The sequence below is a fragment of the Hyperoodon ampullatus genome, assembly GCF_949752795.1.
Source record: "Hyperoodon ampullatus genome assembly, chromosome: 9".
Lineage (NCBI taxonomy): Eukaryota > Metazoa > Chordata > Mammalia > Artiodactyla > Ziphiidae > Hyperoodon > Hyperoodon ampullatus.
In genome coordinates this window covers 56,821,107-56,965,285 of record NC_136922.1, presented here as the reverse complement: position 1 = coordinate 56,965,285, position 144,179 = coordinate 56,821,107, and the positions used below count along the sequence as shown (strand labels likewise).

General features: G+C 36.1%; 1 protein-coding gene and 1 pseudogene across 3 annotated transcripts; both read right to left on the bottom strand.

Annotated features, from left to right (window-relative positions):
• Positions 1 to 50,047: 50,047 nt before the first annotated feature.
• LOC307058372 (tubulin alpha chain-like 3) lies at positions 50,048 to 56,090 on the bottom strand (annotated as a pseudogene). The gene is made up of 2 exons: positions 56,032 to 56,090; positions 50,048 to 51,130 (listed from the first exon to the last, which is right to left on the bottom strand). The product of its transcript is annotated as a tubulin alpha chain-like 3 (transcript).
• Positions 56,091 to 56,402: 312 nt separating this feature from the next.
• Positions 56,403 to 142,876, bottom strand: STK31 (serine/threonine kinase 31; the record flags this gene model as incomplete). Of its 2 annotated transcripts, XM_079711125.1 has the most annotated exons (24): positions 56,403 to 56,564; positions 73,910 to 73,978; positions 85,215 to 85,337; positions 94,186 to 94,335; positions 95,064 to 95,150; positions 96,686 to 96,811; positions 97,443 to 97,568; positions 99,976 to 100,056; positions 101,392 to 101,493; positions 102,957 to 103,088; positions 104,177 to 104,296; positions 105,289 to 105,405; positions 107,027 to 107,206; positions 113,871 to 113,993; positions 116,941 to 117,100; positions 118,507 to 118,622; positions 123,509 to 123,683; positions 124,659 to 125,017; positions 127,977 to 128,135; positions 129,606 to 129,680; positions 134,682 to 134,780; positions 140,766 to 140,818; positions 140,907 to 140,953; positions 142,815 to 142,876. In XM_079711125.1, the coding sequence occupies 24 exons, from the start codon at positions 142,874 to 142,876 to the stop codon at positions 56,403 to 56,405; spliced, it is 3,003 nt and encodes a 1,000-aa protein (XP_079567251.1). The 2 variants fall into 2 exon arrangements, with proteins under 2 accessions (XP_079567251.1, XP_079567252.1); XM_079711126.1 differs by lacking the exons at positions 73,910 to 73,978; positions 142,815 to 142,876 and having other exon boundaries at positions 140,907 to 140,934.
• Between the last annotated feature and the right edge of the window lie 1,303 nt (positions 142,877 to 144,179).

The window sequence follows — 144,179 nt, the reverse complement described above, 5'->3', positions numbered from 1 at the left end:
TATTAGTCCCATATTACAGATGAAGAAATGTCATCTCAGAGAGGTTAAGTCATTGGCCCAAGGTCACGTAGCTAATGAGGAGTAGAAGTAGGATTTGAACCCAGACCAACCAGTAACAAAAACAGCACATCCAATGTGTATGCAACAGAGATCCAACAATTGATTTCATTCTGAGACTCAGGGCAAAGTTCTCTTTGCAGAAGTAGAAGGGTTGTCCCTACTGGTAGCCATGAAAAGCTACAGTTGAATACCTGATCAGACTGTGATCAATTCCCAAGATGAGAGGGAGTGACATGCTGAGTGCCTGGACCCCTTTCCACAGGAGCAAATTGACAGACAAGTTGAATTTCGGTCCATGGTGCTGCAACCTTTCCCCATGAATTAGCTTTGGGTGCTTAATGTTGATGACTGAGAACAATTACACCACTCAGAGCAGATGGGAGCCTATGGTGCCAGCCAAAATGAATCAATGTGTCATAGCAGCAAAATTTTTGAATACGAGTTAGAAATGTTGCCAAACAATGATTATGATACTACCACTGGGGTGAGGCCAGCAGTTACATCTTTCGGCGAGTAATTTATGGCACTTTCTTTTACCCTTATCCAGCTGTCATTGTTATGGCTCCAGTTGCAGATGGAGAAATGGAGGTACAAAGTAGTTTGCCCCAATTTACAGAGCAAGTCACTGGCAGAACTTGTGGGGCTTTGAGAGAGCCTAATAGATTCCCTTTTCCTGTCTGGATCTTGAACCAATTAAGAAATAAAACAAATGAAATGGCAGAGGCACAGATGGAGCACAAGATACTATCTTTATTACAAATAAAGCTAGGTTGGAAGACAAATGGCTAACTTCCTCACAATCAACTCAAGTATAGGCAACCTGAGGTGAAGGTAAAGCTGGTCAAGTCACTGTCCCCCACTCACTGGCTTGGACAGAGGAGAAAGGAGAAATCCCCTGCTCTCAAGACCTTGGTAAGATAGATTAAAAACAGGGACCAAACAGCCCACCAGGTAACTCACTTCATCCACCTGGGGAGTCAGTCTCCCCTCTGATTTTTCTCATCTGGGTCTTCAGGTCCAACCATATTGTTCTAAGTGGGAGAGGGGCTTCCCTTGAACGAAATAGATGTTATTGTTATTAATCATCCTGGGAAGAGGTTGATTAGGACAGGAAATTAGGATTCACAGAGACAAGCCCTACATTGAGATGAGGACAAAAATCCCTTCTTTCCAGGGCTGGACGTGGTATTGGAGCAAAAGGTCCTGTCTCCAGGGAAGACACAAAAGAAAGTGTCCATGCTGCCACCTTGGCTCACTCCTCGGACTTGTTTCCAGGCCACTCTTTGTCGATGCTGCCTGACCCCACACAGGCATAGGCCCACCTCAGCACCCAGGCAGGAAGAATAAACAAAAATCTCACTGAGAGCTGGGCAGCACTAAAGGCCGTTACAGCACTGAGCGGAAACCATCAGCCTGAACGTCACATTCGGATGCCCCAGGTCCACAGGCCAAGCCTCACCAACTCTGGGCATCACCCTCTCTCCTTAGTATCTAATCTGCAGCCTGTTGCCAAGTCTTCTACCAATAATTCACATCCCAAATCTCCTTCTTCAGGGTCCTTTCAAAGGAAAAACCATTTTATGCTCCCAATCAAAATATTCTGCTATTCCACCCAACTGAAGATGACATTCATTTTCACAGTTTACTTTAGACATTTACTTCAAACAGAAGCAGTTTAGTTTCTGGCTGCATTAAACCTTTCCCTCCAAAATAGGCTCTTGCCTTTATCTTTACATAACCAGAAGGCCTATTCAAGTGTTGCTTTTGTCGTTAAAGGAGAAATCTACCCTCAGAAGTCAAGTCAGGGACTTACCTGGTGGCGCAATGGTTAAGAGTCTGCCTGCCAATGCAGAGAACACAGTCCGAGCCCTGGTCCAGGAAGATGCTCCACATGCAGCAGAGCAACTAAGCCCGTGTGCCACAGCTACTGAGCCTGTGCTCTAGAGCCCACGAGCCACAACTACTGAAGCCCACATGCCTAGAGCCCATGCTCTGCAACAGAAGCCTCCGCAATGAAAAGCCCATGCACTGCAACGAAGAGTAGCCTGCACTCACCACAACCAGAGAAAGCCCACGTGCAGCAACAAAGACCCAACACAGCCAGAAAGAAAGAAATAAAATAAATAAATTTATTTTTTAAAAAAAGACAAGTCAGACTTCCATCTCTAGGAAAAGAGAAAATGCTGACAATTTTTAAGTAGCTATTACTTCATCCCAGACACTGCTTCTAGCCCTCAAGATTTCAAAATTATTGGTGACTCCATCTAGTCCTATTACAAAAGTTCTAGTCCTGTCTCAAAGTAGAGTACAGACTGAGATAAACATTGTCCTTCTGACCTTAATAGAATCTTCATATTTTCAGAGCTCTGTCTTTCAACATCTTTTTCTGCCCCAATACACCCAAGGAAGATAATAAACTCTGTCGGTAACAGCACTGCACAGACTCCAGCAAGGATTCTTTTTTGGGGGGTGGAGTACACAAACCTTACAGAGACATAGCAGAATATTTGAGGAGAAGAAATTTTGCAGTTTGGAAGGTGATTATAATACCTCTCCACTCTCAATCCCCATATTCCCTGAAAATAAGAATAAGTTCTTTGGAGGCTCTAACTTGCCTACTTTCTTTCACCTCAGCCATTATATAATTCAGTTGGATGTGCTTATTACAAACCTCATCACTCCCTCAAAAGCCCTAGTCCTTGGGTCACATTAACGACTGCTTTCATTTTTCCTTATTCTCTGCCCAAGCTGTTAATATCTCAACGTTCAGGAGGAGCCCTATAGAGAAGCCTAAAGCTCACCTCATTAGAATCAAGTTTACATCTGTAAAGAGGAGAAACACTGCCTCAGAACACAATGACCTGATTCCTTCCAAATTCTCTTTAGCCTTACGGGTGTCCTAAAAAAAAGTGTGCATTTGTTAAGAGTCTGGAAGAGTGCTGCCCTATAAGCTTAAAGCCTTTCTGTGGTTTTTCACCCTTGGTTTTCAGTCGTTTCAGGACTACTCCTTCTTTAAGCAAGACCAATATATGGAAATTATATGACATAAAAGAAAAATGAATGCATATTCACTTTGTAAAATCATTTACCCATGAAGTTTCTTTACTAGCAAGTTTGAAAACGACTCAATTTATTTGAAACTTTGATTTACACACACATGGGGGGAATAACCTTATAATGTAAAGTTAGGTATACCTACACCCATAAAAAAAATTATTCCTCAAAAATTCACCAACCCATCTCTATACATGCTTTATGTTTATTCATTATAGTCATGTATATCCCCAAAGATACAGAATATGAATAACTGCACAAACATATCATTGCTAGCTGCTATTTTGGGTACTTGCTGCAAGAAAACCTCAGGTTTTCGCATCACATCAGAAAAGACTGAGCTGAAATGTCAGTTTTCATAATAAATGCTTCGAAGTGTCTGAATAGGTGAGTTAGCAGTTAGATATCTCAGGTGCCAAAAGGCTCTGCCCTAAAACTTACTCACTCCTAGAGAAAACAGCTATGTTGAGTCAGAGGCAGGAAGATAAGAAAAACTCTTTAAGACTTCAAATTAAGTTAGTCTCTCGTTTTGCAACTGTGTTCACTTCTGACAGCCTGACAGACAAATATTTCGGAGGAAACTGTATATAAAGAAAATAAATTGCCATTTGGAACTTTCATGCCCAGCACCCTTATGAAAAAAAAGAACCCCATCCTTATTCTGCACACAGTGCTTCCTGCTGCTTTGTTCTTTATTTAGTTCTCCTTAAAGTTCAGCAGCATATTTATTCTTTCTCAAATTCTCCAAAATTCTAAACCATTCCATACGTGACAGAATTCTGAATAAATCCTCAAGTTCTCAAAATGTAAAGTACTGAGCCACAACTGAAAACAGCAGCTGGTGGCTTTGTCAGGTACCCCTTCTCCTCTGGCCCAGCTTGGTGCCCTTGGCCAGCACATCTCTCCTTCCCCACTGACCACAGCAGCCTGCTGCCTGCCAGTCTCCTCACTTAGATCTCTTGTTTCTCTCCTCATTGCATGCATATTAGTCTCATCACCCTCTCCTCCTTCCTCAGATTCATCTACTCAATTTTAGTCACGCATGCTGTTTCAACTCCCGCTCCTTTCCACATAATGTTCCCTCCCTTGCAGTCCTTGACCAAGTCCTTCCTTCTTCACCTAGATGAATCCTCCCTGACCTTCAACTGTTGGGTCAAGCATCACCTCCTTCAGAAAGATTCCTCACCTACATCCTCCCACCCTCAGCCAGGCCACAAGTTCCTCCTCTGTGCGGGGAATTCTGTGCTTGAAACTGTCAAAATATTTATCTTGCTGTTCTGGTTATGTGTCTTTTTACCTCCATTTACTCCCTTGGATGCTGAGGTAGTGAACTGAGGTCATGGTAGTTTCTATACATCTGTAGCCCACTCACAGGTGGGTACTCAATAAATGACTGCTGAATAATGAAGATTCTGAAAGGAAGGAAAGAAGAACAATAGGAATAAAGAAAGAGAGAGGGAATTCATTTAAATGCAAAAGGATAGACTGTATTTAAAACTTTAAGATTCAGAAGAAAATTCTGAATGAGACCTGAGAAACATTATACCAACACCAAGGGGTAAGACCTGTAGTGACCCTCCCTCATTCACTCCTCTGGTTTTGACACAATGATGTAGAAGCCTACCTACCAATTGTAGCCTTTTCAAATTATGCATATTATAGAATTATTGAACACAACAAAAGATAATCCAGTATGAAATTACCTAGCTTATCTAAACTAAGCCTTTCTATTAATACACATACCACACTTCTCTGGGATAGGAATAAAAGGGCACAGTAGCAACCTTTAGGCGGGATCTGTGATAGTGCACTATCACCCTGTAGGTAAGAATGTGCTCCATCACTCACCTGCTACTGGGGATTGGATCCAGTAGGAGGGCCTCATTGGAGCAATGTCAAGAACTTTCTCAGAGGCTCAATCTCTAGGCTCAGGCAAGGAGAAGGAGAGCATGCACCCTACAATGGGGGCAAGTATCATATGGCTATGAAAGCTTGAGAGTCAATGAAATATGCCATATTAATAGAATAAAAACAAACTCTTATATCTTCTTAATAGATGCACAAAAAGCATTTGACAATACCCAATATTGCTTTTATGATAAAAACACTTAGCAAACTAATAGTAAGGAACTTAACCTGATAAACAGTATCTATAAATAACTCATAGCTAACATCATACTTAAGTGTACGTCAATGTCACGCTCTGCTTCTATGACACAAGTTCCTTGTACTTGAACCCTTAAAACTTACAGTTAGCACATTTTTTTCTTGATGTCCTAAGAGAAGAAAGAAAATTATAAAAAAGTACAGGTCAACAGGTTGATGGTCCCATAACAAACAACATAGTTCAAAGAAGATGGAATCAGTACTGATGCAACACATAGCCATACAGTAGAATAAAAAGCAAGGAGACAGATTTCCCAAGAAATCATACAAGCCTATTAGTTTCATTTCTGTAGTTGTGCCTCATATGTCAAAAGTCTTCAGGAGGGAGAACTGGTCACCGGGGGCATAACATCCTCAGTTCTCAAATAATCAAATACTTGCATTTACTATGGCAGGAAAGTACACCATGTACTGGGCATCCCTCTCCCCCAAAGCTACCTGGTCATGGGACATGGAGAGGCCATGGGGAGTACCAAGTCAAGGCATAAATACAGCACATCTTCCTAAAGGTCAGTTTTACTGAGAGATTTGAATTGGGGGAAATGATGTGAAAAAATGGAAAGTAACTTAAAACATAATTTGGTATAAAAACAATTTAGATATAATGTCTAATGCAGAGTGTCCATGAATTATAAAGATTAAATGAAAAAAAAAAAGTGTGAGCTTGCTGCAGGCAAGTTTAGTTCTGACTCCAGCCCCCATTTTCCCCAACCCCATCCAAGCCAGTAAGCACTCCCTTTTGCCTTGGGGTATTTTACCCTGGAAAAGTTTAAGAAGTACTGAATCCCTATAGATTTTCAGAAATACTGAATGAGGGCTGCAACCAAAAGGAATGTTTGTGTGTACATATGGAAGATTCATCTAAATGGGATATAGATCTCTCATTCTAGAGTCTGTTCTCCTTTTTTTCTGTTGTACCATTGTACCTGCCCCAACCCCTGCAAAAAAGAAACCCACGTACATATTTCTGTTGCCCCCAAGCATTCTCAGTCAGCAAAGCTTTAATGCACTGATGATAATGTGCATTACACATGGACATATCCATCTATCCCCATATCTAACAATCACTGGGCTGGACACCTCTGAGGATACAAAATGAGTGTGATGTTATCCCTACCCTGGAGAAATTCACAGGTAGGTGAGGGATCCAGATATTAATTTTTAAATGACTTTATAATGTGATAGATCCATTAATGAAGCTACAAAGTGCTGCAGAAATAGAGAGGGTGAAGGGATTCCCTGATCCTCATGGGAAGAATTGTCAGGAAAGACTTGTCAGATAAAGCAGCATTCAGGGCTCCACACATAGTGTCTCTGCAGCAGCAAAGTGAGCCTCCAGCTGGGTGGAATCCAGATGTGCTCTGAAAACTCTGCCCAGCTGGCTTCTTCCTTACGCTTCTCCCTCGCCCCAGGCCTAAGTGCCTCCATTGCCTGCACTTCACTCAACAGCCCAAAGACACTATACTACTTTTAAAATTATGTTATCGTTGCATCATTTGTTGAACATGTGTTCTATGAAAGGCTGCCCTTGCACAGCTTTTACTCCAACACTTAACATTCCCCACAACATATTTTATTATTCCTACTTGACTCATGAGGAGACTGAGCCTCAATGAGTTTCAAACCCAGATCAGTCTACACTCTCCACTGTACACATTGTCTCTCTTGGTTATAAAGCTGCCTTTGCCTCCAAGTATTTGACAAGTCTATGTTTATGAATGAAATACCAGTATCTAGCCTGTTTAGTAAAAAAGATTCAGAAAGGAGAGGGTCATTTTTGATGATGAAATTATGGATTTTTAAAAAATTCTTTCTGTTTTTATATGGATCTAGAGACTATCACACTAAGTGAAGTAAGTCAGACAAAGACAATATAATATGATATTGCTTATACATGAAACCTAAAAATATGATACAAATGAACTTATTTACAAAACAGAAACAGACTCACAGACATAGAAAACAAACTTACGGTTACCAAAGGGGAAAGGAGGGAGATAAATTAGGAGTCTGGCTTTAAAATATACACACTACTGTATATAAAATAGATAACCAACAAGGACCTACTTTATAGCACAGGAAACAATACTCAACATGTTGTAATAACCTATAATGGAAAAGAATCCAAAAAAGAATATATATAGGGGCTTCCCTGGTGGCGCAGTGGTTGAGAGTCCGCCTGCCGATGCAGGGGACACGGGTTCGTGCCCCGGTCTGGGAAGATCCCACATGCCGCGGAGCGTCTGGGCCCGTGAGCCATGGCTGCTGAGCCTGCACGCCTGGAGCCTGCGCTCTGTAGTGGGAGAGGCCACAATGCAGAGGCCACAACAGTGAGAGGCCCGCATACAGCAAAAAAAAAAAAAAAAAAAAAAAAAAAAAAAAAAAAAAAAAAGAATATATATAGTTATATATATATGTAGTTATATATATAGTTTCATCTATATACATAAAACTATATATAGTTTCATCTATATAGATAAAACTACATATACTTATATATATATAGCTATATATATATATGTCACTTTGTGTACACCTGTAACTAACACAACACTGTAAATAACTATATTTCAATAAAAATTTTAACAAATTTATTTTGCCTTAGCCTGAGTATATATTATTTATAAAATGGAAATTATGCATTATTTATTTATTTATTTCTACTGAAAGAAGCAGTGTCATGCTTAGGAAGATAATAGAGAAACCCAAGTTAGAAGATGTGGGGGGAGGGGACACAGAAAAAGAGAAAGAAAACAAGCAGCCAGAGACCTGACATGAGGCAGCTTAGAGGAAAAGGTCACATAACCCAATCTCAATGTCCTTTGAAATTTTAAAAGCCCAGAAACAGTGTTCATAAAACACTGATCTAAAACCAGGAGGCTTCAGACTGCAAAGTGAGCCTGAGAAATGTCAGGGAAGCAAGGCTCTTGAATCTGATGTGAAACAGCTCAAACAAGCAACCCCTGGTGAACCCCTGGTGTTCACTATGCCCAGCGGTGCTCAAGAGGGAGGCCAGCATGGGCTTTCTGCTCCATAATCAGATGTGGAGAAAGAGCTTTCACTCGTGTCAGCACTGTCAGCTCCTCTGAGCTTGGATGCAAAGCTGAAGCTGGCAACGTGATGTCCCGTCCCACCCCACGCTAGGCCCAGGGGGAAAAGAGTACTGCCTGTGGAGCTGGTATCTGGGCCTAGGCTAACATGCGATGCCAGGAGTCCACAAGCGAGGGGGAGAAACACAAAAACACCCTCCCCTTGTTGGGCTTCCCTGGTGGCGCAGTGATTGAGAGTCCGTCTGCCGATGCAGGGGACGCGGGTTCATGCCCCGGTCCGGGAGGATCCCGCATGCCAAGGAGCGGCTGGGCCCGTGAGCCGTGGCCCCTGGGTCTGCACGTCCGGAGCCTGTGCTCTGCAACGGGAGAGGCCACAACAGTGAGAGGCCCGCATACCGCAAAACAAAAACAAAAACAAAACAAACAAAAAAACACTCTCCCCTTGTCTAATTCCTGACTTCTGTCTGGTGCCCTGAGAGTGATGAGGGGCAGCACGTCCACTGCCACTTTGTCAAGGAACATTTCTAAGGGTGGGCTGGTCGAGAGGCTGAGCCAGAGCTTTCTGCCAGAGCCTGCCTCATCCTGACCCAGGTGGCTGCAAGAAGGCATCTCAAGATAAAGACTCATCAACAAGAAAGCTAAACTTGACATTTTCAGCTCCACTTCCATTTCCCCTCTACTTCTGTGAGGTCCTTTTCAAAATCCATGTGGGTTCATTACGGCTTGCTTAGACCTATTAGAAGAGGAAAAATCAGTAACCCCGTTCCTTTTTTTTGTAGCTACCACATCAAAGGACTGGTGGATTCAGTCATAGTTGCCATTTGCCAGGAGCTAGTTATCACAAAGGGAAAGGATTTTATTTAAGGTGAAAAAAATAAAAGCCAGAAAACTGACCAATTTGTTTCTTGGAAGCAGCAAATGCCAGGGACTAGATGCAGATAAGATTATCTGAACTAAGAGTGTAGCAGGGATAGCCTGTCTCCCGGTCCATTTCTCATATTCTATCTACTGATAAAGAACTGCCGATTAAAGAGAACCTCAACCCTGTATTTGTGAAAAGGAAGAGTCAGTAATCAGACTGAAAAACTCAGATGAGTGGAATCAGCAACATTCCAGAAGCAAGTTAAGAGAAAAAGATATACAAACACACACACATATACAGTATTAGGGGGTAGTCCTGCTGGTAAAAACAGATGTAAAGCTCTGAGGTATAATTAATCCCTGCTCCTGTAACCTCAGCAAAACCAAGACTGTTATCCATCCAAACCCTGAAGAGCCTGTCAAAATGAGACAGGAAAAAAAAACCCAAAAAACAAGATCCAGTCCTCCTGGTCAGGTGTTCTGATGTGGATGGAGAAGACAGACATGCCACAGAGGCAGAGTTCTTCTGACACTGAAAGGAGGTCCTCTGTGGATTGCAGCTTCTGATCTCCCCTCTGGTGGCAGCTACAGAGAAATGTTTGCATGTTTCTAGTAACAGAAGATGAACTACATTCTCAGTCATGGCCCTGGGAAAATGAGCCTGTGATATCAGACGGCCCATGAACTGGAGCTAATAGGGACCACGCGTGTGCTGCCATTCTGCCCAAGGGTCCCACGTATGGCCTACATCTCTCTCCTGACACTTACTGTGACTCTTCCTGTACTAATGAGTGCTTCTCAGGAAACAGTCAGTTGTATTTTCTTCTCCCTTTCTGTACACTTCTATCTAGCTCACTTTCTCACCTCTCATAGAGGATGCACTGCAAGAAGGAGATAGTATAAGAAAACCTCTCTGTAATCCAGCATTTCCCCTAAGAAGCAGTTATCTTAGAATACAGGCAGGGCCATCTTTGCTCACAACATAGTGGGTGTTGCCAATGTATATAGCTGTGTTAATTCAAACTGGTCTACCATGAAGTCTAAAATTCTGCTCTGAATGATTAATTTCTAGAATACCGCATACTCAAATGTACCCTTATAAAATTCAACAGAGAATACCTCAAGCATCATTAGTGTGCAGCAATTGATTTACTCAGCTATGTTGTATGACTACATGGGGATCTGACAGAGAGAAGAAGGAAACTCTTCGAAATTTTACTGCAACCCAGTAAATCCCAGATCTAGCCCAGCCCCTACCAACTGGTCTGCCCTGGTATTCAGAGGTCCGTGAGATAAAGCTGAAAATATCTCCATATGCAACACAAACTTTAAAAAAAAAAATCTTTAAATACAATACTAGGACTTCCCTGGTGCCACAGTGGTTAAGAATCTACCTGCCAATGCAGGGGACACGGGTTCAAGCCCTGGTCTAGGAAGATCCCACATGCCGCAGAGCAACTAAGCCCGTGCGCCGCAGCTACTGAGCCTGCGCTCTAGAGTCTGCAAGCCACAACTGCTGAGCCCACATGCCACAACTACTGAGCGCCTAGAGGCCATGCTCTGCAACAAGAGAAGCCACCGCAATGAGGAGCCCACACACTGCAATGAAGAGTAGCCCCCACTCGCTGCAACTAGAGAAAGACCACGCACAGCAACCAAGACCCAACGCAGTCAAAAATTAATTAATTAAAATTTTAAAATACAGGGGCTTCCCTGGTGGCACAGTGGTTGAGGGTCCGCCTGCCGATGCAGGGGACACGGGTTCGTGCCCCGGTCTGGGAGGATCCCGCGTGCCGCGGAGCGGCTGGGCCCGTGGGCCGTGGCCGCTGAGCCTGCGCATCCGGAGCCTGTGCTCTGCAGCAGGAGAGGCCACAGCAGTGAGAGGCCCGCGTACCGCAAAAAACAAAAAAAAGCAAGAAAAAAAAATACAATACTAAACTCTCTTCAGCTTTGCATGCTCATTGTTGTTCATTATTGGCCTTTAGCTCTAAGCCATTTCCCATAGAAAACAACCAGTGCCCTTCCTGGAAAACTCCATTCTCCTTCCAGCCATTCCCTAACAATTTTTTTTCTTTTTCTTTTTAAATTGAAATATAGTTGATTTATAATATTGTGTTAGTTTCAGGTGTACAACAAACTGATTTAGTATTTTTGCAGATTTTACTCCATTATAGGTTATTACAAGATAATGGGTATAATACCCTGTGCTACCTAACGAGTATATTTTCTCTGTCTCTTTTCCCCTCTTTTCTCCCACCCTGTGCCCCTCCTTCCTTCTACACCCATCCCCCAAGCTTCCTCTCCTATATTTGACAGAAGGGGGATGAGTTACATTATCAAACATACCACATGAAGCTTCATCCCAAATGGATTAAATAAAACTTGGAGTTCACATTTGTGTTTCCATTGAGCTGATTAAAGCCCAGATTTTAACAATTTGGAGACACGGCAGACAGTAAGACTATAGGAATTTACTGAATGCTTAAGTATTGCATCTAACCCTGCTGGTAAGGAGGTATAGTAGAAAGAGCATGAACTTTGGAGGCTGCTGGACTTGGAAGTCAAAAACAACTAGATTTGGGACTTCCCTGGTGGTGCAGTGGTTGAGAATCCACCTGCCAGTGCAAACGACATGGGTTCGAGCACTGGACTGGGAGGATCCCACATGCCTTGGGGCAACTGGGCCCGTGCACCGCAACTGCTGAGCCTGCACTCTGGAGCCCGCAAGCCACAACTACTGAGCCCACATGCCACAGCTACTGAAGCCTGTGCGCCTAGAGCCCGTACCCCACAAGAGAAGCCACCACAATGAGAAGCCTGCGCACCGCAACGAAGAGTAGCCCCCGCTCGCCACAACTAGAGAAAGCCCACGTGCAGCAATGAAGACCCAACACAGCCAAAAAATTAACTAAAATTTAAATTTAAAAAAAAGTCCATCAACAGATGAATGGATAAAGAAGATGTGGCATATATATACAATGGAATACTACTCAGCCATAAAAAAAGAATAAAATAATGCCATTTGCAGCAACATGGATGGACCTAGAGATTATCATACTAAGTTAACTAAGTCAGAAAGAGAATGACAAATATATGATATCACTTACATGTGGAATCTGAAGTATGGCATAAATGAACTTATCCACAAAACAGAAACAGACTCACAGACATAGAAAATAGACTTGTGGTTGCCAAGGGGGAAGGGGGTGGGAAAGGGATGGATTGGGAGTTTGGGATTAGCAGATGCAAAGTACTATATAAAGAATGGATAAACAGCAAGGTCCTACTGTATAGCACAGGGAAGTATACTCAATACTCTGTGATAAACCATAATGGAAAAAAATATGAAAAAGAATATCTATTATATATATTCTTTTATATATGTAATTTATATATATAACTGAATCACTTTGCTGTACACCATAAACTAACGCAACATTGTAAATCACCTATATTTCAATGAAATAATTTTTTAAAAATTACTTCAGGGAAGCAATTGCCCTCTGTTTACCCTTCCCTACATATGTTGCCAGGTCTCTGATTAAAGCACTCAGATTCCTACTGGAAGCAATCTGTACTCATCTTTTTTGGTGAAAAGACAGAAACAGAAACCACACTGAAACTCTTTCAGAGGGTCCTTGAACTTAAAAAAAAACCTAATTCCACTTACATCAGAGGTGCTCCTTGGGAGTTTGTAAATGCTTATATTCAAGAAGTCTAGTATATTTTTAAAAAGAAAGAAAGAAAGAAAAAAACACCTCAACACCAAAATCACATAACTTCTAAATTTTTTAAAAGACTGAAGCTGATATGGTGCCGCTACTGACATACACTGTATTTTCTATTTTGAATTCTGCTAATGTGTAATTGCAGTCAAAAACTATGTACCCACAGAACCGTCAAAGAACAGAAATACCAGTTGAAAACCTACTATTTATGATGTTCATGTTGCTAGTTCAGGTTTCCTCTCTGTGTTTTTCCCAGATAATCTTAATCTCAATTGGGAATTCTAATAGGGTTATGTTGGTAATAAAAATTAAAAGGACTTCTCTCCTCCCCCCTGCTGTTTTCTATTAGCAGTGCTTTGCATTGTATTATTTTCCAATGTTCACTTAAAACATCTCATAAATATTAGAGAACTAGGCTAGCAAGAATGGTGACCACAAAATAATGAACAGTTGAACATTAGACATTTGAACAGAAAAAGTTCATACAAGCCATATTCATGTGCATAAAGGCAATCCAGGCCCCCCTTCAATGCAGTACACTGTGTGAAATCACATGGGAAAGAAGCAGATTTATTTGCTTTTGCACTGAATCCTACAGTTACTCCCTTTTTGCTAGTAGATGGTGACTCTGAAGTTGTAACTGGAAACCATGAAATCAGTGACAGAAAATTATAAATCAGCAGGCAAAGTACATACCAATATGCAAAACTTCCCATTTCTGATCACCCATCACCTGGCAGACCCAAGGCCAGAAGCCTCCACTGTCTCATGCAATTCTCAAAATAATATTATCTCCCTTTTACAGGTAAGAAAACTAAGAGATTGTTTTTAACATCTTTATTGGAGTATAATTGCTTTACAATGGTATGTTAGTTTCTGCTTTATAACAAAGTGAATCAGTTATACATATACATATGTCCCCACATCTCTTCCCTCTTGCATCTCCCTCCCTCCCACCTTCCCTATCCCACCCCTCTAGGTGGTCACAAAGCACCGAGCTGATCTCCCTGTGTTATGCAGCTGCTTCCCACTAGCTATCTATTTTACGTTTAAAACTAAGAGATTTTAAGCTGACTTCTCCAAGGTCACTCAATTGGTCGGTGATAAACACCCAGTTCTGATAGATTCCTAAACTCCTGTTTGTTTCTCTACACTGTGAACAGAGAACACCAGAGAACAGGTACCATCATAGTCATTGAGGGATAAAAAGACACCCTATGCTGTGGACTAAACTGTTTTCCCCCAAAATTCATGTTAACCTCCCAATCCCAGTGTAATTGTATTTACAGATAGGGTCTTTACAGAGGTAATTAAGGATAAATGAGGTCATAAGGGTGGGGCCCTGATTCAATAGGATTAGTGTCCTTGTAAGAAGAAACACCAAAGAGTCCCTGCTGCCCTCTCCAAATGTACACAAAAAAGAAGTCATGTGAGCACACATCAAGAAGGCAGCCATCTACAAGCCAGGAAGTGGACTTTAACCAGAAACTCCATTGGCCAGAACCTTCATCATGGACTGCTAGCCTCTAGAATTATGAGAAAATAAATTTCTGTTTAAGCCACCCAGTCTTTGGTATCTTGTTATGGCACTCTGAGCAGATTAAGACACCTACATATCCTGTGAACCTACTCACCCTTCTCTAATCCTCCTAACATTTCGTCTCTCATCTGTTGCGCTGTCCTTGATCCACCCTCTATCCTACCACCAATGTGATCTTTCCAAAATGTAAAACTGATCCTTGCTCTCCACGAAACATTTCCATTGGCTTCTGCACTGTTAATAAGAAATCCACTCTCATAGAGTTTTCAATGTCATTGGGAGAAATCAAAACAGACATAAAACTGGAGCATAAACTCCAAACTCCTGAGCTAATGTGGCTCCTCACAAAGCCCGTCTGTTTTTCTATTTTTATCTCTGATCATTCTTACCACACTCCAACACATTCCCTAACCAAATATATCCTGAATATGTGTTTATACCATATTCTCTCCCCCAAGAAATGTAATTTCTCCTCACTTCATATTCTCCCCATCCATCTGGACAATTCCTATGCTCTCCTCAAGACCCACTTTACTTCTTCCTGGAAACCTTCTCTGGCAGAACCTTCCCTCCTTCTGGGATTTCATAATGTATGATACTTGCCAGACGATAAGTAATTATAATGTCTGGTTCCCTAGTAGGCCCTGGCATTTAGCCCTGTACTTGACACACAGAGAGTCCTAATAGATGTCTGTGGTATGAATGAACAAATATGTTTTCTAAGAGGATTAAAAGGACTATATCAGTGGTTTCCAAACACTGTTGCATAGTGCAGTGATTTCCAAGCACAGAACTCTCCCTAAATCTCCATGTGTTCACCAATCCAGAAGCTCTCCAAACCCCCATTCTTTGGACTTTTCATGGAGGCTTCATTAAGTAGGCATTATTGGTTAGATCACTGGCCACTGATGATAAAATTCAATCTCCAGCCTCTCCCGCCTCTCCGGAGGTCAAGAGATGGGACTGAAAGTTCCAACTCTCTAATCACATGGTTGGTTCCACTGGTAACCAGTTCTCATCCTTAGGTGTAGTCCAGAAGTCACCTCATTAACATATCAAAATATATCTTTGTCACTCTCATCTCCTGGGAAATTCCAAAGGTTTTAGGAGCTCTGTGCCAGAAATGGATGAAGACCAAATATTTGTTTCTTATTATATTGGGATGGCCAAAAAGTGCCTTTGATTTTTAAGTAAAAGACACATTTTTCATTTTCACCAAGAACTTTATTGAACAACGTATTTACCCTTTTGTTCCACTACCTTCTGCCATTTTTCAGGCAACTTCATAATTCCATTTTCCCCAAACTTATCTTTTTGAGCAAAGAACTGTTCCAGGGGCCTTTTACAGTCTTCCAGGAAATTGAATTTTTTTCCATTAAGAGTATTTTATAAAGACCGAAATAAATGGAAATCTGAAGGTGCAATGTCTAGTGAATACAGCAGATGAATCAGAACTTCTCAGGCAATCTGAAGCTGTAACAGTTTTTGCCTGGTCATCAAAGGAACATGCAGTCTTGTGGTATTCTGATGGAAGATTATGCATTTTCTGATGACTAATTATGGATGCTTTTCATCGAGTGATGCTTTCAGTTGGTCTAATTGGGAGCAGTACTTGTTGGAACTAATTGTTTGGTTTTCTGGAAGGACCTCATAATAGAGGACTCCCTTCCAATCCCACCATACATATACAACATCACCTTCTTTGGATGAAGACCGGCCTTCGTTTCACTTGCCCCACTCTTATCTTCCATTCCACATTATTGTACAGTACCCACTTTTCATCACCCATCACAATTTGTTTGAAAAACAAAACATTTTTGTTATGTTTAAGTAGAGCATCACATGCAGAAATACAGTCAAGAAGGTTTTTTTACGCTTATCTTATGTGGAACCCAAATAGCAAAGCGATTCACATAACCGGGCTGGTGCAAATGATTTTCAGTGCTTGATTTGGATATTTTGAGTATGTCGGCTATGTCCTGTGTGGTATAACACTGATTGTTCTCAATTAATGTCTCGATTTGATCGCTATCCACTGCAACTGGTCTACCCAATTGTGGAGCACCGTCCAGCGAGAAATCTCCAGCACGATACTTCGCAAACCACTTTTGACACATTTGATCAGTCACAGCACCTTCGCCATACACTGCACAAATCTTTTTTTTTTTTTTGCGTTTTGGTTGCATTTTTACCTTTCTTGAAATAATAAAGCATAACATGCCAAAAATGTTGCTCTTTTTCTTCCATCTTCAATATTAAAATGGCTATCACCAATTTTGATAAGTCCTTTTTAAATTCACACTATGACAGCTGTCATATACCATCTAACAAAATTGTTTTGAATGAAGTTAAAGACAACTAAGTACTACTAGAGCCATCTTCTGGAAAAAAAACGAACAAAGCTTTTGGACAACCCAACAAATCACAATCACACAATTATCTGCTTTGGAACAATGTCTATTCTGGTCCTTTGCCCACTTTTTAATTGGATTATTTGTAGGGTTTTTGTTGTTGTTTTCTGTTTTTTTGCTATTGCACTGTATGAGTTCTTTATATATTTTGGATATTAACAGCCTATCAGATAATCTGATTTGCAAATATTTTCTCCCATTCCACAGGCTGCCATGTTATTGACTGTTTCTCTTGCTCTGCAGAACATTTTTAGTTCGATGTAGTCCCACTCATTTATTTTTGCTTTTGTTGCTTGAGCTTTAGCCGTCACATCCAAAAAAATTACTGCCAAGACCCACGTCAAGGAGCTTTTTCCCATGTTTTCTTCCAAAAGTTTTATGGTTTTAGGTCTTGCATTTGAGCCTGTAATCCATTTCAAGTTAATTTTTGTGAATGGTTTAAGATAGGGGTCTAATTTCATTCTTTTACATGTGAATATCCAGTTTTCTCAGCACCATTTATTAAAGAGATTGTCTTTTCTCCATTGAATATTCTTGGCTCCATTGTCAAATATTAACTGACCATATGTGCATGGGTTTATTTCTGGGCTCTGAATTTTGTTCCATTGATCTATGTATCTGTTTTATGCCAGCACCATACTGTTTTGATTACTATAGCTTTATAATATAGTTTTAAATTAGGAGTATAATGCCTCCTACTTCATTTTTCTTTCTCAGGATTGCTCTAGCTATTAGGGGTCTTTTGTGGTTCCATATAAATTTTAGGATTGCTTTTCCTCTTCTGTAGAAAATGCCAGTGGAATTTTGAGAGGGACTGCATTCATACATAGATTGCTTTGGGTAACATGAACATTTTAACAATATTAATTCTTCCAACCCATGAACACAGGATACCTTTCCATCTATTTGTGTCTTCTTTGACTTCTTCCATCAATGTTCTATAGTTTTCACTGTAGAGATATTTCATCACTGAATAAATTTATTCCTAAGTATTTTATTGTCTTTAATGCTATTTTAAATGGGACAATTTACCTCTTTTTCAGACAGTTCATTGTTAGCGTATAGAAATGCAACTTACTTCTGTGTGTCAATTTTGTATCCTGCAACTATACTGAATTTGTTGATTAGATCTAACAGATTTTGATGGAGTCTTTAGGATTTTCTATATATAAAATCATGTCATCTACAAATAGAGACAATGTACTTCTTCCTTTACAATTCTGATGTCTTTTATTTCTTTTTCTTGCCTGATTGCTCTGGCTAGGAGTTCCAGTATTATGTTGAATTGGAGTGGTGAGAGTGGGCATCCTTGTCTTTGTCCTGATCTTAGAGGAAAAGTTTTCAACATTTTACCATTGAGTATGTTGTTAGCTGAGGGTTTGTCATATATGGCCTTTATTATGTTGGGATATACATTCCTTCTAAACATAAGTTGTTAAGAGTTTGTATCATGAACAAATGTTGAATTTTGTCAAATGCTTTTTCTGTGTCTACTGAGATGATCATAAGATTTTTCCTTTCATTCTATTAATATGATGTATCATATTTATTGATTTGTGAATGTTGAACAATCCTTGCATCCCAGGGATAAATCACACTTGATCATGGTAAATGATCCTCTTTTAATGTGCTGGTGATTTGAGTTTGCTATTTTTTAAGAATTTTTGCATCTATATTCATTAGGGATATTGGCCTGTAGTTTTCTTTTCTGTAGTGTCCTTATCTGGCTTTGATATCAGAGTAATACTGGCCTCATACAATGAGTGTTTGGGAGTCCCCCCCCTTCGACTTTTTGAAAGTGTTTGGGAAGAATTGGAATTGATTCTTCTTGAAATGATTGGTAAAATTCACCAGTGAAGTCACCCGGTCCTAGGCTTTTCTTTATTGGGAGATTTTTGGTTACTGATTCAATCTCCTTACTAGTAACTGGTCTGTTCATATTTTCTATTACTTCCTGATTTAGTCTTGGTAGGTTGTATATTTCTAAGGATTTTTCCATTTCTTCTAGGTTGTTCAGTTTGTTGGCACATAGTTGTTCATAGTAGCCTTTTATGATCCTTTTTATTTCTGTGGTATGAATTGTAATGTCATAGAGATAGTCTTAGAGATATTCTATACTTCTAAAAGAGTATATGTATGTATATACTTTTCATTCTTTCTTTATAGAAATAATATACAATAAATGCTCTTCTGTATCTTGATTTTGTTTAACTTAACAAATAAAACTGAAGGCCATTCAATATCAATACATAAACAGCATCCTCATTTATTCAGATGTTCATAGTTTTCCATTGCATGAATATATCATAATTATTTACCCAGTCTCCTTCTGTTGTACAATTAGGTTGTTTGTAGGATTTTTCTATTACAACAAAGCTGCAGTGGATAGCTTTGTGCATGAATCATTTCATACATGCAATACTTACCCATTTTTGCTTATTGCACAGGCAAATGTTCCAGAATTTGCTCTTAGGCCTTTAGAATTAATCTAGTGTTAAACAATTCTCTGATGTGCCCATTTTCTTGCCATCCCGTTATTTTTCTTCTTTGCTTTCATCTCCATCCTAATCACATGCCTCTTTCAACTACTACTGTCAACATTCTTTCTGTTTAACACTGAAGAAATATGATGAGGTTAATAATGTTCATGTATAACCTCAAAGCTAGATGCAAACAGGGCAAACACGTGGAAGGCTGATAAGCAATGTAGTGAGTGCACACAACCATTGCTTCCATCTTTCTGCTGAAAGAGGGCTCTCTGGTACTGTTTGACTCTGGAGTATAGCTTTGTTTCTGATCTGTGACTTCAGGTAAAACTGGGGGTAAAGGAGTTTCTACAGCAATAACAAAGACCATGTTTTCTTCATGATAGAGCCTCTAAATCCTCAGAGTGTGCCTCTGTTTGGCTTATAGGCAATTCTAATGAATAAAGTCCTCTGGGCTCTCTCCCCAGAAGATTCAGAGTAGCACATAATAAAGCTAGAACTAGACACTAATAACAGCTGGAAGTGATGCTTTACAGTGAAGGTGAGGCATCGAAAGCTATAAAAACATAAAATAACACTCAAAGATAATTTAATGTAGAAGAAATAGCCCTATATAAGCAAACTGCTCCTGAGGGCACAACTTACCATATTACAACACAAGTAGCTGATGAACCAGAGTCACAAAACACTAAAATATGGTTAATCTGTTCTTTTTAAGAAAGCAGAAAAAAGGGGAGGGGACATGTGTGGTTTATCTACCTATTAAAAGATAGGGAATACCTTGAGAAGGATTTTCATATTATCTCATTTGACCACCAATTGCTCTGGGGTAGCCATTATCATTCTCATATTACAGATGAGATTCAGAGAGCATAAGTAATTTGCTCAGGGTTACCCAACTACTCAAATTCAGGTCTGATTCCAGAGTCCTTGTTTTTACACTACATCGTACACTATCTCTCTTGCTGTGCTCATTGCTACATTGAGGATAAAGTGCTGTGAGCCAACCCAGGAAGCAAATACCTGTTCATAGCATCATTTCTGTGGAAAGAATGGATGACCTATATCAAGTAGCCTACACATGAATTTTAAAAACTCAACTTATTCATTCCTTGGGTTTTTTTCTGTAGTACACTTGTTACCCCTTAAAATACTTACTACCTAGCACAACACAGGAAACAGAAAAGACTTCATAAATATTTGTTGGATTTTTAGATAGTTTCTCATGTCTTAATATTGTCTATTTAGAATCCTATTTTAGGTAAATCCTTATAATTTACTAATATTTGGGGAAATGTACTTTTTTATGGAAATAAGACATCTTTGTCGATTACGTACCCTATACAGTGGTTGAAACCATTTCCTTCTTCAGATCTATTGGCAGGAAGTTCTCTCCTAGAATAGTACCAGACATACGTAGGTGTTTTAAAAATTGCCAGTGAATGAATGCATAAATTAGTGAATGAAGAGTGTGGCTTATAAAAGGCAACTCAACTTTGGGAAACTGGTTTGCCTGGGGAATCAGAATCTGGAAGAAAACCGATTCATTGAAAATCAATTCATTGACTGAGCAATTTGCCAATGTTATAGCAAAACTGAACCAAATTGGTGAATTTATTATCTGCTGAATTAATCATTTGGCAAATTTATGCTGGCAAACTAATAGGTAAATTGGTCACTTGAAAAAGCAGTCATTATTTTTAAAGCACTTCTTGAGCAACAACTGGGCCTTGCATTTTAAAAGCAAAGATCTAGCCTGCTTAGACTGTCTCTGTCCATCTGATCAAGTATACGTCAAAGTTCTTCTATATAAGTTCTCCTCTCTCTTACCTAGGTGACTTTTCCCTTCCTTTTTTCTGTGTCCTTTTACTCCTCAAGCTACTGCCTTCTGTCACAATAAATTTCCCTTTCTCTTATGTCTGGTATATGCCTCCATCATTCCTGTCAGGTCTACAGCTCTGGGCACAAACTGTTGAATGTTTTTGTCCTTCCTGCTTTCACTCCTCATCCTAGTTCTATCCTAACCCTCCATCCACATTGTGGTCTATTCGAGGCACACATTTGGTGAGGGGGAAAAAATGTGTTTCAGTAGAAAACTATGCTTTGTCTAGAGGATGTGCTTCTGGCTTTCATTGTTGAGCACTGTCTACATACAGCACACTCTGACAGGTTACCTGATTTTAGCCCTTTCATTGTCTTTATTTTACAATTCTATAAATACATCTGTTCTTTGAATTGCCTTTTGAACTGGTTGTAACATCTGCCTAGTTCCCATATTGAACAAATTAAATAATATCTTTAACATATGTTCATTTTTATATCTGTATGAGAACCATGATTTTACCTTTTTTTGAAAATTATCTTTTAACACATTCTGTTTTCCTCTAGCTTACTTGCATTTGCACAATTTTTTTAAGTGTCATCACAGAAATGGGAGTAGAGGGTAAAACCTGTGTGCTGCTGTCTATGGTCTTGCATAGCCATTAAGAGCCAGAGTACCTTGGCTCACTGGTAACTTTTGACCAATTACTGCTAGTGCTCATGGTGTCTTCTTTGACTTTACTTATTATTTATTTATTTATTTATTTATTTATTTTTGCCTGCGTTGGGTCTTCGTTGTTGCATGTATACGAAGTACATAATTCAATGGTGTTTAGCATATTCACAGAGCTGTGCAATCATCACAACAAACTTGGGAACATTCTCATCACTCCAAAAAGAAACTCCACATGGATTATCCATCACTTGCCATTTACCAACAACTCCCCAAGCCCGTGGCAAACACTAATATACTTTCTGTCTCCAGGAATTTGTCTATTCCAGATATTTCACGTAAATGGAATCATACAGTATGTGGTCTTTTGTAACTGGCTTCTTTCACTTAGAATGATGTTTTCAAGGTTAGTCATAGTAGCATGTATCAGTACTTCATTTATTTTGATTAAAAAATTATATTCCATTATATCATGGAAATACTACATTTTATTTATCTGTTCATTAGTTGATGAAAATTTGTGTTGTTCTACTCTTAAGCTAGCATGAAAAATGTTAATATGAACATTCTGTACAACTTTTTGTGTAGATGTGCATTTTTATTTCTGTTGGGTGACCCAGACTGGGTCATATGGTAACTCTATGTTGAAACTTTTTAGGAACTGCCAGACTGTTCTCCAAGGTGGCCACATCATTTTACATTCCTACCAGCAATGTATGAGGGTTCCCATTTCTCCACATCTCTGCCAACACTTATTATCATCTGTCTTTTTTTTTTTTTTTAATTTTTTTTATTAGTTTCTGCTTTATAACAAAGTGAATCAGTCATACATATACATCTGTTCCCACATCCCCTCCCTCATGCATCTCCCTCCCTCCCACCCTCCCCATCCCACCCCTCCAGGCGGTCACAAAGCACCGAGCTGATCTCCCTGTGCTCTGCGGCTGCTTCCCACTAGCTATCTACCTTACGTTTGGTAGTGTATATATGTCCATGCCTCTCTTTCCCTTTGTCACAGCTTACCCTTCCCCTTCCCCATATCCTCAAGTCCATTCTCAAGTAGGTCTGTGTCTTTATTCCCGTTTTACCCCTAGGTTCTTCATGACTTTTTTTTTTTTTAATTCCATATATATGTGTTAGCATACGGTATTTGTCTTTCTCTTTGTGACTTACTTCACTCTGTATGACAGACTCTAGGTCTATCCACCTCATTACAAATAGCTCAGTTTCGTTTCTTTTTATGGCTGAGTAATATTCCATTGTATATATGTGCCACATCTTCTTTATCCATTCATCCGATGATGGACACTTAGGTTGTTTCCAGCTCCGGGCTATTGTGAATAGAGCTGCAATGAACATTTTGGTACATGACTCTTTTGGAATTATGGTTTTCTCAGGGTATATGCCTAGTAGTGGGATTGCTGGGTCATATGGTAGTTCTATTTTTAGTTTTTTAAGGAACCTCCATACTGTTCTCCATAGTGGCTGTACCAATTCACATTCCCACCAGCAGTGCAAGAGGGTTCCCTTTTCTCCACACCCTCTCCAGCATTTATTGTTTCTAGATTTCTTGATGATGGCCATTCTGACTGGTGTGAGATGATATCTCATTGTAGTTTTGATTTGCATTTCTCTAATGATTAATGATGTTGAGCATTCTTTCATGTGTTTGTTGGCAGTCTGTATATCTTCTTTGGAGAAATGCCTATTTAAGTCTTCTGCCCTGTCTTTTTTATTGTAACCATTCTGGTAGGTGTGCCATGATTTACATTTTACAATTTGTATAACTGATTTCATTTTCTTTGGCCATTATTTTTAATTATGACCACAATTTTTTTTTTTTTCCTGCGGTACGCGGGCCTCTCACTGTTGTGGCCTCTCCCGCTGCGGAGCACAGGCTCCGGATGCGCAGGCTCAGCGGCCATGGCTCACGGGCCCAGCCGCTCTGCGGCATGTGGGATCCTCCCGGACCGGGGCACGAACCCGTGTCCCCTGCATCGGCAGGCGGACTCTCAACCACTGCGCCACCTGGGAAGCCCATGACCACAATTTTTAAGTCCCCTCTGGAAAGTTTTTTTGGGGGGGAGAGTGGAATGGAAGTCCTCTAGTACTCGTTCATGACTACTCATGACCACTGCCTTCTTACTCCCTTCCTGGCTATCCACAAAGATATTATCATTCTCCATTACCATTATATATGGAGGCCCCAAGTTATCTAACAATGTAAGAGGGTGAGAAGAAGAGAGTTGGTCTCATGCTCAGTCTTAACATCATTTTGGCACCATGTAATTATCACATATATCTGATCTCTTTGCATAGAAGTCATTCTTATATATCATCCTCATCAAATCACTGCTGCTACTGTTTACCACCATGTGGGAAACACTGTTTTCCTCCTATACTCATTCCTTCCTACTTCTCTCATTAACATAATACTCTGTTTCAGCTGGACACATGATTACTACCAGGTAAAGAACACAATTTCAGTCTCCTTTGAAGCTGGTATGGCCATGTATCTAGAGGTTATGTGTACAGTTTCTAAAACATCCTCTTAAAAGGAAAGGATACATGCTTCCCTTTTCTTTTTTCCTTCTTGCTCAGATGTGGACATATGGGTAGTGAGCCATCTTTGAACGTGTATAAGAACATGCTTAATCTAGAAATGGCTGAGCAGCAAGAGAGGAGTTTGAGACACCAACGAACTGCCATGCCAGCTCCAAACTATTGTTCAGACTGCTTTGTGAGAGAGGACAAATTTTGTACTGTAAGAGAAATACACAACAAAGCTTTCAGGGATAAAAGGACTAAAATACATGCAACTTAATTTCAAATGGTTAAAAAAAAGCAGATGTATTTATAAAAACACACATGTAAGAGCACGTGTGTGTGTGCAAGTGACAAAACAGAAGGGGCAAACTGTGGACAGTTAGGTGACTCAGTAAAGGATGAGGTTAGGGAAGCCATTGATTTGGTCAACTTCCATGGCACAGAGCAAGGAGGAGAAGAGTGGAGAGTAGATCTGAAGGAATAAAGAGGAGATATTTAGCATAGTAGACTACAAATTCTCTAGTCCCTCCTATGAAATAATAGCAAAAGTATTTTTAAACAATTACTTTGAAGTGCATCAAGAAACAAAATGGATTAGAGGAATGGATAGGTAAAGCAAGTATGGTAACATGTCAGTTGTCGAATTTAGACTTGAATATTTTGGTGTTTACTGAAAAATTCAACTTTATTGTATGGTTGAATTTTTCATGATTACATATTGCGGGTAAAAAGGGAAAGTGTTTAAAAGAAGCAGTGAAACTTTCCTACTACACACCCAACTATTTTTTTCCTCCAATATGCTTTACATTTTAAGTGTAGCTTCATATTTCAGTTTGCCCTAACCAGGCTACAGAAACCTCTTGAGTAAAGTAATTTTCAAAGGGTCAGAAAACAAAATGTTCTGCATGGTGGTGTTGTCGTTGTTGCTTTTAAATAGTCTTTTAAATGTGTAAATGCTTCTTCCATAGTGGATATTCTGTTCAAATTCTATCAGCTTTCCTCTAGTCCTCAGGAGAGACAGAGATAGATAAAGAGAGAGAGGGACAGGTACAGGGAGAGAGATCACCTTAAAAAGAGTGGTTTGTGGGTGAACAAGAATTCAGAAGATGGACTACTCATAAAATGGAGTTTGGCATTATGAGTTGCCTTACGTCCTCAATCTTTGCAAAGTTATCACCATCAAAAATCAATTATGAAATACATTTTAGCCCTCTAAGAGCCAGAGTATAGAAAAGACTGATGGTCTATAAAAGTCCAATGGCTATTTCCTACTTCACAGATGTCCATTTTGTAATTCAAAGTAGTATTACAACACAGATTGTGGGGAAAAAAATGTGATGATAAGGGGTAGGGAGATGCCTTATAAATCTTTAAAGGTGGATTTTGAATACATAAGACCACAAGGATAGGGGGAAGCAGCACAGTACAATGGAGAATGGAGAAATTAAGGAAAAAAAGCTCACTAGGTATGCACAGGGAGTAGTGTGTCCCCTGTGAGGCCAGCTGTCTTCCAAGCCTGCTAACCAGGTATCATTTTCTCCATACTGGCTGACTAAGCCCTTTTCTGTTTGGTACATCTGGTCTCAAGAGAGATTAAAACAGCCAATCAAATGATAGTCAATTATTCCAGAATTGAGAGCCATTTCCCTCATTTCTGCTCTAGTCAGCATATTTTTAACTTCAACTTCAGAGGGCAATATTTTTTCTTATTTCTAAGTTTTTGTGTTGAAATTGTTTTATCATTTATGTGGCCAAAGGAGATGACTTTTCTGAGTTTATTCCTTCATCTGTAAAATAAGGATTATTATATTATGTTACTAGGTCATTGTGTGAGTTTACTAGAGATATATATTAAAAAGCCTCTCCATATATGTCAGTTTTTTCACCCACTTCTGCTCCAATGCCCCTTCTTTATACCCCACAGGAAATATCAGAGTATGACTCCTTCTTTACAGAAGTAGGAAAATCTGGAGCCATCTGTCCTGGAGGGCCTTAGTTCTCTGACTTCCATTCCTCATGTTCATCTCTGTGCTACCTATAATCCAGAGACATGTTACACACTCCCTTCAGTTATGCCCATAAGTGGATATCCCCAATTTCTCATGAGAAGGGAAAAATTTGTATGAAAAACATGATGGAACTGTCAAAAGTATACTAACTCAGCCACATAAATTGTGAAATATAACGAGTTCTATCTAAGACTATAAAAATCAAGTTTTCCATTAATATAAGAGAAAAACAAACACCATATAAGATGGTTTTTGATAATAAAGGTTTTACATTTTTTCATGTAATCATATCCATAAATCTAATCCTTAATGGCTAGCATTTTCTTGTACCTTCTTTAGTAAATCATTCCGTATATCAGTTCTAAAAGCTACACACCTATATTTTCTACAAAGAGTTTTAAAGCTTTATTTCTTATTTTTAAGTTCTTACTACATTTGAAGTTCATTTTTATGTGTGATATGAGATAGAGATCAAATTTCTTTTTTTTTTCCTTATGGCTAAATAATTTTTCCAGCTCTATTTATTAAAAAGCCCCATGGCCCCCCCACACTTCATTCACTAATCTTAAATACTATTTTTCTTTCATCAAAGTTCCATGCTTACATGGGTCTGTTTCTGAACTCTAGTCTCTTCCATTGGCCAATATATCTATCCACGTGCTGATAGCCACCAAATTGATTTATAATAAGTCCTGATATCTGGTAAGACAAGACTCTCCTCCTAATTTTTTTTTTTTTTTTTGCCAGAAGTTTGTTAGCTACCTGTGACCCTTCTTTCTTCAATATAAATTTCAGAATTAGTTTGTCAAGTTACACACAGGCACACACAAAAATTTATTATTTTAATTGGAGTTGATGCAAATCTATAACTTTATTTGGGGAGAGTTGATATCTTTAAAATACTAAATCTTTCTATCTATTAATAGTATATATCTCTCCATTAATTTAGGTCTTCTTTAACATCTTTCAGTAAATTTTAAAATTTTTTCTTGAACAGGTCTCCCACGTTTTGTTACTTTTATTCTTATATTGGTATTTTAACTATTTTGTACACTTTGTTGATGGTATAGAAAAAAATGCAATTGACATTTACAGGTTTCCTTTTTCTAATTTACCTCAGTAAGTGAATCCATTTTAAGTTTACAATTTAGTGAATTTTCACAAGGTTTTACGGTTTTATATATTTTTGAATTTTGACAAATGTATACAGAATGTACTATACCTACCAACACATGCAAGACACAGAGAATATCCATCACCAAAAATTCCCTTGTGCTCCTTGCCAACCAGTCCCTACCCACCTCATCCTACCCAACTATTGATATGTTTTCTATCATATAAATTAAATTTGTAATTTATAGTTTCAAATAAATAGAATCATATAGTATTTACTCTGTTGTGTCTGGTTTCTTTTGATCAGCACAATTTTTTCAGATTAATCCATGCTGTGTGTATCAGTAGTTCTTTGGGTTTTTAAAAAATTCTTATTATTGCTGAGTAGTATTCCATTGTATGGATGTACCACAAAGTGTATATCCATTTACCTGTTGATGGACGTTTGTTTCCAATATTTGGCTACTATACATAAAACAGTTAGGAACATTCTTGTAAAAATCTTGCCTGGGTATTCTTTTGTTTCTGTTTTTCTTGAGTAAATAACTAGGAGTTCATGGTTTATATGGTAAATGTATAAAGAAATTGCAATTTTTTTTCAATATTGAAGATTTGTGGGACTTCCCTGGTAGTGCAGTGGTTAAGAATCCACCTGCCAATGCAGGGGACACAGGTTCAATTCCTGGTCCGGGAAGATCCCAATGCCTCAGAGCAACTAAGCCCGTGCGCCACAACTACTGAGCCTGCACTCTAGAGCCCGCGAGCCACAACTACTGAGCCTGCATGCCACAACTACCGAAGCCCGTGTGCCTAGAGCCTATGCTCCACAACAAGAGAAGCTTGCACACCGCAATGAAGAGTAGCCTCCGCTGGCCACAACTAGAGAAAGCCCATGCACAGCAATGAAGGCCCAATGCAGACAAAAATTAATTAATTAATTAATTATTTTAAAAACAGAAAATTTTCAATATTGTACATTCCTAGACGCTCCACATCCTTGCCAGTATGCTGTATTGTCAGTCATTTGAATTCAATAGAATCCTTTCTAATTGATGTATAGTGGTATCTCACTGTGGATTTAATTTGCATTTCCCTGAGGACTAATGATATTAAGCATCTTTCACATGCTTAGCTCCCATTTGTCTATTTCCTCTTGTGAAATATCTTTTAAAATATTTTTGCCCCTTTTTAAAAGTTTCTTAATATTGAGAAGATATATTATTGTAATATTGTTATATTTTGGATATAATTGTTATATTTTGGATAGAAATCATTTGTCAGGTAGATGTATTGTGAATATTTTCTCTTAGACTGTGGTTTGCCTTTTAGCTTTCTTAATGATATCTTTTGAAGAGCAGAAGCTTTTTAACATCATGATGCCCACTTTATCAATATTTTTAATAGTTCATGCGTTTTCATGTTCTACCTATCTTTGCCTAGCCCAAGGTTATAAAAAGAAAGATTCTCTATGTTTTCCACCAGAAGTTTTAGAGTTTTCACTCTTATATTTAAGTCTATGATCTTTCAAGTTAATTTTGTTGTATGGCATGAGATAGTAATTAAGCTTCATTTTTTCCCCAAATGATACCCAATTGTTCCAGTTACATTTTTTTTTAAAGACTACCTTTTCTAATAGAATTATATTGGCACTTTTATAAAAAGACAATTGACCAAAATGTGTGAGTCTATTTCTAGACTCTTGTTCTGCTGATCAATATGTATATCCTAGTGCTAATACCACACACTCTTGACTACTATTGGTTTTCATAGAATGAATTTGGGGGTGTTTCTCCCTCTGAAATTTTTTGGAAGAGTTTGAGAAGGATCGGTGTTAGCTTTTCTCTAAATGTTTGATAGAATTTGCCTGTGAAGCCATCTGGTCCTGGACTTCTGTTTGTTGGAAGATTTTAAAATATGGTTTCAATTTCATTACTTGTGATAGGTCTGTTTATATTCTAATTCTTCTTGGTTCAGTCTTAGAAAGGTGTACCTTTCCAAGAATTTGTCCATTTCTTCGTGGTTGTCCATTTTATTGGCATATAGGTGTTTGTAGTAGTCTCTTATAATCCTTTGTATTTCTGCAGTGTCAGTTGTGATTTCTCCTTTTTTGTTTTTAATTTTACTGATTTGCACCCTCTCCCTTTTTTTCTTGAAGAGTCTGGCTATGGGTTTATCTTCTTAAAGAACAAGGTTTTAGTTTTATTGATCTTTGCTATTGTTTTCTTCATTTCTATTTCATTTATTTCTGCTCTGATCTTTATGACTTCTTTCCTTTTACTGACTTTGGGTTTTCTTTGTTCTTCTTTCTCTACTTGTTTTAAGTGTAGGGTTAGATTGTTTTTTTGAGATTTTTCTTGTTTCTTGAGGTGAGATTGTATTGCTATAAACTTTCGTCTTAAAACTGCTTTTGCTGCATCCCATAGGTTTTGTGTCGTTGTGTTTTTGTTGTCATTTTTCTCTAGGCATTTTTTGATTTCTTCTTTGATTTCTTCAGTGATCTCTTGGTTATTTAGTAGCACACTGTTTAGCCTCCATGTATTTGCATTTTTTACAGTTTTTTCCTGTAATTGATTTCCAATCTCATAGTGTTGTCAGAAAAGATGCTTGATATGATTCCAATTTTCTTAAATTTTCCAAGGCTTGATTTGTGACCCAAGATGTGATCTATCCTGGAGAATGTTCCATATGCACTTGATAAGAAAGTGTATTCTACCACTTTTGGGTGGAATGTTCTATAAATATCAATTAGATCTATCTGGTCTATTGTGTCATTTAAAGCTTGTGTTTCTTTATTTATTTCTGTTTGGATGATCTGTCCATTGGTGTAAGTGGGGCATTAAAGTCCCCCACTATTATTGTGTTACTGTTGATTTCTCCTTTCATGGTTGCTAGCATTTGCTTTATGTATTGAGGTCCTATGTTGGGTGCATATACATTTATAACTGCTATATCTTCTTCTTGGATTGATCCTTTGATCATTATGTAGTGTCCCTCCTTATCTCTTGTAACAGTCTTTATTTTATAGTCTATTTTATCTGATATGAATATTGCTACTCCACCTTTCTTTTGATTTCCATTTGTATGGAGTATCTTTTTCCATCCCCTCACTTTCAGTCTGTATGTGTCCCTAGGTCTGAAGTGGGTCTCTTGTAGACAGCATATATATGGGTCTTGTTTTTGTATCCATTCAGCCAGTCTGTTTCTTTTGGTTGGGGCATTTAAACCATTTACATTCAAGGTTGTTATCAATATGTATGTTCCTATTAGCATTTTCTTAATTGTTTTGGGTTTGTTTTTCTGGGTCTTTTTCTTCTCTTGTGTTCCCTGTTTAGAGAAGTTTCTTCAGCATTTGTTGTAAAGCTGGTTTGGTGGTGCTGAATTCTCTTAGCTTTTGCTTTTCTGAAAAGCTTTTGAGTTCTCCATAGAATCTGAATAAGAACCTTGCTGGGTAATCTTAGTTGTAGGTTTTTCTCTTCCATGACTTTAAGTATATCTTGCAACTACTCCCTTCTGGCCTGCAGAGTTTCTGCTGAAAAATCAGCTGATAACCTTATGGGGATTCCTTTGTATGTTATTTTTTGTTATTCCCTTGCTGCTTTTAATATTTTTTCTTTGAATTTAATTTTTGTTAGTTTGATTAATATGTCTTGGTGTGTTTTTCCTAGGGTTTATCCTGTATGGGACTCTCTGTGCTTCCTGGACTTGGGTATTTCCTTTCCCATGTTAGGGAAGTTTTCAACTATCATCTCTTCAAATATTTTCTCAGACCCTTTCTTTTTCTCTTCTTCTTCTGGGACCCTATAATTTGCATGTTGGTGCATTTAGTGTTGTCCCAGAGGTCTCTGAGATTGTCTTCTTTTCATTCAACTGCTCCTCGGCAGTTATTTCCACCATTTTGTCTTTCAGCTCACTTATTCGTTCTTCTGTCTCAGTTATTCCATTACTTATTCCTTCTAGCGTATTTTTCATATCAGTTATTGTGTTGCTCATCTCTGTTTGTTCTTTCATTCTTCTAGATCTTTGTTAAATATTTCTTGTCTACTTCTGAGATTCTGGATCATCTTTACTATCATTACCCTGAATTCTTTTTCAGGTAGATTGACTATTTCCTCTTCATTATTTGGTCTTGTAGGTTTTTACCTTGCTCCTTCATCTGTGACATATTTTTTTGCCATCTTATTATGATTATTTTTTTTTTATGAGTGGGACTGTGTTCCTGTCTTACTGGTTGTTTGGCCTGAGGCTTCCAACATTAGGGTTTGTAGGCTATTGGGTAGAGCTGGGTCTTGGTGCTGAGATGAGGAATTCTGTGAGACCTCACTCCAATGAATATTCCCTGGGGTCTGAGGTTCTCTGTTAGTCCAGCGGTTTGGACTCAGAGCTCCCACTGCAGGAGCTTCGGCCTGACCCCAGGCTTGTGAGCCAAGATCCCTCAAGCCACCTGGGGTGGCAAAAAAAAAAGAAAAATAACAAAGTAAAAAACAAAATTAGACTAGGAAACTAATAGATATGTTAGGAAGAATATAAAAATAAAAATATAGATGAATGAACAACCGGAAGGTATATCAGTACCACAATAGTAAAAAAGAGGAGGAGGGGAAAGAAAAAAAAGGGGGGGTGAGGGAAGGCCTTGGCTGTGGAGGGCAGGGCCTAAGCAAGGGCGAGGTTTGGGCAGTGGGCAGGGCCAATGCTCAGGACGCACAGGGCTGGAAAAGGCCCTGAGGGCTGTGGCAGGTTGGGGTTTAGGCTCAAGGAACAGAAGGGGCCCAGGCATGTCCCCCACCCCTGATCCAGAGGGCAGGGGACCTCACCTGGGAGTCCAACAGGCTTCCTGGGCTCGAGTGGGCAGGGCAATCACCCTCCCCTCCTCTCCCTCTCCTCCTGGATGGTTCCTCCCGCTTGTCTCTCCTGATCTCCCCGGCCTCCCTCCTATGCCCTCAAGGACCCACATGGATTGGAGGGGGCCTTGGAGAGCAGAGGACTGGCCTGGGATTATATGCTAAGAGCTGTTATCATGAATAGATGTAGAATTGGGGCAAGAGTTTTTTTTGGTTTTTGGTTTTTGGTTTTTGTTTTTCCTGCATCTACTGATGATCATATGGTTTTCCCTTTTGAATCAGTTAATAGGGATAATTATATTGATAGGTTTTCAAATGTTAAAGGAACCTAGAGTTCCTGTGATAATCCCTACTTAGCCATAATGCATTATCCTTTTTATATATTGCTATATTTGATTTGCTAATATTTTGTTAAAGATTTTTGAATCTATATTCTGGAGGGTTATTGATCTGTAGTTTTTACTGATTCTATTTCATTGATTTCCACTCCTCATTATATCCTTCCTTCCACTTCCTTTGGGGTTACTTTTCTTTTTCTAGTTTCTTAAAATGGAAGCTTAGATCACTGATTTTAAACCCTCCTTTTCTAATATAAGCATTTAAATCTGTTATTTCCCTGTGAACACTGCTTTAGCTGCATTCTGCAAATTTTGGTGTTATGTTTTCATTTTCATTCACTTTAAAATACTTTCTAATTTCCTTTGTGATTTCTTCCTTGATGTGTGGATTATTTGGAAATGTATTAATTTTTCAATATTAAGGGAATTTTCCAGGTACTTTTGTATTTTTTAAACCTAACTCAGTTTCATCATAGTCAGAAAATATATTCTGTATGATTGTGATTTAAATTCTTTTAAATTGTTTATCTTTTCAAAAAACATCTCTTAGTTTCATTGATCTTTTCAATTGTCTTTTTAGTCTCTATTTATTTCCACTCTGATCTTTGTTATTTCCTTTTTTCTACTAACTTTGGGCTCCGTTCTTTTTCTAGTTCCTTGAATTGTAAAGTTGGTTTGTTTATTTTAGATCTTGTTTCCTAAGGTAGGTTTCATCACTATGAACTTTGCTCTTAGAGCTGCTTTTGCCACATAAGTTTTTGTATGTTGTACTTTCATTTTCATTTGTCTCAAGATATTTTTAACTTCTCTTTTTATTTCTTTTTTGAACCATTCAATAGTATATTGTTTAATCTCCACATATTTGTGAATTTTCCAGTTTTATTCTTATAACTGATTTCTAATTTCATACCATTGTGGATGAATTTGTCTATTTCTTTTGGTTTGATCTGGTTTTTCTTTGTGTTTTTTGAAATTCTGTTGTTAGGTGCATACACATTTGAATTGTTATGTATTCTTGGTGAATAAACTCTTTTATCATTATGTAATGTTTCTTTTTATCCCTTGTAATATTCCTCATTCTGAAATCTACTGTTTTATATTAAAATATCCAATCTAGTTTTCCTTTGACTAGAAATTGTATAGTATGTCTTTTTCCATCCTTTTACTTTTTATATATCTATATCTTCATATTTAAAGTGCATTTCCTGTAAACAGCATATAGTTGGATTTCACAGGTCTGATAATTTCTGCCTTTTGATAGAAATGTTTACACCATTTACATTTAATGTTTAAAAAGGGACATGTTATAATATCAATATACTCTATTTTTAGTTTTTAAGAAACCTCCATACTGTTCTCTGTAGTGGCTGCACCAATTTACATTCCCACCAACAGTGTAGGAGGGTTCCCTTTTCTCCACACCCTCTCCAGCATTTATTATTTGTAGACTTTTAATATGATGGCCATTCTGCCCAGTGTGAGGTCACCTGAATATCTTCTTTGGAGGCATGTCTATTTAGGTCTTCTGCCCATTTTTTGACTGGGTTGTTTGGGGTTTTTTTGTTATTGAGTTGTATGAACTGTTTGTATATTTTGGGAATTAAGCCCTAGTCAGTCACATCATTTGCAAATATTTCCTCCCATCCATAGGCTCTTTTTCGATTTGTTTATAGTTTCCTTTGCTGTGAAAAAGCATATACATTTGATTAGGTCCTATTTGTTCATTTTTGCTTTTATTTCTATTGACTTGGGAGACTAACCTGAGAAAGAATTGCTAAGATTTATGTCAGAGAATATTTTGCCTATGTTCTCTTCTAGGAGTTTTATGGTGTCATGCCTTATATTTAAGTCTTTAAGCTATTTTGAGTTTATTTTTGTGTATGGTGTGAGGCAGTGTTCTAACTTCATTGATTTACATGTGGCTGTCCAGCTTTTCCAACATCACTTGCCAAAGAGACTGTCTTTTCTCTTACTTTGTATTTTTAAATACTTCCAAAACTTGAAAGAACTTGCTTTTGCCTCATACCATTCCAATGTAATTTACACTTGTGTAGCACACTACCAAGTACTTTCAAAGACATTATCATAATCCCTTCAAATGGCCTTAAAGGTAGATATTATTTTATTTCAATTTTACAGGTAAGGAAGTGGAAACCCAGATAAAAAAAAGTGAATTCCATAGTGTAATACTGTCATTTACAGTGAGAAATATATATACTTTGTCTTTGTCCCTATTTCTGACACAGAACTCCTAAAACACTTGGAATTTCCTAAGTCATAAGAGCCATAAAGTTGCTCTGATATCATAATAAATGCTTTGATATCTCTTTTGACAACAATGAGATGACTTTTGGAAAACCAGGGAACTAACCATGAAATTAGAGGGTTAGAACTTTCATTCCCACCTCCCTGACCTCCCAGGATGGGAGGCTGAATTGATGGATAGTCAATGGCCAGTGATTTAATCAACTGTGCCTATGTAACAAAGCCTCCATAAAACCCCGAAAGGACTGGGTTAAGAGAGCTTCTGTGTTGGTGAACATGTGGAGATATAGGGAGAGTGGAGAGAATATGGAAGCACTGTGGCCATTTCTCACATGTCTTGCCCTATGAATCTCTTCCATCTGACTGTTCCTGGGTTACATCCTTCTATAATAAACTAGTAATATAGCAAGTCATCTGGTTTCCTGAGTTCTGTAAGCCATTCTAGCAAATTACTCAAACTCAAAAAGGGGGTCATGGGTATTGATCAGGACCTGCAATTAACTGGCATCTGCAGTGGGAGCAGTCTTGTGGGACTGAGCCATTAACCTGTAGAATCTGACACTATCTCCAAGTAGACAGTATAGATGAAAAATGTGGTCTGCCATATCAGTAAACAAAGGATGTTGCAGCTATCAAGCCAGCAGCCACCGAAGCCACCCCCAACTGTGCACCCTGGTGGATTCAAGATGGAGAAAAGCAGGATACTGGCCCTAGATAGTTAAGGCACATATCAAAGGGATGGTTTCAATGAGCCCAGACTCTTGCATCTTCCCTTAAATAAAAAAGTACGTAAATTCATTAACTGGAGATGTCTGGTTTTCTTTATTTAACAGTAATCTTTTGATGTTCTGAATCCCTAGTTTTTATTGCAAAACTCCTATATATTCTGATTCCTCCCTTACCTCTCAGAGTAGTCCCTCAGAGCTATATGAGAGGCTATCTTCCAAGGCTTAAGTTCCCAGTTTTGTTTGCCAAATAAAATATAATTCTCAACTTTTAGGTCATGCACTTTTTTCCATCTTTTTTTTTAAAGAGCATTTATTTATTTATTTACCTGTTTATTTATTTATTTATTTACCTGTTTATTTATTTGGCCACACCGTTTGACATACGGGATCTTCATTCCCCAACCAGGGATCGAACCTATGCCCCCTGCAGTGGAAGCGTGAAGTCTTAACCACTGGACCACCAGGGAAGTCCCAGTTGTGCTTTTTTTTTTCAGTCAACTATAGTATTAGAATTGAGGTGAATTATAGGACACCTAGCTGGTGTCAGAGAATTGCGTGGTGGGTGGGAAAAAAACATACATCAGAATTGGAGTCAGAATCATACATAGTAATGGTATAGGTTGGCCTAAAACCCAATTCCTGTGACCCCAAGTCCAGAGCTAATTCAGATATATGCATTTACAACACTTATTATCTACTATGGAATTTTTGTTTTCTAATTCAATATAGGTGATATTCTTTAACTTATTTGAATAATACTTATAAATTATTTTAATCATAACAGTAAATACATTCATATTACAGAAAATTTAGAAACTTAAGAGAAAAAATTACTATTAAAATCACTATCTTAATATAACCTTATCATTTCCCTTTAATTGTATCACCATGCAGAGACTTCTTGAATACATTTAGAAAAAATACATTTATCAATACATTTAGTACAAGAGAGTCAGTAGGAAAATCACCTTTACCCCTAGCTCAGATTCCTGTGTTCTGATTTCTTATGCTACCTGGCTCTCTCCACTTCTGAGTTCTAGATTTTTGCATCTTCTTTTTGATACATTAGATCTGGTTATTGCAATCTCTAATTTCAGATCCTTAGTTTTTACCTAAAAACTGAATTTCTTAAATCCCTAACCTGCAATGGCAAAAGTACCTAGGTTCACGGGAAAGAATGCCATAATCTACTAAAGATCTGCCATGGAGCAGTAAGGTAGCATTATAGTTTTTGCTAATCTTGTCCTGGACCTTGATCTTTAAGCTGCTTCTAATTTGGGTAAGTCTAATCATTAACTTAACAGTTCAGAATCCAGACTTCTGTTCCAGCTTCTAAGTCCAGTCCACCTAACTTAACCCTGTTATCTCCTCCTCCCTTCCAGAGTGAACTAAACAAACAATATTTTCATGACCTAAGATATACTCACTTAAAAGAATACTTTAAAGCCATTTAAAAAAATTAGTTTGTGAAGACTTTATAATAATGAAAAAGTAGTTATGGTATAAGTTTAACCAGAAAAAGATAATTATATATACAGTATTATAATAACAGATTTTTTTCAAATACAATATTTTATTTCTTCCAGGAACCTGATGGGTTCAGAATATTTCCAAAAACATTATTTAACCAACTCAGATAATGGAATTGCTGATTTGTTGCTGGAAGGGATCTTGCCTACATTCCCGAGTAGAGAGCCCAGAACAAAAATCTGACCAAATCTTTGCCCAAAGGCATTACACCAGGGAACCTTGATACCATGTTTCTGTTTCAACATGCCACTTAAGAAAAACAGCATCAGAAATGCCACTTATGAGAGCAGTAACAAGGTATCAGCTTGTCAGCAGAAAGCAAGGCAGCCAGCAGAGCTAAGAAATATATATAATAACAAATTATTTTAAAAGGCTGTGCATGGAGAATAACTGCACGGAAAACACTAAAATGTGAATAATTACTTTTTAAGTGATTGAAATTTGTTATTTTATTTCCTTTTATTTCAACTTTTCTAGGTTTTCCAAGGTGTGTGTACATGTGGTAGTAAAACATAAACAATATGAAAAAATATAACTTTTAAGAAGTAATAAAATAACATACAGTATAACTTAACACCTTACATTTCTTAATTTTTAAAAAGGAATATATAAATAATCAAAATTTCCTTTGTCAATTCAGTCAGAATCCTAACATTGTCAAAAGTTCTACCCAGAATTTGATTTTCAACTTCCAGGCTGCCATGGTCTTTAACGGTCTCAAGTTTCTTAATTCCTAAAGGTCAGTTGCTTTCTGTCTCAGCACCAGTTGGTCTCTTCACCCTTTGCTGTGTAGGCTTATGGTAATATAGGCCACAGCTCATTCGTGTACCACAAACCCTTCACAGGTAAACTACTATACATATAAAATTTACTTTTGCTACAAGTAAAAATATAAGGATATATACTGTTAAAATAATTTGTATTAGACTTATACTTTATGTGAGAGATTAGCACAGAGAAGATACAACTTGCTGTAAATTAGTAATAAGAGATGTGATGGAGCATCTGGTCAGTTCCAAAAAACAAAATTCGTGATTTGCTAGAACACGTAAGAACTGAAAGCCTCTGAGTATGAAGGAGAATGTAGACAAAAAAATCAAGTGTCAAACAGTAACAGCAAAGAATACAATAACCATGAAATGCATTTTCTATTTCCCAAAACTTTTTTAAGGAAAAAAGAAATCCATCTTCTAAATTCCTTAAATAAAATGCCAAAATTTCTACTCTTCAAAAGTGCATAACAAACAAAAAGTTTTGGAACACTGAGGTGGGTAACACTTCCTTCTAATCTCTCTGCATGTAATGCCTCTTTTCCCTTTCTCTCAAACTCTGATAATAATGAAGGAAAGCAAAAACTATACAGCATACCTACTGTGTTTTGTTTGCCCTCAAACTGAGAGATATTTCCCTCAGATGGGTGTGAGAGTTAACAAACTCACTTTAATCTCTTACTCAAACCAGAACTGGTAATTTCGAATTCCATATTACAGTTACTTATTTGTTCTACATAAATGGTCCCTTTCGCATGGAAAATGAGCTTCAATTACAAACTGTTTCTGTTAAAGGGATATCTCCTACAATAGTACATTTTGATAAAAAATTAAACATACACAGAAATTAATATTTATTTCTTTACATGTATAGTGAAACCTTTCTGCAAGCCATTCAAGAAATTATCTTTACACTTGAAAATAACAAACATTTACCAAAGTGGTCAAATAATGGACGACATGATACCTAAAGTAAGAGCATTTTATTTCCTGTACAGACGCTATCCTTCCAAGTGTCACTTCAAGAAAACAATCAGGAGAAATACATTTTAACTCTCTCAAGAATGTAATGGCAGACTTCCCTGGTGGTACAGTGGTTAAGAATCCACCTGCTAGTGCAGGGGACACGGGTTCGAGCCCTGGTCTGGGAAGATCCCACATGCCGCGGAGCACCTAAGCCCATGCACCACAACTACTGAGCCTGCACTCTATAGCCAATGAGCCACAACTACTGAGCCCGCACACCACAACTACTGAAGCCCGTGTGCCTAGAGCCTGTGCTCCACAACAAGAGAAGCCACCGCAATGAGAAGCCCACACACCACAACGAAGAGTAGCCCCCGCTCACCACAACTAGAGAAAGCCTGCGCACAGCAACAAAGACCCAACACAGCCAAAAATTAAATAAATTAATAAATGTAATGGCAATAAACAGACTTATGTAAAAATTGTAGAGTTCCACTTCATTTTGGACTCCTCTGCTAAGACAGAGTTTTAGGTAGATTCGCTGACCCCAAGATTGATTCACTTTTGTTGGAGACACCACTTTAGGATTAACAGCACTTGGCAAGAGATTCTCCTCTCATTTTCTTCACAGATATGCCTTGTCTCAAGCATACTGAAGGCTTTCTAAAACAAAGGCTCATACCTCTTAGTGTTTTCAGCATCAATCCTGGTGTCCCACATATAATTTCAGTGATGATAAATGTGATCCTTGCCAAAACCTAGTCACTCATGCCTCATTTTCCTTCTTTTTCTGTAAAAGAGGAATAATATTTGCACTTTCTGGGGTTGTTGTGAAGATTAAACAAGACAATGTAGACAAAATACCTAGCATCCATCCACCCTAACGTCTGCACTGAGGTAACTGATGCTACATAGCAATTTTTTTTTCTGTTACTTTTACTTTTATGTATGTATATTCTATATAACTGTCATATTTTCTTTGGAATTATTCTTTCTTTTTCACTGTTTGCATTTCAGTGTGTAGTGTTCCAAACCTGCTTTTATGCATCTATACATCTTTTTCCATAAAAATATGAATGTACACATATTCTATTATAATTGACTATAAGCATATCTTTTATAAACATTTTTTTTTGTTTAAGAAGTATAGTTGATTTATAATGTCATGTCAATTTCTGCTGTATAGCAAAGTGATGCAGTTAATATATATATATATATATATATATATATATATATATATATATATATATATATATATATATGTACATTCTTTTTTACATTCTTTTCCATTATGGTTTATCTCAGGATATTGAGTATAGTTCCCCATACTATATAGTAGGACCTTGCTGTTTATTCATTCTATATGTAATAGTTTGCATCTGCTAATCCCAAACTCCCAGTCCATCCCTCCCCCACTCCTTTTCCTTGGCAACCCCAAGTCTGTTCTCTATGTGTGAGTCTGTTTCTGTTTCATAGATAGGTTCATTTGTGTCATATTTTAAATTCCACATATAAGTGATATCATATGGTATTTCTCTTTCTGACTTACTTCACTTAGTATGATAATCTCTAATGCCATCCACGTCACTGCAAATGGTATTGTTTCATTCTTTTTAATGGCTGAGTAGTATTCCATTGCACATATGTACCACATCTTCTTTATCCATTCATCTGTCGATGGACATTTAGGTTGTTTCCATGTCTTGGCTATTGTGAATAGTGCTGCTATGAACATAGGGGAGCTCCACAGCTTTTAATTATGAAACAAAATAGGAAACAAATGAAACATTTCCAGACTTCAGAAATTTTTAACACAAAAGGAGGGGAGAATTGAAAGTAGTAGATTAAACTAACAACCAAAGTATGTTTTAAAATCAACTGTTATATCAGGGTCTAATGTAGTTAATTACATTAAAGTCATCTATGACTACCCTGGCTCAGATTTTTACTCTGAATATGCTATCATCGTGTTAGAACAAACCACATCCCTCCCTAACCTGCAAAAATACAATGACATAATTTTGTCAAGCGCATTAACTAGTAAAGAATCAAATTTAAAATAACCTCTAAGCATGACTTTAAACACTACCATACAGGAAAAAAAAGTCATTTAATGGGGCATAAAGTTTATTATTTGCTTTAAAGAAAAGGCTGAAAATTCTTACAGAAGCCAAAAGAAATTATCTGGGTTTTCCTACTAAAGCAAATTGTTATCACATATTTATATGCTACGGCTGATGCTTATGCAAAGTTGAAAAGGATATATGGAAATAAAATTTTGTGAATCATAAATAGAACTGCAGGAGATGATGCAAACCATGACTCAGGCAAGTACAATAATCATGACCAAAATTATGCTTGCATTATTCATATACAGTTTGTCACAGCAATTGTAATTTGCAGTTACCAGTTAGTTGCCATAAATGGAGCTGGTGTCAGATAAAAATAAATCATGATATTCAAGGAAAAGCAAGTGTTAAAATATTGATATGTATAATATTTTGGGGCAGTTACAGAAACATGATGGTAATAACAAGTCTGTACCTTAGTGGAAGTTGTTCAATTTTTTTTTTTTTTTTTTTTTTGCGGTACGCAGGCCTCTCACTGTCGTGGCCTCTCCCGTTGTGGAGCACAGGCTCCGGACGCACAGGCTCAGCGGCCATGGCTCACGGGCCCAGCCGCTCCGCAGCATGTGGGATCTTCCCGGACCGGGGCACGAACCCACGTCCCCTGCATCGGTGGGCAGACTCTCAACCACTGCACCACCAGGGAAGCCCTTCAAGAAATTTTGTTTCCAATTTAATTCTTTCAGCAGCTATTAATCTTCCTCTAAATGAACTAGTAATGTTAAAAAAAAAAAAAAAGGTGCAGGGAGAAGAAAAAAGGGTAAAGAGGAGATAGGAGAGAAAGGAGGAGGGATAGGGTATACAAGACAGGTATGCAATATAAACATTACTTACCTTTTAAGGAAATGAAGAATAGTAAAGACCTTCAAAGTCCAAGCCCTTCAGGCTATATGTATATAATGACTCGTCTCCCTCGTCAAGTACAGTTGAAAGAACACATGTAAAAGCAGTATACAGGGATAATACAAAAAGTTTGTCAATAATTTAATTCTTGAGCTAAGTAATTTTGTGGTATTGTTTCTCTGGTATTTCTCTTCTTTCTGTAAAATAAGAGTCCTTCTAAATGTTTGTTCTTATCTTTTCCCTTGATGAATTTTTTTTTAACATCTTAGCTGAAATTCAAAAGAATGACATTAAATTCTTTGAGAAGAACATCTCTACTTAAACTAAAATTTTCCCAAGACCTTTAACTCTGAATAGCTTTATTTTATGAAAAAGACTACTATGTTTCATAGACTGCTTGTCAAATATTCTCTCCTTTTAAAGAAAAAAAAGACTTTAAATTGGAAAACCCTTACCCTGGTTATTCCAGTAGACAGTTTTGACCATGCTATTGGATTCTTGCCTCCATGATTTTATTCTCTGGTATGAAGAAACAAATTGACAGTTGATGACATCTAATGTAGAGAGAAACTGAGGATTCCTTGAAGGGGAAGAAGAGAAAGCATTTTTGGTTAAAAAGGATTTCAACAAATTAGGCTCTACTTTCCTTTAAAAATGACTATATTCTTTTTTGCAACTAAAAACAGAAAAATATTTTCATCTAGGAGCTATTTTTAAACTATGAAGTATATCTAAAGGTAATCATCTTATCATTAAAATTAAAATGAATAAGCATACTTCCTAAAGGGTAGATTTACCAATTCCTACAAAATAACCTTCAGTAAAAGTTTCAGATCACTCTTTAAATTTATCATTCAACTAATATTTTTTGAATGTCTGTCATTGTGCTAGGTACAGTCCCAAACCTTATAGAGTTTAAAGAAATACATACATTAATCAAATAATCACACTAAAGAAAAATTATAGTTTTGATGAGTTTTCACTGTACAAAAAAGTCTGAAAATTTCTATTTCCATGACTAATTTAAATCTTCTTAAAATTATCATTTCAAACAGCTAGTAACAAACATATTTGCTGCATAACCCAAAACTTCTGACTCGGAGGGTGTGGAGTAAGAAAGTCAAGTTCCGGGTAAGAGAAATTGTGGCAAAGACATTTTGAACAATGAAATAAATATATAACCTAAATTACTTTAGATCTTAATGGAGGAGAAATTTACTGTACCCTCACTCAAAAAAACAAAACAAGTCTGACTGCATTCAGAAGTTACCTTTACTACAACCTTCCTTACAGATGCATATCCCAGGATGTGATAGGTACAGAGCTACACCTTGTGGCCATATACATACTTACAAGAGTTCAAAGCCTTTCAGTGAAATTTAAGTTACTCCTGTTAATCAAAAATAAGCGTTTCTCAGGAAATGTCATATTATTACTTGAAAATTGGGGGAAATTTTTAATTTTTTATTTATTTTTTTTCTGTTTTTCAAATTCTTCTCCCGTTTAGGTTGTTATAGAATATTGAGATAGACAACAAATAAGGACCTACTGTATAGCACAGGGAACTCTGCTCAATATACTGGGGGGAATTTTAAACTCAATAAGAAACAAATATAAAAATATTAAGGTAGGTAAAGAAAAATTATACAGTAAAGTATAACTACATGTTAATGATATATCTTAAATGATGATATATGAATAGTCACTGTAAAATTCTTTTAACTTCGCAGTATGTTGGGAAATGTTCATAAAATGTTGAAAAAATGAAGAACTTTAAAAAATGTTTCATTACCCTTATATTTCTCACAAGCACATTTTTAGGTATTGTTTCCCGTATGTATGAACATTATGTGTGTGTCTTCATAATTTATGCTTGTGTAGCAGTCTATTATACTGATGTACAATGAATTATGAAACAAGTCACTTGTTGAATATTTATTCAATTTCCAATTGAACATTTATTTATGTATAACTTTATTTCTGTTAAATCATGTTCCTAAGACAAAATTTTAAGACTAGTATCATTAGGATCAAAGGAGAGAATCATTTTCATGGCTCATGAGACATAGGATCAAACTACTATCTACCAACTTCACACTGCTTTCGTAAATGAAAACCAGCACCAATTTAGCTAATATCATAGGATCTTGCCATTTTAATATTTTGCTGCTTTACTAAGCATGAAATTTGCTTTTATTCAGAGGTCAATTTACACTTCTTTGATTTTTTTAAAAAAATTACATATTTATTTCTGCATTTATCTACTGGAATCTTAATAATTTTCTTATAAATTTGAATAATCACTTTATGCATTATAACTATTAACCCACTGTCTTCTAAACTCATGCAGATTTTTCTGGACAGCACTCATCCTGTATTTTTACTATGTTGATTTTTATATATTCTCATCTGTCAGTCTCAACTTTCATGATTTCTTCAATCAATTTAGAACTAGGAGATACATTATTTCTCCACAAATATGACAAATATTCTAATTTTTTTGTTTTAATCTATACACATTCAATGCAGAGAGTAAAGGTCCCTTTAAGAAGGGACTAGGAAAATAAATGAATAAAATGTGGCTGGTAAAATTCTCCTAGAGCACTTTTTCTAAATGTGGTCCTCTCAGAGTAGCTACATCAGACATAATTATGGGTACTTGTTATAAATACAGATTCCCAAGTCCCATCTCTGACATACTGAGGCAGAATCTCTGGGTACAGACATTAGGAAACTTGAATTTTTTAAAAAGATTATCAGATGATTCTTATGCAGATTTAGGCTTGAGAATCACAAACCAGGAGAAAAAGTAGGTGACTCACACACAGTTGGATTAGTAGAAGATAACAAAGCAACATAAGATGACTGACATTCAGGAATCCCTCATATATTTATTGAATGAACCCATATGTGTATTTTTTCTTATATAATAGCTTTTTGAGGTATAATTCATGTACCATAAAATTTACCCTTTAAAAAAAGTAAACAATTCGGTGGTTTTAGTATATTCAGAGTTGGGAAACCATCGTCACTATCTAATTAGAGATTATTTCTATCACACCAAAAAAGATCATACACCCATTAGCAGTCATACCCTCTACCCTCTACCTCCATTTCCAGGCAATTACTAATTTCTGTCTTTATAGATTTACCTATTTGGAACATTCCATAATGCCCAGATATGAAATGTTCAGATAAATGTATGCAGTCTTCTATGACTGAGTTTTTTTCACTTATGTTTTCAAGGTTTATCCATGTTGTAGCATGTATTAATACTTTATTCCTTTTTATTGTTGAATAACATTCCATTGTATGAATATACCACATTATGTTTATCCATTCATCAACAGATGGATATTTGGATTATTTCCACTTTTTGGCTACCAAGAATATGCTGCAATAATTGTTCAAGGTTTCTGTGTAAACACAGGTTTTCATGACTAATGAGTAATTAGCTAGGCATTAAATTCCCAGGTTGTATGGTAATTCCATGTTTAACATTTTGAGGAACTGCCAAACTGTTTTCCAAAGCAGTTGTACCTCTATACACTTCTACCAGCAGTTCCACTTTCTCCTCATCCTCCCCAACATTTGTCATTATCTGACTTTTTAATCCTAGCCATCCTAGTGGGTATGAAGTTGTATCTCGTAGTTTGATTTCCATTTCCTTAATGACTAATGATGTTGAACATTTTCTCATGTGCTTATTGGCCATTTGTATATCTTCTTAGGTGAAATATCTGTTCAGAGCCTTTGCCCATTTTTAATTGGTTTGTCTTTTTATTATTCAGTTGTAGGAGTTCTCACACTAACTACAAGTCCTTTAGCAGATACATGATTTGAAAATATTTCTCCCATTTTGTGGGTTGTCGTTTCACTTTCTCAATAGTGTCTTTTTTTTTTTTTTTTTTTGCGGTACACGGGCCTCTCACTGTCGTGGCCTCTCCCTTTGCGGAGCACAGGCTCCAGACGCACAGGCTCAGCGGCCATGGCTCACGGTCCCAGCCGCTCCGCGGCCTGTGGGATCTTCCTGGACCGGGGCACGAACCCGTGTCCCCTGCACCGGCAGGAGGACTCTCAACCACTGCACCACCAGGGAAGCCCTCAATAGTGTCTTTTGAAGCACAAAATATTGTAATTTAATGGAAACTCTCCTGGGCTTCCCTGGTGGCGCAGTGGTTGAGAATACGTCTGCCAGCGCGGGGTCATGGGTTCAACCCCTGGTCTGGGAGGATCCTGCATGCTGCAGAGCAGCAAAGCCCATGTGCCACAGTTGCTGAGCCTGTGCTTTAGAGCCCACAGGCTACAACTGCTGAGCCCACGCGCCTAGAGCCTGTGCTCCGCAGCGGGGGAGGCCAACGCAGTGAGAAGCCCACATACCGCAACGAGGAGTGGCCCCCACTCACTGCAACTAGAGAGAAGCCTTGTGCAGCAATGAAGACCCAATGCAGCCATAAATAAATAGATAGACAGATAGACAGATAGATAGAAACTCTCAATCCTATTCCATGGATCTACATATCTATCCTTATTCCAGCATCCACAGTCTTGATTATTACTGCTTTATAGTAAGCTGGAAATTAGGAGTGTGATTCCTCCTATTCTCCTTTTTCAGTATTGTTTTGGCTATTCTGGGTCCATTCCATTTCCACATGAATTTTAGGATCAGCTTGTTAATTTCTGTAAAAACAGAAGCAAAGATTTTTATAGAGACTATGTTGAATCTCTAGATAATTAAGTATTACCAACTTAACAATATTAAGTCTTCTGATGCATTAATGTATCTTTGAGTTTATTTAGGTTTTCTTTACTTTCTTTCACTAATGTTTGTAGTTTTAGTATACAAGTCTTACACTTCTTTTGTTAAATTTACTCCTAATTATTTTTTATGATATTGTATACGAAATTGTTATAAAAATTTCTAGGCTATAGAAATGTAATTTATTTTTATGTAATGACCTTGTATCTGCAACCATGATGAACTGATTACTTCTAAAAGTTTCAAAATGGATTTCTTAAGATTCTCTGTGGACAAGACCAAGTCATCTGAGAATAGAAATAGTATTACACCTTTCTTTCCATCTGGATGCCTTTTATTTCTTTTTCTTGTCTAATTGTCCTAGCTAAAACCAATAGTACAATGTCGAAGAGAAGTGGCAGGAGTGGAGGCCTTGACTTGTTCCTTATCTTAGGAGAAATCATCCAGTCTTTTACCATTAAGTATGATGTTAGCTATGAGGGGTTTTTTTTGTTTGTTTTTTGTTTTGGCTGTGCTGTGTCTTTGTCGCTGCAGGCAGGCTTTCTCTAGTTGTGGTGAGTGGGGGCTACTCTTTGTTGTGGTGTGCAGGCGTCTCATTGCGGTGGCTTCTCTTGTTGCGGAGCACAGGCTCTAAGCACGCCAGCTTCAGTAGTCGTGGCTCGCGGGCTCTAGAGGACAGGCTCAGTAGTTGTGGCGTACGGGCTTAGTTGTTCCGCAGCACGTGGGATCTTCCCAGCCCAAGGCTCGAACTTGTGTCTTCTGCATTGGCAGGCAGATTCTTAACCACTGCACCACCAGGGAAGCCCTAGCGATGAGTTATTTTTTTTTTTTTTTTTTTTTTTTTTTGCTGTACGTGGGCCTCTCACTGTTGTGGCCTCTCCCATTGCGGAGCACAGGCTCCGGACGCCAGGCTCAACGGCCATGGCTCACGGGCCCAACCGCTCCGCGGCATGTGGGATCTTCCCAGACCGGGGCATGAACCCGTGTCCCCTGCATCGGCAGGCGGACTCTCAACCACTGCGCCACCAGGGAAGCCCGCGATGAGTTATTAATGATACTATTTATCAGGTTGAGTAAACTCTTCATTATTAGTTTAAGTGTTTTTATCATAAAAGGGGTATTGGATATAGTAAAATGCTTTTTCTGCATCTATTATGAAAAGATAAGCTTTTTGTTTTTATTCTATTAATATAGTATATTACACTGATTGATTTTCAAATATTAAACCGGCCTTGCATTCTTGAGATAAATCCCTGTTGTTCATGGTGTATATGTTGCTACATTTAGTCTGCTAGTATTTTGTTGAGAAATTTTGCATCTATATTCATAAGAGATATTGATCTATAGATTTTTTGTGTGTGTGATATCTTTGTCTGGTAGAATTCACCATTCAGTCACTTAGTTTGGGCTTTCCTTGGTAAGAATTTTCTGATTTACTAATTCTTTCCCCTTATAGGTCTATTCAGATTTTCTTCTTCTTGCGCCAGTTTTTCAGGTTTGTGTCTTCCTAGGAATTTGTTCATTTCATCTGCGTTACCTATTTGTTGGTATAAGTGCTTCCTTACAATCTTTTTTACTTCTCTAGGGTCTGTAGTGAAGTCCCTTCTTTAATTACTGATTTTCATAACTGGAGTCTTTTTTTTTTTCTTGGTCCGTCTAGCTGAAGTTTTTCTCAATTTTGCTGATGTTTTCAGAGAACTGACTTTTGGTCTCAATTTTCCCTATTGTTTTTATGTTCTTTATTTCATTTATTTGTTTTAATCTTCACTATTTGCTTTCTTCTGCTTGCTTTTGGTTTAGTTTGCTCATCATTTTATCATTTCTTAACTAGATAGAAACTAAGGCTGTGTTAGGTTAGTGATTGACATCTTATTCCTTTATTAATATAAGCATTTACAGCTATAGATTTCCCTCTAAGCTCTGCTTTAGCTACATCCTGTAAGATTTGGTATGTTGTGTTTTCATTTTCCTTCACCTCAAAGTATTTTCTAATTTATGCTATTTCTTTCTTTGATCCCTCAGTTATTTAGAAGTGTTTTTTTTAAATTTCCATATATTTGTGAATTTTCTAAATCTCCTTGTTATTGATTCCTAATTTCATTCCACTGTGATTAGAAAACTTATGATTTAAATCCTTTTTTTTTTTTTTTTTTTTTTGCGGTATGCGGGCCTCTCACTGTTGTGGCCTCTCCCGTTGTGGAGCACAGGCTCCGGATGCGCAGGCTCAGCGGCCATGGCTCACGGGCCCAGCCGCTCCGCGGCATGTGGGATCCTCCCGGACCGGGGCACGAACCCGTATCCCCTGCATCGGCAGGCGGACTCTCAACCACTGTGCCACCAGGGAGGCCCTTAAATCCTTTTAAACTGTTTTAAGACTTGTTTTATGATTTCATATATAGTCCATCCTGTAGAATGTTCCATGTACACCTGAGAAGAACATGCATTCTGCTCTTTTGGGGTACAGTGTTTTAAAGTTGGCCTTTAATTTATAGTGCTATTCATTTCTTCTATTTGTTTATCTTCTGCCTAGTTATTCAATCCACTATTAAACCTGAGGTAACAAAATCTCCAATTGTTATTGTTGAATTGTCTATTTCTCTCTTCAATTCTGTCAAGTTTTGCTTTATATATTTAGGACTCTGTTGTTAGATGTATATATGCACACATCTTTGTGATGTATTGTTTTTTTTCCATTACAAAATATTTTTTATCTTTAGTAATAATTTTTGCCAAAGACTATTTTGTCTGATATTAGTGTAGGCACTACAGTTCTTTTGGGTACTGTTTGCATGGTATACCTTTTCTATCTCTCTACTCTTAATCTATTTGTATCTTTGAAACTAAATTGGGTCTTTAAAAAAAATTCTAATTCTTTAATCAATGTAACACATACTGCATATATTTTATATATATATATGGAAATGACATTAATAAACTATATGTGCAGTTTTCTACCTCATGTACAAGAAAGGAAACATATAAATGTTGCACAGGATTTCACAGTCTCTTGGTTAAAAAAGCAAAGGATAAAGCCAGGTTTCCATTCTCTCTCTCTCCTTTTCACACACACACACACAAAGTGATCCAGTAGTTCAAAGGACTCCAAGGGTCACAGAAGGGTCACAGGTAGTAGTGCTGAATATCAATGATAGACAAGGAAATATGTGCTCATTGTTAATATTGAGCCATCTGATATAGTGTGAAACTTAGGGTCTTGCCTAATTTATTTTTTCTTCTAATCAAGGAAATTCTACCTACTAACTGTATAATGTCTTAAAAAGAAAGCGTAACACTTTAGCTTATTCATTTTTATAACCAATCATATTTGCATCAGAAACTTTACCCCACTTACTTACAATCCTTCTCTAAGGCTGCCAAATCTTCCCCTGGTGTCTGAGAACTCCCACACCTCTTCTGATATACCAATGTAGAAATGCCCTCTTGGCATACATGTGGTCAAACCTGTGGTCTAGTAGGGTTAAGGCCTTCACAATTGCTGTGCTGCTGCTCAGCATGCAGATAGCCTTCTGCACTTCAGCCAAGTTTAACTCCTGGCATCACCACGGATGGCTGATTGTTGATGGCCACCTTGAAACCGTTTGGAAGCCAATCTATAAACTGAACAGAGTTCCTTGACTTTATGGCTGCAACTGTTGCATTCACACCCTTGGGAACAACATCCCCTTTGTATAGCAGGTAGCAGGCCATGTACTTCCCAAGTTGAGGATCACACTTACCCAGCTGGTTGGAGAACTCAAAGCAAGCAGTAGTGATGTCTGAAATGGAGAGTTGCTCCTGGTAGGTTCTGTCAGCAGAGATGATGGGGGCAAGGGTTGTCATAGGGAAATATATTCTCAGATAAGGTACTAATTTGTTCTGGAATTCAATTAGGTACCCATTCAAAGGCCCTTCAAACCAGAAGCAAGCAGTAACAGAAGACCTGTCAGCCTATTAATGCTAACAGAAGAGGTAGCATTATACACCAAGCATATGATGGCATATGTCACAGATGGCTTCATTGTCTACCATGCAGCTACAGTCTGTGTGCTCTAAAAATAGAGCTGTAAGGCTCTACAGCAGTGAAGATACTGAAGGCTGAATATAGAGATAACTCAATTTAGTCTTCCTGCTACATTCTATCATGAGCCACTCTATTAAGAGATGTAAATCCTGATTCAATGCTTCCTCCAAAGCTTCAGAAAGTCAGAAACATTTCTGCCAGCTTTCTGATGCTCTCTAGTCAAAGGCGGACAATCTCTGACCCCAAAGTGACCTCAGACATAGTTGTTCCCACTACCCTCCTTTCTGCTAACATGCTGCTCTGGGTAAAAGAGTGACTGGTACTTCCCTGTATGAATCCCATCTCTAACAGTTGGTTCTAGGTTGGGAAGAGTGCTCTGGGCACATGATTCCCAGCTCTTGTCTCACAAAAGATGCATTCATATGCTCTATTTTAGCATTTTCCTACTGATCCTTTTTACTGCCAAGAATGACGCCATCTGACTGAATTCCATACTCTAGGCAACAGAGTTTCCAGCACGTGCTCACACTCTAGATGTCAGCTTGGCCAATATGAATGGAAAGACACTCACTCCCTCATGCTGATCTGAAGGTGTCAACACCACTCTTTGGTTATGACACTAAAACTGCATCTCTTATAGACAGCACGTAATTTGATCATATTTTAAAATACATTTTTCCAGTTTCTATCTTTTGACTGGAAAATTTAATACACTTGTACTTAATGTAATTACTATAGCAGATTTACAGCTTTCATTTTGCTGTTTGTTTTCTGTATGTCTTGTATCTTTTTTCTCTGTATCTCCACCACTGTCTTCTTTATTGTTAGGTATTTCTAGTGTACCATTCCTTTGTTGTTTCCTCTACAATACTTCTGATTTTCTTAATGAACCATACTTCTGATTTTCTTAATGGTTGTACCAGTTATTACAATTAAAATCTTAACTTAAATCAATCTAGTTTGGATTAATACCAACTTAATTTCAATAGCAAACAAAAACTTTGCTCCAATATACCTCCATTTTCTCCCCTCTCCTTTGTCAGAAAAATTACATCTTTCCACATCATAAGGTCATTAACACAGTCTTATAATTAATGCTTTATGCAGTTTTCTTTTAAATCAGATAGAAGAAAAGAGTTACAAACAAAAATACATTAATACTGTGTTTTATATTTACCCATGTATTTTCCTTAACCAGTGCTCTTTGTTTTTGTGTGTGAACTGAAGTTACCATCTAGTGTGCTTTCATTTCAGCCTGAAAGACCCCTTTTTTGTTTTTGTGGGGCAGATGTTCTAGTAACAAATTCTGTTTATCTAGGAATGGCTTAACATCATAAATCTAAATCTTAATATCTCCTTCATTTTTGCTGGATATACAATTCTTGTTTGACAAGGCTTTTTTTTAATGCTTTGAATACATCATCCAACTGAATTCTAGCCTCCATTTATTTCTGATGAAAAATCAGATGTTGCTCTTATTGAGGATGCTTGTAGTCAGTAAATCATTTCTCTCTTGCTACTTTCAAGATTCTGTCCTTGGTTTTAGCTTTAAGTAGTTTGATTATGATGTGTCTAGTTGTCAGTCTCTTTGAGTTTATCCTACTTGGAATTTGAGGAGCTTCTTGATTATGTAGATTTATGTTTTTTGTCAAATTTGGAAATTTTTCAGCCATTATTTCTTCAATATTCTTTCTGTCCCTTTTCCTTCTCTCCTTCTAAGACTCCCATTATGCTGTTGGTATGTTTGATGGTGTCTCATAGGCCTCTTAGTCTCTTCATTTTTCTTCACTCTTTTTTCTTTCTGTTCCTCAGTCTAGATGACTTAAATTGACCTTTTTTTTTTTTTTTTTGCGGTACGCGGGCCTCTCACTGCTGTGGCCTCCCCCGCTGCGGAGCACAGGCTCCGGATGCGCAGGCCCAGTGGCCACGGCCCACGGGCCCAGCCACTCCGCGGCACGTGGGATCCCCCCAGACCAGGGCACGAACCCACGTCCCCCGCATCGGCAGGCGGACCCTCAACCACTGCGCCAACAGGGAAGCCCCTAAATTGACCTACCTTTAAGTTCACCGATCTTTTCTTTCGTTAACTCAAATCTTCTGTTGAGCTCCTTTCATGAATTTTTTATTCCGGCTGTTGTACTTTTCAGCTCCCTAATTTATATTTGGTTCTTTCTTATAATTTCTATCTCTCTACTGGCATTCTCTATTTGGTTAAACATTATTCTCACACTTTCCTTTAATTCTTAGAAATGATTTCCTTTAGTTCTTTGAACATATTTTAATAGTTGATATAAAGTCTTTGTGAACTTAAAGTCCGACATCTAGCTTCCTCTGGGACAGTTTTTACTGGTTGCTTTTTTTCCTTGCATACAGACCACACTTTCCTGTTTCATGCCTCACTTTTTTTTTTTTTTTGTACAAAACTGGACATTTTAAATGTAGCAATCTCCAACTGTGAAAATCATATTCCCCCCCCACCAACACAGAGATTGTTATTGCTAGTTGTTATTGATGACGATGATGATGTTTGCTTAGTGACTTCCCTGGACTAATTCTGTGAAGTCTGTATTCTTTTCATGTGCAACTTAGCTTCATTTGACAGTTTTTGCCAGTGTTCGTGTTGCTTTTATGGAGGAGTAGATCTTCAGAGGTCCTTACATTCCAGAACTGCTTCCACATGTAGTTTTGATGGCAGAATATATGGTTATACTAACAACTAAGAAATGATAAAGCATGTCATTTGTTGAGTTAAAAGAGAGATGCTAAAAGGAAACTTAACAAATACTGACATTTAAATATACACTGAAATGACTTAGCACTGATACTATGAAATCTATGAAATGGACCAGAGGTTCCCCATAAATTTCTTTTGAGGAACAGTTTATACTCTTAATTCTCTCCTTTTCAATACTTTGATCTAAAACAAGATGTTTTCTTTGCCTCAATTACTTTAATGAAATATGCCATCCTTGACTTTTCTTTATTTCCATTATTTCCCAAATCATCCTCTCTAGTTAGCTATTTTATTCTCAAATAAACATGACTGTGTGATTCAGCTGCTCATAAATTTATAATAGAGACCCATCTCTTATAAGCAACTCACGACCTTCTATGGTCTGCCCCCAAAATACCTTCCTAAGCTTTTTTTCTCAGCTACCCCATGAATATCCTATACTCCAGCCAAATTCTTGCCCTTTCCCAAATCTACCTTTTGAGCTTTCTTAATTTCCTTTGTATGGAATACCTTTTTCCAGTTCTAAGTAAGCAGAATACTACTGCATCTCTAAAATGAGTCAAACAGCTATCCCCCAACCTCATTATTCCTCTCTTCCCTTCCTTTTCTTTGTGATGACATACATTTCGTTCTTGTAGCTTATTACATACTGCATTATTCTCAGACTGCCCACAGGGCCGTGAATACATTTTTTTGCCTCTGTATTGCCCTTACACAGATATACACATATCTCAAGAAACATCTGTGGCATTGAAGAGACACATGAATTTGTCTCTTTCTGCCACACATTAACACTTGCCATTTTAAAACAAGAAATAAAAATAAGTACTATCTAACTTGGTATGCCACAAAATCTGAAACTCTAGTTTCACCAGAGAGAAGTTGCTAGGTATTATGTGAAAAAAAAAGGGGGTCTCATTGTCAATTTTGGTATATGCTGGCTAAATAAAACTAAACAGGTTTCTTTTCTGGAAAACATTTTAGAAACTTTACCCTCTAATATGCATGATCAATCTCCAATTTAGGATTCATTATTTTCCAAACAACTAATCACAGAATTCTTTTTGTAATGAACATCCCAAGGGACTAGTGTTCATTCAGCAGAACACATTTGGAAAATGATAATCTAATTCTTTATTTAAAATAGTGAGTATAAGTAAAGTGATCTATTCTTTGCCCCTTTAAATTATCCAAGTTTGTTTTAAACCTAACTGCTGTGTCTTTATTAATCAGGTAGAATTAAGTTCTACTATAAAACAAGAAACCCAAAATGGAACAATAGCTTGAATGTGTGGCAACAGTTCTCCTTAGTATGTATTACAATGACTTAACAGTGCTTGTTAAAACACAGATTGCCAGGCTCCACCCAACCCCAGAGATTCTCATTTAAAAAATCTGGAGTGGAGCTGAGAATCTGCATTTCAAATAAGCCTCCAGGTGATACTGAGGCTGATGATATAGGGACCACACTCTGATGTAAGGGTTTATCCTCTCAAATAACATGAAATCTTGAGACTAGTACAAAGGCTCCAGAATTATTAGGAACATCAGCTCCTTCTAACTTGCTGCTCCATCATCTTAGTTTCATGAGTTTCCTCAAGGTCACCTCATGATCCAAGGAGACTGCTCAAATTCTAACCACCATGTTAACTTCTAGGCAATAGGAAAGGGGTAAGGGTGAAAGGGCACATCTCCAAGCTAAGTCAGCTCCTTTTAAAGAGCCTTATTTGCAAAAATTTAGTCAAAAAGCTTCAACTAATAGAGAAGATGGTAAATGTAGTCTTTTAACCAAGTACACTGCCACCCCGAATAAAACTGCTATCTACTACTAAGGAAGAAAGACAGACTAGATTTTGAATAGGCATCTAGAGACTCTAACATATTACTTTAGTCTACATATGCTTCAATCACCAAGTCCAACAGAACTGTCTATTTCATAAATTGTACCCATATGTTTCATCACTGTTTCTTTCTCCTCTGTAGATCTTATTTTCATCGCTGCTCACCTACTTTATCATAATATCCTTCTGATCAGTCTCTCTACCTATTATCCTGGTAGTAGGTATAAGACAGATTTTGAGGGAGCTAAAGCTGTTTAAAATTCTTCAGTGGCTCCACATTTCCTATAAAATTATAAGGTATGAGCATTTTATTACTTCATATAAAGCCCTCACCTACCTATATGACTATTCCCTATTAAACACACAAACTGTTTCTCCCTTCAGTGCTTTCATCATGCTTTCTCTGCTAGTAAGATACTCTTGATCGTCCTTCACCTTTACTACTCATCCTTTATGATTTAACTAAGGTAGTATCTCCTCCAGAAAGCTTTCCATGACACCCCTCTTCCATAAGATGAGTATCCCTCCTGTGTAATCACATAAAAGCTCTGTCCAGAACTATCATTAGATATTCTATACTGTATTATGAAGATCTGTTTAGATCTCTAACTTTCTCAATAGATTTATGTGCTTTTTAAGTGTAAGGACCACGTTTAACTTATCTTTATATTCCCAAAACTGGGTATAAAGCATATGCCAACTATCATCTGTTAAACAAAAGTATTACCCTTCATAATGAGCTGGCCTACATACTGAAAATCTGTGTAGGAGCTGTCCAACAATCTAATAACCTTTTCTATTACAAGTAACATAATCGGACTATACAATTTCAAAAAGTTCAAAAAGTAACTACAGACAGAAAATCCTTCCTTAACAACTCTAGTTAAATGAAATTTCAAAGTATACAATTTTTTTGCATAACCAAACAACTTTTATTTTCACAACTGGAATACCAAAGACACATCCAACTAGCTCCAGAACACTTCCAGATTTTTTTCTATTTAACCAACTAAACAAAGTTTTAAAACGGAACATCTGCAACAACAAAAGAATATTAATCAATCAAAGTTGGCTTCACCATATCTTGTCTTTTCCTTATCTTTAACCAAGTTCTCTACCTTTAATTATTCTTCCACTTTTTTGGGGGTATATTCAGTATCTTTTTCTGAGTTTGGAGTTGATTTCCCCTTTGGTAGCAAGAAACATTCAGCATTGAAAACTTGCTCAGCAGTCACTGAACTTCTACAATAGATCAAGCTACAGAGGAGGGATTTGACATTATCGTCCTGTAAGAAAAAAGATGTTACAAAACAAAAATAAAATCAAAACAAATGAATGAAAGGACAAACTTGTAATAAGTAAGAAGTATCCAATTCAAAAATACTTTTAATCAATGATACAGTGCTAAAATCAATTTTTCCTATTTAGGTTTCTAAAAAATTTTTACCAAAATCAACTCGTTTTTATTGGAAAGGGATTAATCCAGTATTAAAACAATGGAATCAAATTACAGGGAAATAATGTAAAAGGAAAAAGAAAAGAATCACAACTGAAACTGATCAAAAACAAGTGAAATTCAAAAAAAAGAACTGTATATTTTCCTTCTTTTTTAGGGCACTAGTCAGAATTTGACACTATGAAAATTTTACACTGAAGCTCCTCTGTCTGGAAGGGTAGCCTAACCTTTACTTGGTCAACTGCTTCTGGTTTCATTTATGAAGTGATCTCCTCTTGAAACATTTCTACCACCCCTAACACATTATCATCATTATTACGGAGGCCAGATTTTATTATGTACCACGATTTCAAAGAAAGTTATTCGTGTTATCACATGTAAATAACATTTTAATGTTCCTCTTCCACTAGTTCCACCTCCCAAAGTATGCTTTTATTCTTGCTCCCTATGATGAATCCAATCAGAGCACATTTCACACTGAATAAAAATCACCTATTTATTGGTAGTGTCTTCATTAGACTCTAAGATGCATAAGACCAGAAATCTTAGTTTCTCACTTCATCCCCAACAACAAGCACAGTGTCAGGGATATTGCAGGTATTCAGCATACATCTGCTAACTGAATGAATGCCAATGCCCATACTGAGTTCTACAGAATATGTTTTTAAACATATTTAAAGATAATACCTTTAGTAAGTATAAACTTGACTAAAAATTACAAAATCTAAATGAAAAAAAATAGCACACACTCTTGAAAGCCATAAATATAGATTTAGAACAAGTAGAAAATCATATCATGTTCTTGGACAAAAAGGATCTCATCAGTAATGAGCCAATTTTTAAGTTAATTTATAAGTGTTACTTGATTCCAATAACATACGATCAGTTTTTCCCCCTTAGAACTAGATAAGTTAACTGTATAGATCTTTTATAAGAATGATAAGTGAGAACAGACATGAAAGTTCTGATAAAAAGTATCAATAAGGAAGAAACTAGCCTTTCCAAGTATTAAAAGACATCATACAGTCTATAAATTAAAGGAATATGGCAAAAGAATACGAATAAACACACCAATGGAACAAAACAGAAAAACTAAAAATACACTTTTGTACAAATAAAATTTTATTATAAGAAATATGACATTTCTAATGGAAGAAGGGGATAACTTTTTAATAAAACGTACTGGGACAAATGGACCCAATGGAAAAAAATAAAATCAGATCTATTCCTCACACCAAACACCAGGATAATTACAAACATATCAAAAATCTAAATGTATAAAATAAAATTATCTAATTACTAGGAAAAAAGTTTTCTCAATTCCCAAAAGTAACTATAGACAAAAAATTTCTACCTTAAGGTTATCCCTCTCGCAAATTATAAAATATTGTAAAATTATAAAACACAGCTAAAGAGCAAAAACAAAAGCAATCTCTAAATGTCAAAACCAAAATTAAACAAATGAACTATGTATCAGGTAACATAATCACACAGAAGATTATTTTAACTGACTTTAAAACAAGTATTTTGGCTATACAATTGTGGTGGGATAAAGATCTAGTGAGATACATCCTAAAGAAAGACCTTCAAAGAAATGTTAAAGTGTACTCCATAACCTTACTGTTTCTAATAATATCACTGTTATTTTCATACTATCAAATTTATTTCAAGATGAAGCAATTACGTAATTGTTAATATCATAAAAATGAATATTAGCATAAAAGGAAAGAGGGAATATGTAATTAAAATTAAGTAAAAAGCCTATAATCTTGAATTTTATTTGGAAATACCTATATAAAATATGCATTCATTTTTCTTTTTCTAAAACAAAAATGAACTTCCAATAACAATGAACAACCTTTGCAACCCATATTTTTGTCTCTAAATTTCCTGCTAAAAGGATACCAGCTTCCTTGGGAAAATGGCTAATTCCAGTTATTGTGCAAAGAATGTACAAGATAATAAGGGACATCTTATGCAAAAAGGAAGTTATAAAAGACAATTCAATTTGTGACAAAGGTCACAGGATCCATCTTGAATAGGGTTCTCAACAAATTAGAATTTGAGCAAAATAATTTAAATGACTTCAACAAATTGAGACACATTAAAATATGTTTAAATCTACAAGACTATAATCATACCATTAAAACAAAATTTTAAAATTTGATTGATACCTTTTAGAGGTTGCCAAGACACCAACTAATTTTTCTTAAAATTTCTTTCCCTGAATGAACTAAAATGTAGGGTAACCCAATAATTGTTGAGACAAAGTTTATCAAAACATTTCAATTAATAAACACAGATGCAATAACAGAACTGGAAAATCACTAGCATTCAACAAAACGAAGTATCTAGAGGACCATCACTAAATGATGCTAAAATCACTAGGCAGTGAATGGAAAAATTAAATAATGAATGGAACAGTTTAAGAGATAATGAATGAAACAGTTTAAGAGATCTCTGAGATAATATGAAGCATACCAACATTTGCATTATAGGAGTCCCAGAAAAAAAAGAGAAAGTGAAATGAGTTGAGTTGAAATTGTATTTGATGAAATTATGGCTGAATACTTCTCAAACCTGAAGAAGGAAACAGATATCCAGGTACAGGAAACACAGAGGGTCTCAAACAAAATGAACCCAAACAGACTCATACCAAGAGGTATGATAATTAAAAAGTCAAAAGCAAAAGAGAAAGAATTATAAAGGCAACAAGAGAAAAACAAAGCATCAAATATGAGGGAACCCATGTAAGACTATCAGCTTATTTTTCTGCAGAAATTTTTCAGGCCAGAAGGGAGTGCAATAGCATATTCAGAGTAATGAAAGGGGAAAGACTTGAACCTAGGATACTCTACCCAGCAAGATTATCATTTAGAATTGAGGGAGAGATAAGGAACTTCTCAGATAAGAAAAGCTAACAGTTCACAGCTTAAAGAGTTTTCTCTAAATGGAAAAGAAAAGGCTGTAACAAGAAGAAAGAATCTACAGAAAAGGAAAAATCCCATTAGTAAAGGCAACTATATAGTAAAGGCTGGGGATAAACCACTTAAGCTAGTAAAAATATTAAAAGACAAAAAATTCTAAAAGGAACTGTAACTACAAAGACTTAAGGGATAAACACAAAGATGTAAAATATGACATAAAACATACAAAATGTGGGGGAGGGGAGTAAAAATATAGATCTTTTAGAACCTGTTTGAACTTAAATAACTACCAGTTTAAAACAAGTAGATATAGTTATAGGTCAGCATATATGTACACCATGGTAACCACAAATCAAAAACCTTCAACAGATACACAAAAACTAGAAAGAAAGAAACACAAGCAAACTACTAAAGAAAATCATCAAACCATAAGGGAAGAAACAAAAAGAGAAGAAATAAACAGAAAAGAACTTCAAAAGTAACCAGAAAAAAAGTAACAAAATGGCAATAAGCACATACCTATCAATGATTATTTGAAGTGTCAATGGACTAAATGCTCCAATCAAAAGACACAGGGTAGCTGATTGGATAAAAATTAAGCCCCATCTGTATACTGCTTACACAGAACTCACTTCGGAGCTAAAGAAGCACACAGACTGAAAATAAGTGGATGGAAAAACGGTATTTCGTGCAAATGGAAACAACAAAAAACTGGTGGTAGTAACTCTCACATCAGACAAAATAGACTTTAAAACAAACTCTGTGACAAAAGACAAAGAAAGGCATTATATAATGATAAAGGGATAAATATAAAAAGAGGATATTACACTCCTTAACATATATGCATTCCACACAGGAGCACCTAAATATATAAGGCAAATATGCATAATGGGGGAAACTGACAACAGTACAGTAACAATAGGGTACTTTAACACCCCACTTACATCAATGGACAGATAGATCATCCAAACAGAAAACCAAGAAGCCCACAGTGGTCTTATATGATACAATATATCAGTTAGACTTAATAAATATCTCCAGAACATTCCATCCAAAATCACCAAAATACATGCTTTTCAAATGCACATGGAACATTCTCCAGGACAGATCACATGCTAGGCCACAAAACAAGTCTCGACAAATTTAAGAGGACAGAAATTATATGTAGCATTTCTTCCAATCACAAATGAAACTAGAAAAAAATTACAGAAAAAAAAATGGGAAAAGTACAAATATATGCAGACTAAACAACATGCTACTAAAAAACCAAGGAATAAAAGAGGAAATCAAAAAATAACTTGAGAGAAATGAAAATGGAAACAAAACTTTCCAAAATCTATGGGATGTAACAAAAGCAGTTCTAAGAGGGACACTTACAGCAATGAAGACCTACCTCAAGTAACAAGAAAAATCTCAAACAACCTAACCTACAATCTAAAGGAATTAGAAAAAGAACAAATGAAGCTCAAAGTCAGTAAAGGAAGGAAATAATAAATATCGGAGAGGAAATAAATAAAATTTAAAAATAATTAATGAAACCAAGAGATGGTTTTTTGAAAAGATAAACAAAATTGACAAACCTTAAGCCAGGTACATGAAGAAGAAAAGGGAGAGGCCCCAAATAAACAAAATGAGAAGTGAAAGAGGAGAAATAACAACCAATACCATAGAGACACAAAAACAACAGAATACTACAAACAGTTTTATGCCAGTAAATTGGACAACTAGAAGAAATGGACAAATATCTAGAAACATAAAGAAATAGATAATCTGAACAGACTAATCACAAGGAGTAAAACTGAAACTGTAATTTAAAAAACTCCCCATATAACAAAAATCTAGGAGCAGACAGCTTCACAGGTGAATTCCACCAAACATACAAAGAAGAGGTAATACCTGTCCTCAAACTATTCCAAAAACTTGAAGAGGATGGAACACTCCCAAATTCATTGCCACCACTGCCTTGATACCAAAACCAGACAAACACTCTATGAAAAAAGAAAATTACAGGCCAATCTCTCTGATGAATAGAGATGCAAATATCCTCAATAAAATACTAGCAAACCAAATCCAACAGTATATTAAAAGGATCATATACTGTAATCAAGATGGATTTATTCCAGGTATGCAAGGACGGTTCAATATTTACAAATCAATCATTATGATACACCAGATTAACAAAAGGAAAGATAAAATCACATGATCGTCTCAGACACAGATAAAGCATTTGACAAAAATTCAACATCCATTCAGGATAAAAATTCTCATCAGAGTTTGTACAGAGGGAGCATATCTCAATGTAATAAATGCCACTTATGACAAATCCACAGCTAACATCATACTCAATAGTGAAAAGCTGAAAGCCTTTCTTCTAAAATCAGGAACAAGACAAGGATGACCACTCTCACCACTTTTATTTACAATAGTATTGGGAATCCTATTCATAGTAATCAGACAAGAAAAAGAAATAAAAGACATAAAAATTGGAAGGGAAGAAATAAAACTGTCACTATTTGCAAATGACATAATACTATATATACAAAACCCTAAAGTCTCCACCAAGAAACTATTAGAACTAATAAAGGAATTCATTAAAGTTGAAAAATGCAGGATTAATATACAGAAATCTGTTTATTTTCTACACACTAGTAATGAAGTATCAGAAAGATAAAGCAAGAGAACAATCCCATTTAAAATCACATCAAGGACTTTCCTGGTGGTCCAGTGGTAAAGAATCACCTTACAGTGCAGGGGATGAGGGTCAGGGAACTAAGATCCCACATGCCACGGGGCAACTAAGCCCACGCACCACAACTACTGAGCTTGTGCCCCTCAACTAGAGAGCCTGCATGCCGCAAACTACAGAGCCCGTGCACTCTGGAACCCACGCACCACAACAAGAGAGAAACCCGCAGGTCACAACAAAAGATCTCTCATGCCTCAACAAAGATCCCACGTGCCACAACTAAGACCCAATGCAGCCAAAAATAATAAAATAAATAAATAATAAATTTTTAAAAAATAAATAAATAAAACCACATCAAAAAGAATGAAATACCTTGAAATAACCTTAACCAAGGAGGTGAAAGACCTATACTCTGAAAACTATAAAACTCTGATGAAGGAATCTGAAAATAATACAAAGAAGTGGAAAGATATACTATGTTTTTGGACTGTAAGAATTAATATTGTTAAAATGACCATACTACCTAAAGCAATCTAGAGATTTAATGTAATTCCTATCAAAACACCTATGACATATTTCACAGAAATAGAACAAATAATCTTAAACTTTATGTGGAACCAGAGAATAACCCAAACTGCCAAAGCAATCTTGAGAAAAAAGAACAGCTGGAGGTATCACACTCCCTGACTTCAGACTATACTACAAAGCCACAGTAATCAAAACAGCATGGTAATGGCACAAAAAACAAAGACATAGGTCAGTGGAACAGAATAGAGAGCCCAGAAATAAACCCATGCACCTATGATCAATTAATCTACAAAGGAGGCAAAAAAAAAAAAATACAACAGAGAAAAGACAGTCTCTTCAATAAGTGGTGCTGGAAAACTGGTCAGCTACATGTAAAAGAATGAAATTAGAACATTCTCTAACACCATATACAAAAATAAATTCAAAATGGATTAAAGACTTAAATGTAAGACCTGAAATCATTAAACTCCTAGGGGAAAACATAGGCAGAACATTCTGTGACATAAACCCCAGCAATATATTTTTTGGGTCTATCTCCTAAAGCAAAGGAGATAAAAGCAAAAATAAGCAAACAGGACCTAATTAAACTTAAAAGCTTTTGCACAGCAGAGGAAATCATTTACAAAATAAAAAGACAACCTACTTAATGAGAGAAAATATTTACAAATGATATGACAGATAAGGGGTTAACATCCAAAATAAATAAACAGCTCATACATCTCAACATCAAAAAAACAAACCCATTTTAAAAATGGGCAGAAGACCTGAAAAGACATTTTTCCAGAGAAGACATACAGATGGCCAACAGGCACATGAAAAGCTGCTCAACATCACTAATCATCAGAGTAATGCAAATGGAAAGGAGACATCACCTCACACCCGTCAGAATGGCCATCATCAAAAAGAGCAAAAATAACAAATGCTGGAGAGGGTGTAGAAAAAAGTGAACCCTCCTACACTGTTGGTGGGAGTGTAAATTGGTGCAGCCACTGTGCAAAACAGTATGGAAGCTCCTCAGAAAACTAAAAATAGAACTACCATATGATCTAGCAATTCCATTCCTGTGTATATATACAAAAAAAATGAAAACAATTCAAAAAGATACATACACCCCAATGTTCATAGCAGCATTATTTACAATTGCCAATATATGGAAGCAACGTAAGTGCCACTAACATATGAATGGATAAAGAAGATGTGGTATATATATTCAAGGGAATATTACTCAGCCATAAAAAATAATGAAATTTTGCCATTTGCAATAACATGGATGGACTTGGAGGGTACTACGCTAAGTGAAACAAGTCAGACATAGAAAGACAAATACTGTATGATATCACTTATATGTGGAATCTAAAAATATAAAACAAATTAGTGAATATAAGAAAAAAGAAACAGCATCACACATATAGAGAATAAACTAGTAGTTACCAGTTTATTGGAGAGGGGAGGGAGGAGGGGCAAGATACGGGTAGGGAACTTAGAGTTACAAACTACTATGTATAAAATACATAAGCTACAAGATACATTGTACAACACAGGAAATATGGCCAATATTTTATAATAGCTAAACATGGAACATAACCTTTAAAAATTGTGAATCACTATGTTGTACACCTGAAAACTCATATAATACTGTACATCAAACATACCTCAATAAAAAAATAAAGTGAAAATGTTGCAACCCACAGAATGGGAGAAAATATTTGCAAATCATATATCTAATAAAGGACTTGTATCTAGATATAAGGAACTCTTACAACTCAGTAATATAAAGATAACCCAATTTAAAAATGTTCAAAGGTTCTGAATAGACATTTCACCAAGAAATATATATATATACAAACGGCCAATAAGGAAATGAAAAGATGCTCAACATCGGTAATCATCAGGGAAATGCAAATTGAAACTACGAGATACTACCTCACACCTACTAAGATGGTTAGAAGCAAAAAGTCAGGTAAAAAACAAGTGTTGGGGAGGATGAAAACTTGGAACCTTGCCTGATACACTGCTGATGGAAATTTAAAATGGTTGTAGCCACTTTGGGAAACAATCTGGCAGTTCCTCAAACAACTAAACAGAGTTACAGTTTGACCCAGAAATTCCACTCTGAGGTACATACCCAAGAGAAATGAAAACAAATGTCAGCAGAGAAACCTGTATACCAATGTTTACAGCAGCATTAATCGTAATAGCCAAAAGGTAGAAACAACCCAAGTGTCTATCAACAGACAAAAGGATAAATAAAATGTGGTAAATCCACACAATGGAATATTATTCAGCCATTAAAAGGAGTAAGTACTGATACACACTAAAACTTGGATAAACCTTGAAAACATTATGCTAAATTAACGAATCCAATCATAAAAGTTTACATATCATATGATTCCATTCATATGTATGCCCAGAATAGAAAAAATCTAGAGAGACAAATAGTATGTTAGCGGTCATTTAGGACTGGTGTGGCTGGATAGTGACATAGAGTGTCCATAACTAAGGAATATGGAATTTCTTTTTGAGGTAATGAAATGTTCTAAAACTGACTGTGGTGATAGTTTGCATGCATCTTTGAATATACTAAAAATCACTGAGTTATAAACTTTAAATGGGTGAACTGTAAGGTGTTTAAGTTATTTCTCAATAAAGCTATTTAAAAATGATTATAAAACTTTACTGAAAGACATGCCATATTTCATTTAACATAAGGGACATTAAAACACTAAGGAATTAAACTATTCCCAATAAAACTATGAACCATGATAAAAAGACTTCAATTATGAGAAATAGCCTAACTTCAGAGATAATAAATTGTTTTAAAAAATAGTAACACTGGGACTTCCCTGGTGGCGCAGTGGTTAAGAATTCACCTGCCAATGCAGGGGACACGGGTTCAAGACCTGGTCCAGGAAGATCCCATATGCTGCGAAGCAACTAAGCCCATGTGCCACAACTACTGAGCCTGTGCTCCTAGAGCCCGCAAGCCACAACTACTGAAGCCCGCATGCCTAGAGCCCGTGCTCCGCAACAGGAGAAGCCACTGCAATGAGAAGCACACGCACCGCAACGAGGAGTAGCCCCTGCTTGTAGCAACTAAAGAAGGCCAGAGCACAGCAACAAAGACCCAATGCAGCCAAAATAAATAAACAAATAAATAAATAAACGTTTCTTTAAAAAAATAATAATAATAATATTGTATTTATATTTGAAAGTTCCTAGAAGAGTAGGTCTTAAAAGTTCTCATCACACACACAAAAAAAATTTTGTAACTGTTATGGTCATAGATGTTAACTAGACTTGCCATGGTGAGCATTTTCACAATGTATATAAATATTGAACCATTATGTTGAACACTTAAAGCTAATATAATATGTTAATTATACCCCAATTTTAAAAAATGAAAAAAAGAATCAATTTTTTGCTACATGATATATGTTCCTTTGAAAATAATTAAAACTACTTATGAAATTATTTAGAACAAAAAATATTAGTAATAATAATAATATCTATCTTACAATCAATACAATAAAAAGTAAAATAATAATGTCCTAAACAAATGGAGAGCTATTATTTTCCCAATCACAAAAATAGTGTATCATTAATATAGCAATTCTCCTTCAAATTAACCTATAAATTCAATATACTTTCAAAGTCTCAACAGTGTTTTTCAGAAGACTCATTAACAAGTTGGTGCCAAAATTCATATGGAAAAATAAAGTGACAAGAATAGCCAAGGCAATGTTAAAGAAAAATGTGAGGAAGGAAAGCCAAAGCCCTCTACAAAGATACAGCATTTAAAATAGTGTAGTGCCAGCACAGGGATCAATAGTCAAAGAACAGAATAGGCCCAAAATAGATTCATGAATACATGGAAATTTGATACAGCATAAACTGGCATTATTAATCCATGGGAAATGACTGCTTATTGAATAAATGGTGCTGGGTCAACTATTTGTCCACATATAATAAGACAAAATTAGATCCTTAACTTCATACCATACACAAAAATTGATTTGAGAAGGATTAAAAATATAAATGGGAAATGGAGGGAAAAGGCAGGTCCAAGAAATAGCAGATGAAGATCATTTAACCAGAAAAAATATAATAAAGCAAGATTCATTCATTCAAAAATATTTATTAAGGTCCTACTACATGTAAAGCACTGTTATAGACACTGGGGATACAATGATGCATAACACAAAGTCCCTGCTTTATTGAGCTTACAGACCAAATATAAATTTTTTAAAAACTTAATGAAACAATAATCTATTTTTAAAAGGATACATACAGGGGCTTCCCTGGTGGTGCAGTGGTTGAGAGTCCGCCTGCCAATACAGGGGATACGGGTTCGTGCCCCGGTCTGGGAGGATCCCACATGCCGCGGAGCGGCTGGGCCCGTGAGCCATGGCCGCTGAGCCTGCGCGTCCGGAGCCTGTGCTCCGCAACGGGAGAGGCCACAACAGTGAGAGGCCCGCATACCGGAAAAAAAAAAAAAAGGATACATACCAGAATTTTATAGAAAGATTCACAAGAAACTAGCAATAACAAGTGTAGATAGATAGATAGATAGAGAGATTTCTAACAGCATGTGCTTCCTCTTGTAACTCCTGAATTTTGCATCATACACGTTATGTGAAGGAACAACTATTTGAAGGAACTAACCTTATAATAAATATAAGAGTTGTACAATAGTGAAATGGGTTGCTCCAAACTTAAAGGTATTTAAGCAGAGAATGAAGGCCATCTGTTAGCGATATTATTGAAGAAATTCTCCCAGGAGGCTGGGGACAAGTGAATTAATTATCCTCTAGTACCTCTTTCATTGCATAATTCCATGATTTCTCTCCATTTGTGACATGGGCCCTGCAATGTCCAGACAAAAGCTCCCTCATTTGTTTGATAACTATGTGTGATCACAAAATGTGGGTAAAGACAACACCATTCCCAGCACTAATGGCTGCCTCAGACAGAAGCAAATACTGCACATGCCAAGTATTCTAATTTAATGTCCACACATAGCTACCCACATTAAAGAGAGACTTCTTGTGTTTATTCATCTTCCTTACATATACACCTAGCACAGTGTCTAGCACATGGCTGACAGATTACAACCTGTCGTAGGCACACCTCTAAGATGTCCTCCAGTCAGCCCTACTTCCCAGTATTCGTTTTGTTACATTATCCCATCCCTTTGAGTATAGGCTTGACCTAGTGAAATGCCTCTAACAAAGAGAAAAAGTGATGGATATCACAACCATGAGTTGGTTATGAAAAACTGTGACTTATGTCTAACTAACAGACTCTTTTCTACTTCTTTCTCTGCTTATGCACTTTGATGAGAAAAGTTGCCATGATGGAAATACGGCAACCTCTGGTCAACAACTAGAGAGAAACTAATTCTGCCAACAACTATGTGAGCCTGGAAACAGATTCTTCCTCAGTCGACCTTTAAGATGACTATAGCCCACCCAACAACTTGACTGCAGCCTGTGAAAGGACATGAAGTAGAGGATCCAAATAAGCTGCACTCAGGCTCTTGGCTCACAAAGTTTTAAGACAATAAATGTGTGTTAAATCACTAAGTTTCTGGATAATTTGTTTCAGGGTAATTTTTCTATCAAACCTGAAAGAACATGAGTTTCAAGTGTTCGCTTTGGGTGAAGCTGTAACCTCTAACTGTTATTTTTCTAATGGCAAAAACTCTGTATCATACGCTTTTCAAAAATGTAAATAAAACATTATCAACCTTCTTCGTTATCCCATTCTATAGAGATGGCCAGTAGGTGTAATGAATAGTTTCATAATCTCCCAAAAGTTGTCTCCAATGTTTTTTACTACTGCCCAAGAAGTGGGGCAAAACTCCTTAATAATCATTCCTAATGTGTGTTTAAAAATTAATTTCATGGGCTTCCCTGGTGGCACAGTGGTTATGAATCCTCCTGCCAGGGCAGGGGTCACAGATTCAAGCCCTGATCAGGGAAGATCCCACATGCCACAGAGCAACTAAGCCCGTGTGCCACAACTACTGAGCTTGCACTCTAGAGTCTGTGAACCACAACTACTGAATCTGGCGTGCCTAGAGCCTGTGCACCACAATGAAGAGTAGCCCCCGCTCACCGCAACTAGAGAAAGCCCACGTGCAGCAATGAAGACCCAATGCAGCCAAAAATAGAGTAAGTAAAATAAATAGATAAATTTATTAAAAAATTAATTTCATGGGATAATAGTAGGTACTACAAAACAAAAATTTTTTGGTCAAATAAGAGACCATATAGAGTTAAACAAAACTATGTGTGTTCCTTCACTGCAGTTCTAAGTACCAAAAGAATATGAGGTCATGTCAGCTGGAAGGAAGAAATAAAACTGTCTTCATTCATAGATGACATGACTGTCTATGTAGAAAATATGAAAGCATCAAATAAAAAACTCCTAGAACTAGTTGAGTGATTATAGAAAATTTGTAGGTTATAAGGTTAATATACAAAATTCAATCATTTTCCTATATACCAGCAATGAACACGTAGAATTTGAATTTAAAAACACAATACCATTTATATTTATACCCTCCAATATTAAATACTTGAGTAGAAATCTAACAAAATATGTACAGGATCTATTTGAGAAAAAAATTATAAAACTCCGATGAAAGACATTGAAGAACTAAATAAATGGATATTCCATGCTCATGGAAAAACAAACAATATTGTCAAGATATCAATTCTTCCCAACTTCATCTACAGATTCAATGCAATCTCAATCAAAATCCCAGCAAGTCATTTTGTGGATATCAACAAAATGATTCTAATGTTTACATTGAGAGGCAAAAGCCCCAGAATAGCCAATACAAAACTAAAGGAAAAGAATAAAGTTAAAGGACTGTTACTATCCAACTTCAAAACTCACTGTAAAGCTACAGTAGTCAAGACTATGTGGTATTAGTAAAAGAATAAACAAATAGATCAGTGGAACAAAACAGACACACATAAATATAGACAACTGATCTTTGACAAAGGAGAAAGGGCAATACAACGAAGAAGATAGTCTTTTCAACAAATGGTACTGGAACAACTGGACATCCACATGCAAAAAAATGAATCTAGACACAGATCTTATACCTGTCACAATAATTAATTCAAAAAGGATCACAGACCTAAATGTCAAATGCAAAACTATAAAACTCCTAGAAAACATAGGAGAAAATATAGATGAAGCTGGGTTTGGCAACGATTTTCAAAATACAACACCAAAAGCACAATCCATGAAAGGAAAGAATAAACTGGACTCCATTAAAATTAAAAATTTGTTCTGCAAAAGACACATTCAAGAAAATTAGAAGACAACCACAGATTGTGAGAAAATATCTGCAAAAGATGTATCTGATAAAAGACTTATTCAAAATATACAGAGAACTCTTAAAACTCAACAATAAGAAAACATGATTAAAAAATGCACCAAAGACCTTGCCAAATACCTCACCAAAGAAGATATACAGATGGCAAATAAGCATATGAAAAGATGCTCCACATCACATGTCATCAGGGAAAAGTAAATTCAAACAATGAGATACTAGTACACATCTATAAGAATGGCCACAATCCAAAACACTGACTGAATGCTAGTAAGGCTGTGGAGCAACAGGAGCGCTTATTCATTGTTAGTGGCAATCAAAAATGGTACAGCTTAGAAGACGGTTTGGCAATTTCTTTAAAAACTAAACTATTTAAATATATTATTACCATACAATCCAGTAACTGCACTCCTTGGTACTCACCCAAGGAAATAAAAAACTTATGTCCACACAAAAACCTGCACATGGATGTTTATTGAAGCTTTATTCAAAATTGTGAAAACCTGGAAACAACCAAGTTGTCCTTCAGTAGGTGAAGAGATAAATAGATTGTGGAACATTCAGACAATGGATCAAGGCTAAAAAGAAATGAGCTATCAAGCCATGAAAAGACATAGAGGAAACTTATGTGCATATTATTAAGTGGAAAAAGCCAATCTGAAGAGGCTACATACTGTATGATTCCAACTATGACATTCTGGAAAAGGCAAAATTATGAAGACAGGAAAAACATCAGTCTCCAGGTGTTTGGAGAAAGTAGAGATGAAAAGGTAGAGCACAGAGGATTTTTAGGGCAATGAAAATACTCTGTATGATATTATAATGGTAGATACATGGCATCATACATGTGTTCAAACCTGTAAGAATGTACAACACCAAGAGTGAACCTTAATTTAAGCTATGGACTTTAGGAAATAATGATGTATCAATGTAGCTATCAGTTGCAACAAATGTATAACTCTGGTAGGGGATGTTGATAATGGATAAACTGCATATGTGGGGGAAGGAAACCTATGGGAAATCTCTACCTTCTCATTTTTGCTGTGAATCTAAAACTGCTCTTAAGAAAATAAAGCCATAAAAGCAGTTGTAGAACATAAAATATTCTTTTAAAAAAATGGCAAGAGAACTTTTACAGCCTGATCATTATGATGTTTTTAAACATCTTTATTGGAATATAATTGCTTTACAATATTGTGTTAGTTTCTGCTGTATAACGAAGTGAATCAGCTATACATATACATATATCCCCATATCCCTTTCCACTTGCATCTCCCTCCCGCCCTCCCTATCCCACCCCTCTAGGTGGTCACAAAGCATGCAGCTGATCTCCCTGGGCTATGCAGGTACTTCCCACTAGCTGTCTATTTTACATTTGGTAGTGTATATATGTCAATGCTACTCTCTCACTTTGTCCCAGCTTGCCCTACCCCCTCCCCCGTCCTCAAGTCCATTCTCTACATCTGTGTATTTATTCCTGCCCTTCCCCTAGGTTCATCAGAACCATTTTATTTTTTTAGATTCCATATATATGTGTTAGCATATGGTATTTGTTTTTCTCTTTCTGACTTACTTCATTCTGTATAACAGACTCTAGGTCCATCCACCTCACTACAAATAACTCAATTTCATTTCTTTTTATGGTTGAGTAATATTCCATTGTATGCATGTGCCACATCTTCTTTATCTATTGATCTGTCGATGGACACTTAGATTGTTTCCATGCCCTGGCTATTGTAAATAGTGCTGCAATGAACATTGTGGGACATGACTCTTTTTGAATTATGGTTTTCTCAGGGTATATGTCCAATAGTGGGATTGCTGGGTCATATGGCAGTTCTATTTTTAGTTTTATAAGGAACCTCCATACTGTTCTCCAAAGCGGCTATATCAATTTATATTCCTACCAACAGTGCAAGAGGGCTCCCTTTTCTCCACACCCTCTCCAGCATTTATTGTTTGTAGATTTTTTTGATGATGGCCATTCTGACTGGTGTGAGGTGATACCTCATTGTAGTTTTGATTTGCACTTCTCTAATGATTAGTAACATTAAGCATCCTTTCATGTGTTTGTTGGCAATCTGCATATCTTCTTTGGAGAAATGTCTATTTAAGTCTTCTGCCCATTTTTGGATTGGTTTGTTTGTTTTATTGATATTGAGCTGCATGTATATTTCGAAGATTAATCCTTTGGAAACACAAAAGACCCTGAATAGCCAAAGCAATCTTGAGAAAGAAAAACGGAGCTGGAAGAATCAGGCTCCCTGACTTCAGACTACACTACAAAGCTATAGTAATCAAGACAATATGGCACAAAAACAGAAAATATAGATCAATGGAACAGAATAAAAAGCCCAGAGATAAACCCATGCACATATGGTCACCTTATCTTTGATAAAGGAGGCAAGCATATACAATGGAGAAAAGACAGACTCTTCAGTAAGTGGTGCCGGGAAAACTGGACAGCTACATGTAAAAGGATGAAATTAGAACACTCCCTAACACCATACACAAAAATAAACTCAAAATGGATTAAAGACCTAAATGTAAGACCGGACACTATAAAACTCTTAGACGAAAACACAGGAAGAACACTCTATGACATAAATCACAGCAAGATTTTTTTTGACCCACCTCCTAGAGAAATGGAAATAAAAACAAAAATAAACAAATGGGACCTAATGAAACTTAAAAGCTTTTGCACAGCAAAGGAAACCATAAACAAGACAAAAAGACAACCCTCAGAATGGGAGAAAATATCTGCAAACGAAGCAACTGACTAAGGATTAATCTCCAAAATATACAAGCAGTTCATGCCGCTCAGTATCATTATACTTTTATAGACATGTTTGTTGCCATATTTAACTCCTTATTATCTAGTCACACTGGGGACTATTCCATTTCAAAAGATTTTAATACTTTCATATCTTAGTTCAGGCTACTGTCTTTACCTGAAATGCCCATCATCACATTCTAACTCTCATAAAATCCTAATTCAATGTTAAAGATTCACCTCAAATAACTATTTGGTGGCATTTTTGAACAGCCTATTCCCTCCCCTTTTTTCTGCCAAATTAAAGATCAGCTCCCTCCAGAGTACTTTCTTAATATTCTATATATAAATATTGGTTGTTTACTTGTTCACATTTCTAAATTATTAACTCCTTCAATGCTGTAATCCTAAAAAGCAGCACCTAGTTCAATTCCTGATATAGAAGATACTCAAAATAGGTTGTCTGTATACATACATATATATATATATATATATATATATATATATATATATATATATATATATATATATATATATCAAAGCAGTATGAATGACACAGATGTATGACAAAGAAAAGATATAGCCAGGTACTTATAAAAAGTAGTAAAACACTAATTTTAATATAATATGATCTTTGAAGATATAGCAAAGACTGTTTTTCCTTAATTATTACACAGATTACATATACAATTTGTGTGACAAACACACAATCCAGTAGTGCTCTCTAGCAGTAATTTTCTGGCAATGGTGTAAGTACTGCACTTAAATTTTTTCAATACTTATTTACTGTGAATGCTATTTTGTATTCTTACAAAAATAAGAGGACATCTTCAGTCAAATATTTAAGTTTATATTACTGTTACACATCTATATCACAGGTTTCCAACCAGTAAATGACAAAAAGGTAACATACCAAATGAAACTGATCCACCTTCGGGATTCCATCCTCATTTGTCTCAAAGTCCTGATTTTGAACAGAGAGCTGTTAAAGAGAATGAGAATGAATAAGTTCCCAGTGTACCAAAATACCGATCCTATAGCAGAGGCAAATCTGGAATTTTTCAGTTTCTAGAGAGAAGAGCAGAGCTCAAAGAAAGCACATTAGTTCTTGCAGGATAAAAAAACTTTCATAATAACAACTACCAAACAGTCCCTGGGGCTCCTAACATATCAATCAGAGTTGATGCACACACTATAAGCACTTTTAATACTTCCTCACTTTATAAGCATATATATTAAAATTTTGTGGCACTCCCATACATGGTTCTACTTTATGTCCACAACCATTTTCTTCTTTCTTCTCATCTTCAATTTATAATATCTTGCTCTGTTTTCAAGTACCCCTGCAAACTGCCTTATATCCTTTCTGGAACAAGATAAGGTATTTAATAAATTAAGGTAAAGTTAGCCAAAAGGAAGGCATATATACACAAGGCTGAAACTCTGGCAAGAGGACTAGATTACTCTCATAAATGTAAGAACTGCAACAAACAGGTGGTACCATAAGCCATGAGAGTAAACAACACCCAAGGAAGGGCTGTACAGTGAAAACTTTAGTAGGATGTGGGCTAAATCCTTGGGAACACTAAAATTTAACAGATAGGCAGGAAAGAGGAGTAAAAGAAATGCCCAGTCACAGAGGCAAAAGAAGAACTTAGAAGGTATTGTGTCACAGAAAGCAATGGATAAAGTAATTACTGTGGATATTTTTTTCCTGATAGATCGGACTTAACCGTATTTTTAGGCTAAAGGAAAGGTGAAGAATAAAAAGAAAAGAAATAGACTAAAGATACAGTGAAAACAGAAGAATGGTAAAAGTGAGGTATTAGAACAGGAGAGAGAATGGGGTCAAGGTCACATGCAGATAGCTTGCACTAGAAGGAGCACTTTAATTCTCTGAGATAGGAGTAGAAGACAGAAGACCAGGTAAAAGAGGTGACCAGTTTGTAGACAGAAGCACTGAAATTTTATGGAAATCACATATATGATCTCAGTTAAAAAAAAAAAAATTAAGAGGCAAGGTCTACTGAAAAGAACGGGTATAAGATTTAGGTAGGGGCTTGAGGAAAGCAGTAAAAGGTTTAAAGTAATCGTTGAGGGAAATATGAGAATGAACTGACTGTGGGCAGGTGAAAGGACTAAAAGAAAGCACTGAGGACCTAACAGAAGTAAGACTGATATAGTGGTGACATTCTGCAAAAGCATTCAGTTCCCAAGGTGTTCAAGGGGTCCCATTCCATACCAGTCTTCCCTCTTAAAATAAAATCTGAATAAAACATAACCAACAAACCTAAGAAGACTCTGAAAAGTGGAAATAAGAAGCTAAAATGGAAATAAGAAAGTGAAGTGGCTAGGAACCTTGGGATCTAAGAAATGACACAATGGTGAATTCCCTGGGTTTTATTTCTGACTCTCCTATATCTCACAATGGATGCTAGAGAAGCCTGCAACCTAGAAATGGCAAGAGCCACAGACCAAAAGAGCCCCAAGAAAAGCCAGCTCCATCTAGCTAAAGGACTGTGAACAGGGTAGTCTAGCAGAACAGAAAACCTTTTTGGTAACAGCCTCTACTCCAGCCAAACACCAAAGGAAAAACTGTGTCAGCGGGGCTGAATGGGGAGCTGAACTCCCACTTCTCTGCTAAACTCCCACCCGTACTCATCAGCAAAAGGGCAGAACAAGGTTGTATGTGATGGCACTAGTTGGCAATCTACTCCAAGGGGTACTGTCAGTGGGACCCAGTGGAGAGCTATCTTCTACTACCACTCAGCAGCAACAAAGTGGAAAAAGCAGTGTGAGGCAGTGTTAGCCAGCACTCTATTCTTCCCTCTCCACTCCCCAAGTGACAGGAGGACCCAGTGGGAAAGGAAACTTATACCCTCACCAGGTAGCAACAAGGTACACAGAGGTGGAATAAGGCAGTGGTGAAGCAATAACAGTTTAACACTTTGCTCCTCCTGCTCCCTGCACTCAACAGAGAGATGAATTTCCAGTCCCAACCAACAGGAACGAGAAGAGGCAAAGTAGTATAAATCAGCATTCCACTTTTGCTGAGGTGGTGTCAGCAGAGCTCAATGGGGAGCTGAAGATCTAAAGTCATCTGAAACTGTACACTGTACCTAAACAAGGTAACTGTCTTCAAAAAAGGAAGATTAAATAGGATGCAGAGTCTCAGAACATAATACCCCAAATGTTCAGGCTACAATCAAAAATCACATGTCAAGTTTAAAACCAACAAAATCTTAAATGACAAAAAGTCAATTAACAGAAGACATCAACAGGACACAGATGCAAGGATTATCTGACAAGGATTTTAAAGGAGCCATCATAACAATGCTTAGAGATCAATTAGAAGCATGCATGAAAGAAAAAAAAATAGAAAGTCTCAGCAAAGAAGACAAAAGACATAGAGAAAACCAAATAGAAATTTTAGAAATGAAAAACAACAGAACAACAGAAATAACTCACTGGATTGGCTCAACAGTAGAATGAATATGACAGAGGAAAGCACTGATGAAACTGAAGATAGAAAAACAGAAAATATCTGGATTGAACAACAGAAAGAAAATGAACACAGCCTCAGGAACCTGTGGGACAATAACAAAAGATCCAAAATTTGTATCATCAGAGTCTCAGAAAAAAAGGAGAAAGAGTGTAGGACTAACAAAATAGTTATATGAATAACACCTGAACCAAATTTCACAAATTTGCTAAAAAACATAAACAAATTGAAGAAACTGAGCAAACCCCAAAGAGAGTAAACCCAAAGAAATCCGTGCTAAGACACATCATAATCAAACTTCAGAAAACTAAAAACAAAGAAAAGTCTTAAAAACAGGTGGAGAGGAACATCACATTACCTATAAGAGGAATAATTATTCAAATGACAGTGGAGTTCTCATGAGAAACCATGAAGGCCCAATGAAAGTGGCACAGCATTTTTGAAGCACTGAAAGAAAAGAACTATAAACCCAGAATTCTGTATGCAGCAAAAAATGATGAACAACACAAGAAATGAAATTAAAAATTCTCTAGAAGGAACCAATAGCAGAATAACTGAGGCAGAAGAACAGGTAAGTGACCTGGAAGATAAAACAGTGGAAATAACAACCACACAGCAGTATAAAGAAAAAGGAATGGAAAGAATTGAGGACAGTCTCAGAGACTGCTGGGACAACATTAAACATACCAACATTCGAATTATAGTGGTCCCAAAAGAAGAAGAGAAAAAGAAAGGGTCTGAGAAAATATTTGAAGAGATGATAGTTGAAAACTTCCCTAACATGGGAAAGGAAATAGTCAATCAAGTCCAGGAAGCGCAGAGAGTCCCATACAGAATAAATTCAAGGAGAATCATGCCAACACACATAGTAATCAAATTATCAAAAATTACAAAGAGAAAATATTAAAAGCAGCAAGGGAAAAGAAACAAATAACATAGAACGGAATGCCCCATAAGGTTAACAGCTGATCTTTCAGCAGAAACTCTGCAAGCCAGAAGGGAGTGGCAGGACATAGTTAAAGTGCTAAAAGGGACAAACCTACAACCAAGATTATTCTACCCAGCATGGATCTCACTCACATTTGACAGAGAAACTAAAACCTTTACAGGCAAGCAAAAGCTAAGAGAATTCAGCACCACCAAACCAGCTTTACAACAAATGCTAAAGGAACTTCTCTAGACAGGAAACACAAGAGGAGGAAAAGACCTACAAAAACAAATGCCGAATAATTAAGAAAATGGTAATAGGAACATACATATCGATAATTACCTTACATGTAAATGGATTAAATGCTCCAAGCAAAAGACACAGACTGGATGAATGGACACAAAAACAAGACCCGTATATATACTGTCAACAAGACACCCACTTCAGACGTAGGGACCCACAGACTGAAAGTGAGGGGATGGAAAAAGATTACTCCATGCAAATGGGTATCAAAAGAAAGCTGGAGTAGCAATTCTCATTATCAGACAAAATAGACTTTAAAATAAAGACTATTACAAGAGACAAAGAAGGACACTACATAATGATCGAGGATTCAATCAAGAAGATATAACAATAGTAAATATTTATGCACCCAAAATAGGAGCACCTCAATACATAAGGCAAATGCTAACAGCCATAAAAGGGGAAATGGACAGCAAGACAATCATAGTACGGGGCTTTAACACCACACTTTCACCAATGGACAGATCATCCAAAATGAAAATAAATAAGGAAACACAAGCTTTAAATCACACATTAAACAAGATGGACTTAATTGATATTTATAGGACAATCCATCCAAAAACAACAGAATACATTTTCTTCTCAAGAGCTCATGGAACATTCTCCAGGATAGATCATAACTTGGGTCACAAATCAAGCCTCGGTAAACTGAAGAAAACTGAAATTGTATCAAGTATCTTTTCTGACCACAATGCTATGAGACTAGATATCAATTACAGGAAAAAACTGTAAAAAATACAAACGTATGGAGGCTAAATATGCTACTAAAAAACTAAGAGATCACCGAAGAAGTCAGAGGAAATCAAAAAAATATCTAGAAACAAATGACAATGAAAACATGATGACCCAAAACCTATGAGATGCAGCAAAAGCAGTTCTAAGAGGGAAGTTTATAGCAGTACAATCCTACCTCAAGAAACAAGAAACATCTCAAATAAACAACCTCACCTTACACCTAAAGCAATTACAGAAAGAACAAAAAAACCCGAAGTTAGCAGAAGGAAAGAAATCATAAAGGGCAGATCAGAAATAAATGAAAAAGAAATGAAGGAAACGATAGCAAAGATCAATAGAACTAAAAGCTGATTCTTTCAGAGGATAAACAGAATTGATAAATCATTAGGCAGACTCATCAAGAAAAAAAGGGAGAAGACTCAAATCAACAGAATTAGAAATGAAAAAGGAGAAGTGACAACTGACACTGCAGAAATACAAAGGATCAGGAGAGATTACTACCAGCAACTATATATGCCAATAAAACAGACAACCGGGAAGAAATGGACAAATTCTTAGAAAAGCACAACCTTCTGAGACTGAACCAGGAAGAAATAGAAAACATAAAAAGATCAATCACAAGCCCTGAAATTGAAACTGTGATTAAAAGTCATCCAACAAGCAAAAGCCCAGGACCAGATGGCTTCACAGGCAAATTCTATCAAACATTTAGCCAAGAGCTAACACCTATCCTCAAACTCTTCCAAAATATAGCAGAGGGAGGGACACTCCCAAACTCATTCTACGAGGACACCAACAGCCTGATACCAAAACTAGACAAAGATGCCACAAAAAAGGAAAACTGCAGGCCAATATCACTGATGAACACAGATGCAAAAAACCTCAACAAAATACTAGCAAACAGAATCCAACAGCACATTAAAAGGATCATACACCATAATGAAGTGAGTTTTACGCCAGGAATGCAAGGATTCTTCAATATACAGAAATCAATCAATGTGATACACCATATTAAAAAACTGAAGGATAAAAACCATATGATAATCTCAACAGATGCAGAAAAAGCTTTTGACAAAATTCAACACCCATTTATGATAAAAACTCTCCAGAAACTAGGCATAGAGGGAACCTACATCAATATAATAAAGGATATATAAGACAAACCCACAGCCAACATTGTTCTCAATGGTGAAAAACTGAAACCATTTTCTCTAAGATCAGGAGCAAGACAAGGTTGCCCATCCTCACCACTATTATTCAACATAGTTTTGGAAGTTTTAGCCACAGCACTCAGAGACAAAAAAGAAATAAAAGGAATCCAAATCTAAAAGAAGAAGTAAAACTGTCACTGTCTGCAGATGGCACAATACTATACATAGAGAACCCTAAAGATGCTACCAGAAAACTGCTAGAGCTAATCAATGAATTTGGTAAAGTAGCAGGATATGAAATTAATCCACAGAAATCTCTTGCACTCCTATACACTAATGATGAAAAATCTGTACGAGAAATAAAGGAAACACTCCCATTTACCACTATAACAAAAAGAATAAAATATCTAGGAATAGGGCTTCCCTGGTGGTGCAGTGGTTGAGAGTCCGCCTGCCGATGCAGGGGACACGGGTTCGTGCCCCGGTTTGGGAAGATCCCACATGCCGTGGAGCGGCTAGGGCCGTGAGCCATGGCCGCTGAGCCTGCACGTCTGGAGCCTGTGCTCTGCAATGGGAGAGGCCACAACAGTGAGAGGCCCACATACTGCAAAAAAAAAAAAAAAAAAAAAAAAAATATATATATATATATATATATATAGGAATAAACCTACCTAAGGAGACAAAGACCTGTATGCAGAAAACTATAAGACAGCAGTGAAAGAAATTAAAGATGATACCAACAGATGGAGAGATATACCATGTTCTTGGATTGGAAGAATCAATATTGTGAAAATGACTCTACTACCCAAATCAATCTACAGACTCAATGCAATCCCTATCAAACTACCACTGGCATTATTCACAGAACTAGAACAAAAAATCTCACAATTTGCATGGAAACACAGAAGACGCCGAATAGGCAAAGCAATCATGAGAAAGAAAAATGGAGCTGGAGGAATCAGGCTCCCTGACCTCACACTATACTACAAAGCTACAGTAATCAAGACAGTATGGTACTGGCACAAAAACAGAAATATAGATCAACAGAACAGGATAGACAGCCCAGAGATAAACCCATGCACACATGGTCACCTTATCTTTGATAAAGAAGGCAAGAATATACAATGGAGAAAAGACAGCCTCTTCAGTAAGTGGTGCTGGGAAAACTGGACAGCTGCATGTAAAAGAATGAAATTATAACACTTCCAAACACCATACACAAAAATAAATTCAAAATGGATTAAAGACCTAAATGTAAGGCCAGACACCATCAAACACTTAGAGGAAAACATAGGCAGAACACTCTATGACATAAATCACAGCAAGATCCTTTTTGACTTACCTCCAAGAGAAATGGAAATAAAAACAAAAATAAACAATGGGACCTAATGAAACTTCAAAGCTTTTGCACAGCAAAGGAAACCATAAAAAAGATGAAAAGACAACCCTCAGAATGGGAGAAAATATTTGCAAATGAAGCAACTGACAAAGGATTAATCTCCAAAAATATACAAGCAGCTCATGCAGCTCAATATCAAAAAAACAAACAACCCAATCCAAAAATGGGCAGAAGACCTAAATAGACATTTCTCCTAAGAAGATATACAGATTGCCAATAAACACATGAAAGGATGCTCAACATCACTAATTATTAGAGAAATGCAAATCAAAACTACAACGAGATATCATCTCACACTGGTCAGAATGGCCATCATCAAAAAAATCTACAAACAATAAATGCTGGAGAAGATGTGGAGAAAAGGTAACCGTCTTGCACTGTTGGTGGGAATGTAAATTGGTACAGCCACTATGGAGAACAGTATGGAGGTTCCTTAAAAAACTAAAAACAGAACTACCATATGACCCAGCAATCCCACTACTGGGCATATACCCTGAGAAAACCATAATTCAAAGAGTCATGTCCCACAATGTTCATTGCAGCACTATTTACAATAGCCAGGACATGGAAGCAATCTAAGTGTCCATCGACAGATGAATAGATAAAGAAGATAGGGCACATATATACAATGGAATATTACTCAGCCATAAAAAGAAATGAAATTGTGTTATTTGTAGTGAGGTGGATGGACCCAGAGTCTGTCATACAGTGAAGTCAGAAAGAGAAAAACAAATACCATATGCTAACACATATATATATATGGAATCAAAAAAAATGGTTCTGAAGAACCTAGGGGCAGGACAGGAATAAAGACGCAGACACAGAGAATGGCTTTGAGGACACAGGGAGGGGGAAGGGTAAGCTGGGACGAAATGAGAGAGTAGCATTGACGTATACACTACCAAATCTAAAATAGATAGCTAGTGGGAAGCAGCTGCATAGCACACGGAGATCAGCTTGGTGCTTTGTGACCACCTAGAAGGGTGGGATAGGGAGGGTGGGAGGGAGACAGAACAGGCAGGGTATATGGGGATATATGTATACATATAGCTGATTCACTTTGTTATACAGCAGAAACTTTACAACACTGTAAAGCAATTAATACTCCAATAAAGATGTTAAAAATATAAGAATAAAAAACAATGTACATCCCTTAATTTAAGAATATACTTTATTGCTAAAAAACGTTAACCATCATCTGACATGCAGGGTTGCCACAAATCTTCAATATATTAAAAACACAATATATGCGAAGTGCAATAAAGTGAAGCACAATAAAACAAGGCATGCCTGTATTAATAGTTCATTCCTTTTTATTGCTGAGTAGTAGTCCAATGAATATACAGCAGATTTTTTCCATTCATCTGTTTATGGACATTCGGGTTGTTCCCATTTTTTGGCTCTTACAAATAAACTGTCGTTGAATATTTTTGTACAAGTCTTTGTGTGGACATATGCTTTTATTTCTCTTGGCTAAATACCTAGGAGTAAAACAACTGGGTCATATAATAGGTATATGTTTAACCTTTTAACAACCGCCAAGTTGTTTTCCAAAGTGGTTGTTACATTTACATTCCCCTCAGCAATATATGAGAGTTCTAGTTGCTATACATCTTGGCCAACACTTGATGTGGTTAGTATTTTTAATTTTAGACATTATAGTGGGCATGTGGTAGTATCTCATTTTGGTTTTAATTTGTATTTCCCCAATGACTAATGATATTGAGAGCATGTTTTCACATGCTTATTTACCATCTGGACATTTTATTTGGTAAGTGCCTATTTAAATATTTTGCCCATTTTTGAGTTGTCTTCTTATTATTCAGTTGTAAGAGTTCACTGTAAGCCGGATAGAAGTCTTCTGTCAGATATATGTTTTGCAAATACTTCCTCCAAGTTTGTGTATGACTTGCCTTTCATTTTTTTAACAGTGTCTTGTGAAGAGCACAATTTTAAATTTTGATGAAATCCAAATTATTTTCTTTTATACTTGATGTTTTTTGTGTCCTATTACAAAAAATCTTTGCCAAACTCAGTAAGATTTTCTCCTGTATTTTATTCTTCAGTTTTAGAGACTTAGGTTTTACATTCTGGTCTAATATACATTTAGAGTTAATTTTTATACACTGTACAATGAATGAGTCAAAGTTTATTTTTTATGTACAGATATCCAATTGTTACAATACCATTTGTTGAAGACTATCTTTTCCCTCATAGAACTGTCCTGGCACCTTGGTCAAAAATCAACTGACCATATTTTAGTGGGTGTTATTTCTACTGTCTCTATTCTGTTCCATTGATCTATGTCTAACTTTACACCAATATCACACTGTCTTGATTTACTGTAATTTTATTGTCTTAAAATCAGTTAAAATCCTCCACTTGTATTCTTTTTCAAAATTGTTTTAGCTATCCCAGATCCCATGTATTTTCATATAAACTACAGAATCTGATTGTCAATTACTGTCAAAAAAAAAAAAGTAAGCCTAGAAGGAGTTTTGTTGAAAGTGTATCAAAACTATGACCAATTTGAGAGGAACTCACATCCATACAACACTGATTCTTCCAGTCCATGAACATAGCACATCTCTCCATTTATTTACACCTTCTTTAGTTCCTCTCAACAATACTTCTGTAGTTTTCAGTATATAGATCTTGCAAGTCTTTTGTCAATTTAGCTTTAAAAGCTCCATATTTTTTATACTTCTGTAAATGACTGTTTAATTTCAATTTCCTAGTATATAGAAACCTAATTTTTTTTTTTTTTTTTTTGGCGGTACGCGGGCCTCTCACCGCCGTGGCCTCTCCCGTTGCGGAGCACAGGCTCCGGACGCGCAGGCCCAGCGGCCATGGCTCACGGGCCCAGCCGCTCCGCTGCACGTGGGATCCTCCCGGACCAGGGCACGAACCCGCGCCCCCTGCATCGGCAGGCGGACTCCCAACCACTGCGCCACCAGGGAAGCCCTAGAAACCTAATTATTATACTGACTTTGTATCCTACAACCTTGCTAAATTTGTTGGTTTTAGTAGCATTTATGTATATAACATTCATAAAGATTTTCTATATAATTAATCAGATGGCTTTACTTCTTCATTTTCAAACTGTATGCTTTTTATTTCATTTTGTTGCCTTATTTGACTGATTAGAACCAGGATTAGCAAACTACAGCCTGTGTGCCAAATCCATCCCACTGCTTGTTTTCATGCAGCATGCAAGCCAAGAATGGTTTTCACATTTTAAAATGTTTAAAAGAAAATCAAAGAATACTATTTCGTGACACATGAAAATTATATGAAATTCAAATTTCAATATCCATAAATAAAGTTTTATTTGAACAGAGACACTCACTCATTTATGTACTGTCTATAGCTGCTTTCAGGCTAAAGCAGCAGAAACCGTATGTCCCACAAAGCCTGAACTATTTATCATCTGGCCGCTTATGAAAAATTTTGCTGACCCCTGGGCTAGAACCTCCAGTACAATGTTAAACAGAAGAAGTGAGAACAGACATCTTTCCCTTGTTAACACTTAATCCCTCATATTTCACAGGAAGAATGGGTTTAAACCATGGATTAGAAATAGCTATTTGGTTTACACTCAAAGCAGGAACTTTTACTCAAGGCTCATTTAATATCATTTAATATTAATTTTCCATATATGCATGAATTACTTCCAGATTAATACAGGACAAAACCATCCTCACTGTTAATCTTGACTTCAATAAAACTAAGACAGTAGCATGCTATGTAAAACATATTATCAAGCCAATTTTTAGAAAGTACACAACAGATGATAAGAAGTACAGCTGACTCTTGAACAACATGGAGGTTAGAGGTGCCGAAGCTTGGCACAGTTGAAAGCCCGCATAGAATTTATGGTTGGCCCTCCATATCCCTGGCTCCTCTGTATCCACGCAACCATGGATGGTGTGGTACTATAGTATATACTACTGTAAATGAAACTGCACTTAAGTGGACCCAGGCAGTTCAAACCCATGTTGTTCAAAGATCAACTGTAGAGCAACAGTTTTATGACAAACTTTTAAAAACAAGTGGGAAGAAATTTTTTTCTACTAAAAATCTACCACTATTTTTTATTCAGAGTAATATACTGAGGAAAGCCCCTTCAAACCATCACTTTCTATACTGAAATATATATAAATAAATGACTTATCTGTTTCAATAAAAAAAATAACATACCCACAATAAAAGGCAGCCATAAGCATATAAGTCAGAACTTGGAGAAGCAGGTTTTCCCATTTTCAATTCAGGTGATAGCAAACTCAAGTCACCAACCATCATGTTCACTGAGGCTCGCTGACTCTACAAAAACAGTAGGTTAAATATTTTAAAAGCAACACAGTTGAGGCAGCATTCTGTGAAGTAATCTGCATTTAATCAACACAAAAAATATTCATTTGAAATATTTTATTCTCTCTTGCTTTCAAATATTTTTACCTAATTTCCACTATTATAAATTGCTCTTAAAATCAGTCTCATGGACCTCCCAGCTCCACATAATATCAAGCAGCGAAAATCTCCCAGGGATCTCCATCTCAACACCAGCACCCAGCTTCAGTCAACGACCAGCAAGCTACAGTGCTGGTCACCCTATGCCAAGCAACTAGCAAGGCAGGAACACAACCCCACCCATTAGCAGAGAGGATACCTAAAAACATAATAAGGCCACAGGCACGCCAAAACACACCACCAGACGTGGACCTGTCCACCAGAAAGACAAGATCGAGCTTCAACCACCAGAACACAGGCATTAGTCCCCCCCACCAGGAAGCCTACACAACCTACTGAAACAACCTTAGCCACGGGGGACAGACACCAAAAACAACGGGAACTACGAATCTGCAGCCTGCAAAAAGGAGACCCCAAACACAGTAACATAAGCAAAATGAGAAAGCAGAAAAACACACAGCAGGTGAAGGAGCAAGATAAAAACCTACCAGACCTAACAAATGAAGAGGTAATAGGCAGTCTACCTGAAAAAGAATTCAGAATAATGATAGTAAAGCTGATCCAAGATTCTATTTCCCAGATCCAAAATCTTGGAAATAGAACAGACAATATGCAAGAAACAGTTAACAAGGACCTAGAAGAACTAAAGATGAATCAAGCATCGATTAAAAACACAATGAATGAAATGAAAAATACTCTAGATGGGATCAATAGCAGAATAACTGAGGCAGAAGAACGGATAAGTGAGGTGGAAGATAAAATAGTGGAAATAACTGATGCAGAGAAAAATAAAGAAAAAAGAATGAAAAGAACAGAGGACAGTCTCAGAGACCTCTGGGACAACATTAAACGCACCAACATTCGAATTATAGGGGTTCCAGAAGAAGAAGAGAAAAAGAAAGGGACTGAGAAAATATTTGAAGAGATTATAGTTGAAAACTTCCCTAATATGGGAAAGGAAATAGTTAATCAAGTCCAGGAGGCACAGAGAGTCCCATAAAGAATAAATCCAAGAAGAAATACGCCAAGACACATATTAATCAAACTGTCAAAAATTAAACACAAAGAAATCATATTAAAAGCAGCAAGGGAAAAACAACAAATAACACACAAGGGAATCCCCATCAGGTTAACAGCTGATCTCTCAGCAGAAACTCTACAAGCCAGAAGGGAGTGGCAGGACATAATTAAAGTGATGAAGGAGAGAAACCTGCAACCAAGATTACTCTACCCAGCAAGGATCTCATTCAGATTTGATGGAGAAATTAAAACGTTTGCAGACAAGCAAAAGCTGAGAGAGTTCAGCACCACCAAACCAGCTTTACAACAAATGCTAAAGGAACTTCTCTAGGCAAGAAACACAACAGAAGGACTATACCTACAATAACGAACCCAAAGCCATTAAGGAAATGGGAATAGGAACATACATATCAATAATTACCTTAAATGTAAATGGACTAAATGCTCCCACCAAAAGACACAGAGTGGCTGAATGGATACAAAAACAAGACCCATATATATGCTGTCTACAAGAGACCCACTTCAGACCTAGAGACACATACAGATTGAAAGTAAGGGGATGGAAAAAGATATTCCATGCAAATGGAAATCAAAAGAAAGCTGGAGTAGCAATTCTTATATCAGACAAAATAGACTTTAAAATAAAGACTATTAGAAGAGACAAAGAAGGACACTACATAACGATAAAGGGATCGATCCAAGAAGAAGATATAACAATTGTAAATATTTATGCACCCAACATAGGAGCACCTCAATACATAAGGCAAATACTAACAGCCATAAAAGGGGAAATCGACAGTAACACAATCATAGTAGGGGACTTTAACACCCCACTTTCACCAATGGACAGATCATCCAAAATGAAAATAAATAAGGAAACACAAGCTTTAAATGATACATTAAACAAGATGGACTTAATTGATATTTATAGGACATTCCACCCAAAAACAACAGAATACACATTTTTCTCAAGTGCTCATGGAACATTCTCCAGGATAGATCATATCTTGGGTCACAAATCAAGCCTTGGTAAATTTAAGAAAATTGAAATTGTATCAAGTATCTTTTCCGACCACAATGCTATGAGACTAGACATCAATTACAGGAAAAGATCTGTAAAAAATACAAACACATGGAGGCTAAACAATACACTACTCAATAATGAAGTGATCACTGAAGAAATCAAAGAGGAAATTAAGAAATACTTAGAAACAAATGACAATGGAGACACGACGACCCAAAACCTATGGGACGCAGCAAAAGCAGTTCTAAGGGGGAAGTTTATAGCAATACAATCCCACCTTAAGAAACAGGAAACATTTCGAGTAAACAACCTGACCCTGCACCTAAAGCAATTAGAGAAAGAAGAACAAAAAACCCCCAAAGTTAGCAGAAGGAAAGAAATCATAAAGATCAGATCAGAAATAAATGAAAAAGAAATGAAGGAAACGATAGCAAAGATCAACCAAACTAAAAGCTGGTTCTTTGAGAAGATAAACAAAATTGACAAACCATTAGCCAGACTCATCAAGAAAAGAAGGGAGAAGACTCAAATCAGTAGAATTAGAAATGAAAAAGGAGAAGTAACAACTGACACTGCAGAAATACAAAAGATCATGAGAGATTACTATAAGCAACTCTATGCCAATAAAATGGACAACCTGGAAGAAATGGACAAATTCTTAGAAATGCACAACCTACCAAGACTGACTCAGGAAGAAATAGAAAATATGAATAGACCAATCACAAGCACTGAAATTGAAACTGTGATTAAAAATCTTCCATCAAACAAAAGCCCAGGACCAGATGGCTTCACAGGCGAATTCTATCAAACATTTAGAGAAGAGCTAACACCCATCCTTCTCAAACTCTTCCAAACAATATCAGAGGAAGGAACACTCCCAAACTCATTCTACGAGGCCACCATCACCTTGATACCAAAACCAGGCAAGGATGTCACAAAGAAAGAAAACTACAGGCCAATATCACTGATGAACATAGATGCAAAAATCCTCAACAAAATACTAGCAAACAGAATCCAACAGCACATTAAAAGGATCATACACCATGATCAAGTGGGGTTTATTCCAGGAATGCAAGGATTCTTCAATATACGCAAATCAATCAATGTGATACACCATATTAACAAGTTGAAGGAGAAAAACCATATGATCATCTCAATAGATGCAGAGAAAGCTTTCAACAAAATTCAACACCCATTTATGATAAAAACCCTGCAGAAAGTAGGCATAGAGGGAACTTTCCTCAACATAATAAAGGCCATATATGACAAACCCACAGCCAACATTGTCCTCAATGGTGAAAAACTGAAACCATTTCCACTAAGATCAGGAACAAGACAAGGCTGCCCACTCTCACCACTCTTATTCAACATAGTTTTGGAAGTTTTAGCCACAGCAATCAGAGAAGAAAAGGAAATAAAAGGAATCCAAATTGGAAAAGAAGAAGTAAAGCTGTCACTGTTTGCAGATGACATGATACTATACATAGAGAATCCTAAAGATGCTACCGAAAAACTACGAGAGCTAATCAATGAATTTGGTAAAGTAGCAGGATACAAAATTAATGCACAGAAATCTCTGGCATTCCTGTACACTAATGATGAAAAATCTGAAAATGAAATCAAGAAAACACTCCCATTTACCATTGCAACAAAAAGAATAAAATATCTAGGAATAAACCTACCTAAGGAGACAAAAGACCTGTATGCAGAAAATTATAAGACACTGATGAAAGAAATTAAAGATGATATAAATAGATGGAGAGATATACCATGCTCCTGGATTGGAAGAATCAATATTGTGAAAATGACTCTACTACCCAAAGCAATCTACAGATTCAATGCAATCCCTATCAAACTACCACTGGCATTTTTCACAGAAGTAGAACAAAAAATTTCAAAATTTGTTTGGAAAAACAAAAGACCCCGAATAGCCAAAGCAATCTTGAGAACGAAAAACGGAGCTGGAGGAATCAGGCTGCCTGACTTCAGACTATACTACAAAGCTACAGTAATTAAGACAGTGTGGTACTGGCATAAAAACAGAAAGATAGATCAGTGGATCAGGATAGAAAGCCCAGAGATAAACCCACGCACATATGGCCAACTTATCTTTGATAAAGGAGGCAGGAATGTACAGTGGAGAAAGGACAGCCTCTTCAATAAGTGGTGCTGGGAAAACTGGACAGGGACATGTAAAAGTATGAGATTAGATCATTCCCTAACACCATACACAAAAATAAGCTCAAAATGGATTAAAGACCTAAATGTAAGGCCAGAAACTATCAAACTCTTAGAGGAAAACATAGGTAGAACACTCTATGACATAAATCACAGCAAGATCCTTTTGGACCCACCTCCTAGAGAAATGGAAATAAAAACAAAGATAAACAAATGGGACCTAATGAAACTTCAAAGCTTTTGCACAGCAAAGGAAACCATAAACAAGACCAAAAGACAACCCTCAGAATGGGAGAAAATATTTGCAAATGAAGCAACTGACAAAGGATTAATCTCCAAAATTTATAAACAGCTCATGCAGCTCAATAGCAAAAAAACAAACAACCCAATCCAAAAATGGGCAGAAGACTTAAATAGGCATTTCTCCAAAGAAGATATACAGACTGCCAACAAACACATGAAAGAATGCTCAACATCATTAATCATTAGAGAAATGCAAATCAAAACTACAATGAGATATCATCTCACACCAGTCAGAATGGCCATCATCAAGAAATCTAGAAACAATAAATGCTGGAGAGGGTGTGGAGAAAAGGGAACACTCTTGCACTGCTGGTGGGAATGTGAATTGGTACAGCCACTATGGAGAACAGTATGGAGGTTCCTTAAAAAACTAAAAATAGAACTACCATATGACCCAGCAATCCCACTACTGGGCATATACCCTGAGAAAACCATAATTCAAAAAGAGACATGTACCAAAATGTTCATTGCAGCTCTATTCACAATAGCCCGGAGCTGGAAACAACCTAAGTGTCCATCATCGGATGAATGGATAAAGAAGATGTGGCACATATATACAATGGAATATTACTCAGCCATAAAAAGAAACGAAACTGAGCTATTTGTAATGAGGTGGATAGACCTAGAGTCTGTCATACAGAGTGAAGTAAGTCACAAAGAGAAAGACAAATACCGTATGCTAACACATATATATGGAATTTAAAAAAAAAAAAAATGTCATGAAGAACCTAGGGGTAAAACGGGAATAAAGACACAGACCTACTTGAGAATGGACTTGAGGATATGGGGAAGGGGAAGGGTAAGCTGTGACAAAGGGAAAGAGAGGCATGGACATATATACACTACCAAACGTAAGGTAGATAGATAGTGGGAAGCAGCCGCAGAGCACAGGGAGATCAGCTCGGTGCTTTGTGACCGCCTGGAGGGGTGGGATGGGGAGGGTGGGAGGGAGGGAGATGCATGAGGGAGGGGATGTGGGAACAGATGTATATGTATGACTGATTCACTTTGTTATAAAGCAGAAACTAATAAAAAAAATAAAAAATAAAAAAATTAAAAAAAAATAAAAATAAAATAAAAAGAAAAGATTGCATATTTGTTGTAAGTTGTCATAAGAGAGCCAGAAGAAGTTGACCAGATGCTCTCTTTTTTATAATTAGTTCTCCAAAATTAAACTCTAAGTTATTCTCTAAAAAAAAAAAAAAAAAAAAAAAAAAATCAGTCTCATGAAATTAACAGTGAGATTATGGTTACATTTCACATTGTAGATTCCAGAAGATTAAAAATTAAGAACCAGTGATTCTTTAAGAATTTGGTACCCTTTTTTAAAAAAACACACTTCATAAGGGCTAGAGGCAGTGCTATTTTCTAATTCTGAAAATTCTAAATAACTTCTAAAAACCACAAGTTTACAAAGTACTTCCTTACTGACCATTTTCTAAGTACACCATTTCCAATGTGTCAAAGGATGATGAACGACACAGAACATGAACCCTGGATTCAGACAAACCTTGACTGCAATTCCCACTCTGCCATTTATTTGCTATGTGATCTTGGGCTTTAACCACTTTGAGCCTAAATTAATTAATTTGTAAAAAGGAAATTAATTAATTTGTAACTACTTTACAGAGTTATTGTAAAGGTAAAGGTAATCAGCACAATAATTACCTAGCACATATCACTACCATCATTATCCTTGTTCCTCAGAGTGTGGTCCAAAGACCAGCAGCTACAGTATCACCCGGGAGCTTGTTAGAAATACAAAATCTCCATCCCAGAAATGCTGAATAAAAATCTGCATTTTACGTACACCTGAAACATATAGTATCATATACTAATTTTACCTCAATTTCTAAAAATTGCATTTTAACAAGATCCCCAGGAGATTCACATGCAGTATGAAGTATGAAAAGCAATGCTCTTGACTACAGTCTACTTTTCAAATTACCCTTCCTGATTAGTACTTCAATCTGAGAGTAGGGTGAAAAATGCAGCAAAAGGTGAGTTTAATCAATATTTCAAAGTAAATAATTTTAAATAGAGATTAAAAACAATGTTTTGTTGGATAATAACAGCTGACAAATCAGTATAAAACAGGAAGAATTCTTTGGAGTCGTATCTATAGTTGTGCAAATGGCATGTTCAAAAGGTAAACTAACCAGGATCCCTATGAATTGAGAACTTTTTAAAATTCACAGTTCAGTTATTTTTCTTAAGATGTTATCCTAATTTTCAAATAAATAAACATAAAATAAACATTTCAGCAAATCTACTATGTATAAATCCTCTATAATCCAGCATTTCATTATAGTTTTACATTTTCTCTTCTTTTTGAGGTACCACATGAACACCACTGAAACTGTATACAGACAGGTGGCATTATCCTATAACTTGCAGACGACCAACAAATAAAGCATTATGGGGACTTCCCTGGCAGTCCGGTGGTTAAGACTTTGCCTTCCAATGCAGGGGGTGCAGGTTCGATCCCTGGTCAGGGAGCTAAGATCCCCCAGGCCTCGCGGCCAAAAAAACCAAAACATAAAACAGAAGCAATAACTGTAACAAATTCAATCAAGACTTTAAAACAATGGTCCACATCAAAAAAAATCTTTAAAAAAGATAAAAAAGCATTATGACTTTTACTAGTCAAAAGAGAACTCCTCAGACAATAAAATATTGGCAAGGATGTTGAGAAACTGGAATCCTCATACATCGCTGATGAGAATGAAAAACAGTACAGCCACTTTGGAAAACAGTTTTGTTCCTTAAACAGTGAAACACAGAAGAGTTACCATATAACCCAACAATTCCACTCCCAAGAAAACATATCTCCACACAAAAACTTGTATACTGATTTTCATAGCAGCATTGTTCATAATAATCAAAAAGTGGAAACCCAAATGCCCACAAACTGATGAAGGTAAAAACAAAATATGGCATATCCATACAACGAAATATTATTTGGGCATTTTTAAAAGGGAATGAAGTTTAGACACATGCTACAACATGGATGAACCTTTAAAACATTACGCAGAGTGAAATAAGTCAATCACAAAAGGCCACACATGATTCCATTTATAGGAAATGTCCAGAATAGGCAAATCCATAGGGACAGAAAATGGATTAGAGGTTTCCAAGAGGCTGCGTAGAGAAAGAAAGGGGGAGTAACTGCAAACCGGTATGGGGTTTCTTTTTGAGGATGATAAAAAATGTTCTGGAATTAGACAGTGGTGATTGATGCAGAACTTTCTGACCATATTAAAATTAGTAGTGAATTATACACATTATGATATGTGAATTATATCTCAATAAAGCTGTTATTTTAACAAAGAGAACTGCTCCCTCGTGATTATTTTTTCTTTTTTGCGGTACATGGGCTTCTCACTGTTGTGGCCTCTCCCGCTGTGGAGCACAGGCTCCGGACGGGCAGGCTCAGCGGCCATGGCTCACGGGCCCAGCCGCTCCACGGCATGTGGGATCCTCCCGGACCGGGGCACGAACCCGTGTCCCCTGTATCGGCAGGCAAACTCTCAACCACTGCACCACCAGGGAAGCCCCTCGTGATTGTATTTTGAAATTGCCCATTCTACCAAAAAGAAAAAAAAAAAAAGATCACAATATGCTCTTTAATTGTCCGATTTTGTTATTCCCACAAACTGCCTCTTCTGAGGTAACATGACACCAAAATTCATAGGCAATGTCATCAAACTAGAACTTGAATTAAATGGAAAAGTCCAAGCTTCCCAAGTTTCTAAAAATGCCGATTAATCAAAAAATAGCAAAGTATATATATCTAAATTTAATCTATTGAGGGGGAGGGTACCAGTAAACTGGGAGACAGGAGATGGCCACCTAGTTTTCCTTGTGTACTTCCAGCAACTAAATGTTTCTTGATGAATTAACTAACTAATGCTAATGTTGTCAATGCCATTGACTGTAATTTCAGGTTGCTCCTAAGACTTACGATTAAAAAATATAATGCACAACTTTAGAAACTCTTGTTTCAGCACCTACCTGATAACACATAATTGCTTACACTACATGACACACCTTAACTGAAGGCAAAGGTCTTATAATAAATTACCATACGATGTAAAAGTGCTGAACTACTGACTAATAATAATAAATAATACTAAATGAAGTCTAGAATTTATTTATAAAACCACTATATTTTACCACAGATTTGGTGAAGTCAAAATCTCCAACAATTCCATGTTGACGGTTTAAAGCAAATACATTGTTCTGATGAAGGGATCCATGAATTATGTTAGCCTTGTGCAATGTATGCAGGCCCTGGGCAACACCTTTCATGACCTTTAAAGCTTCCTATAGACAAGTACATACAAAAGAAGTCAGGAAGTAGACAAATCATTTTAACAGCTGAACGTTTTCTCTAATTAAAAGACTTTTCCAGAAGTGACTAAGCTTCCTCCAAATGAACCTTTAAAAAGAATACAGCATAGAGAAAGAATTAAAGGACAGAAGTCCTGATTATGTAACTGGTAATACCGTGTGGTGTCTGTGTGTGTGTGTGTGTGGGTGTGTGTGTGTGTGGGTGTGTATGACTTAGAGACTACAGTCTCTAAGAAGACTTGGATTACAAATAATGAGCAGAAAGCACCTAGAAAAGAAAAAGAGACTGAAATAGTGTTACTGGGTAATCTGGGCATCCTTTATTGTTATTACTAATTAAAATTTACGATAGAAATTAAAGCTATTGCTTAAAACTTATAATACCAAGTGCTATACTACACAATTTACATACAGCACAACTTAATAGCTATAAGGATAGGCTTTGGTGCCAAAAAGACCCAATTTCCAAGTCTCAACTCAGCCACTGGAGGAGGGACCCTGTGCAAGTCACATTAATCTCTGTGAGCCTCATTTTTCTAATCTGTATATAATGGGATAACTCATATCACAGGGCTGATATGACAATTAAATAGAATGAGTCAAAATTGTACACTGTATAAAGCATGTAGTATATCCTTAATAAACTTTAGATGTTATTTTTCTCATTTAATACATCCATGGAAATAAGGTTTTTTACTTACTTCTAAAGTTAAAGGCATGCTGGACTGAATAGCACTCAGGTTTGCCCTAGGATAGTATGGGACCATCAGATAAGCCATAGGATCAGACTGAGAAGCAAAACAGAGAACGAGAATCGAGAACGAGAATCTAAGTGAAAAATTCTTCAATATATTTTTAGTATACAATGACTGTACAAAATAACTTTTCTGGAAAGAATTACTTCTGTGCTGTGCAAAAGTTTTTAAGTTTAATTAGGCCCTGTTTGTTTAGTTTTTCTTTTATTTCTTTTGCCTTGGGAGACTGATAGGAGAAAATATTGCTACAATTTACGTTAGACTGTTTCTTCTATGTTCTCTTCCAGGAGTTCTATGGTTTCATGTCTTACATTTAGGTCTTTAAACTATTTTGAGTTTATTTTTATATATGGTGTAAGGGAATGCTCTAATTTCATTGTTTTACATGCCCAGCACCACCTTTTGAAAAGACTGTCTAATTAAACTTAAAAGCTTTTGCAGAGCAAAGGAAACTATCAACAAAATGAAGACAACCTATGAAATGAGAGAAAATATTCACAAATGATGCAATTAACAAGGGATTAATATCCAGAATATACAAAGAGCTCATACAACTCAATATCAAAAAACACCAAACAATCAAAAAATGGGCAGAAGACTTGAATAGACATTTTTCCAAAGAAGACATACAGATGGCTAACAGGTACATGAAAAGATGCTCAATATCACTCGTTATTAGAGAAATGCAAATCAAAACCACAATGAGGTATCACCTCACACCTGTCATAATGGCTATCATCAAAAAATCTACAAATAACAAATTTTGGAGAAGATGTGGAGAAAAGGGAGCCCTCATACATTGTTGGTAGGAATGTAAATTGGTGTCGCCACTATGGAAAACAGTATGGAGGTTCCTCAAAAAACTAAAAATAGAACTACCATATGATCCAGCAGTTCCACTCCTGGGTATATATCCAGAAAAAACAAAAAAACTTATTCTAAAAGATACATGCACCCCAATGTTCATAACAGCACTATTTACAATAGCCAAGACATGGAAGCAACCCAAATGCCCATCAACAGATGACTGGATTAAGAAGATGTGGTAGATATACAATGTGATATTAGCCATGTAAAAGAATGAAATACTGCCATTTGCAACAACATGGATAGAGAATATCATGCTTAGTGAAATAAGTCAGAGAAAGACAAATACTATATAGTATCACATATGTGGAATCTAAAAAATAATACAAATGAATGTATATACAAAACAGAAACAAACTCACAGACATAGAAAACAAACCTGTGGTTACCAAAGGGGAGAGGGAAAGTGGGAGGGACAAATTAGGGGTATGGGATTAACAAATACAAACTATTATATATAAAATAGATAAGCAACAAGGATTTACTGTGTAGCACAGGGAATTATACCCATTATCATGTAATGGAATATAATCTGCAAATATACTAAATCACTATGCTGTACATTGAAACTAACACAATCTTGTAAATCAACTATATACTTCAATTTTAAAAAAATTAAAAGGAATTAATTACTTCTCTAAAGCTTGGAGCTAAAACACACTTTAAATGTTTTCTGCAAGAGATTAGCATAAAAACTTTACCTTACACAAAAATAGGAATATCAATGGTAGCAACCCAGACTTTTCTTTAGCTGCTCTCCAAGCGCTGTGATACGCGGCTGCTCTCTGAATTACCCTGGCTTCTGTGTCGACATCCACAGAATAGCCCTTGTACCAAAAAAAAAAAAAAAAAGAGGGATTGGCAATTCCAGGATTAAAAATCTCACTCTAATTATATATCATTCCAATTTAAATTAGATTTTTATATGTTAAAATATATCTAAATTTATTTTTTTATTGTAAAAGTACTTTTTCTATCTGCTTTAAATGATATGATATAGAAAGAAAAGAACATTTTGACCAGTAGCTTAATATACACTCTACAATATGCACTCACTAAGGCCAAAGTAATTATCCTACTATCATGATTAACAGTTTTCCAGGTCAATGAAGAGAAGAAATCAAAGAACAGAAGACTGTGTTGGCAAAATAGTTGAGATTTCAAAGAGAAATGTAAGAAAAACAAGAATTTTAAAAGGCTCTTGGCTAGAATGTAATAAGTTCACCCGAAAAAAGGAAAGCAAGTATATTCTATTAAAGACATACATTATTTAGGGAAATGAGAGAAACTTTAAATTCAGTATTAGTTCTGGCAACCACACTGGAAGCATAATCATCATACCAGTCAATTCATATAATTTAGAAAATAAACAGTGGGTCTTTACTTTCCTGAAAAGTACCACCATCACTCCCCTTTGTACTTCTGAACCTCCCACAAGTCCAAAGAACTTAAACTTACCTTTAAAAGAATTATCTGCCCGTTAACCTCAGAACATACCAAAGGACGCTTCCTGCTAAGTTCCTTCATGGGCTCAGCATCAAGAAGATCCCTTTCCAAGCTCATTGTAAGAAGACCACCAGAGTTCTAGGCACAAGTTTTTGTTACAGTTGAAGAATCCAAATAATCCCAGCATTTTAAATAATCAACAAAATTAGTTACATACTATTAGATGGATTGGACATCAACCCTACTGGAGACACCAATAAATAAAAATATTTAAAGTTTCATATTTTTTCTATTTCCTGGCTCTTAAACTCCCACCCAAAATGTAATGACCATACATTTAATCATTCCAACAGCTCTCTAACAGATTCTGAAGATGACTAGAATGAACCAGACGTGCTTCCAAGGGACCCTGATGTTTACTTGGAAAACTTCATGTGTTTCCTAAAAAATATTAAAATGATGACAAATAAAAAGGGGACTGTACAATGGGAATGAGATGTCTAAAAATTATGACTACTGTGAACTCTAACACCCCTGCCTCTGAAGTGGAATCCTTAAAAGTGAAAATGGCTTTTAAATAATTTAACTCTACTAGGTATTTCTGCTACTTTTTAAAAGGAATAATTTTTTTGCACTAAAACATGACTATCAACATTTTATTTTTTATTTTTTCTTAAATTCCATATATATGTGTTAGCATACGGTATTTGTCTTTCTCTTTCTGACTTACTTCACTCTGTATGACAGACTCTAGGTCTATCCAACTCATTACAAATAGCTCAATTTCGTTTCTTTTTATGGCTGAGTAATATTCCATTGTATATATGTGCCACATCTTCTTTATCCATTCATCCGATGATGGACATTTAGGTTGTTTCCATCTCTGGGCTATTGTAAATAGAGCTGCAAGACTATCAACATTTTAAATCAAGCTGAGTTTTACTGTGGTATAGTTTTAGTAAGAGGGGTTGTGAAATTATTTTCTGTTTTTTTTTTTGTGTTGTCAGTATATTTAAGTAAGCTACAATACATAATCTACAGGGGTTTCCTAAGGATACATCACAGGAAAACATCTTAAAATAATTAAAAGCAACCATAAGCCACAATTCGAACCTTTTATAATCTTCCACAATAAAACAGATTAGCATATTTTTAAAATTAATTATCAAGTCCTATATAGCACCACATATTCACTCACCCATCCTGTAAGAGTCTCTAAGCAAGAGTTAAATAACTGCAAGGAAAACACTACATTATTTTAAAGTTTAGTCTGAAAAGATTATACAGTAATTGCTTTAACAATTTATGGGACTTATTAATCTTACATATTTATGAGTTCACAAGTCTATGTGAACATCCCTTTATGTACTGTATTTAAGCTATTATCATGGACTTAATGACAATCTTAAAGAATACACATCTTGGGCTTCCCTGGTGGTGCAGTGGTTAAGAATCCGCCTGCCAATGCAGGGGACACGGGTTCGAGCCCTGGTCCAGGGAGATCCCACATGCCGCGGAGCAACTCAGCCCGTGAGCCACAACTACTGAGACTGTGCTCTAGAGCCTGCAAGCCACAACTACTGAAGCCCGCGTGCCTAGAGCCTGTGCTCCGCAACAAGAGAAGCCACCGCAGTGAGAAGCCCGTGCACCACAACAAAGAGTAGTCCCCACTCGCCGCAACTAGAGAAAGTCCCACGTGTAGCAATGAAGACCCAATGCACCCAAAAATAAATAAATAAAATTTTTAAAAAAGAGAAAAGAATAAATATCTCATCTAGTCCCTCATCCCTAGCAGACAATATAAAACACAGAGCTAACAGATTCTGCTCTGAGAGCCGAAGTTTACCAATCCTGCTCCACAGAGTCCTTCTAATACACTGATCTCCCAGACTTTGAATCCTGCCTGCTTTAACTTAAAAGATAAATTCTGTTTAAATTTCTCATGACTATCAGTGTCCTGTTTTTTTGTTTTTTTTTTTTTGCGGTACGCGGGCCTCTCACTGCTGTGGCCTCTCCCACCACGGAGCATAGGCTCCAGACGCACAGGCCCAGAGGCCACGGCTCACAGGCCCAGCTGCTCCGCAGCATGTGGGATCTCCCCGGACCGGGGCACAAACCCGCATCCCCTGCATTGGCAGGCAGACTCTCAACCACTGCGCCACCAGGGAAGCCCAGTGTCCTGCTTTTATTCTAACCTGGAACAGAAGCTAAATTGCTTCATCACTTCAAAAAATAAACACCTGTAATTCAAATAAGTGCAATGCAATGTATTGAGTGGGTATGAGGAAAAGAGAAAACAAAGAAAAACATGCAAATTGATATAAAAATTGATATAAAAATTAAAAACATGCAAATTGATACAAATATAGTATGCAAGTATTAAAGACAGTCTTGAGAAAAGTTCTAATGATACCTAAAAACCATTCCTCAGGAACATTTCCATAAAGTAAGGATATTATAAATTTAACACCAACACATAATTTTAACGTCATCACTTTTCAACACTCTCTGCAGAATAGTAATTCTCAGGGGAAACAAAGCTTACCATGTACTCAAGTAATCCTATTTCAGGATGAAGTAGAGGAAGCTCAGGGAACCATTTCTGTACCAAGCTATTCAGCTTCTCCTAAATTTAAAAAATATTTTTATTATAGATCAATATATATTCAATTGTGACATGTTGGTATCTCCCTTATAATATATCTAACAAGATATATAATCTAATAATATATATAACCTCATAAAATATATAATCACTGATTTTGCCTTCTACTACAAGAAATATTAAATGAAAACCAAGAGTCATTTGGTTCTAAATTACCATCTTACTAACAGAAGAAAAACTTAATTACCAATTTTAAGCTTAATATACATATACAGGCACAAAACCTTGCCTAAGGTCAAAAGTCCATACTCACTCACAAGCTAAAATGAAAAAGTGTGATGAAAAACCAATTTGAGTCATAAAATTGTCACTATTTCTCAAAATACTACAACACAGTACAAACACAGAACAAAAACAGAACACAGTAACATTTTAAAATAATGGCTATTTCATTTTAGGAAGAAAAAAATCATAAAAGCCTTGAAAGAAAAAATTAACATGTAGCTCTACAAAAGCTACTTTGAAGCAAATGTGTAAATTGAGAATCCTTAGAAAAGTCACATCACATGTTTATTCAGTAAAACTTCTAGATACTTATCAAGTTCCTGGGAGATAGCTATTTTATCCAAGGTTCATAATGTGAACAATGAAGCACACACAGATAAGTTTGCTAAATAATGCATAACACTTAAAATGCCTATTATTTTCATAGTATTTTTATTTTTCAGAGGCACTGTTTCTTATCTTCTTTCCCCTAACATCCCTGAAACATAAAATACAATATTCTCTCCATTTTAAAGACAAAATATGCTGACTGACTCTTCCAAAGTCACAAAAATTCACGGTAGAACTTTCCCCCAACCCAGTAGTTTTATTTTGTTATATTCTTCAACTAAATTATGATGTCCTATTAATGTTTTCATTGCAGTTTTAAGCTAAAATGATGTTCATACAGATTTTAATAAAGGAAAAAATCTTTAGGCTTTATCTTCAACAGAAAACAAGCAATATGCAAAAGTGTGTTATAATCTTGATTCTTGTAAAAACAAGCAGAAAGCAAACTAAAAGGAAGTTAACTCAAAAGTTAAATGTGATTATACTACTGTTACCACTGAGTGAGAACATTACAGATGATGTTTCTTCTTCCGTATACTTTTCTGTAATTTTCACATTTGGCACAATGGTTATGAATTATTTTGTCATCAGAAATTAATTTCTAAATTCACAAACATTACTATACCAACTTAACTATGCCAATATAATCTCTGATCTTTTGATTATAGTACACTTCATAAAAATGGATATTTGAATTCAATTTTTACAGTAAAAACTAATTTCAAAGCATCAAATACTTACATATTCTTCCTGCTCATGATAAATTTCCTGAAAGACACTATTCTGCAATTGAGTTATTTCTTGTTTTATTTCCTCAATCTCAGATCCATCATGGTCATCGGACTTTAATCAGAAAGAAAAAAGTGACCTTACAGACTTATCAAAGTAGACTCAAAACAAGTCTTCCTAGTAAGAATTAATGCAACTTCTACAAATCACTCTGTCTGATTTCTATGTATCCTTCTATAGTTAGCACATAACAATCTCTCATAACACTTGTCGAATTAATATTTATTAGTTTATTCTAATCCTGACTTTTCCAAAACCTACAAAAAGGAATTATAAAAATAAAGTCATAAAATTAATTACATAGATTTTTCTTATCTCTTAATTTGCTGTACATTTTCTCTAAGATGTCCAACTGCCACCATAAAGTAAATGTCAAGAATAGGAACCAGAATACAATTAAACTCCCTGGAACCTTTTTCTATGTAAGATTTGATTTTTTAAAAATTAGTAAACATGTGGCATGTCTACTACAGGAAAGACAATGTAGGACTCACAAAGACTCCATAAAACTCTAAGATAATTAACAAGCCTCCTTAAAAGGTACATGTTTTCAAAGTTAGATGTTTCTATAAAAGTTAAAAAATTAAACTAAAAAAGACCCCATTCCCCACAGCCCAGAATAGGATAAAACTAGAAAAATTTTAAACTATTAAATTAGCTCCACTCCATGCTTAAACGCTCCAATGAGGAAGAAAGCTAACTCAAGTTGGATTAAGATATAATGTAAACCCCTATGACAAGTAAATTCTTTGTTCAAGGAAACAAAGAATGCCAGTTTATTCACAAAGTTTCAAGACTAAAGAAGGAGTTTTGTCCAGTTTAAAGTGTCCTAATTCTTCCAGTTCTATTATAGTATGAAAACAGCTTAAACTATTTGCAAGAAATAGTATGTCCAGCCATTAAAAAGAGAGCTAACAAAAGACATCCTGATCTTTATGACAAAATTCTGCCTTTGGGGGAGTACCCCATCGCCTCACAGCATGTAGTAGGCTTGTTTTTTTTTTTTTTTTTTTTTTGCGGTACGCGGGCTTCTCACTGCTGTGGCCTCTCCCGTTGCGGAGCACAGGCTCCGGACGCACAGGCTCAGCGGCCATGGCTCAGCGGCCATGGCTCACGGGCCCAGCCGCTCTGCGGCATGTGGGATCTTCCCAGACCGGGGCACGAACCCGTGTCCCCTGCATCGGCAGGCGGACTCTCAACCACTGCGCCACCAGGGAAGCCCTAGACTTGTTTTTAATAGATATTATAACAGTCCATATCAACAGTTTTTTAAATTATTCAAAAATGCTTATCTTACTAACAACCAAGGCAACCATGTAAAATGTTTTTTTAAAAACATTTCATGACATGGGAAAATGTTTACACTATTAACATAGTAATTTTATTTAAACACAAACACAGAAGGGAAAAATAAAACAAAATGTGAATAATTTTAAAGAGTGTATTTATGCATTACTCTTATGCATAAATAAAATGAGGTACACATAGAGTTCAGTAAGAACCAACTGTTTCCTTACTTCTTCCAAATTATTCTTTTCAACCAATTTCCATCTCAGTCGAGCCTTTAAGCTTTTCAGTGTCTTTTTAATGGACAGCAAGTGATCCACATTGGGGCTCTTATTTAAACATTCAATAATCTGTTTCTTAAACTAAGTGAGAGAAAGAGTTGTTATATTTTCAACACACAGACAACAATATTAATCGAACAGTCGCTTCCTGACCACTCATTAATTCTCCATTAAGATTCAACTAGTATTTACTGAGTTCAGATTGAAATAAGAAATTCTTCAATTTTCAACAAGACAATTCTACCCACTGATTTCTTAATTATCCACATATCTATTTAGAAGAGTATCATTCTAGCAATCAAAGAAACAAAGGGAAAAAATATTTCAAGCTGAGACACACAGTGAGACACACTTTGCTACAGAAAATGCAAACTGAATTTCTAGTGAGGATGTAAATTGAAATTACCCTTCCCAAAAGTAGTTTGACAATATGTATCAAGTTTTAAGAATGTTCATTCCTTTTGACTTAGTAATTAACGATTTTTAGGAATCTATTTGAGGAAATACACACAAAATTATGTACAAAGATTATGTACAGTGTTATTTATGGTATAAAAAAATGGAAGTAAACTTCATCTGATAGATGAAAGGTTAAATAACACTGTACATCTATGCAAGAGATGATGTTTTAGTCACTCAAAATGACAGTATACGAGAATTATTAACCATATGGGCAAATGTTCATAATACACAATTAAATGAAGAAAACATTTTAAAAACAGTTTACAAAATGATGCAGTGCACATAATATTCATACATACATATAAGTCACCATTCACAAAGGAAATACTCTGAAACTAGCAGAGAGTATCTCTTAAGCAAAGGGGACTATAATCAATGTTTTTATTTCTTCTTATCTTTCTGTATATAGCAAGTTTTCTACTGTAAACTTGTATAGGCAAAAAGAAAATGATAAAAGTTTTAAAGGACATAAGAAAATCAAAGATTTAAGACAATAAAAAAATCTCAATATATTTATATCAGTGAAATGCCATTTCCATTATAGGATGAATTTAATTATATACCAGCTAACAATGGCTATAGTGTTTTTCTAGCAATAGTAAATAATTTATCTACACACTGGGTATTAAACTACTTGAGAAAAGTTTAAGTATTAAAAATTTCAAAGCATCAGTATATAAGACCAATAATATAAAGCATAATCCAACCTCAACACTGTCCTTGTACTTGGATTGTACTGTGGCAATAAGCCTTTCCTCTGAATGAATCTTTTGTACTACTTGACTATATGTATTTAAAGTGATCTCCTTGTCTGCATCACCTTGCACCTAAATGAAATCATACACACAGATTTATATACAAAGGAATACAAAATAGTTAAAACCTTCGATAACAATGGATACACTTTAAAATGATATCCTTAACGAATTTCTATATCTATTCCAAAATATTTCTTAAACATAGATATTTTTCTAGGGAGAAGAGAGATTGATATCAAAGATGTTCATATAGGAAATTTTATTCCCATAACGCTATTATACTTAAAGCTGTCTGAAGTAGAGTGTTAAAGGAAATCAGGGATACTGTTATGCTAAATGTAAGAACTAAACAACATATAAAACTTCAACACTTTATTTTTAGATATCTGTTAACAATCACTTCTAAAATCAGGCCTGACAAAACCATCTAAATAAGGATAATTTGACAATAGGGAAATATAGTAATGTGTATTTTTTAATGCCAATCTTTATAAAATCACAAAAGGTAAAAAGAAACAAGCAAAATAAAGAACATAACCAATGAGACTTTGGTAAGCAGCCTGAGAAACTGGTTAAGAGTTCCAGTGAGCAATATTAACATTACAAAATACACTAATTTTTAACTTTACACAGCAAAAGAGAGTATACACAGTAGGGAAAGGGAGCTACTAATCAAACTTGTGTATCCACTTCCAAGAGCTCTTTCAGATTTTATTTCAAGTTTTCACAAACCCTAAAGAGTCTTATCTTACACTTACAGTCATTGGGTATGATGGACTCAAGAATCAAGTGCTAAAGAAAGCTGATACACTCAGATTAAGAGTTGTTTTCCTGGAATTAAATATTAGATTTTTTTTTCATGTGAAATATCCTACTAAAATCAAAATACCAACCACCCTGTGGAAGAATAAGACTTCGCACTGTATTTGGATTAGAACTTGACAGTGTTACTATCTCAAATAGGCCTTTACGAGGAAAACTAAGACTAGTCTTAACACTCTACCTAGTAAGGAAACCACTTTGCTTCAAAGGAAGCAGTAATAAAGAATATCAATACTTACAATCAGAGATATCTCCAGCTCTTTGCAGACACTTGACTCAGCCTTCTCTAGGATTTCATCAATATTATCAATTGTGTCTTCAGAAGTCAGTGATTCTTCCACAGATAGATCAAAGGCCTCGTTTGCAAAAATAAAAAACATTAAGTATCTCATTTAATTATTTCAATTAGTATTGTGTCCTTATACCTGGAGCAGAGCATTAACTTATGTACTTGGCAACAAGGGGGAAATAAACACAAGAAGCATAAAGTACTACCCTCACAAAACTTAGGCACCTGAAAGAAAAGGTATACACACCTCACATGCCTAAAGAAAACACAGATTTTTGTTTAGGTAATTAGTGATTAAGAGAGATGAGAGGACAATACAGAGGAAAATTATGAGAAAAAACAGGGACAAGACCAAGGTGTTTTGGGGGAATAGTAAAAGAGGCAGTCTGACTAAAAACTGGTAAAGAACCTTGACTGCTCAGGTAGCAAGTTTAAATCTGACAGGTAGTGGGCAGACAATATCAGCGTTTATACAAAGAAGAGGTATGATTATACCTGGTACTTAATGATGACCCACTAGCATTAAGGAATATGAAGATTCAAAGTTAAAAATTAAACCCTGATAGTTTCCATCTCATTAGGAAAACTAAGGTACTTTCTATCAGGAAACAGAGTTTACAATAAGATGTTAAATAGAATAGACATCAGGGGCCCAAACTATAATACAGAACATAAATGTCATAAGCAGTCACTCGGCTTTCAGAGGTTCAGATTTGTGTTATGGAGGTCTAGATTTGGGAAACGGATATGGAAATGAAAGAAAAGGATAACAGATAATTAACCTAAATGAAAAGACAATTATGATCAATAAGAAGACAAAGAAATAACTTAGTTACATTAATGTATCCATAAGAAAGTACCAAAAATGAAGAGTTCTAGAAGTAGCAGGAGATTAAATATTTTTTTTTCCCCAGACAAAGCTAGAACTGCATATTTGGAAATCATTCACACAGAGAGATAAATGACACTATAGGTGTCTTGCCCTTTGCTCAGGAGGATGTAAAGCACACAGAAGAACACAGAATCAATAACAAAATTAGGCCAAAATTTAATTAGGGTTCTGAGTACATTACACAAAGCCACATGCCTCCAAGCCTTTTAGAAAATTACATGGTGTTTTCACAATAATAATTAAGAACTAAAAAAACAAAAAGATTTACAAGACACCTTTTCTAATATCTAATATCAAATGAGACTAATATTCCCCATTTATTTTAGATATCTTTAGGATATTTAAGGTAACTAAAACTTAAAAGACTTACACTGCTAAACAACATTGTAATCATGGCTAGTTAGCCAACTAATGTTAAAACACATATGGTCTTGCTAAAAAAGAAACCAAAAAGAGGAAAGCTCTACTACCCTCAAAGCACATACCCTTATCTCTACACTATAGCTGTAAAATATACAGCTATAATGTAATAAACTCCACTGATATTATCTTACACCTGTAACTTGACTGAAGTTGTTTTCATATATGTCCTAAACAGAGAATGTAAATATGTAAATCCCTCACTCTTCTATCCCAGCATTCTCATTCATATTCTCATTAATATTTTTTCTCTTTTTTATCTCTCTCTCCCTCCCTCCCTCTCTCTCTCAGAAAGAAGTAAATTACATGTGGACAATTTAAAAATACACATTCCCTGGTTTATACTATGACACCACTCGGCAACAGCTCTTGTTACCTTTAAGGTACTCTGAAACCATGTTACAAGATGTTGTAGAGAAACCTCTGTTTCACTTCTAACGCTGGTGAACTCCTCTCTTTTATTACACTTCCAGTCATAAAATTTCTTCAGTATTTCTTCAGAGTTTGTCCCTTCTTTGGCCTGTCCATATACTGCTTCTAAAGAGGCTGACAAATCCTGCAGAGAGATACTTCTGTTTTTTAAAGTTTATTAACTTTATATTAGGATTCAAGCACCATATTAGAATCTGAGAGAAAAGTAGTATGTAGAATCCCTATCTCTGAGCATTTTATAAATAAAACTTACAATAATTAGACATAAAAGCATAAAACTACCTATAAGGTGATTTATTTGGACTGTAAGAGTAAACGTTAAGTGAATTAAGGTTATATATAAATAGAAGGTTGTATATTCTTAGGTTTTTAATCAAGTAGAAATTATCCTTTTTTCTCTGACTTTACGTAAGAATCACTACTATTTTGTCCTGATATGGAAGTTTCTAAGAGCTACTGCTTAGTAAAAATAAACACACCAAAATATTCAAATAATTCCAATTAAGGAAAGACATTAAGCATATATGTGTGTGTGTGTGTGTGTGTGTGTGTGTGTATGCACTTAAAAGCATTTTTAGAAAGGTTTAGAAGAGACAAAAGAGCTTGATGGCTCTCTCTAGCAATCAGACTCTAGAAATGTCACAGAGACAAGAGGAAAACCTAATAGACCCCAGAAATTTTTATCACAAAACTCTGAGAAACCCTTGGAAAGAGAGAGGATGGCTGGTGCTTAGCATTGAATGAATACGGTCATAGCAAGTGGGAGAAGGCCTGTATCACAGCAGAGAATATCCTGTGGGAAAAGAACTGTCTTCATATGCCCTTCTTTCTCCCTCACACTGGGCAGGAAAGCAGCAGCACAAGCAAGAGGCAATGGATTTATACAAGTACAGTATAGGAACCTAGATGAGGCAGAAATTGATAACCAATACAAAAGAATTGGCCAAGCACCCTCTCTTCTTCCCTTTTGCCCTGAATACCTAGTAGCATTTACACCCAAGGGTGGCAGCCCCTGGAAAAGAGCAGTGGCTCTTTTCCTCCCAGGACTGGGAGGTCCTCTGAAGAGTAAGATCATCTAGAAGAAAAGCCAATAGGAAGTAGTTGAGCCCAGACTGCAACCCTAGAAGTTCTGAGTAACAACCCCATCCTATTCCCTAAACCCATCTGAATTTATGGTCCAAGCTTTCACCCCTCCCTAGGTCCCATTACCACACTATCACATATGTATACAACAGCACACTAAGGCAGTTTATTATTCTTCAAGAGAATATGAGGTCCTGAGGGGAAGTACAGGGGAGGATGAAATGTGTGAATAATACAAGCATTCTGAAAGAAATATAATAAACTAAGCCACCTTATAAAAAGGAAGCAAAATCAGTAGCCCAGATAATAGTAAGAACTCAAAATAAACATAACAAATATTCTCAAAGAAAGAAAGAATATTGGAAACATAATGCAAAACCAAGTAGCTATGAATAATAACTGAAATTATTAAGTATGAAAGAAATAACCTTTGAAATAAAGAACACAAGGGATTGGTTAAGTGGCAGAAGAAATACAGCAAAAGAACCAATTAGTGACTAGGTGGTTAAGTCAAGGATCCTTCTAAAAAGACACAGAAAGGGATAAAAAGATAGAAAAAAATGAATGAACAATTAAAATATGTAAAGAACAGAAGTTTGAACATCCATCTAACAGAAGTCTCAGAATGAAAGAAAATGTAAATGAGGTGGGAGGGAGCAGGAGGGACAGTATTTTAAGAAATAATTATCAAATATTTCCTAGAGTTAAAGAAAAACCTCAAACTGAATTGCCTCAGATTAAATCTAATCTTATATATGTTTCAGTGCAATTTAGGAAATAAGTCAAGAGAAAATGTTCAAGCTCCAGGAGGAAAAAAGGTAACAGAAGAACAAAAATCAGACTCATATCAACAACTACTGAAATAAGAAAACAATGGATTATTATTGTCAAAGGTCTGAAGAGAAAATGGACCTAATATTTTGTAGCTCACTAAACAATTGTTTAAAGAGCTTAAATGTAAGCAATTGTTTAAATATTTAAATTGTTTAAATACAATATCCTGAGACATTTAATACCTCACAAAGTCAACCACTCAAAGCCCTCCTTGAAAGTACTCTCAAAGTATTCCAATACAGAGTAAACCAAAAGATATCCAATAATTTACAAAATAAATAAGAGTGAGAAAATAACTCTAAAGTCTGTTACTTCAGATATTATATACAATATCTGTAACAATCTGTGAGTAAAATCCTAGACAACAATTGTGGTTGTTAGATTCATGGGAGGGAGGCACAGACAGACAAAAAGACACACCAGAGGCAAGTGAAAATGTTCTAAGATATCAGGGGTAGAAGGTGAAAAAAAAAGGGAGGAAAAAAGAGAAACCATGATAAACAGAAACACAAAAATAATCACAGAAATAAGTTCCAATAAAACAGTAATTATAAATATATAAATCAAGCTACCCATCAAAAGGCAGATTTACACGTTGGATTCTTTTTAAAAATATCTGTTAGTGTGTTGCCTAAGAGAGACATTTAAAATAAGGGGAAGAAAAAAAGAAAAAATATATAAAGCAAATATTAACCAGAAAGACAGGTGGAATAAGAATTGTAAAAGAAAACAAAAATAAAATTTTATCCCAAAACACCTTAAGGGAAAAATAATGTTACATAACAGCTTAAAATACATAACAATCACAAATTAATTAACACTCAACAATACAGCAATGAAATATTTTGAACAATTTAAAGAACCAGAATATATAACAATATATTAACTAGAATATATAACAAAACTATCCCCAAACTAATCAGATAAAAAAACTAAGCAAAGATACAGAAGATTAAAGCTTAAAATAATAGCTATAGGTCAGAAACTGCACACAAAGAAAACCTAGAATATACTTTCTTTTTGAACTTAAAAGGAACAGTCATGAAAAATTAACCGTGTATTGTAGGCCACAAAAAAAATCTCAATAAATGCTGAGGAAATCAAAATCGTCTGACATTTCACTTCTTTGACCCTCATTATCAAAGTATAAGTTATATTTCTTAAGTATTTACTTGAAGAATATAAACAAAAATCTAACTATTTTTCAGCAAACTAAAGAGAAGCTTAAAGAATAATCTGGTGCCCAGGAGTGGGATTCCTGGATCACATGGTAACTCTATTTTTAGTTTTATAAGGAACCTCCATACTGTTCTCCAGAGTGGCTGTACCAATTTACATTCCCACCAACAGAGCAAGCGGGTTCCCTTTTCTCCACACCCTCTCCAGCATGTATTATTTGTAGACTTTTTGATGATGGCCATTCTGACCAGTGTGAGGTGATATCTCATTGTAGTTTTGATCTGCATTTCTCTAATAATTAGTGATGTGAGCATCTTTTCATGTGCTTTTTAGACATCTGTATGTCTTCTTTGGAGAAATGTCTATTTAGATCTTCCACCCATTTTTTTGACTGGGTTGTTTGTTTTATTGATATTGAGCTGCATGAGCCATTTGTATATTTTGGAGATTAATCCCTTGTCAGTTGCTTTATTTGAAAATATTTTCTACCATTCTATAAGTTGTCTTTTCATTCTGTTTATGGTTTCCTTTGCTGTGCAAAAGCTTTTAAATTTAATTAGGTCCCATTTGTTTATTTTTGTTTTTATTTTCATTACTCTAGGAGGTGGATTGAAAAAGATCTTATTGTGATTTATGTCAAAAAGTGTTCTGCCTATGTTTTCCTCTAAGAGGTTTATAGTATCTAGCCTTACATTTAGGTCTTCAATCCATTTTGAGTTTATTTTTGTGTATGGTTCTAATTTCATTCATTTACATGAAGCTCTGGAGAAAACCATAATTCAAAAAGATACATGCACCCTAATGTTCACTGTAGCACTGTTTACAATAGCCAGGACATGGAAGCAACCTAAACGTCCATCAACAGAGGAATGGGTAAAGAAGATGTGGTACATATATACAGTGGAATATTACTCAGCCATAAAAAAAGAATGAAATAATGCCATCTGCAGCAACATGGATGGACCCAGAGATTGTCATACTGAGTGAAGTCAGAGAAAGACAAATATCATATGATATCGCTTATATGTGGAATCTAAAAAAAAGGGTACAAATGAACTTATCTACAAAACAGAAATAGAGTTACAGATGTAGAAAAATATGATTCCGGGTGGGGGGACATATACACACTACTATATATAAGATAGATAACTCATAAGAACCTACTGTATAGCACAGGTAACTCTACTCAATACTCTGCAATGGCCTACATGGGAAAAGAATCTAAAAGAGAGTGTATATATCTAACTTATTCACTTTGCTGTACACCTGAAACTAACACAACATTGTAAATCAACTATACTCCAGTAAAATTTTTAAAAAAAGAATGAATTGGTGACCGAGGGGAATAGTAGAAAGAGAGACAAACCAGATTTGGCAAAACTTCTTTTAAGATTAAACTTTAAAAAGAAAAGAGCTTTAAAAATGACCTTGTTTGCCAATCCTTCACCTCTGTTTTCTAACAGTTAATGAGAAGAAATAAACCTTTACAGGGTAAAGTAGAAGCTACAATGCAGAGAGGTGAATTCTTTCATCACTATCTTTTTATATGAAAAGCTCACTTCACCATTCTGGAATAACCTGTACTATTTATGCAATTCCATTTAAGAAAATGTTTCAAACCAGGGCTCCAATGGCTCCTGAGCCATACACAGTAATATGAAAACTACACCTTCATCTAGGTGGACAAAAAGAGACCATGCCCATGTCCTGGCTACTGTAAATAGAGCTGCAATGAACATTTTGGTACATGACTCTTTTTGAATTATGGTTTTCTCAGGATATATGCCCAGTAGTGGGATTGCTGGGTCATATGGTAGTTCTATTTTTAGTTTTTTAAGGAACCTCCATACTGTTCTCCATAGTGGCTGTATCAATTTACATTCCCACCAACAGTGCAAGAGGGTTCCCTTTTCTCCACATCCTCTCCAGCATTTATTGTTTCTAGATTTTTTGATGATGGCCATTCTGACCAGTGTGAGATGATATCTCATTGTAGTTTTGATTAGCATTTCTCTAATATGATGAGCATTCTTTCATGTGTTTGTTGGCAATCTGTATATCTTCTTTGGAGAAATGTCTATGTGTCCATCATCGGATGAATGGATAAAGAAGATGTGGCACATATATACAATGGAATATTACTCAGCCATAAAAAGAAACGAAATTGAGATATTTGTAGTGAGGTGGATGGATCTCACTAAGAAAATTCCATTTTCTTAAATGGAATTGCATAAATAGTATCCAGTCTGTCATACAGAGTGAAGTAAGTCAGAAAGAGAAAAACAAATACCGTATGCTAACACATATATATGGGATCTAAGGGAAAAAAAAAAAAGGTCATAAAGAACCTAGGGGTAAGACGGGAATAAAGACACAGACCTACTAGAGAATGGACTTGAGGATATGGGGAGGGGGAAGGGTAAGCTGTGACAAAGTGAGAGAGTGGCATGGACATATATACACTACCAAACGTAAAACATAGCTAGTGGGAAGCAGCCACATAGCACAGGGAGATCAGCTCGGTGGTTTGTGACCACCTAGAGGGGTGGGATAGGCAGGGTGGGAGGGAGGGAGACGCAAGATGGAAGAGATACGGGAACATATGTATATGTATAACTGATTCACTTTGTTATAAAGCAGAAACTAACACACCACTGTAAAGCAATTATACTCCAATAAAGATGTTAAAAAAAAAAAAGAGAGAGACAGTGTCCAGATGTCCCTGAATATCCTTTTCTCCAATTCTCCAGCAAGCTTATTCCCCACAGGATAAAACAAGACAGCTATTATTCAACTTGGTATTAAAGATACTGACAGAAACAGTAAAAATTCTAAGAAACATAAAAGGCAGAAGGAGTAGAAGAGGGTTATTGTGTTCAAATGATATGACCACACAGAAAGCTCAGAGTATCAACTGACAAAAACTAAAAGAGAGTTCAGCAGAGTTGCCAGAGAGACATCAATATATAAAAATCAATAGTATCCCTCTACACCATCAAAAATAACTAGGAAATGGAAAATAAGATAACATTCACAAAAGCAATCAAAAGTATAAATGTCTTGGAGTTAAATGAAGAAAATCCATGAGGCGCTATGGAGAAAACTTTTAAACATCATTAAAAAACATAATAAAAGATGTGAATAAGTAGAAAGACTATGTTAATAGGTGGAATGACAACATTGTCACACTCATTCACTCCAAATTAGTCATTTCTGAGCTGATAGGATAGGACTAAAGACAAGGTTCCGCAACATCATACAGCTACTGTACTCCATCCCCTATCACAGATCTTAAAAGCCCTATAACTCAAGGATCAGGATCCCTCTCCCTAACTCTAACATATGGCTTTACTAGATTTTCTGCTAGAATGCAGTGGGTAACAGGGACTCACCTGCCTGCTACTGCTCCTGTCTCTGTGAGTTTTCCCAAAGAATGCTGCTCTAGCAAGCCTGACATGCCTGATCATTTTACCTTGTTTGCAGGATAAATACATACACATACATAAACACATTAAATATATCAATATAAAATTTTAACACCATTAAAAAGAAACTAGGATTTATCAAAGAAAATCTTTTGCAGCCATCAGTACTATCTGAAGTCTAAAGGTAAATGCTAATTTCACCTCTCAAACAATAAGCATACTTTAATGTATATTTAATGTATATTTAGTATCTTTTAAAATTCCAACCTGTAATGTTTTCAAGCGTTTATTAAGAAGTAACTCATCAACTTCCAGAATAAAAACTTCTACTGCCATGTACAGCTTCTGTTGTACTTCATTTCTTTTGGCTATCAAAATATTCCCTTCATTCTGGAGGAAGGAAAAAAAAGAATAAGCATCATTAATATATCAGGTGTTTTTTTACACACTGACCTCTATGAAAAAAACTGATCTCTTAAAGTTAGTAAAATTTAACATTACATTCTCCAAACATAGTAACATTTCAGACAAACACCTGTCTCCTTAGATCAACAACATGACAAAGAGTTTTCTCTCCCTTAATTAGAAATAAGATTTACGTTCAACAATTCTGCTCTGTTAATCTTCATCTTTTCCCATTATTTCTGCAACAATAAAATTTTTGCTTTTCTTAAGAAAATTATACAAGTGTCTATGGCTAATTACACACTGTCTCCTTCCTACTCTCAGCCCACCCTCAATTCCTTCATCTCCTTATCTTTCAAGATTCAGTTAATCTCCACCATGATAAAACCTCCAATTCACCCAAAAGGCTATGTTTGGAAATAGATATGAGAGACATCCAAGAATGCTGTGCATTACCTCTGTTATAGTACTTACCAAACTATATTAAAACCATCTATTTATATATCTGGCCAATACCCAAGGTAGATAGAGGGATAGGACCACGTCTTAAACAAATGCATGTGTCTACTACCTGTAACAGTGTCTGGCACATACACTTAAAAGCCTGAATGTTAGAATAGTCTTTTTTGTGTAAGCTCAACCAGACCATTATATAACTAATTATAAAGACAAAAGAAAAGAATCTCTTTCATCAAAAATACACCTGGCGGGCTTCCCTGGTGGCACAGTGGTTAGGAATCCGCCTGCCAATGCAGGGGACGTGGGTTCGAGCCCTGGTCCGGGAAGATCCCACATGCCGTGGAGCAACTAAGCCCGTGTGCCACAACTACTGAGCCCACGTGCCACAACTACTGAAGCCCGCGTGCCTAGAGCCCGTACTCCACAACAAGAGAAACCACCGTAATGAGAAGCCCGCACACGGCAACGAAGAGTAGCTCCTGCTCACCGCAACTAGAGAAAGCCCACTAGCAGCAATGAAGACCCAACACAGCCAAAAATAAATAAATAAAATAAGTAAATTTATTTAAAAAAAAAAAGTACCCATGGCAATCAAGTTAAGGAACTGTGCGAAATATATAAGTGAAAATAACAATACTGATCCAAATTAAGTACAAGAAGGGAAATAAAATGACAACTTTATCTGAGGGACAATTATGACTCTCTATCCAATAATCTACTCTTCAGTCTGTCAAATAAACTTTAGGGTAATAAAGCCTAAAAGTAAGTCCTGAAACATCAGCAGTAATGGAAATAAATTGCTTCCAAAAAAAAACCTCACGTTTGTTCTACTAGAATACCAAGTCCTAGGTATATATATACTAAGCCCTCTCCCTCCCTGTGATAAATCACTTTCCTATGCTCAAATGACAAAAACAAAACAAAAATTAAAAAGCAGTCCTTTCTCATCTTTTCATCTTACTACATGAAAATACATGATGAAGTATTTTAATACTGGCAGTATGGTTTAAATGGAACTAGAATAGACTTTGCAATCAGGCATACCTGCGTTCAAATTCCATATTAACATTTAGAACTACGTAATCTGGACCAATTTCCTTAAACCCTGTGGGCCTCAGTTTCCTGAGGAGCAAAAGTGCCCCTTTTTTTTTTTTTTTTTTTTTGCGGTACGTGGGCCTCTCACTGTTGTGGCCTCTCCCATTGCAAAGCACAGGCTCCGGACGTGCAGGCTCAGCAGCCATGGCTCACGGGCCCAGCCGCTCCGCAGCATGTGGGATCTTCCCGGACTGGGACATGAACCCGCGTCCCCTGCATTGGCAGGCAGACTCTCAACCACTGCACCACCAGGGAAGCCCAAAAAGTGCCCATTTTTAAAAGTTAGTATACAAAAAAGTTTATAAAGTATCTATAACATTGCCTGTGTTTCATAGAGATTCAAAAATTATTACTTCTGTCACTTTTTTTCTTCCACAATCAGAAGTAACCAGTAATGGTCTAATATGTAAAATAACCCAAATCGAATCCTTTATCCAAATTAAACATTCCTGGCATTTTCAAAGACCTAGTTATTGTTTACTTTTCTCATTCAGAGCCAATTACGCTGCCAACTGGCCAACCTAGAATGAATAGGGAATAAGACTATCAGGGTACAATCCCCAGAGGCAGAAACCACCGATACTTAAGATAGGACAACTCCAAACACAAGTTTAGGGCTCATAGGTACTATGGAAAGCTACGATTGTTGTACCAAATATCTTTATATGAAAAACAAGGAGTTCCATTCAGCTCAATATAATAAACTAAAGAAAATTCCAAGAGGAAATAAATATATTTTTACCTACACTAATGAAGTCACATGAAATATTCCATTCTTCATATCCCTCCCCTACTCACATATGGACGGCTTAGATAGCATTTAACAGTAAGGCAGAGTCCTATAATGCAGCATAAAACACACCACTCAGACCAGAAGACAAGATCCACATTAGCAGTTGTGGGAGCCACTCTGGCTTACAAGCCTCATGCCCCTCAAAAGCCACCATCTCTTATAGGTATAGCTGCCAGGGTCCCTCAAGGGGTATGCCCAGTTGCAAGTATTTGTAGTTTACAGTTCCTCCCAGTCCAGATACAATTTATCAATCAGGGGTTTTATTTTTACCTAAACAATGTTGCCAGTAACATGACTGAAATATCATTTCATCAAATTACCAAGGGAACAGAGAGAGGTAAATTCTCATGCAAAAGGGACTGCAAAAGGGTTAACTAACCCTTTTTCCACAATCACTACTTATCTATTCTACCTTTCTTACAAGGCAACAAAAGAAATCAAATTATTAATATGAAGATATGTAAAAGTTAAAGATTTCACATAAAGTATCATTCCAATATCTGCAGTCCTTCTGCTTTCTTGAAAGACATTATCTCCTTATATTCAACAGATAAAAATCATCATAGAGAAAAATTCTTAACCCACCACATTCTGACAAGTTTGAATCTTCTCCTGAGCCAAAGAGTATTCTGCCCAAATTATCTCTAATTCATTCAGAGAAGCTGGGAGAGTAAAGCAGTCTTCATCCAACACTTGTATAGCATCTGAAAGGTCATTTCCAAAATGAACATTGATATTGACACATCTATTAAAACAGCAAAAGGAAAAGATCAAGAAATTTTTAAGGTGTTGTGAGAAAAAAAAATACACCTAAATACTAATGGTCTAAAGTTACTATTTACAACACTGGCTATGAAGAGGTACTTTTTTAAATCATATAAAATCATAAATAACTTTGATACAAACTTTTAATTAAAAACATAACTGATTGAGAAAAAAATTTAAATATCTTTTTCAAAAAGCTTTATATAAAAAGACAACTTCAAAAGTCCACAGATTTTAAATGATATTAAATTAGATTTATAAATAATTCTGTAAAATTTTATACTTAAGCCAATCTTGCTTACCAAGATGACAGGCACATAGTCCTTGTACCTTAATAAGCAGACTAGCATTTGCAGAGTTTTTTAAAATATCCAAAAAAAAAAAAGCAATGAGAAAGACCAAATAGCAAAACCAACAAGGCCCATCATTTTCTTTTTTCTAGCTTCCAGTTAGACTGCCACCATTCTAACAGCACATTATTTCCTCAAATATGGGTTAAAATATTTTGAACTGTTTTGGTTCAAAGTCTATCTCACAGCTTTGCAAGTGTAGTCACTTGAATTTTTGGTTGTGCATTAAAAGTTGATTAAGCTCTAGAGAGACTTAATTTACTCAAACTATTTAGAAACTTATAAACTAGATACCGATTGATGGATTTATACTGGAGAATATAAATTCCCACTGGACAAAAGACGAATGTGCAGGATCAATTCAGGGCAACATCTTCTTAGTGTTTCAAAGTACATGAGAAAATGAATTACTGGTTTAAGTTGTATGTATAGCACAAAAAGAGAACTAGGTTGTTTGGAGAACTATTTTTTCCACATTGCAGAAGAGGGTGAAAAATTATCCCTAACCAATAATAAAGCAAACCTCTATAAAGTAAAATACCTACATAACTCATATATAGAGTCTGAGATATGCTGAATAAACTCTGCACAAAACTTGCTAACCAATTTCTTCTGACTCCATGAAGATCACTTTTCTTCTAACTCCATGAACACTACTTTCTTCTTTCTTTAGACGGAGTATAATCAATTTAGATTACCAAAATCTAGTTTCAGTATAGGACTGAAAATAACCCCAAGCAAAACAAGAGGACATAGTAGTTTCTCATCAAACTACCACTTAGAAGTTGTGTTGACTTTTCAATTTCATTCTCATAGATGACTTTTAGGACACTATCACGGCACACAGTGATAACAGAACACTAACAAAAACAATATAAAATTTGTCTCAGGAGTAACTATTTTTAGTTTCCTTCTTTAAAGTAATAAAAATACAAAGATTAAGTTACAAAGCAAAAATGGCAGGCATACAAAACAAAGCACCAATTAATTAGCATTTGTTTTAAACTATCCTTCTTAAAAATATAGTTTTACCTACCTAATTTCTTTCAATATTTCAACCTTAGCTGCCAGATTTTTCATTCTGGTACCTACACAAGTCTTCAGAGTACTTTCTAAATGTTTAGTCAAATCCATGGTGGTTGCTTTCTCTTGCTGAAGCAAAGAACAAATACATCTTAGTTAGACCCAAATAGGAAACTGTATTTCTACTGTTATTTAAATGATTTTTAGGCATAATTAAAATTTTAAAGGCTAAAAAATATTAGGCGACAGGATGACAAACATTGATTTCCCTACTAGCTAGGATCTGAAAAAGATAAACTATTCCAGTCTTCTGCCTTCACACAGAGACACTCTTATATTGCATCCTAATAAGAAACCAAATAAAAACAAAATTTCACATATTATATGTCTTAATACTTAGATTTTAAAAAGAAAAATAAAAGATCCCCTTAAAAACCAAATGATAATCAATGACAATTTGTTTTCTGATGAAGTCTGATGTCATTCTGCATTATAAAAGAATCAAAAACATCATTTCCTTGACCCAAGCTAGATTAAACTCCTTGATTCTGAGTGGTACCTTAACAATATGTCTAATATAATTATTCAAAATAATGTATAGAGCAGTAATATGGATAAAGACCTAGCAATTTCATTCCAATTATACTACAAACCAGGTATTACATAGTTAAACACAGAAATTTTACTCAATATTTAAACAACATGCTCTCTGGTGTTCACATTCTCTCCAATGCTTCAGTTAAATAAAGAGAGAGCCAATACTGAATGCTGATTAATAGTAAGTTACATTTGGGAATGCTCATGCCCTTCTGCTCCCATCTGCTGAGGAGCATGACCATGAAGAAGCAGTTATGTTTGTTCTTAAATCTGTTTATATCCACTGTAATTGCTATGATAATTACTCCAAAAATTACATAAATCTAAGAAACAGAAGTGGGAAAATAAAAAGTTGTTGAATCTTTGAAAATGTGTTTAATGCTTTACAAAGACTCGATAAAAGCAAATTTTTAGTACAAATTGCTAATGAAATACATGTGGATGAGAACTATAAAATTCTGAAGAATCGTTTAAATCTAAAAGAAATGTCAACTCAGTTTATTTCTCAACTGTCTTAAACTTATTGTTAGTCCACCTGTAAAAAAAAAAAAAAAAAAAACCGGAGCTCAGATGACAAATAATTAGTATGGTTTTTAAGACAAACAACAAATAACACAAATAGAAAAGATGCCAAACTTAAACCCAACCACATTAATAATTGCATTAAATGAAAATTAGCTAAACACTCCAATTAAAAGATGTGAGATTATCAATCTGGACAAAAACAGCTTAGACTCAACCATATAAGCTGCTTATTAGAAACACTTATTAGATATAAAGAGACAGATAAAAATTAAAGGATGGAAACTATATACAAGGCAAACATTGCTATATTAATATCAGTCAATGTGGACTTCAGAACAGGGAGCATTCCCAGCAATAAACTGGGATATTTCATAAAGACAAATGAATTAATTCATCAAGAAGACACAACAATTCTAAATGTGAATGCATCTAATAACAAAGCTTCAAAACCACAAAGTAAAACCTGATGGAACAAAAGGAAGAAATATACAAAACCACAATAATATCTGGATATTTGAACACTCCTCTCTCTGTAACTGAAGGAACAAGTAAACAGAAAATCAGTCATGATACAAAAATCTTAAACAATACTATCAACCAATTCGACCTAATTAACATTTATAAAACACTCCACCACACAGCTGTAGAATATATGTAATTTTTAAAAGCATATAGAACATTTCCAAGGACAAACAATACACTGGATAATAAAACAAATATCAATAAATGCGAAAGGACTGAAACCATACTGAGTATGCTCTCTGATGCTAAGAAAATAAAATATCAGTAACAAAACTATACTGGGGGGAATCTCCAAATATGTGGAAATTAGGCAACACACTTCTAAATAGCTCATGATTTTAAAAAAATAATAATAACGGGAAGTTTTTAAATGTTTGATTAAATAATTTAAAAAACATATAAAAATTTGTGGACTACAAGTAAAGTGATGCTTAAAGGGAAATCTTTAAACATTATAAAAGAACAGAAGATTATAAACAATTATATGAATAAAAAATAAAACAATACAAATTTCCATCTAAAGAAGCTAGAAGAACAAACTGAAGGAAGGAAATAATAACAAAAAACAAACAAAGATAACAAGAAACAAACAAACAAAAAATGCCAGAAATCAAAAACACTGTAGGGCTTCCCTGGTGGCGCAGTGGTTGAGAGTCCGCCTGCCGATGCAGGGGACACGGGTTCGTGCCCTGGTCCGAGAAGATCCCACATGCCGCAGAGCAGCTAGGCCCGTGAGCCATGGCCGCTGAGCCTGTGCATCAAGAGACGGTGCTCCGCAATGGGAGAGGCCACAACAGTGAGAGGCCCACGTACCGCAAAAAAAAAAACCAAAAACTGAAAACAACCTAAATGCCCATGAATAGGAAAATGAGTAAATAAACTGCGGTATATTGATAGAATGGAACACTACTTTGCAATAAAAATGGACAAACTACTGATAAACACAACCTCAATAAATCTCACAGACATTATTCTTTAAGTGAATGAAGACAAACATAACAGAATACGTATCAGAGGATTATTCCATTTAAATGAAATACAGGACCAGGAAAACGAAACTGTGGTTATATATAAATCAGAAGAATGGTTGCCCTGAGTGGGAGGAAGAGAGGATAGGGCAGAAAGAGATACCAAGGAACTTTCCAGGGTTGAAAGAAAGGCTTTATATCTCCAACAGGCAAAGCAGTTGGCCTATAATCCATTTACTCCCTTCATGGAAGGGGACCAGGACACCCATAGAGAAAATAAAAGGCAGGTGACTAGTCTAATCTCCTTATCAACTAAACCTTTAAAAAGAAAACAGAGTGTTTTCTAAGAGGAAGAGACCTTACCTCTGAAATGCACTTAGCAAGATGTTCCTGGCTAAAGGATTAGTTATAATGGATAAAACCCACGATTAATGGATTTGTGAGTCAGAGTTCCCTGAAGAATGTCACATATGAATCTAGGGGCTGGAGATTGAGTTCAATCACCAATGGTTAATGACTTAACCAGGCCTATGTAATAAAACCTTGATTTAAAAAAAACTCAGAAAAAAAAAATTCAGAATGATGAGCTTTGGGGGAGCTTCCAGACTGGTAAACAAATCCATGTGCTGGGAGAGTGGCAGGCCCAGAGACCCCCCCACACACCCCCTTCATAACTTCCCCTATGCATCTCTTCCTTCTACTTGGCTGTTCCTGAGTTTTATCCTTTATAATAAAACTGTAACCATAAGCATAGCACTTCCCTGAGTCCTGTGAGTTGTTTTAGAGAATTACTGAATTGAGGGCAGGGGGTGGGGGTGGGGTCATAGGAACCCTCAAATTTATACTCAGCCAGACAGAAGTGTGGGTAGCCTGGGACGTGATTTGTGGCTGGTACCTGAACTGGGCTAAATCTTGAGGGACTAAGTCCTTACCTTGTGGAGTCTGAGATAACTCCTGGTACTTAGTGTCAAAAATGAATTGTTGGACATTCAGTTGGTGTTAGAGAATTGGAAAATAGTGTTGGGATAACATATTTAGTATCAGAAAAAGCTACACATTTGAAAACCACACAGTATTCTTGGGGGGGAAAAAACTGCCCCGAATCTGAGCAAACCTTGAGACCTAACTACCATAAAAGGAAACACATGGAGATACAGGAGCCTATTAAGCAACACAAGGATGCAGATTAAGCAATTTAAGAGATCTATCAACCAAAATGCAATGTATGGGCCTAATAGGAATTCTGATTAGAAGAAACCAACCGTAAAAGGACATTCATGGAGCAATATGGGAAACCTGAACATTGACTGGATATTAAATGATATTAAGGAATTATTGTTAATTTTTAAGTATAATAGTATTATGGTTATGTCTTTTTTTGTGTGTGTGTGGTATGCAGGCCTCTCACTGTTGTGGCCTTTCCCGTTGTGGAGCACAGGCTCCGGATGCGCAGGCTCAGCGGCCATGGCTCACGGGCCCAGCCGCTCCACGGCATGTGGGATCTTCCCGGACCAGGGCACGAACCCGTGTCCCCTGCATCGGCAGGCGGACTCTCAACCACTGCGCCACCAGGGAAGCCCTGGTTATGTCTTTTTTGAAGTTCTTTTCTATTAGAGATACATACAAAAGCACATACATTAAAACATTATGAATGGGATTTGTTTTAAAATTACTCAGGAGGTACAGATTTTAAAAAAGACTGCTGTGTAATAATTGTAAAAACTGGGTGATGGACACATAAGTATTAATTATTCAATTCTCTCTTTTTAAAATGTTTGAGGGACTTCTCTGGTGGTTCAGTGGTTAAGAATCTGCCTGCCAATGCAAGGGACACAGGTTCGATCCCTGGTCCGGGAAGATCCCACATGCCACAGAGCAACTAAGCTGGTGCACCACAACTACTGAGCCTGCGCTCTAGAGCCCGCGAGCCACAACTACTGAAGCCTGCGTGCCTAGAGCCCATGCTCCTCAACAAGAGAAGCCACCGCAATGAGAAGCCTGCGCACCACAATGAAGAGTAGCCCCCGCTCGTCACAACTAGGGAAAGCCTGCACACAGCAACAAAGACCCAACGCAGCCAAAAATAAATAATAGATTAAATAAATAAATAAATAAATAAATAAAATGTTTGAAAATTTCCATAGTTAAAAATTTTTAAAGAACATAAGAGGAAATGTAACTGAGAAATTATTAATCTCTCAAACATCCAATGAAATCCAAAGATGATTAGTTTGTAGCATAAGAAAAAAATCTATAAACAAATATAAAGAAAGGAGAGAATAAAGAGTGGGGAGATGAAGGGAAGGAAAGGAGACAGAAAATTAAACAAACAAATAAGAGCAAATGAATATAAAGATTTCCCAGTTCATCATTCTTTACCTTACGCCATTGAACATACCATACCTGCAGCTCCTGGAGAGTCTGTTCTACTTTCAATTCTAATGCCTTATACCTTTCAAGAAGAACCTCCTTCTCTGTTTTAAGCTTTTCATTTTCTTCAATCAGTTTCTGGTCCTGCTTAATTTTTGCCAGGCTGACATTCGACCCTAAATTAAAGCCACCAACAGCCGAATTTTCCCTATTAAAAACAAATTCACTCATTGTAAAAAACAAACTGTGTAAGTGTTACAGGGATCAAACCCTAAAATTCTCTTGGGTTTTTTTTAGCATGATATATCTTAAAGTTAATTTTGGAAACTAATCTAAAACCTTTACCTAGTTCAACATTAAAAAATATTTTTAATGCAAACTAGGTTTTATAACTGAAGAAACACTTCAAAAACAATGCCTCCAAATCTCAAAGAATACATATTCCAACTTCTTCATAGCAATATCAACTCCAGGAAATACAGTAAAAAGCATTTCTGTATCAGTTTCTTCCAATCCCTCCTCCCCATCACCCCCACTCCACCTGACAGTTTAGTTCCTAGAGCACTGATAAGGTCCCAAAAAACAGCTATATTACCCAAGACATGGCATCATAGCCTAGATTATGATACAGAAGTATAAGAATGGTTTGGTAAACATCAAACCTGGCTTTTTGCTTCAAGTTTATAATTCAAAATTATCTAAAAAGTGAACACCTTTGGTAATAATCAAATTCTATCACAGTAAATTTTCACAAGAAGAACAAAGAGCCTCTCTTTTGTTAAAAAGGAAAGGCAATTCCCTAAAACTCATTAAAATATTCTTAAAGCCAAAGGAAAAACTTCAAGCTTATCTGAAATTCTGGCTCTTGGCTGAATCATTTAGATTTAGGGGTAGATTTTTATTTTTAATAAATGTATTCGGAAGAGTTGGAATGAAGAGTTGGTATGTGAACTTCAAACAATTCAGGGATGATTTTTCTTTCAAAATGGCTTTTAATTAAAATATTCCTGCTAAAGAGGAGAAGAATACCCGCTTGAGAAAAACAGAAATAATCAGTATCATGCCTCAGAATCACTGACATAGTTGTGGACTCCAAAAACATAAGCCTTGACTTCCACTATGACAAGGGCTTACACCATAAATCAGAAATTAGTTAAGACTAAAAATCCCAACGTAGTCTTACTTTGGAAATATCACATGATTTCCTGCATCATTTTCACTCTTGAAGTCAAGAGACAGCCTCCCACTTAAGTGGTCCTTTGGCCTGATAAAGGGTGACTGGTTTGATCTATGCTCCCACAAAGGAATGTGGCTTTTGAGGTTCCTGAGGACAAACTGACCAGGATCCGATTTTTTTTCCTCACAGATGTTAGTGCTGGAAGTAAGTTTGCATTTTTCTGCAAATCCTTTCTTAGCCACCTCTTCCCCTATATCCACACTGCCATACTCAGCCTGAGCAATAACTGTTCCATCTTGATAGGTTGCTTTAATTCTCATTTTTATTTGCTTTTCAAAAATCAAGCTCCTCAAAAAGACTCTGCCCTAAGAAAGATAAAAAAAAAAGAAGACATAAACCAGCTACACCAACATGTTTTTCTCCACTTATTTTGTTTCTACCTAGTTTTTCCAACGATCGTATTTCCTCATTCTGAAATCTCTATAAAAGTGGTCTTACCTTGTTGTTGGCTAAATGCAAATATACTTCTGCATGTGTATGACTATATTCCAATTACACACTTGCTAAAATCCTTTCCAGAAGTAGAGCTGAGACCAGTATAGGCAGCCATATTTATACATTGTTAAATGTGTACCAATTAAACACCCTAGAATAATTTTTTTAAACCAAGCATATTCTGCTGACATCACAAATTATTGTGAAATTCTTAATACTTAACACTTCAAGAAACTCTGTCCTTGGGCAACATATGAATTTAAGTGGAAATAAATCTACTTTTTACAAAAGTTCCAATTACCTAAAGCTGAATGTTCTAAAGGTATACTATTTAGAAATTTTTACAAAGAAATCTGATTTTCAGACTTTTCTCTGAAGTGAAATTCTTTTTAGTTATGGTCATTAATCACAATTAGTACAAAATTGTTCAACCAGATTCTCCCTGAATCATATATAATTACAGGCAGAACCCTTAATTTGGAATAAAATCTGAGTTCTCCTAAATTCTAACAAAAAACTTTATTCAGAAATAGGAAAGCATCACTTGCTTTCTTAGTCTACCCAACCTTGTCTGGATATATTAGAAAATAGGTTAAAAGACCTTTAAACTGTTAAACCCATATTCCAATCTCTACCTCTCATTCCCTCATTCTACATGAAAATTTTCAGAGTAAGAAAGGCATTTAGGACATAATTTAATCTTCTTTGATCTTCAGCAATTTTTACCACCATTTTGAGTTTCAGTTTCAACTGTGCTTCAGCATAGGTGTGAAAGTGTTGGTTTAAAATGTGTTGAAAGTATTCCAGGACACCCTCTGGAAGTCTCTCTCTTTTTCTTTTTTTAAAATTTTAACTGAATCCCTACTTATCCATTCATCCATTCAAATGCTAGATAAACTGGATGCTCATCTAACACCTAACAGGCAAAAGCAGGGAGATTATGCATAAAAAATGAATAAAATACTTGTCTCTACCAAGACAGTCTTGTCTCTACCAAGCTCACCATCTTGTGGGGGGAGGAAGAAAATTACACCTCTACATGCCTATACATTGAACTAAAACAGCTGCAGGAGAATGAATGGTGGGTATCAGCAAAGACTTCTTATAAGAAATTACATTTGAACCTTCAGCTGAGAATTAATGGCTAAACATGGACTTTCTAAGCAGAGGCACTCAAGAATAACCATTTCTTTCCAGAAAACATTCAGTTTGCTAATTAGTTCAACTCCAATGAATAGTCTTTTCATTGAATGTAAGCATGCAAATACAAATAATACCATCTATTAAGAATCTATGAAACATATAAAACATTCTCAATACTGAAGTTTATTTCTTCAGTTCCAAAAATAAATTTTGAAAATGACATTTTCTTTGATTCATGTTTGTTTCAATCTACATAAATTTTATATCATCTTACTACGAGAACAGCAATGGACTTGAGTTCTAGCCCTAGATCAGCCCTAATTAGCTTTATGACTTTAAATAAGTTATTTAATTGTTGTAGACCCAATTTCTTTATTTGCAAAACAATAAGATGAGAGCAGATGAATTCTAAGGTCTGTAAATTTAAGATTCCAAGGTTCTAGGCATGCAAGAAATTCAAAATAAGCCTCTACCTTAGTCAAACATTTATATTAAAAAAAAGTAATAAATTTTAGATTTTAAACCAAAAATTTATGGTGTAATTTTACAATAATATCTATGCTTTACTCTATTTATGAGAGTCTAAGTTTTAAGTACAGAACCATTTCTTACAACTAACTATAGTGCAGACAAAACTACACCCAACGGCCTAAAAGATTCTAAAAAAACAAAAAGAGGCAAAGAGAAGGTTTTCAAATTTTACTGTTCCTGGGCTTCCCTGGTGGCACAGTGGTTGAGAGTCCGCCTGCCAATGCAGGGAACATGGGTTTGTGCCCTGATCCGGGAAGATCCCACATGCCGCGGAGTGGCTGGGCCCGTGAGCCATGGGCGCTGAGCCTGTGCGTCCAGAGCCTGTGCTCTGCAACGGGAGAGGCCACAACAGTGAGAGGCCTGCGTACCGCAAAAAAAAAAAAAAAAAAAAAATTTACTGTTCCTTCTAGTACTGATTATTTTCAAATAAGTCATTTGAGCTGCTAAATATACAATACAAATCTGATTACTTTGCAATGTGATATTCCCTCAATGGCAGTATCAGCTACCAAAAGAACATCACTGTTGCACAGATTTAAAAGGAGGTAGGATTCTTGTTAAGACTACCACTGAAATTATTAGAAGTCTTCCAGAATTAGGTTGCTAACCCAAAATTTAATGGAAACAAATACAAACAGTAGTCTAGATTAGCAGAACATCACTGCCAATTACTATATCGAACAGTATGAGCCTCTGCCAAAATGATACAATCTAATTAATTTACAACTCCACTAATTTCAAATTTGTGATATTTATCGCCAGGACTGATTAAAGAGCACTTTTATTTAATAAATACTTTCGCAAAAGCAAAAAACAAATTAGATTCATCATTCTCTCCATCATAAAAGAGACTATCCTTAGAAGCTTTCACATCAGAAGAAACTATTTACATTTATTATATGTGTGCGCATATACATACACACTCACACACACACATATCAGTCTTATCTGATCAAGAATGTTTACCTAGCAAAGATGAGCACAAATATATTATTATATAATTGTCTGTGAATTATTCTATAATTTCATATTTTTCATTAATTTATACAAGCTTTTACATCAAAGAAAATTAATGGATTTTTAGCACACTTATATTGCGCTTCCAGCACATAGTTTTACTTCCATTAGCAAAAATATTTACAATCTTTGACTTGCCTGATCAAACTGGGTAACTTCTTGGCCAGAAGGAATCTGTAGTCCCCAAAGTCTATACTTTTTGGCAACACTAGAAAACTGCAGATCCAAAGGAATCTCAGCTATATCAGATCGACTCAGAGTTTCAGTATTTCCATAGTCAATATATCTCACCAGACACTGGAAAAAAATGAGAGAAATGCTAATACAGAACTTAGATTAAATATCTCCAAAGAAACTACCCATTTGCTGCTTTCTGTTAACTACCTGTAAATCATGATAGCATTTTACCTGAAACTGACAAAATGCATTCAGAAATGAGAGCTCCAGCAATATCCTCAAAATATAGAAAATCCATAGTCCATGAGATCCCGAGGATTTCTATATTTGGTACTAGTTCAACCAGTACCAAACAGTACTATTTCCAACAGTACCATTTCTCATTTTGATTTCTTTTAAACAATAGTATTTAAATAAACATAAATCTATGAAACTTATGACTCTCTCCTATCTCTAATGTTAAAATCAATCAACCTTCTTAAATTCAAGCTGGAAACAATAAAATCTGAAAATAAAGGCAAAGTTATGAAACTTTCTTTGATAAACTTAAGCCTACTCCAACTGTTAGATCTTGGAAATGAGTCAAATTCACCCTTACCTCCAGCTCTATATCTGTATAAAAGGTAAAAAAGAAAAATAGTTTATTACAAGGTCAAAAGCCATCTTGCCCTTTAATTTAAAAAAGTTAAAGCCAAACCAAAAGCAAACACAAAATATCATCTCCAGTTATCAAACTGTGGAGAAAAGGTCTATTTCACTAAGATAAAGTCTATTTCACTAAGATAAACCACTACCCATGACAGTAATAAATCACGAGATTTTTTAAAGATATTTGGAACATTACTCAAGGTGTTTCACCTTACCTTCTTATTACACCAAGAACAATATTTACAAAACATATATATTATAAAATATTTTAAGTCCAGGAAAGTAGACACAGAAAAAAACAGTAAAAGAAACCCTACAGAGATGCTTTTACAGAGCCTGCAATGTGCAACTGCCACCAAACAGCTATTCAGAATCCTATCTCCACAAATTCCCTTAAAAATCTCCCACAATTTCACAACGTAAGAAACAAAATAGCTAAATGCAAAGAAAATTCACCACATTTAACCAAGGCATGAGAAAGTGGCAAGCCAATCTTCATTAACAATATGCACATCAACTAAGTAAAAGATAACCATAACTTCAGGATCAATCAAATGTTCTTTTCCTACTCAATCTTAATAGAATGAACTTTTAAGTTACTCAGCAAGAATCAAACATAATTATTAAGAACTGAGGTACAAAGAACCAATTGGTCACCAAAAATAATCACAAATTATGTAATCTATACTTGGATAATCTGGGGTGATTATACAACAACTTAAAATCAGAAGAATATTCCTGAATCTGACTTGTATTTTTTTAAGCAATTCATTTCTTTTGTGTTCTCTACGGGGAAAAATTTATGTTTTAATCAGTTTATAAGTTCATTCAACCATATTTTATTACTACTATGAATAAGCAATGAAGGACTAAATAAGCATCAAATTTTGGAACCAAAATAAATATTCCTCAGAGCAAAAAAAATTGAACACTTGTTCCTACCTTTTCATCACTGATGATTTTCAGTACTTTGCATCTGTACCAACATTTATCTTCAGAAAATAATCCTGCATAAATCTACAAAGAGAAAAAGAAAGTAAAATTATTTGGCATTTTAATGAATTTAATGCTAAGTAGATCAGAATAATAATTAGCATTTATTAAGGACTTACTATACATAAATAAGCATAATAACTTATTTTATTCTCATAACAACCCTGTGAGGCAGGTACTTTGTTTTCACCATTATATGACCAAAGTCATAAACTAGTAAGCAGCAGAACCAGGATTCAAATTCAGGCAGCTGACTTCAGTGTCCATTAGGTTTTTCTGCCCCTCCAAAAAACAGGAGAGAGAAGATGAAAGACATAAAAACAGAAAACTCAAAAAAAGGCCCAAGCATCAAAGACTTAAAGTCATGCTGTTTTGATGTCTGAAGACATAATTGGTACAATTAATTGTTCTTAAAACACAAACATGCCAAGTACATGCCACTTAAGTCTAATTCTCAACTATGGTAGGATCCCTATGTCCAACCAGACAAGAAAGATTCTTACACTTTTTACTTTGTACAGAAAGACTTCAGTGTTATTGTAAATATAAGTAAATAAATTACATTATATAATATCCTTAATACTGAACCTTCATATATTTCAAATTTATATTTTAATTTAATTATGTTTAATAGAGAACAAAGAGAAAAATTTACATACTTTAAGTCAGTGTCTCAACCTCAGCACTACTGACATTAGAGACAGGATAATTCCTTGGTGGGGGGATGGAGGCTGTCTTCTGTCATATGTGTTGTAGGATGTTTAGCAGCTTCCCCCCCTGGCCTCTACCTACAAGATGCCAATAGCACTCCTTCCAGTTGTGACAACCAAAAATGTCTCCACGCATTGCCAAATGTCTCCCAGGGGTGGGAGTGGAAGATACAAAGTAACCCCAGGTTGATAACCACTTTAAATCATACATTCTCAATGGGAGAAATATTATCCCCATGGGAGTAAAAACTGGTTCTTGAAGCATGGAGGAGAATCTTAGATATTACAGTGGTTTGTAGTCCTCCAAAGTTCAACCCTACCTGACAACATAAATAGATATCCAGTGTATCTGTGGTGTTAAAATGTCTTGCAGAGAGGAGATCCATTCGGGAAAAAAATGCCTTAGAAGGGCATAATGAAAAAAAGGTTGAGGAGCATGGCTTTAAGTGATGGAGTATAAAATTAATTTATCACTCTGAACTAGGACAAATTCACAGATTTTAAAGCAAAAGGAATACAGAGGGTGAAATGTAAATATCCTCAACTCCCCAAAGCAACAAAGTACAAATCAACTTAGACACACAAACAGATAGCTAAGAAAGCAAATACTACAAAGGACAGGTGTGTTCAATTACGACTTAACTCTGGTTCCCTCAGCTAACACTCAACAACTGAAGGGCAAGAGAGAGCACAAATGGCATGGTACCCTCTCCCAGCCATCTTATTTCATTTTTCAGCAAGCAAACAGGTTTAGTAGCAGAAATACCTGATCATCAACCGTCCTATCCAATTTCAAACCTTGCAAAAGATCACATTACCATTAGTTACGATTTTGTAATATATACCAATATAATTAACAATTCAATACAAGGCAAGTGACAGAAATGGTGTATCATCGTAACCCAGTCTAGGTAGGGGTGGGGATACCTCTAGAAATAGAGCTCGAACCCAACCAAACTGAGCAATCTAAAGTTCTTGACTCTGTTAGTGTGAATAATCACAACCACCATCATAAATACAAATCTATCCCAAACAGGTTTGTCTTGAGAGCACAGTCAGAACTATATAGTCATTCCCATTGTGCCTAGTCCCACTCCTCTTTCACGACTCCACAATTCACACCCCATGTCCTGACTACATGGTAAGAGGAAGAGAACTACTCAATCACTAAAGAAAATTTACACAGTATAATCCATTCACAGATAATCAGAGGTGGGTAAGTAATCATTTATAATGAGAAGTCTATTAGTGAAAATAGGTTGAATTTTTTGTAAAGCAAGTAATTTATTTTGCATTCAACAGAGGAAAAATGGATATGTCTTAACTCATAATACTATTAAACACAGTCACAGACTACAAGGATGTTTTAAAAAAAACCCTAAAATCTTTACAAATTGCATTATCTTATCCATTCTGATGCTCAGCTCCAAGCTACAATCCTTTCTTCCTTCTAAATTTCTTCTTTTTATACCTTTTTATATATGTCATTGGGGTTTTAAATTATTTTTAAATAAAACTAAATAAAGGCACATTATTAAAAGAAAATCAAAGTATACCCAAAGAGGTAAAGAGTAAGACTTCCTTCCCAATACTCTTCCACATGCACCTCCTGAAAATAATTTTACATTTACAGTAATTTCACATGTACACTATATGTTTATGCTTTTTTATTTACATAAATGGGTTCATTTTAAATACACTATTTTTCACCTAATTCCATATCAAAATACAGAACTCTATCTCCCTCATTTAAATAACCAGGGCTTGGGACTGGGTGAGGCAAGCAAGGCATCCAGGGCACAAAATTTTTAAAGGGGAATTCACTGTGAAGTATCAACCCTGAACTTGCAAAAGTGCCTCCTTAAATTCAGTGCTTACCTCGCCCTAGCTATCAGCCCCCAAAATGATTACTTAGTATTCCAAAATAAGGATCTACCACAGTTCATTAATTATTCCAATATAGGGTAACAGTTAAAAAGGTGGGCTCTGTGAGTTTAAATATTTGATCCACCTTTAACTAGCCGGTGATTTTCATAAAGTTATCCTAGCTGTGTCTCAATTTCCAAAAAAATAAAGTATAAAATAATAACATCTGCCTCACAGGGTTGCTGTGAGGATTAAATGAGTTAGTACAAATGAGTGAGGATTAAATGAGTTAGTAGCCAAGTATTTAGAACACTGTCTGTCTCAGTGTAAGATGCAAATGCTAGCTATCATTATTATCACTACTACTACTACTGTAATATTGATATATTAAAGGATATTTAATCTCCACTTTTGCCTATTACAAATAATGCTACATTGAATATATATGTACAAACATCTCTGAGTACTTTCTGTACTTAAATGTCCAAAGGATAAATTCTTGGCAGAGAAACTGATGCATCCAAGACTACAGGCATTTACTATTTTGAAAAAGATGGTTAACACACACATACAGTCATCTGATTTAAAGCAAAGATTCCAAGACAATTCAACAAAGAAAGGATTGTTATTTCAATAAATGGTTTTGATATAGCTGGATATCGATATGGAAGAAAATTAAATGTAACCTCTACTTCACATCATAACCAAAAATTTATTGGAGGTAAACCACAGCCCTAAATGCAAAAGGCAAAAACTTCTAGGGAAAAAACAAAATTGGAGAATATAGTCATGACCTTGGGGTAAGTAAAGAGACCTTATATAGGAAACAGCACAAACCAAAAAAGAAAAAATTAACAGATTTCAAATGTTATCAAGAATGTGAATAGGGAAGCCTTACACTAGGAGAAGACAGTGGCAACACACATATAAGACAACGGACTCATATCCAGAATATATAAAGAACATGTGCAGTTGTCCCTTGGTATCCACAGGGGATTGGTCCCAGGACCCCCCTCAGACGCTAAAGTCCCTTATAAAAAATGGCACAGTATTTGCATATAACTTATACACATCCTCCCATAAAATTTAAAACATCTCTAGTTTACTTGTAATACTGAATACAATGTAATTGCTAAATAAATAGTTGTAAATACAATGTAAATGCTATGTAAATAGTTGCCAGTACACAGCAAATTCAAATTTTGCTTTTTGGAACTTCCTGAAAATTTTTTGGAATGTTTTTGATCCACAATTGGATGAATCCATGGATGTGGAACCCATGGATACGGAGGGCCAACTGTACAGAACTTCCTACAAATCAATCTAGACAAACAACCTTGAAAACTGGGAAAAGATCTAAACAGGATATCCAAATGGCTAATAAAACCCGAAAAGCATGCTTAACCTTAGTACTCATTAGGAAAGTGAAATTAAAATCACAAAATAACAATACACACCCACCAAAATGGCTAAAATTAGAAAGACTGACAATGAGAAGGGTTGGTGAGGACACAGAGGAACTGGAACTCTCATACTTTGCTGGTAAGGATGCAAACTGGTTCAATACTTTTCCAAAATGATTGGCCAGTACCTACTATAGTGAAACATGCCTACCCTATGACTTGGCAATTTTACTCCTAGGTATATACAAAAAAGAAATAAGTTAAAATATCCATTAGAAGGCTTGTATAAGGATTTTATAGCAGTTTCATTCACAGTAGCCAAAAACTACAAACGCCCATCAAAGGAGAACAGATAAATTTTGGTATATTTATACAGTGAAATACTGCATAGCTTGAAAAAGAACAAACACACCATAATATAGATGCACACAATAATATGGATAAATCTCAGAAATTACGTTGAACAAGCCAGACATATACAAAAGAGTACATATTGTATAATTTAAGAACAGGCAAATGAACCTATGGTGATAGAAGTCAGAATAATGATTACCTCTGTTAGGGGACTACTGACCAAGAATTGACTGAGAAGGGGTCTGAGGGAATTTTCTAGGGTGATAGAATTGTATCTTGATCTGGGTGGTGATCACACAGATGCACAGATATGAAAAATTCATCAAGAGATTAAGAGATACACACTTCACTGTAAGTTATATGTCAATTAAAAAATATAGGTACATATATATATATTGTCCAACTGTTCTCCATAAGTATGTCTCTTACAAATTTTTATGAATCAGTGTCAAGGGCAAGGATTCTATTTTGTTCACCACTGTATACTTAATGCTTAACACAGTGCCCAGTACCTAGCAGATAGTTCATAAGTATTTTTGAAAAAGTAAACTTATTATGACTGTAGTTTATACAAATTCTAAAAACTTGCCTCTTCCTTTCAAATATATTAAAAATTCCAAAAACTATAAAATCTGAGACACTAGAAAGCTAATAAGAAAGATAGAATAATTATACCCAAGAACATGGCTCACCTTCCTTGGATCAAGATTCCTAAAAACTGAACGGGCATGGGGACAGACTTCAGACAGTGAACAACCAATCTTCATAATATCCTTATTCCTACTGATACTCTAGAAGGAAGAATAGATATAGTATAAGACTCAGTAAAATATTATTTGACAGTGTTATGCAAATGAGGATTCTACTATGCATAATACTTAAAAGGTTTTGGAGCATTAGAAATTAAATCAATTCTTATGTCATTATTTTTTCATAATTCAAAAAAGTTCGTTGTAAGAAATGGAACTAGGCTATAGAAAATTTTTACTTCCCAATGAGTTCAAATTACTTGGAATTCAAACTAAGATACCAAATATTATTAATATCATATTAAGAGGTAACTTTAAACAATTGTCTCTGGGTTTTACTTTAGCTCTAATTGCTCAAAATAGATACCATATTTTGGTCAAATGACATGGATCTTCTCACGTATTTGTTGTTGTGTAAAGGAAACAGATGTAAAAACAATTTCAAAATGTACAGGTTCTCTGTATATAAATACTGTAATCTAGTTAGTAAATTTCTCACAGGGGCATGGGTTAACAATTTTGAAACTACTTTAGGTATATACTAGGACTGAACAAGTAAGTAAATATGTTCTAGATAATGAAAGCAGGGAGAGAGAAACTACAAATAAGGAAGGAAGGCTAGAATGAACCTGCAGTGTTAGATTACAATTGGAAAGTATCAGTATGAACTCGTGTGTGTGTGTGTATACGTACACACACACATATACACAAACACACATGTGTGTGCATGTGTATACATGTTTGTGTGTGAATATATGCATACATGAAAGAGACACACAGAGATACAGATGTGTATATGTGTTAACTATATATATATTTGTATTTATATAGTATATTTATAAATATATCTAGAATTCCTATCTCTGTCCGCTGAGAGCCTAGAAGCAATGACACTCAAGTAGCAATAAGCACACCTAGTGCCCAGATCTTGATTTTTAAACCCCATTCTCCAATAAAAGAAACAAGAGTTCTTTGGAGAGTGGTTGAATCCAGGGCTAGAACAGGGAAATACAAGATGATCCTGGAACATCTGGTGATGCCAGAAAGTAAAGAAATATTCAAAAAAAGAATGGGTGCATTTTAAAGGATACAGTAGCCAATGTGAACAATCTCCTATTGGCCAAAGCTGGAACAATTTAAACAACAAAATAAATGATAGTATGGGATTATAATCCATGGAATAAATACCCATGGATTTATATTAATATAAATAATTGAATAAATAAATATATAAATGCTGGAGAGGAAACAGCTCTTCCTTAAAGAAGAATTCCAATTAATAAATGTAGAAAGAATGAGGAAAATAGAAAACCATCATTAGGCAAAGGCCATAGCAATAAATAAAAAATTCGTGGGTAAAAAGTTTAAGAGAAACAAGATTAGATAGTCTCAATGCATCTCCCTCTAAAACACTTATTACTTACAAAAGGAAAAACAGTAACTTTACAATTAAGAAACCCAGCAGTTACCACCTTAACCAAGTGGATCAAGGTTAACATCAATAGTGAAATATAACAACATCATAAATCCCCAATATGATGTACTTTCAGTCCACATCACTTCTGTAGTATTACTGCCAATCTATTTATGAGAAATCATAAACAAATACAAACTGACCAGAATTCATTAAAAATGTCAAAATCATGAAAAATAAGTATAAATAAAGGAACTGTCAAAGGTTGGAAGAGACTAAGGATACATGACAACTAAATATAATGTGGGATCCTGAATTAGATCCTGGAATAGAAACAAAAAAAAAGGCAGGGGTGGGGTGGGGGGGAGCGGGGAACTGGTGGAATTTGAATAAGGGCTGTAATTAAGATTTAACAGCATTGTACCAATGTTAATTTCCTGACTTTGACCATTGTACTTTGGTTATGTAAAATGTTAGCAACAAGGAAAGCTAGGTGAAAGGTATAAAGAAATTAATTTTACAACTTTCCTGTAAGTCTAAAGTTATTTCAAAGTAAACTGTTAAATATATATATATGTTCTTTAAAAATATATCAATAACGTGAAGTCAGAAAGAGAAAAACAAATATTGTATATTAACGCATATATGTGGAATCTAGAAAAATGGTACAGATGAACCGGTTTGCAAGGCAGAAATAGAGACACAGATGTAGAGAACAAACGTATGGACACCAAGGGGGGAAAGTGGCGGGGCGGAGTGGGGGTGGGAGGGTGGGATGAACTGGTAGATTGGGATTGACATGTATACACTAATATGTATAAAATAAATAATAAGAACCTACTGTATAAAAAAAAGTAAATTAAATAAAATTCAACAAAAACAAAATAAAAAATATATATATATCAATAACATATTCAATAAGGCTAGATAGAACATGATTATCTCTGTAACTGAAAATAAACTCTGAAAGAGCAGTTCAAATGACATCATGATGAATATAAGTATTGATAAACAGTAAAAATGGGAAGTGAATTTAAACTGACCCCAAGACACACTTGAAGCAGCCTTTGTAAATAAACTCCTGGAATGAGCTCTCTAAAGTTCAAAATACACCAAAGTATTTTACATAATTAGATTTGTAGGTATATGGACTAGCATAAGCGGAAGCTCTTTTTTTCCAAAGGTCAAATACTTAAGATTCCTTCAACTGCCATTCATCAAACTAGGCCTACCAAAAATTCTGAAGTGTTTTCATGTAAATGGCTTAAATGGCAGAAATCCATAGTGGTAGAAAAACAGAGACTACGTGTGAGCAAACCTTCAACTTGACCTGCCTCCATGTGTTTCTAAATCTCTATTTACTCTTCATCTACACCCTATCCCAACCTAATCAAATGTTAAAATTTGCATCTTTTTTCTCCTGCCATATTCTTTCTGTAGGATTACTATTTTATTGTTGTCCTTCCTGTTACACAGGATGTACACAACTGGTGTTAAAAAGTACAATACATTCTACAGCTGAGCACCACTTTCTGTAACTGAACAGGCAAAGAAATTATACTGAACATCAGCATCTGGCAGTATTTTTCAGAAAAAAAAAAGTGTCTAAAGTGGGTTTAAATTGATTAACACTATTAAATCACTTCTAATATTTGATATTATATGATTCAATACAGCCATACAATTACATAAAATGTGTTAACATCAAAGAATACAACCAAAATTAAGATAGCAAACAAAGCCTATATAACTTTTTTTAAAAGAAAATACTCTTGAAACCTGCATGTAACTGCCCATTCTTTTAAAGAAAACCTACTTAAAGCAAAATTATCAACCTCCAGAAAAGTCACACACAGTAAGCCTATCCCCACAAAGTGTACAAAATGCACTTGAGGGCTTCCCTGGCGGCGCAGTGGTTGAGACTCCGCCTGCCGATGCAGGGGACATGGGTTCATGCCCCAGTCCGGGAAGATCCCACATGTCGCGGAGCGGCTGGGCCCGTGAGCCATGGCCGCTGAGCCTGCGTGTCTGGAGCCTGTGCTCCACAACGGGAGAGGCCACAACAGTGAGAGGCCCGCGTACCGCAAAAAAAAAAAAAAAAAAAATGCACTTGAAAAATACAAAATTAAAACAACTGTAAGCAACAGGTGAGCTGCATATTTATAAGAATGTGAAAAGAAGTCCTCTCATTTTTAGCACTGTTGTATAAAGAACTGTCTTTTGATGTGAAATTCATGAACTGTCCTCCTATTGGGACCACACTTTACAAAAATACCATGTTTTTGAAATGAGATTACAGAGCAAGATAGAGCATCTTAGCAATGTCATCTTACTAAAGTTTTTTTCTTTGATTTTTACTACTTTATCAAAATATATCAAAACTTTATCAAACATTAAAAGATATCCCTTAGATATTATGTAGGATTCATTTTTAAAATTCTTGCTTACAAACAATATACAAAGGAGAAGCATATTTACTCCCAATCACACTCCTGAAAGATGCTTCTCAAGGTTGAGAAGGGTCTTCTCTCTTTTTCTCACTGGTTGTTTGTGGCCTTAGCATGTGTTAAGATGTGAGATTTCAGGTTAGTCGACTGAGCAAACTTATTACAACCGTCGAAGGGGCACATACAGGGCGTGTCTCCGGTATGGATTCGCACATGTGTGCACAAACAATTTGTTTCTCGAAAAAAATCATTCGATTCACATGGACGCCTTGGCAGTTTTCACTTAATCTTTTCATCCAATTAAGACATTTTTCCTCACTTTTTGAAGTATGTTTAAACTTCTACAGGGGCCTCAACTTCATGGCTGAAATCAGAGGTTGGCAAATTATGGGCTCTCCTACCTGTTTTGGTAAATAAAATTTTAATAGATCACAGGTATACATATTTATTTATATATTGTCTATGGCTGCCTTTGCACTACAATGGCAGCTTTTGTAGAGCTGAACAGTTGCAAAAGAGACCCACAAACCTTAAAATATTTACTATCTAATATTTCACAGAAAAAGTTTGCTGACTCCTGGTTTAAATCATAGTTCCAAATTCAAGCAACAGCTTCACATAAAGGTCAATAAAAATCAAAGTCTAGAGCTGCAATGACCAATAGCCAATTCTTACTTGAAATATGGCTAGTCTGATTTAAGTTGTGCTGTAAATCTAAAATATACACTGGATAGGAAAAAAAGGAAAATAAACTATCTTGGTAACATTTGTATTGATTATATTTTGAAATGATATTTTGGATATGCTGAGTTACATAAAACATATTTATTAAAATCAATTTTGCCCATTTATTTTTACTTTTTTATGTGTCTGCTAAATTTTAAATTACTTACATGGCTCACATTATATTTCTACCAGACAGTGCTGGTCTGAAAATCTTATTTAAGATAATAAATGTTTTTCCTATATAATGAGCTTAAAAATATCGTTTATCATCCAACCTGGGACACTGTTGAGAGGGTCACAGTTGTTATTAATGCAGAGACAATGGGCATTGAACCAGAACATTGTGGGCAACCTTTAGAAAATATGTTCATAAGCAGAGATACAAATTTGCCAAAATTTTTCTATGACTATCACCCTTCTAAAATGTTTTCTATATAGATTTATAGAGTTAATCGTATGTCTTCTATAACCTTTCTTCTCATAAATCCTATTTCCCACATTGCCAATTCACTCTACCCGTACAAAAAGGAGTTATCAGGCTGTAGAAGTACAGAGAAATGTTATTCCCTTCCCTCCTATATCATGTAGTTCACAAAATTAAAAATTAGTAATTGTGTACCTCTGAGGGATTCACCTTTTAAATTCTGGAACATAAGCACTTTGGTGCCTTGCTTTGTATCTAAAACTAAGTAAACTTATCTGTCCTGAAGCATGCCAATGTAAAATTATAAATGTTCCATTAGTACTTCCAATTATATGATGAGAAAAACATTGTACCTCAAATTCAAAATTAAGCCAATAGAAAAAAAAATGACTGAAATTTTAACACAGTATCACTTAAGAAACAATCTTATCAGAGACCTCTAGATGGGGCTGTAACTTCAGAAATACAACAGTTTTTCAGCATCTTCAGTAATTTATGCAGCCTAGATATGTTAAACTGAATGTTAATTCTAAAACCACAACTACAATTTTGCTGTTTTCTTTTTTTTTTTTTTTTTTTTTGCGGTACGCGGGCTTCTCACTGCTGTGGCCTCTCTCGTCGCGGAGCACAGGCTCCGGATGCGCAGGCTCAGCGGCCATGGCGCACGGACTCAGCCGCTCCGTGGCATGTGGGATCCTCCCAGACCGGGGAACGAACCCGTGTCCCCTGCATCGGCAGGCAGACTCTCAACCACTGCGCCACCAGGGAAGCCCTGTTTTCTTTTTTAACTCAGTGTATTATGAACATACTACTCATAATTCTGGTATTAAGTTCCAGCTGTAACCATTTGTCTTCTAATAATGCCCTGTGTTAAATAATGTTCAATAAAAATTAAGCATTGAGAATAACAATGATATATATATACATTACAGGGTTTTTATTTTTGTTTTTGTTGGGGAGGACCTGGATTAGTGGAGGAAAGGGTGGGAGAGGAAACCAACCAGGCTACTATTTACCTGGGCCCAAAACGTTACTGCATCTTCTACATGACTTCCAACCACATCTTCAACTAAAACCAAATCACAATGCAAAGAAAATTAGAAATTAATCAAGATCATCTAGCTCTTACAACCAAAAATAATTTTTAGTGTCAGTACCTTTACTGTAATGTACTTCTTCATCCATTTGGACAATTCCTGAAAAACGAAAACAATTCAATACTTTGAATTAGGTTCTATTAATCTGTCCATTAACACTGAATAAAGACTAAACCATATAATGTCCAAATTCCTCCAAGTACGTTTTGTCCTAAGTTATCAAAATTTAAACTCTATATTAAAAACAACCCCAAAGATATTTTCTTCAATAATTGTTTTCAGTATATTGTATTTTGCAATTTCATCATACGCAATTTCTATCTTTGAAATTATCTCTTTAGCCAAACCTTCACAAATTTACCTTGAAGTGTATAATTCATGCACACTTTGATCAGTTACATAAATACTTCAGAACAATGTGCATACTCTTTTAAAATAATTGGTGCCCCCCCAAACATGAGTAGGACTTCCATAATTTAAACAAAAAGAAACACTACAAACATATGTAAAACAAATGCTTCCGACTGGTATTTAATTTTTAAATAAACATATCCATTTTATTTAAAAGGAATAGTTGTTTCTGCTTTTGAAGATACCCTGCATTTAAAAACTGCAAAATGAATCAAACTTTATACATACCTTCAAAAATAATTTTCATTAAATAATTTGCTTTCCCAACTGCAAAATATTTCAAGATAAATGTCTGCTAGTTTATAATTTTATCCTTAAAACACTAAGTGTTTTATCCTTAGTGTTTATCCTTAAAACACTAAGTGCAAAAGATTGCACTTTACATGCATATATGTTAGTTTTTTGAAGGAAATGGAAAACAATAAATTTTTTTAAAGAAATTTAAGAGTTAACTAAACATCACTACACCAAAGCTCCAAATACTCTCCCAACTAGGGGGGAAACAGTTAACCCTATGCGGGGCAGGGGGAAAGGTCGTAAAAATTATTTTTTAAACTTTATTCTGATTTTCCTTACAACTTTAAAAAAATTTTTTCGCATACACTAACTAGGATCAACACATCTTGAAAAGAAGGATTCTTCCTCAAATACTGGCCAAAAGTAATTTTTTAATTGAGCAAGAAGTTGTAAAAACCAAGTTGGAATCTGTTCAGTGAGACTATATTTCACTGGAAGACACTGGCTTAAACTTAGTAAAAATGAAAATGTTTACTTTGGAAATCGCACCACACGATCTAAAAAGCCACTGCTAGAATAATGTTTAAATCTTACTTTTAAAGGGGTCAAAAAAGACTTTTCCACATGGTTATGAAGGAAGTGATAATGCACCCACTTTCTGTAAACCTGGATTACCAAACGGCACTTCCAATTCACATCGAGAGTTTGGAATAAGTAAGTCCAGGTCGCTCCTTAACACCTATTTTAGGAGGGATTTCAAAGCTTAAACGGCACGTAGTTTGCGGGAAGAGAAAATTCCACCGGACAACAGGCCTGCAGGTCCCTGTCTTCACCCAGAACACGCAGGCCTCAGTTATTTGCAGGCCGGCTTCGCCTCCCGGAACCACACTCAGCAACTGGGGTGCCTGTCACCCTCAGAAGTGGGCCAGCGGCTCGGAGACCAAGAAGGCCAGGAAACATCAGTATGGGCCGCGCCCATACTGGTCAGCCCTAAAGACCACCAGAGGTGAAAATACGGCCCCTGAAGCAGCCACCATCGAACCTACCAAAAAGACTCCTACTGACCTCGCACTTTTCACCAGAGAAGTTCTAGAAAAATGCCCCCGGCCGGCCCCACACGCTGGGCCCTCAGCCCTCCATCCCAAGGCCGTAGCTCGCAGTCAGTTCGCTGTCAGCCGGCCGTGACGCAAGTGCAGAGGCTTACCTCGCTTGCTCCGGCCACTCTGGCCCCACATGCTGGGCCCTCAGCCCTCCGTCCCAAGGCCGTAGCTCGCAGTCAGTTCGCTGTCAGCCGGCCGTGACGCAAGAGCAGAGGCTTACCTCGCTTGCTCTGGCCACTCTGGCCCCACACTGCGCTTGCGCGATCTTCGCTGCGCCTTCATACTGGCTCTGCGCGAGCCGGTGCCTCGCTCACGTGACCACCGAGGCCTGCGGGCCTAGGGCGGGGCGTGCTGGCTCAGGCCAGGCACCAGGAGAGCAGCGCACGGAGACTGCGCTGGCAAGATTTATGGGCGGGTATTCCCAGCACCTGCGGGCTAATAGCTGCTTCTTTAACAAGGCTTCAAATAATGATATAAGGTAGTGGCTTGGATTTTGTGGCCTTTCCTAATTTGTACACGGTGATTAAAATTTTAAAGCAGCCAAGTTAGAAGAATCCCGGCATTCTTTTTTACAGGTGGAAAGGAGAAAATGACTTTAGTTAATGAAAATGTGGTGTTCAGATTGGTAGCTTTACAAGCATTTCTCAGTCCAGCCTAGCGTCAGATCCCTCTCTTGTGCTGCAGCGTTTTTCACGACATTAAGGGGGGAAAACTAATATAGCTTATCTATCTGGTTATAAGCAGATATTTCCCTTTGTGGCAAACCTTGCATAACAGTAGAAAATTATCTCCATTCTTTTTTTTTTTTTGCGGTACGCGGGCCTCTAACTGCTGCGGCCTCTCCCGTTGCGGAGCACAGGCTCCGGACGCGCAGGCTCAGCGGCCATGGCTCACAGGCCCAGCCGCTCCGCGGCATGTGGGACCCTCCTGGACCGGGGCACGAACCCGTGTCCCCTGCATCGGCAGGCGGACTCTCAACCACTGTGCCACCAGGGAAGCCCCCCTCCATTAATTTTTAACTGCTTGATTAAAGTATAATTAATATACAATAAGCTGCAGGTATTAAAAGTACATATTTAGATGACTGAACATATTATATACTGTTGCAGTCATCCTCACTGTTAACAAAGATAGCAGTCATTTCCTTTACCCCCCCCCAAAAGTTTCCTCATGCCTCATTATAGTACTTGGCTCCCCATGTCTACCCCAAAGAACAGATTCTGCTTTCTGTCACCATACGTAAGTTTTCATTTTCTAGATTTGGATGTTAATGAAATCATACAGTATGTCCATTTTCTCTCTTTTCTCTCATTCAGCGTAATTATTTTGAGATTCATCCATTTTTTCACATGTATCAATAGTAAGTTGCTCCTTATTGCTAAGTACTATTCCACTGATACCAGCTGTGGGGTTTTAGTAGATACCCTTTATCAGATTGAAGAAATTACCTTCTATTCTTAGTTTGCCGAGAGTTTTTATCATGAATGTATGTTCCTTTTTGTCGAATACTCCATCTATGTTGATTATCATGTGGTTCTTTTTTAATTAGTTAATATGATGAATTACATTGCCTAATTTTCAAATG